This window comes from Carcharhinus amblyrhynchos, chromosome 32, assembly GCF_965287045.1.
Source record: "Carcharhinus amblyrhynchos chromosome 32, sCarAmb.v2.hapA, whole genome shotgun sequence".
NCBI classification, from domain to species: domain Eukaryota; kingdom Metazoa; phylum Chordata; class Chondrichthyes; order Carcharhiniformes; family Carcharhinidae; genus Carcharhinus; species Carcharhinus amblyrhynchos.
In genome coordinates, this window is record NC_137355.1 from 6707769 (window position 1) to 6851947 (window position 144179).

Consider the following 144179-nt stretch of genomic DNA (forward strand, 5'->3'; position numbering starts at 1 on the left):
CCCTTCTTGTCTGTGCTGAACCATTTTTTGCCCAGCCCTACTGACCTGCACTTGGACCATATCCCTCCACACCCCCTCTCATCCATGAACCCGTCCAAGTTTTTCTTAAATGTTAAGAGTGACCCCGCATTTACCACTTTATCTGGCAGCTCATTCCACACTCCCACCACTCTCTGTGTGAAGAAGCCCCCCCCCCTAATATTCCCTTTAAACTTTTCTCCTTTCACCCTTAACCCAGGCCCTCTGTTTTTTTTTCTCCCCTAGCCTCAGTGGAAAAAGCCTGATGGCATTCACTCTATCTCTACCCATCAAAATCTTATACACCTCTATCAAATCTCCCCTCATTCTCCAGGGAATAAAGTCCTAACCTATTCAATCTCTCTCTGTAACTCAGCTTCTCAAATCCCAGCAACATCCTTGTGAACCTTCTCTGCACTCTTTCAACCTTATTTACATCCTTCCTGTAACTAGGTGACCAAATCATTGTGTAGTTTCAAGATTGAGATCGATAGATTTTGACATATTAAAAACATCAAAGGGGCAGCACAGTGGTTAGCACTGCTGCCTCACAGCGCCAGGGTCCCGGGTTCGATTCCTGGCTCACTGTCTGTGTGGAATATGCACATTCTCCCTGTGTCTGCATGGGTTTCCTCCAGGTGCCCCGGTTTCCTCCTACAGTCCAAGGGTGTTCCGGTTATGGACTGGCTGTGCTAAATTGCACTTTAGTGTCAGGGGGACTAGCTAGGGTAAATGCATGGGGTTATGGGGATGGGATGGGATTGGATTGTGGTCAGTGCAGGTTTGATGGGCTGAGTGGCCTCCTCCTGCACTATGGGAATTCTATGATCAAGGGAAATGGGGATAGTGCAGGAAAATGGTGTTGGATTACAAGATTAGCCATGCTACCATTGGACTGGACTCCAATGGAGGGCTGAATGGCCTCCTCCTGCAGTGTAGGGATATTATGGTTCTACGGAATGCATTTTGTCCTCCTTACACGTGACTCCAGACCCGCAACTCACTGAAATGGTCTCACGCCCAATTCAAAGGGCAATTATGGATGGGCAATAAATGGTGGCCCAACCAGTCGTACACACAATCCCTCAACAAATGAAGAAGAAAGAACAGCTGAGCAGGCCGGGGCTCTTTTCCCTAGAAGAGAGAAGACTGAGACTGACCGAGGAATTTACAATGATGAAGTGGTTTGACGTAGAAAGGATGTTGGGGAGATTAGAGACATCTATGTCGATACCAATAAATCCAACAAGGAACTCAGAAGAAATATTTTTAGTCAGAGAGTAATCGGAATGTGGAACGTTTATAAATACTTTGGTTAAATCAAACGGAAGGGGAAGCAAGAGAAAGTAGAAGGAAAGCGAGAGAATTTTGAAGTGGTTCGAAACAGAGAACAGAGGAACAGGAGTAGGCCATTCGGCCCTGCTCCACCATTCAACATGATCATGGCTGCCCCACGATGTTAAAGCTATACTCCCTCACGCCCCCCCATGCCCTTTGGCACTACTGGAGTCCAGTAATCTGTCTGTTTCCTTTTTTATTCATTCAGGGGATCGCTGGTAAGGTCAGCATTTATTGCCCAATCCTAATTGCCCTAGAATTGAGTGGTTTGCCCAGCCATTTACCGCGGCCAATCAACCTAACCCGCACATCTCCCTGTGGGAGGAAGCCGGAGAACCCAGAGGAAACCCATGCAGACACGGGGAGAATGTGCAAACTCCACACAGATCTGAGGCCAGAATCGAATCCGGGTCCCTGGAGTTGTGAGGCAGAAGTGGATCATAGAAACCCTGTAGTGCAGAAGAGGCCATTCGGCCCATCGCATCTGCAGCACCTCTGTGACAGAGCATCTTATTACCCCGTTCTATCCCCATAGGCACACACGTTTCCCATGGCTAATCCATATAATCCACATAACCTACACATCTTTGGACACTAAAGGTCAATTTAGCATGACCAATTTAGCATGACCAATCCATCTGCACATCTTTCGGACTGTGGGAGGAAACTGGAGCGCTTGGAGGAAACCCACGCAGACACGGGGAGAATGTGCAGTCTTCACACAGACTCAAGGTCTGGGTCTGGAGCTGTAAGGCAGAAGTGAATCATTGAAACCCCACAGTGCAGAAGAGGCCATTCAGCCCATTGCATCTGCAGCAACTCTCTGATACAGCATCTTATTCCCCCGTCCTATCCCCATAGCCCCACACGTTTCCCATAGCTAATCCATATAGCCTACACATCTTTGGACACTAAGGGTCAATTTAGCATGACCAATCCACCTGCACATCTTTCGGACTGTGGGAGGAAACCGGAGAACCCGGAGGAAACCGACGCAGACACGTGGAGAATGTGCAGACTCCACACGGACAGTGACCCAAGGCCAGAATTGAACCTGGGCCCCTGGCACTTGAACACCAGATAGAAAGAAAGAGAGAGACGGATCGGAATCCTACTACCTCACCCACCATGGAATAGGGGCGGGGGAGGGGTCCAACAGCAGAAATATCCATTGACCTTGGGCAGAAATTTCCAGTCTCGCCCAAGCGAGGCTGTAAAATCCCACCCACAGTGACAGAGAGGGAAAGAAAAAGAGAGATCTAAGACAGATATTATGGCGATTGCGGAGACAGAGAGTGAGAGAGAGAAAGGGAAGACTGTGATTGAGATAAACTCAAAGGCCCCAGAATGCTAAATGGCCAATTCTAATGGAGACAAGATGATGCCAACAATGGATTATTCCCCGTCCCTCACAAAGCTGGTTCTAATCCTCAGTGTAAATCTCTGCTTTATGTCCCTCCTTGTCAAATAGGAGGCAGAGAGTGGGGGTCAACGGGTGCTATTCGGATTGGCAGATGGTGACTAGTGGAGTGCCCCAGGGGTCGGTGCTGGGGCCTCAGCTTTTTACCATTTATATAGATGATCTGGAGGAGGGAACCGAGTGTAGGGTGTCGAAATTTGCTGATGACACCAAGATAGGGGGAACGGCAAATTGTGCGGAGGGTGTGGAGAGTCTGCAGAAGGATCTAGATAGGCTGGGCGAATGGGCCAGGAAATGGCAAATGGAATTTAATGTTGGCAAGTGTGAGGTGGTCCACTTTGGTAGGAAGAATGGTAGGAAGGACTATTACTTACGGGGCGAAAAACTGCAGCAGGCGACGGTGCAGAGGGACCTCGGGGTCCTTGTGCATGAGTCGCAAAAACCCAGCTTGCAGGTGCAGCAGGTGGTCAGGAAGGCGAATGGGATGCTGGCCTTCATAGCGAGGGGGATTGAATATAAAAGTAGGGAGGTCTTGCTGCAGCTGTATAGGGCATTGGTGAGGCCGCAGCTGGAGTACTGTGTGCAGTTTTGGGCGCCGCACCTGCGCAAAGATATTTTGGCCTTGGAGGGAGTGCAGAGGAGGTTTACTAGGCTGATACCAGAGTTGAGGGGGTTGAGCTATGAGGAGAGGCTGAATAAACTGGGCTTGTACTCGTTAGAGTTTAGAAGAATGAGGGGAGATCTCATTGAGACGTATAAGATGAATGGGATGGATAGGATAGAGGTGGAGAGACTCTTCCCGCTCAAAAAAGACAGTAGGACTAGGGGGCACAGCCTCAAGATAAAAGGGGGGCGGTTTAGAACGGAGTTGAGGAGGAACTTCTTCACTCAAAGGGTGGTGAATCTCTGGAATTCTCTGCCCGTTGAAGTGGTGGAGGCTGCCTCGCTAAATATTTTTAAGACGCGAGTTGATGGGTTTTTGATAAGAGAGTGGATTAAGGGTTATGGGGAGAAAGCGGGAAAGTGGAACTGAGACACGACAGATCAGCCATGATCTTATTGAATGGCGGGGCAGGCTCGAAGGGCTGGATGGCCTACTCCTGCTCCTATTTCTTATGTTCTTATGTTCTTAAGTCTTCATCCTCCTTCCCCCACTCCAGCCAATATGGGAAACTCTGCTGGAAAGCAGGAATCTTGGTGAAACCACCTGGATTTTTACTCACGCCGCCTTCCCTCCCAACTGGCTTTGTCTTGAAAAAGTTAAAAAAAAACATGTGGTATCCCGGACCCAGCGAATGCCTGAAAAAAAATTCCCAAAATAACTTGCTCAACTTAAATTACAAGATCATGAATTTGTCCTTGGTGTATTCGTGTAATTACAATAATCAAAAAAATGCAAAATGTTTCCTCCCTTTTCATTACTCAGATCTGAAATTTGATGTGTAAAATCTTAGTCAGTTACAGGCTGCAAACTCCAGAATTACCATGTTGGTATTTTGTGGTTGTAATTAACTGGGAGCGACTCGATAAGGCTCCGGGGCACAAACCTGAAGACGGGCGAGCCTTGCCAAACTTTATCAGACATATCCACTTTTGAAAATCCCTCCCGTAGTCTTTCTCTACTCTGGCTGTTTCAGCATCAAGCAGTTTCTCGAATGGCTAGTGGTGACGTGGCCCCTTTAAGGGGGCGTTCACTAAGGACCAGTGGACCCTATGGAGAGGCAGCGCAGGAAGCCAGGCCAATCAAGTGCAAGGGTGCGTATCCCAGGTCCAGGAGGGGGGATCGGCAGGGGAAGCCTGAGGGGCAGTAGTAGTGCACAGGCTTGTACATATTCTGTCAGACTCCATTCATATATAGAGTCATAGAGGTTTACAGCATGGAAACAGGCCCTTCGGCCCAACTTGTCCATGCTACCTTTTTTCTTTAAAACCCCTAAGCTAATCCAATTTTCCACATTTGGCCCATATCCCTCTATACCCATCGTACCCATGTGACTATCTAAATGCTTTTTAAAAGACAAAATTGTACCCGCCCCTACTACTGCCTCTGGCAGCTTGTTCCAGACACTCACCACCCTCTGTGTGAAAAAATTGCCCCTCTAGACATTTTTGTATCTCTCCCCTCTCACCTTAAACCTATGCCCTCTAGTTTTAGACTCCCCTACCTTTGGGAAAAGACATTGAATATCTAACTGATCTATGCCCCTCATTATTTTATAGACCTCTATAATGTCACGCTCCGGAGGAAAAAAACACTCCCAGTCTATCCAGCCTTTCCTTATAACACAATCCATCAAAATCCGGTAATATCATAGTAAATCCTTTCTGCACTCTCTAGTTTTCTATAATAGGGTGACCAGAATTGCATACGGTATTCCAAGTGTGGCCTTACCGATGTCTTGTACAACTTCAACAAGACGTCCCAACTCCTGTATTCAGTGTTCTGACCGATGAAACCAAGCATGCCGAATGCCTTCTTCACCACTCTGTCCACCTGTGACTCCACTTTCAAGCAGCTTTGAACATGTACCCCTAGATCTCTTTGTTCTGTAACTCTCCCCAGTGCCCTACCATTAACTGAATAAGTTCTGCTCTGGTTCAATCTACCAAAATGTATTACCTTGCATTTGTCTAAATTAAACTCCATCTGCCATTCGTCAGCCCACTGGCCCAATTGATCAAGATCCCGTTGCAATTGGAGATAACTTTCTTCACTGTCCACCATGCCACCAATCTTGGTGTCATTTGCAAACTTACTAACCACGCCTCCTATATTCTCATCCAAATCATTAATATAAATGACAATAACAGTGGAACCCGCACTGATCCCTGAGGCACACCGCTGGTCACAGGCCTCCAGTTTGAAAAACAACTCTCTACAACCACCCTCTGGCTTCTGTCAAGAAGCCAATTTTGCATCCCTTTAGATACCTCACCCTGGATCCTGTGAGATTTAACTTTATGCAACTTTATGCAAGGTACCATATGGTATCTTGTCAAAGGCCTTGCTAAAGTCCATGTAGACAACATTAACTGCACTGCCCTCAACTACCTTCTTGGTTACCCCTTCAAAAAACTCAACCAAATTTGTGAGACATGATTTTCCACTCTCAAGGCATTCTGACTGTCCCTAATTAGCATCTCAAAATGCCTGTAGATCCTGTCTCTCAAAATACCTTCCAACAATTTACCCACCACAGATGTGAGGCTCACTGGCCTGTAGTTCCCTGGCTTTTCTTTTTAAACAAAGGGCTGCAGGGAAAGATGGAGATAGAGATAACCCTGCTCTGTGCAAGACTGCAAGAAACTACCAAAGGTCTTGAACTTAGCCCAAACCATCACGCAAACCAGCCTCCCATCCATTGACTCTGTCTACACTTCCCACTGCCTCAGCAAAGTAGCCAGCATAATTAAGGACCCCACGCCACCCCCGGACATTCTCTCTTCCACCTTCTTCCATCGGGAACAAGATACAAAAGTCTGAGGTCACGTACCAACCGATTCAAAAACAGCTTCTTCCCTGCTGCCGTCAGACTTTTGAATGCACCTACCTCGGAGTAAGTTGGTCTTTCTCTACACCCTAGCTGTGACTGTAACACTGCATTCTTCTCTCCTTTCCTTCTCTATGAACGGTATGCTTTGTCTGTATAGCGCGCAAGAAACAACACTTTTCACTGCGTACAATACATGTGACAATAATAAATGAAATCAGTTCAGATCGTGAAGTCCACCACCGCGGAGCAGAATCATTGGAGGGAACAAAGCCACTCCCCTTTTTGCATCACCATCTGCCATAAAGCGGTCAGTGCCAGTCTCCTGGAGAAGCTTGTGGAGAAGGTAAGGATGGAGCGTGATGGTGATGGTGGGTTAGGGTGGGCGAGGGGAGAGCGCTATGGGTCAGGAGAGATCTGGGAGGGGGTCAGGTGGTTGTGGGCTGGGTGGTGAGGTGGGTACACAGAAGGAAAAAACAATAAGTCAGGAAAATAAGAATACTGTCCCAAACTGTTCTCTCCTCCTGGGTCGTCAGGGGATGGTTGGAGGGGGAGTGGAAGGACAGGAGAGTGGGGCAGATGGAGGATGAGGATGAGGGAGAAAAGGAGGGTGAGGGGGAGATGGAGGGGGGAGATGGAGGGTGAGGGGGAGATGGAGGGTGAGGGGGAGATGGAGGGTGAGGGGGAGATGGAGGGTGAGGGGAGAGTTGGAGGGTGAGGGGAGAGTTGGAGGGTGAGGGGAGAGTTGGAGGGTGAGGGGAGAGTTGGAGGGTGAGGGGAGAGTTGGAGGGTGAGGGGAGAGTTGGAGGGTGAGGGGAGAGTTGGAGGGTGAGGGGAGAGTTGGAGGGTGAGGGGAGAGTTGGAGGGTGAGGGGAGAGTTGGAGGGTGAGGGGAGAGTTGGAGGGTGAGGGGAGAGTTGGAGGGTGAGGGGAGAGTTGGAGGGTGAGGGGAGAGTTGGAGGGTGAGGGGAGAGTTGGAGGGTGAGGGGAGAGTTGGAGGGTGAGGGGAGAGTTGGAGGGTGAGGGGAGAGTTGGAGGGTGAGGGGAGAGTTGGAGGGTGAGGGGAGAGTTGGAGGGTGAGGGGAGAGTTGGAGGGTGAGGGGAGAGTTGGAGGGTGAGGGGAGAGTTGGAGGGTGAGGGGAGAGTTGGAGGGTGAGGGGAGAGTTGGAGGGTGAGGGGAGAGTGGAGGGTGAGGGGAGAGTTGGAGGGTGAGGGGGTAGTTGGAGGGTGAGGGGGTAGTTGGAGGGTGAGGGGGTAGTTGGAGGGTGAGGGGGTAGTTGGAGGGGGGGGGGTAGTTGGAGGGTGAGGGGGTAGTTGGAGGGGGGAGCCGGAGCATAAGGAGGGAACCGGGGGGTGCTGGGGCTGGAGATCGAGGCGGGCCTTGAGGAGGGTTCGGGGCTGGGCCCAGACATGTTCGGGAGGGGCTGTGATGGGGGTCAGAAGGGCAGTGATGCGGGATCACTGGGCTGGCCAGTGCCCGGGAGGCCAGCAGTGCGGGGTCACTGCCTGCGCACCGATCTCAGCGCTGACAGATCGGTGTATACATCCTGGCCCACTCAACACTGTGCTGCCAACCTCTCCAACTGGAATCGGCCCCGCAAACTGATCTGTGGTTCACACTGAGACTCTCTGCAAAGAGTGTGGGAGATCCATTCTGAAACTCCCACTGAAAAAAACCTGCGGGATTTACACCAGAATTCACACAAATTCAACACTTAGAATTTTTGGGGGGAGAATTCCATCCCATGTTTTGGGAGAATGTGCAGACTCCACACAAACAGTCACTAATGCTGGAATCAAACCCGGGTCCCTGGCGCTGTGAGACAGCAGTGCTCACTGCCGTGACATATCAAAGAAGCATCTAATCATAGAATCCCTACGGTGCAGAAGGAGGCCATTCAGCCCATTGAGTCTGCACCGACCACAATCCCATCCAGGCCCTATCCCCGTAACCCCACATATTTACACTGCTAATCCCCCTGACACTAGGGGCAACTTTGCACGGCCAATCAACCTAACCCGCACATCTTTGGCGTGTAGGAGGGAACAGGAGCACCCAGAGGAAACCCATGTGGACACGGGGAGAATGTGCCAACTCCACACAGGCAGTGACCCGAGGCCAGAATTGAACCCTGGTCCCTGGCGCTGTGAGGCAGCAGTGCTAACCACTGTCCTACCCATAAATAACGAATGCTTTCAGTGTCATGATAGGACTGGAACTACCTAGGAATAATGGCATCTTGTTGCAGTGCTGCGTGGCGATAAGTCAACCAAGTAATGTTTCCTCTTTGGAATTGTACTTTGTGGTAATGTGTAGCTGTCCCCTTTGCAAAACTAAAGTAGTATGTGAAAACTGCCTGGGTTGCTCTTGCTATGTAAAAAGTCTGACAACACCAGGTTTAAGTCCAACCGATTTATTTGATAGTAAACTCACTCAAGTCCAACGCCGGCATATCCACATCTTGCTCTTGCTATAGCAGTAGGAATTGTCTGAACGAATTCCGATGGAGTTGGTGTTCCGTCTTGCGTCTTTTCCAAGCTTGAATTCCTGCCGTTCAGTCAAGTCTGTCAGACTGTCTCGTATGCAAGTGCGCTGATTAATGCTGCTTTGTGTAAACAATTGCAATAGTACTTGTGGGATGCTTGGTAGGTTAATGATGTCTGTGTGATCATTTGCAATAATTACTGGGGCGGTACGGTAGCATGGTGGTTAGCACTGCCGCTTCACAGCTCCAGGGTTCTGGGTTCGATTCCTGACTTTTGTGTAAAAAGGTATAAAGATGGTTGTATAAGGCATTGGTGAGGCCAAATTTAGTGTACAGTTTTGGTCACCTAGTTACAAGAAGGATGTGAATAAGATTGAAAGAGTGCAGAGAAGGATGTTGCCGGGACTTGAGAAGCTGAGTTACAGAGAGAGATTGAATAGATTAGGACTTTATTCCCTGGAAAATGAGGGGAGATTTGATAGAGGTGTATAAGATTTTGATGGGTTTAGATAGAGTGAATGCAAGCAGGCTTTTTCCACTGAGGCTAGGGGAGAAAAAAAACCAGAGGGCCTGGGTTAAGGGTGAAAGGAGAAAAGTTTAAAGGGAATATTGGGGCGGGGGGGGCTTCTTCACACAGAGAGTGGTGGGAGTGTGGAATGAGCTGCCAGACGAAGTGGTAAATGCGGGGTCACTTTTAACATTTAAGAGAAACTTGGATGGGTTCATGGATGAGGGAGGTGTGGAGGGATATGGTCCAAGTGCAGGTCAGTGGGGCTAGGCAAAAAATGGATCGGCACAGACAAGAAGGGCCAAAAGGCCTGTTTCTGAGCTGTAATTTTCTATGGTTCTATGGACCGCTCCTGTTGTATCGTTGAGCGAAGGTAGCTGAAGACTGCCAGTGCCTTTTCTCCACGAAGCTTCGTTAAATAAAACTGTTACACCCCCCCAGTCTGACTCCGAAGTGGTAATTTCCCACAACAGATTGGTGGGTAAATGTGTGGGGATGTGGGAGTAGGGTGGTCGGCGCAGACTCGATGGGCCGAACGGCCTCTTTCTGTACTGTAGGGATTCTAAGCCAATCGGCAAGTAAAACACAGTCCAACAACCCTTTCTTAAAAATTATCCCGTAGACACAGAAGGGTTTACTATTCTCGGCTGTGTGCTCCAAGATGGTGCGGGAATTGGATTTCTGGAACTCAGTTGAGAAGTGATGTGCTGTTAAAGATGGTGTCCGTCCATCTGGAAGGCTAGCTGAGTGGCCACTAACTGTTAAATTTACCTAGTCGGGAAAAGTCACTTCAATTCTACTTAGAATATGTCAATAGCACTGGCTATATCTGGGTACTATGTGCCCCCCAATATATTGTGGTGAACGTTCCCATCTTTTATTGGCTGGATTGTGTTCCCACTTGACTATCACTGTTTGCTGTGCAGATACATGGATTTGGGCCAGTATCTGTGGGAGTTTGCGCATTCTCCCCGTGTGTTTTCTCCGGGTGCTCCGGTTTCCTCCCACACCCCAAAGATGTGCTCTTAGGCTGATTGGTGTAACAAATTGTCCCTAAATTATTCTCCCCTCAATCTGGTTTCCAATGTGGAGTGCCATAAAAGCATAGACATGGGTCAAGGGTGGAAGAGGAAAAGCACATTGTTAAAATGGCGGCGTGAGCTCGTTGAGCCGAAGGGCCTGTTTCCCGTGCTGTGTTGTCCTTTGTTCTTTGTATGAATTTGGGATTTTAATTTGCTAGCTAGCTGCTTTAACAGATGCAATGGGGCTATAAATTGGAAACTAGTCAGCCTTGTGTGATTAAAATATATATTTGATCAATTAAACAAAAGGAGACATTTTACTAAGCATTAACTTTCAAGATCAATTTTATATTGCTATTTAATATTCAGCGCTGAAATGATACCAGAAGGGCAGCGAGTCAGTCATTACACTTCAGATTTTTTCAGATATTTATGTACTAGATTGAGTCAGTCTTCTCAGAGTGAAAGGGTGAATGGTGAACTTAGAGTAATAGAGGTTTACAGCATAGAAACAGGCCCTTCGGCCCAACTTGTCCATGCCACCCTTTTTTTAAACCCCTAAGCTAGTTCTAATTGTGCCCATATCCCTCTATACCCATCGTACCCATGTATCTGTCTAAATGCTTTTATAAAAGTCAAAATTGTACCTGCCTCTACTACCACCTCTGGCAGCTCATTCCAGACACTCACCACCCTCTGTGTGAAAAAATTGCCCCTCTAGACACTTTTGTAACTCTCATCTCTCACCTTAAACCTATACCCTCTAGTTTTAGGTTCCCCTACCTTTGGGAAAAGGTGTTGACTATCAAGCTGATCTATACCCCTCAGCATTTTATAGACTTCTATAAGATCTCCCAGAAGCTTGGGAAAAGAAGTAGGGTTAAACTGACATCAGAATGGAGGAGGGAAAGGTAAAGATGCAGAGAGATTTAGACAGGTCAGACCTCCATAAAATCACACCTTAGCCTCCTATACTGCAGAGAAAAAAGTCCCAGTCTATCCAGCCTCTCCTCAAGAATAAAAGATTGGTTAGGGCAAGATTAGGGCCAGTCAGAGACAGCAGTGGGAAGTTATGCGTTGAGCCTGAAGAGATAGGAGAGGCATTGAATGAGTATTTTTCGTCAGTATTCATGCAGGAAAAAGTCAGTGTAGTCGAGGAGAATACTGCGATACCAGGTAGTAGACTAGACGGGATTGAGGTACATAAGGAGGAGGTGTTGGCAATTCTTGAGAGTATGAAAATAGATAAGTCCCCTGGGTCGGATGGGATTTACCCTAGGATTCTCTGGGAGGCTAGGGAGGAGATTGCAGAGCCTTTGGCTTTGATCTTCATGTCAGCATTGGCTTCAGGTATAATGCCGGAAGACTGGAGGATAGCAAATGTTGTCCCCTTGTTCAAGAAGGGGAGTAGAGACCATCCTGGGAATTATAGACCAGTGAGCCTTACTTCTGTTGTGGGCAAAGTTTTGGAAAGAATTATAAGGGATAGGATTTATAATCATCTAGAGAGAAATAAATTGATTAGGGATAGTCAACACGGTTTTGTGAATGGTAGGTCATGCCTCACAAACCTTATTGAGTGTTTTGAAAAGGTGACCAAGGAGGTGGATAAGGGTAAGGCAGTTGACGTAGTGTATATGGATTTTAGCAAAGCATTTGATAAGGTTCCCCATGGTAGGCTATTGCAGAAAATGCAGATGCATGGGATTGAGGGTGATTTAGCAGTTTGGATCAGGAATTGGCTAGCTGGTAGAAGACAGAGGGTGGTGGTTGATGGGAAATATTCAACCTGGAGTTCAGTTACAAGTGGTGTACCTCAAGGATCTGTTTTGGGGCCACTGCTGTTTGTCATTTTTATAAATGACCTAGATGAGGGTGTAGAAGGATGGGTTAGTAAATTTGCTGACGACACGAAAGTCGGAGGAGTTGTAGACAGTGAGGATGGATGTTACAGTTTGCAGAGGGACATAGATAAGCTGCAGAGCTGGGCCGAGAGGTGGCAGATGGAGTTTAATGCAGAAAAGTGTGAGGTGATTCACTTTGGTAAGAGTAACAGGGGTACAGAATATAGGGCTAATGGAAGAACTCTTAGTAGTGTTGATGAGCAGAGAGATCTCGGGGTACATGTCAATAGCTCCCTGAAAGTTGGCACCCAAGTTGATAAGGTTGTTAAGAAGGCTTACGGTGTGTTAGCTTTTATTGGTAGAGGGATTGAATTTCGGAGCCGTGAGGTCATGTTACAACTGTACAAAACTCTGGTGCGGCCGCACTTGGAGTATTGTGTACAGTTCTGGTCGCCGCATTATAAGAAAGATGTGGAGGCATTGGAAAGGGTGCAGAGGAGGTTTACCAGGATGTTGCCTGGTATGGTGGGAAGATCTTCGTAAGGCTGAGGGACTTGAGGTTATTTTCATTAGAGAGAAGAAGGTTACGAGGTGACCTAATTGAGGCATACAAGATGATCAAAGGATTGGATAGGGTGGACAGTGAGAGCCTTTTACCTCGGATGGTGATAGCTAACACAAGGGGACATAGCTTTAAATTAAGGGGTGGTAATTATAGGACGGATGTCAGAGGTAGGTTCTTTACTCAGAGGGTAGTAAGGTCATGGAATGCCCTGCCTGCAGCAGTTGTGGACTCGCCAACTTTAAGGGCATTCAAATGGTCAGTGGAAAGGCATATGGATAACATTGGAATAGTTTAGGTTAGAGGGTCATTAGATTGGTTCCACTGGTCGGCGCAACATCGAGGGCCGAAGGGCCTGTACTATGCTGTAATGTTCTATGTTCTATGTTATAACTCAAACCCAGTAGCATCCTAGTAAATCTTTTCTGCACTCTTTCTAGTTTAATAATATCCTTTCTATAATAGGGTGACCAGGACTGTATACAGTATTCCAAGTGTGGCCTGGAACTTGCATTTGCAGCTGAGGGTGCTCGTATGACTAAATAATTTCTGAATTTTTCAGTAAGCTCTAGATTCTTCCAAACATTGGGTGAGATGTCCATCTAGTGCAGATAAGTTGCTATTTATCTATTAAATTCATTTCCAGATTGGTGTGGAGGGAGGGGGGTGGGGGAGGAGATGTCTTTCCTTCCTGAGCTTCTCTTTTCCAGATACATAAAGAAACGCATTCGAAACGGAATCTACTCTGACCCAGAAGCAGTAGGACATATATGCGAGCAGTGAGTTAATACAAATCTGCCATAGAGATGCTAACTGATGCTAACAGGAATTTGGGAATTTGAGTGAGCCACTAAGTAATGAAACCCAAGAATTAATCTGGTAAGCAAACTGAGAATCATTGTCAACAGTTCGAAAATCTAACCGGTTGACTTTAAATTGAGATCAAATGTTCCAAAATTAGCTCTTAAAATCTCTAGTTCACTAAACATTAATATCCTTACATAAAATCTAATGCCCACATCTCTGCCACTTAAAGGGCAATTTATGCGTGATTTTAGAAATATGACATCAGCAGGAAAACCACATCAATCAGAGCATCAAGACTGAGGGTGGGGTGCAGGGGGCAGTGTCAACAGAGCCACCCCCACAGGGAGCCCCCTCCCCACAAAGCCCACAATGAGATGTACTTTCCAGCTCAAAGGCTGTAGGAGTGCAAAATGTTTCGCTAGCGACTCGGAAACTGTGAACTGTGTTCCACTGACATATCGACGAAATGGAAAGATCCAGGTTCAAGCAGCATGAGGGGGGCTCTCAGATGAGGGTACATTAACAAGCCCACGTTAACATTGTCCTCACTTACAGCATGTGTAGGGCTGACCACATTCTGGGTCTTTACCCGACTGTGGCCAACTCCACACTGAGCCCGGCGCTGACTCACATACTTTCTTACATCACAGTGTGGGTGGGACTCTACACGGCCCCCATATTAACCCTTTATACACTAACCCTTCCACGACAGAGGGGGAAATAGCCGCCTTTTAAAGTTGATTTATTAGTGTCGCAAGTTACATTAACACTGCAATGAACATAAGAACATAAGAAATAAGAGCAGGAGTAGGCCATTTAGCCCCTTGAGCCTGCCCCACCATTCAATAAGATCACGGCTGATCTGATAGTGGTTCAGTTCCACTTACCCACCTGCTCCCCATAACCCTTAATTCCCTTATTGATCAGAAATCGATCTACCTGTGACTTAAACATATTCAACGAGGTAGCCTCCACCACTTCAATGGGCAGAGAATTCCAGAGATTCACTACCCTCTGAGAGAAGAAGTTCCTCCTCAACTCTGATCTAAATCGGCTCCCCCTTATTTTGAGGTTGTGCCCTCTAGTTCTTGTTTCCTTTCTAAGTGGAAAGAATCTCTCTGCCTCCACCCTATCCAGCCCCTTCATTATCTTGTAAGTCTCTATAAGATCTCCCCACAGCCTTCTAAACTCCAACAAGTACAGGCCCAATCTACTCAATCTCTCCTCAAAAGCTAACCCCCTCATTTCCAGTATCAGCCTGGTAAACCTTCTCTGCACTCCCTCCAAGGCCAATATATCCTTTCGCAAATAAGGGGACCAAAATTGCACGCAGTACTCCAGTTGCGGCCTCACCGGTACCCTGTACAATTGCAGCAAGACCTCCCTGCTTTTATATTCCATATATGAAGTTTCTGTGAAAATCCCCCAGTTGCCACACTCTGGCACCTGTTCGGGTACACTGAGGGAGAATTTAGCATGGCCAATGCACCCTAACCAGCACGCCTTTGGGACTGTGGGAGAAAACAGGACCACCCGGAGGAAACCCACGCAGACACAGGGAGAACGTGCAAACTCCACACGGACAGTGACCCAAGCCAGGAATGGAACCCGGGTCCCAGGCGCTGTGAGGCAGCAGTGCTAACCCGCTGTGCCAGCGAGTTGCCCACATCTGTCCTTGTCTGGGGTGGGGGGTGCGGGGTGGCGGGGTGGGGGGTTAGAAATTGATTGAGAAAAGTGAAAGCCAAGCCCACCCAATTCACGTTCATTCAGGAGGCACCCACAGTCCACCCGACACCACCACCCCCCCAGGAAGTGTTGTGGACTGGCCGTTAAATCGACATCACCAGATAGGAAATAGTTTAGTCAGCACCTTCAAGACATCCCAAAACACTGACCGTCCAGTCAATTGCGTTCTTGATGAAAGGGTCCCACGTCACAGGTAGGCTCATTCGAGGCCTCAGGGCTTGGTCCCCTCTGCCATTTTCATAGAATCCCTGCTGAGTAGAATAAGGCCATTCAGTCCATCATGCCTGCACTGACAGCAATCCCCTCTTCCCTTAACCCCACATGTTTAATCCTGGCCACTGAGGGGCAATTTAGCACAGCCAATCCACCCAACCCACACGTTTTACGGACTGTGGGAGGAAACAGGAGCACCTGGAGGAAACCCACGCAGACATGGGGAGAACGTGCAGTCTCCATATAGACAGTGACCCGAGCCGGGAATCGAACCCGGATCCCTGGCGCCGTGAGGCAGCAGTGCTAACCCACTGTGCCACCGTGCCTCCCATAGGAAGGGAGAAATGGAGGGCACAAATGACGCATCTTAAGGAGATGCCGCCCTCCGCATCTCCCCAGGCCCAGTTCAGGGTCTTGCCCGTGTGACCCTGGAGAGGGAGCGGGAGGGGGAGGTATCAGCTGCTACGAGTAAGGCCTCCCATCATCAGTGGGGCACAGTGGGAGCTGGAGAGCATCATTGCCCTCCCCCCCCCATCACCTTCCTACACAAAGAGCAAAAACAAATTACAGCACAGGAACAGGCCCTTCGGCCCTCTGAGCCTGTGCTGATCAGGATAAACTAACTAAACTAAAATAAAACCTTACTCGGACCGTATCTTCCTATTCCCTCCCTATTCATGTTCCCATCCAATGCCTCTTAAACATTACCAATGTGTCTGCTTCCACCATCTCCTCCGGCAGCGCGTTCCAGGCACCCACCGCTCACTGTGTGAAAAACCTCTCCCGCACATCTCCCTTAAACTTTCCCCCGCTCGCCTTGAACCTGTGCCCCCTTGAAATTGACACTTCCGCCCTGGGAAAAAGCCTCTGCCTATCCACCTCTGATAAGGTAGGTTTTCTTCAGAGTTTGGCACACGGTGGCAAAGTGGTTAGCACTGCTGCCTCACAATGCCAGGGACCCAGGTTCGATTCCCAGCCTTGGGCGGGGGGGGGGGGGGAGGTGGTCACTGTGTGTGTGGAGTTTGCACGTTCTCCCCGTGTCTGTGTGGGTTTCCTCCGGTTTCCTCCCACAATCCGAAAGATGTGTGGGTTAGGCTGATTGACCATGCTGAATTGTCCCTTAGTGTCAGGAGGATTAGCAGAGTAAATGTGTGGGGGGGGTAGGACCAGGGTGGGATTGTGGTCGGTACAGACTCGATGGGCCAAATGGCCTGCTGTGTGCTGTAGGGATTCTATGGTTAAGGGAGTGTCAGTGTAAATTTATTTTGGGGTTGTTAAATTTCCCACTTCTCTATCGCCGTGCTCCGAATGGGAAATCTCTGCCCCTTTTCTGCAGCCATCCCCAGGCGCAGAGGGAGAAACCGGTAAGTTTGAGACCTTCCACCCCATGGGCACCACAGGGGATAAAGCCTCCAGGACAATATTACAATTTAATTCAATCAATTTCCTTTATCTTTTCGTCGCTTTGGTACTTTAAAGAGCCCCTTTGCTTTGAAAATGAGTTTGTTTCTTTTTGTGAGCACTGTGTTTGAGAAGAGTGAGACTGGCTTGGGAGGCAGCGCTCCAAAAGCTAGTGGGGTTTGCTGCCAGATAAGCCTGTTGGACTTTAACCTGGTGTTATAAGACTTCTTATTGGGAGGCAGGAAGCAGAGCTACTCAGTGTCGCCCCCTTGCCCCAGAGCACTGCTGGACCCAAACTTTTAACTAGCTAGAAGAACCTTCAACAGAGCCTGGTTACTGATCCTACACCCATTCACAATCATATTAGTTACATGTGGGTGAGGTTGAGTGTTTTGGTTTACAGGACGATATAAATGAGATGGTGAAATGGGCAGACAAGTAGCAGGTGGAATTTAACCCTGAAAAATGTGAGGTGATACACGTTGGAAGGAGTAATTTGACAGGGAAGTATACCATGAAAGGTCTGACATTGGGAAGTTCCAAAGAACAAAGAGACCTTGGTGTGTTTGTTCATAGATCTCTGAAGATGGAAGGGCATGTTATTAAGGTGTGGAGAAAGGCATATGGCACACTCGCCTTTAACAATTGGGGTATAGATTACAAATAGAGAGAGATCATGTTGGAGTTGTGTAGAACTTTTGGTGAGGCCACAGCTGGAGTAGTGTGTGCAGTTCTGGTCGCCACATTATAGGAAGGATGTGATTGCACTGGAGGGGGTGCAGAGGAGATTCACCAGGAGGCTGCCTGGGATGGAACATTGAAGTTATGAAGAGAGGCTGGATAGGCTTGAGTTGTTTTCTTGGGAGCAGAGAAGACTGAGGGGCAACCTGATTGAGGTATACAAAATCATGAGGGGCACGGACAGAGTGGATAGGGAGCAGCTGTTCCCCTTAGTTGAAGGGTCAGTTATGCGGGCACACTAGTGAAAAGTGAGGGGTGGGAGGTTTAGGGGGGGGATGGAGGGAGGGTGGTGATCAGCTGGAATGTACTGCCTGGGTGGGGGTGGTGGAGGCGGGATGCCTCATATCCTTTAAAAGATACCTGGATGAGCACTTGACACATCATGCCAGGAGGGTGAGAACCTATACAAGGAGTCAGAGGATGAGGGGGCAAGGACAAAATAAAAAAGGTAGAAAAGGGAATAAGAAAAATGATAGGCAGAGAAACCAAGGACAAGGTTCAAATAGGACCGTAGAGAAAAATATTGGGAGCGAGACAATGTTAAAAAAAACAAGCTTAAAGGCTCTATGCCTTAATGTGTGGAGTATCTGCAATTAAATGGATGAACTAATAGATGTAAACGAGTACAATATAATTGGGATTACAGAGACATACATGCAGGGTGACCAGAGGTGGGAACTGAGTGTCCCAGAGTATTCCGTATTCAGGAAAGACAGACATGAAGGAAAAGGTGGTGGAGCAGTATTGGTGGTTAAAGAGGAAATGAACACAATATGCATGGTAAGAAGTCTCAGAACACCAGATTAAAGTCCAACACGTTTATTTGGAATCACAAACTTTCAGAGCACTGCTCCTTCATCAGGTGAGCATTCTGAAAGCTCATGATTCCAAATAAACCTGTTGGGCTTTAACCCGGTGTTGTGAGATTTCTTACCCCAGTCCAACGCCGGCATCTCCACATCATCATAACACAATAGCGAGGAAGGATATTAGCTCTGACAATGTGGAGTCCGCGTGGGTGGAGTTGAGAAACACCAAGGAGCAAGAAACATAAATGGGTGTCATATACAGACCCGCTGACTGCAGTGATGGTGTTGGGAGTGGCATTGAACACAAACTTAGAGATGTATGTTATATGGGGAATATCATGGGTAATTTTAATCTGCACATAGACTGGCCAAATCAAATTAGCCACAATGCCATAGAGGAGGAATTCCTGGAGTGTTTATGGGGTGGTTTTCTTGCCCAATATGTGGAGGAACCAACTAGAGAGCAGGCCATCCTAGACTGGGTACTGTGTAATGAGAAGGGAATCATTGCCAATCCAGCTGTACGAGACCCCTTGGGGATGAGTGACCATAACATGATAGAATTTTTTTATCAAGATAGGGAGAAGTAGTTGATTCGGAGACGAGGGTGCTGAATCTTAATGAAGGAAACTATGAGGATATGAGGCGTGAGTTGGCCTTGATAGATTGGGGAGAGTTCTGTAAAAGGATCAGTGGCTAGACAATGGAACGCGTGGGGGAACTGCAACAACTGTTGGTTCTTGTCTGGCACAAAAACAAAATGGGCAAGAGGCCAATTCATGGCTTCCAAAGGAAATTAGAGATGGTATCTGATCCAAGGAAGAAGTTTACAGATTAGCCAAGAAAATTAATAGAGCTGAGGGTTGGGAGCGGTTTAGAATTCAGCAAGGAAGGACCCAAGGGATTGATTAAGAAAGAGAAAATACAAACGAAAGTAAGCTTGCAGGGGACATAAGGACTGACACCAAGAGTTTCGATAGATACGTTAAGAGAAAGGGGTTGGTGAAGACAAATGTAGATCCACGGGGAAATGTATAACAGGGAACAAAGAAATGGCCAAGAAACTGAATATATACTTCGGCTCTGTCTTCACAAAAGAGGACACAAATCAGAAATGTTGGAGAATGCAGGATTTAGTGAGAGGGAAGAACTGAGGGAGATTAATATTAGTAGAGAAATGGTGCTGGGAAAATTGATGGAACTGAAGGCGGACAAATCCCCAGGGCCGGATAATCTACATCCCAGTGTACTTAAGGAAGTGGCTGTAGAAATATTAGATGCATTGGTGGTTATCTTCCAGGATTCTATAGACTCTGGAACGGTCCCTGAAGATTGGAGGGTAGAGAATGTCACTCCAGTATTCAAAAAGGGAGATAGAGAGAAAAGAGGGAATTAGAGATCAGTCAGCCTATCATTAGTGGTGGGAAAAATTCTCAAATCGAGGACTTTATAGCAGAGCATGTAGAAAGCAGTGGTAGGATTAGACAGAGTCAGCATGGATTTATGAAGGGGAAATCATGCTTGACAAATGTGTTAGAATTGTTTGAAGATGTATCTAGTAGAGTTGACAAGATGGAGTCAGTCGATGTGGTTTATGTGGACTTTCAGAAAGCATTTGTCAAAGTCCCACGTAAGAGATTATCGAGCAAGGTTAAAGCACGTGGGATTGGGGAAAGTGTGTTGAGATGGATAGAAAACTGGTTGGCAGGGAGGAAACAAAGAGTAGGAATTAATGGGGTGGCACTGTGGCACACTTGGTGCATCACACTTGTCTGTCACACTTGGTCATAGAGGAAAGGGAGTAACAATGTTTTTTCAGAATGGAGATCTGTACCTACTGGTGTTCCGCAGGGTTCAGGGCTGGGATCTCTGTTGTTTGCTGTATATATAAATGATCTGGAGGAAAGTGCGGAAGGGGTCTGATAAGCAAGTTTGGGGATGGCACACAGATTGGAGCTGCTAATAGTGCCGAGGCTCAGAAACGGCAGCTGGAGTTTAATCCAGATTATGGGAGGTGTTACATTTTGGAGGATCAAATTTTGATGTGAATTACACTGTAAGTACAAAGAACAAAGAACAACACAGCCCGGGAAACAGGCCCTTCGGCCCAACGAGCCTGCGCTGCCATTTTAACATTGTGAGTTCCCTCTTCCACCCATGACCCTTGTCTACGCTTATGGCACTCCACATTGGAAACCAGAGTGAGGGGAGACTAATTTAGGGACAATTTGATGCACCAATCAGCCTAAGAGCACATCTTTAGGGTGTGGGAGGAAACCGGAGCACCCATCCACCCACCCCCGATCGTCAATCCCCTACATAGCCAGCCTCCCTCCCCCCTCCCTCACCCACTCATCACTGTGTAGAATGCGCAGCAGTCCCCACCCACCCCCATCACCACAGATTGCATCACCCTGGTCTGACCTCACCCCCAATAGAAGGCCTTGCCTCCCCCACCCTCCCCCCCTGCCCTGGCAGTGCCCGGTGCTGGTGGGCAGTGCCAGGGTGCCTACTGGGCTCTGCCACAGGGATAATCCCTCCTGCCCCCCGCCCCCCCCAACCTCCCGACCTCCCACGGGGGCTTCAATGACCTCTACCCTCGACAGCGAGGCCATCACGCCTGCTCCACATTACTGGGGATCAGCTTGAATCTCCACGGGTGGGAACCTACCCATACGGAATGGGAGACATTAGCGTGCCCGGATAATGTTGTCCCGGGCTCGCTGCGTCCATGCTCGCGAGGCTGATTACTCCATAAAAATGGCCTGGAAAACCTGACGGACATCGGGCGTGAATCCTGCTTCATTTTCCAATGTGCTACGCTACTCGATCAGCGCAGCGGGTCTGGAAAATCACACCCATTGGGTCGCTTATTGAACAGCAAGAAGTCTCTCAACACCAGGTTAAAATCCGACAGGTTTATTCAGTAGCAAAAGCTTTTGGAGTGTCGCTCCTTCTTCAAGTGACTCACCTGATGAAGGAGCGGCACTCCAAAAGCTCGTGCCAACAAATAAACCTGTTGGACTTTACCCTGGTGTTGTGAGACTTCTTACTGTATAACCCCATGGTTATAACTGGTAAACAGAGAAGTTTGGAGCTCACAGACACTGTCCCAGACTCACTGCTAGTCTACCCCCTGGTGGCCATAATCAGTAGTACTGAAATTCTGAAATAATTCACATTGCTGAAAAGGAGAGACACACTGCCAAAGCTTTTCATCTTGCACTCATCAGGACGGACACAAGAGTACCAAATCTCAAAGGGAACCACAATTTGTACTGCATGAGAAGAGGGTGCCGATTTTTGGTAGAGGCGTTGCCATGGAAAATGCACCAAGGAACATTTAACTCCCAAGCTTTTGTTTAAAGGAAAGTTTAAACTGACTGGGTGTAGAGAAAGATGAACTTAATGTAAGTCCATTCAACAGTCTGACAGCAGCAGGGAAGAAGCCGTTCTTGAGTCGGTTGGTACGTAACCTCAAACTATTGTATCTTTTCCCTGATGGAAGAAGGTGGAAGAGAGAATGTCCGGGTTGCGTGGGGGTCCTTAATTATGCTGGCTGCTTTTCCCGAGGCAGTGGGAAGAATGGGCAGAGTCAATAGATGAGGGGCTGATTTCCCTGATGGACTGGGGTTCATTTGCACACGCAGTTTGTGGGAGCTTGCTGTGCACAAATTAGCTGCCGCATTTCCGTGAGAGTGACAACACTTGGGAAAATTACATCGTTTGGAATGTGCTAAGGTAGGGAAAGGTGTGAAGCTCTGCCCTCTGCTGGCAGCAGGAGGTAAAATAGGAGATGAGGCTCCATGTTTACAGCGAGTCTGCCCTCTGATGGCGATCACCAGTAATCCGAGAAACCCAAAAGAATTTTGGTCTGGTTCTATAACCAAAAGCTCACCTTCGATTCCCGGCTTGGGTCACAGTCCGAACAGAGTCTGCAAGTTCTCTCCACCGCCTCCACCCTCCCCCCCCCACCTCATGTCTGCGTGGGTTTCCTCCGGGTGCTCCAGTTTCTTCCCACACTGCAAAGATAAGCGGGTCAGGGTGGATTGGCCATGCTAAATTGATCCTTAGTGTCTAAAGATGTGCGGGTTAGGTGGATTGGCCATGCTAAATTGTCCCTTAGTGTTCAAAGATGTGCAGGTTATGGGGATTAGTGGAGTAAATATATGGAGTTATGGAGACATGGCCTGGGTATGTGCTCTGTTGGAGAGTTGGTGCAGTTTAGGAGGGCCACATAGCCTCTTCTGCTCCGTAGGGATTCTATTCTATCACGTGCACCTCTGTGGAGTATGGAATCTGTACAACCTGTAATGAATATGACCTATACAATATGTGATATATGTGACCTATATAACCTATATTAATACAAATTCTCCTTTAGGATACACACAGTTACTCTGTCCCAAAGGTTACATCTCTACTCCCCAAACCACACTCGCTGTCTCCTATCTCTGGCCTCTGTCAATAGTTCAGAGGGACGCCTCTTCATCCTGAGACAGGAAGGTCAGGATACGAATTCCTCCTCCAGGCTGAAAAATCAAAGTGGGCATTCCAGTGCAGTGCTGAGGGAGCGCCGCACTGTCAGAGGGTCGGTGCTGAGGGAGCGCCGCACTGTCAGAGGGTCAGTGCCGAGGGAGCGCCGCACTGTCAGAGGGTCGGTGCTGAGGGAGCGCCGCACTGTCAGAGGGTCAGTGCTGAGGGAGTGCCGCACTGTCAGAGGGTCAGTGCCGAGGGAGCGCCGCACTGTCAGAGGGTCAGTGCTGAGGGAGTGCCGCACTGTCAGAGGGTCAGTGCTGAGGGAGTGCCGCACTGTCAGAGGGTCGGTGCTGAGGGAGCGCCGCACTGTCAGAGGGTCAGTGCTGAGGGAGTGCCGCACTGTCAGAGGGTCGGTGCTGAGGGAGCGCCGCACTGTCAGAGGGCCGGTGCTGAGGGAGCGCCGCACTGTCAGAGGTGCCATCTTTCTGATAAAACATTAACCAAGGTCCTATCTTTGGGCTGGGTGTGACAGCTCTCCTGAGGCTGATATCTCAGTTAACCTTGATAATTGCTCAGAACTATTTTTTATCTGGTAATTATCACATTGCTGTTTATGAGCGTTTTCTCTGAGTAAATTGCTGCTGTTTCACTCATATTACGATGGTGACAATTGGGTAAGAGACAGTATTGACACTAAGGCAGCACACTGCAGGACCCGCAACATTAAATTCAATGTTCAGCCATGATCAAGATGAATGGCAGTACAGACACGTAGGGCCAAATGGCTTCCTCCTGCCTCTAGTTTCCATGTCTCACCATTGCGTTCAAATCCTGGAGTGGGAATTGAACCCAGAATCCTGTCGTAGATTCTTAATTCCAGATATCTTTTTATGGAATTCAAATTCTACCGTCTGCTGTGGCAGGATTCGAACCCAGATCCCCAGAGAATTGGCTGGATTAATAGTCTAGCAATAATACCACTCGGCCATCAGCTCCTCCCTCAGGAAAGGTGATATTTTCTGGCGAGTGAGGCAGTAATGAGGCAATGACGTTAATGATGATGTTAGCAATGGCATCCAAGGTCAAGATGACCAATCAACTCTAAGGCGGCAAGGCATAGAGAAATCTGTCCAGGGAACATAGAACACTACAGCACAAACAGGACCTTCGGCCCACAAGTTGCGCCAATCATATCCATACCTACCAGGCCATAGAACTATCTGTAACTCCCAATCCCATTAAATCCCATGTACTCATCCAGAAGTCTCTTAAAAGACCCCAGAGAGTTCGCCTCCACCACCACCGACGGCAGCCGATTCCACTCGCTCACCACCCTCTGAGTGAAAAACATACTCCTGACATCTCCTCTGTACTTGCTCCCCAGCACCTTAAACCTGTGTCCTCTCGTAGCAACCATTTCAGCCCTGGGAAATAGCCTCCGAGAATCCACCCGATCTATAACCTCTCAACATCTTATAAACCTCTATCAGGTCACCTCTCAACCTTCATCTCTCCAGGGAGAAGAGACCGAGCTCCCTCAGCCTATCTTCATGCCTCCCAATCCAGGCAACATCCTTGTAAATCTCCTCTGCACCCTTTCAATAGCTTCCACATCCTTCCTGTAGTGAGGATGTCTTTAACCTGAGGCCTTGCATGTCAAAGCTGGTAAAATAAATCACTTGAAGAAAGTTGAGGCCAAAACGTTGTCTGATTTCAAGAAGAAATTAGATATAGCTCTTGGGGCAATTGGGATTAACTGATATGGGGGGGGCGGGGGGGGGGGGGGGGGGTGGAGGGGATCAGGATATTGTATTTGATGATCATCCATGGTCATAATGAATGGTGAAGCAGACTGGAAGCTCCTCATCCTGCTCCTGTTTCCTATGACTCTATGTATGTGTGAGACTTGGCAGGGAACCACCAAGTAGTGGCGTTTCCCTATTTGTCTGCTACCCTTGTCCTTCTAGAATGGTTGTGGTTGTGGGTTTGGAAGGTGCTGCCTAAGGAGCCTTGGTGAGTTCCTGCAGTGCATCTTGTAGATGGAGCGCACAGCTGCCACTGTTTGTCGTTGGAGGGAGTGAATATTCGTGCAAGAGGTAGCAATTAAGCAGGGCTGCCTTGTCCTGGATGATGGCGAGATTCTTGAGCGCTGAATTTGATGATTGGCCATGATCATAATGAATGGCAGAGCAGGCTCGAAGGGCTGAATGGCCTCCTCCTGCTCCTATTTTCCATGTTTCGAAGTCATTCATGGAGAGTGCGAGAAGGCACATTGAGTTGAAGACAACACACGGAAGGGTCACTGATTCAAAACATTCCATGTATTAGGGTGGCATGGTAGCACAGTGGTTAGCACTGCTGCTTCATAGCTCCAGGGACCTGTGTTCGAATCCTGGTTTGGGTCACTGTCTGTGTGGAGTTTGCACATTCTCCTTGTGTCTGCGTGGGTTTCCTCCGGGTGCTCCGGTTTCCTCCCACAGTCCAAAGGTGTGCAGGTTAGGTTGATTGGCCATGCTAAAACAATTGCCCCTTAGTGTCCAGGGATGTGTAGGTTAGAGGGATTAGCAGGTAAATGTGTGGGGATAGGGCCTGGGTGGGAATGTGGTCAGTGCAGACTTGATGGGCCGACGGGCCTGTTTCTGCACTATAGGGTTCTATGATTCTACCAACCCCACTCCCCTTGCTAACTGCTTTTCCATCTCACTCTTCCTGAGAAGATTACATGGGGGAGAGCTGGGTTGCTTGTATGTGGTCTGGAATGACCCAACAATGAGTGTTCAATTCCTGCTCCAAGTAGGGACCTGCCAACACACACTAGCCCCAGCTGAGAGTGGGAGGCAATGTAACCAACACACCGTCATGTATCATGGTTCTAGAAACAGCCACTCCTCCAAGAGTGGCCGTCAGTGAAAACTCCGCCACCCATCCCATTATTAACCTCTGACCATGGGTCATGATGTTGAGCTGCTGAACTCTGGTCAGATGGCATACAAACAGAAAGTCCTTGGCTAAATGCCCTACTGAACGGTGAGACACATTTACTCAGTATCTCTAATCGCTATTTACAGCTTTCTTATCACCTAAAACTGATTCATTTCTAAATTGGATAAACAACTCTCTTGAAGAAATACTGGCTAGAATCCAGTAATGGTAAATGGAAATGCCTCAAAATGGAAGAAAGAAGGAAATATATCTTCTTATTTACTGGTATAATTATTTTTATTAACATTTGCTTAGGTGTTAATCTAAGGTACTGCACATTTCCTGTGTACAAATGCTGCCATTTCACATCTCAGGGGAGATGATGGCCTAGTGGTATTATCGCTAGACTTCTAATTCAGAATCTCAGCTAATGTTCTGGGGACCTGGGTTCGAATCCCGCCATGGCAGATGGTGGAATTTGAATTCAATAAAAAATGTCTGGAATTAAGAATCTGGTGATGATCGTGGAACCATTGTTAATTGTCAGGAAAAGACCCATCTGGTTTGCTAATATCCTTTAGGGAAGGGAATCAGCACCCGTGTTCAATTCTCGGCTTGGGTCACTGCATGTGCAGAGTTTGCACGTTCTCTGTGCGTGTGTGTGGATTTCATCCGGGTGCTCCGGTTTCCTCCCACAGTCCAGAAGGCATGCTGGTTAGGGTGCCATTGGACGTACAAAATTCTCCCTCTGTGTACCCGACCAGGCACCGAAGTGTGGTGACTAGGGGATTTTTCCACAGTTACTTCATTGCAGTGTTAATGTAAGCTGACTTGTGTCACTAATAAATAAAACTTTAAATTGAACCAAACCTTCCTGTCACTTTGCCATTTTAACTCAGTACCGTGCTGTCTTGCCCACGTGTCTGCTCTTAGCCTGCTGTGGAGCCCAGTGCCAGCTGGATGGGTAGCATCTCATCTTTGATTGGCTACTTCACATCCCTCAGGACTCAATGCTGAGTTCAACAACTTTACACTGTGAACTTTCTCCTGCACGGTGGCACAGTGGTTAGCACTGCTGCCTCACAGCACCAGGGATCCAATTCTCGGTTTGTGTCACTATCTGTGTGGAGTCTGCATGTTCTCCCCGTGCCTGCGTGGGTTTCCTCTGCGTGCTCCAGTTTCCTCCCACAGTCCAAAGATGTATGAGTTAGGTAAATTGACCATACTTAGTGTCAGGGGGACTAGCCAGAGTATGGGGTTATGGGGATAGGGCCTGATGGGATTGTAGTCGGTGCAGATTCAATGGGCCGAACGGCCTTCTACTGAAGTGTAGGGATCCAATGATTCTACACCTTAACCGCTTTTATTTATATCCCGTGCATTATTTTTTTTTCCTATCCCTCCCCACTCCCACTGGGTCATCTCTCACTTGTTCACAGGCTTTGCTATGTTGCAATCTCTCCCAGCTCCCAGGAATCACACTCTAGCTGGTCCTACCTCTGTTGTACAGGTTAATATACAACATGTGTTCCCTCTCTCTCTCTGTTCTTATGAAGGGGCAAACAGACTCGAAACATTAATTCTCTTCTCTCTTCCTACAGATTCTGCCGGATCTTTTACCAGCATTTTAGGTTCCTTTATCCGCTTCCATTTCTTTCTTTTCCACAAGACCATAAGACATACGGGCAGAATTAGGCCCATCGAGTCTGCTCCGCCATTCAATCGTGGCTGATATTTTTCTCATCCCCATTCTCCTGCCCTTTCCCCTTAACTCCTGATCCCCTTATTGATCAAGAACATATCTCTGTCTTAAAGACACTCAATGACCTGACTTCCACAGCTTTCTGCGGCAAAGAGTTTTTTGGTGGTGTGGATACAGTTAGACCTGAGCCAACGTGATTTGCTTGCTTTGAGCTGATAGGAGAATTGGAAAGTTAGAGTTCTTGAGGGGTTGTCCTCACCAGTGCAGGCAAATGGAGAACAAGATTAAACACTCAGTGCATTTGACCTTGTTGCCCTTTTACTAGATGCTACCGGGACTTGATGGTTTGAGTTATAAGGAGAGGTCTGATAGTCTGGGGCTTTTTCCCCTGGAGCGCAGGAGGCTGAGGAGTAATCTTATAGAGGTCTATAAAATAATAAGAACATAAGAAATAGGAGCAGGAGTCGGCCATCTAGCCCTTCGAGCCTGCCCCGCCATTCAATAAAATCATGGCTGATCTGAAGTGGATCAGTTCCACTTTCCCACTTTCTCCCCATAACCCTTAATTCCCTTGTCTGTCAGAAACCTATCTACCCGTGACTGAAATATATTTAGCGAGGTAGCCTCCACCACTTCAACAGGCAGAGAATTCCAGAGATTCACCACCCTTTGAGTGAAGAAGTTCCTCCTCAACTCTAAACTGCCACACACACCCCCCCCCCCGCCCCCCCGCTTATCTTGAGGCTGTGCCCTCTAGTCCTGCTATCCTTTCTAAGCGGGAAGAATCTCTCTACCTCTACCCTATCCATCCCCTTCATTATCTTATATGTCTCTATAAGATTCCCCCCTCAGCCTTCTAAACTCCAACGAGTACAGACCCAGTCTATTTAGTCTCTCTTCATAGGCTGACCCCCTCATCTCCGGTATCAGCCTAGTGAACCTCCTCTGCACTCCCTCCAAGGCCATGAGGGGCATAGATCAGCTAGATAGTCAATATCTTTTCCCATTGGTAGAGGAGTATAAAACTAGAGGGCATAGGTTTAAGGTGAGGGGGGTGGGGAGATACAAAAGGGTCCAGAGGGGCAGTTTCTTCACACAGAGGGTAGTGAGTGCCTGGAATGAGCTGCCAGACTGATTTAAAGGAAAGGGCAGCATGGACAAGTTAGGCTAAAGGACCTGTTTCCATGCTGTAAACCTCGATGACTCTGTTGACATTTCAGATTAAAAAAGGAAAGTGCTGGAAATGCTCAGCAGGTTTGGCAGCATCAGTGGAGAAAAAAACTGAGTGCATACAATTCTCCTTCAGGGCTGAAGCGAGATCAAAAAGTTACGGGTTCGTATGTTTTTAACCTGATTATTTAATTCAGATATGAATTTTTCGATGTAAGCCCACACTGCTATTCAGCTGTAAGACTGCGAGTGCGGTTCTCATATAAAATACCATTATTACTGAAGTACAAGATGGCAGCATTTATAGAATCATAGAGGTTTACAGCATGGAAACAGGCCCTTCAGCCCAACTTGTCCATGCCGCCCTTTTTTTTAAAACTCCAACGCTATTCCCAATTGCCTACATTTGGCCCATATCCCTCTATACCCATCTTACCCATGTAACTGTCTAAATGCCTTTTAAAAGACAAAATTGTACCTGCCTCTACTACTACCTCTGGCAGCTTGTTCCAGACACTCACCACTCTGAGAAAAAAATTACTTAAATTACCTTAAACTTATGCCCTCTAGTTTTAGACTCCCCTACCTTTGGGAAAAGATATTGACTATCTAACTGATCTGTGCCCTTCATTATTTTATAGACCTCTATAAGATCATCCCTCAGCCTTCTACGCTCCAGAGAAAAAAGTCCAGTCTATCCAGCCTCTCCTTGTAACTCAAACCATCAAGTCCCAGTAGTATCCTAGTAACTCTTTTCTGCACTCACTCTAGTTTAGTAATATCCTTTCTATAACTGAACACTGTGTTCCAAGTGTGGCCTTACCAATGTCTTGTACAACTTCAACAAGACGTTCCAACTCCTGTATTCAATGTTCTGACCGATGAAACCAAGCATGCCGAATGCCTTCTTCACCACTCTGTCCACCTGTGACTCCACTTTCAAGGGGCTATGAACGTGTATCCCTAGATCTCTTTATTCTGTAACTCTCCCCAATGCCTTATCATTAACTGAGTAAGTACTGTCCTGGTTCAATCTACCAAAATGCATCACCTCGCACTTATCTAAATTAAACTCCATCTGCCATTTGTCAGTCCACTGGCCAATTGATCAAGATCCCATTGCAATCGGAGATAACCTTCTTCTATGCCACCAATCTTGGTATCATCTGCAAACTTACTAACGATGCCTCCTAAATTCTCATTCAAATCATTAATATAAATAACAAATATCAGTGGGCCCAGAACTGAACCCTGAGACACACCACTGGTCACAGGCCTCCAGTTTGAAAAACAACTCTGTTCAACCACCCTCGTCCTGTACTTCCCTGGAGCGGAGGAGCTACGACATCTTCTCCATTTCCTTCAACTTGTCATTGATGAAGACAAACATCCCGCCAGGGCCATCCCCACACCCTCACTTCTTGCCTTCAAACAACCACACATCCTCAAACAGACCATTGTCCACAGCAAACTACCCAGCCTTCAGGAGAACAGTGACCACAACACCACACAATCCTGCCACAGCAACCTCTGAAAGACACGCTGGATCATCGACACGGATGCCATTGTCTCACATGAGAACACCATCCACCAGGTACACGGTACATACTCTTGCAACTCAGCCAACATTGTCTAACTGATACGCTGCAGGAAAGGATGTCCCGAGGCATGGCACATTGGGGAGACCATGCAGATGCTACGACAACGGATGAATGAACACCGCTTGACAATCACCAGGCAAGAATGCTCTCTCCCTTTTGGGGAACAGTTCAGCAGTCACAGGCATTCAGCCTCAATCTTCGGGTAAACGTTCTCCAAGGGGGCCTTCACGATACACAACAGTGCAGAGTCACTGAGCAGAGACTGATAGCCAAGTTTTGCACACGAGGACGGCCTCAACCGGGATCTTGGTTTCATGTCACACTATCTGTAACCCCCACGACTTGCCTGGGTTTGCAAAATCTCACTAACTGTCCTGGCTGGAGACAATACATATCTCTTTAACCTGTGCTTAACCCTCTCTCCACTCACATTGTCTGTGCCCTTAAGACTTGATTACCTGTAAAGACTCGCATTCCAACCGTTATCTTGTAAATTGAGTTTGTGTCTTTATATGCCCTGTTTGTGAACACAGGTCCTCACTCACCTGATGAAGGGGCTTGAGACTCCGAAAGCTAATGCTGCCAAATAAACCTGTTGAACTTTAACCTGGTATTGTGAGACTTCTTACCGTTCTGTCATTAAGCCAGTTTTGTATCCATTTAGCTACCTCACTCTGGATCCCGTGAGATTTAACCTTATGCAACAACCTACCATGTGGTACCTTGTCAAAGGCCTTGCTGAAGTCTATGTAGACAACATCAACGGCATTGACCTCACCCACCCTCTTAGTTACCCCTTCAAAAAAACTCAATCTACTGATGGATTTTATATTGTTGAACAAGTGAATGAGGGTCAGGTGGTGCAGAAGATTCACTCCCCCCACCACCAAAGCTCAGTAGCAGCAGCAGTGAGGGATAATTTCGAGGGCATGGGAGATAAAATGACAAAGATGCCACAGAACACAGACAAAGACAAAAAGAGTGGTACTTAGAGCATTAAAGACACAAAACTTGTGTCAGAATAGGTGTTAACAGATTAAAGGTCAGCACTGTGTGAAAGCGAAGTAGCAGGATACATTAATAGCAGAATGAAGGTCAGTACTATCTGAAAACAAAATAGCAGAATGTGTGAGTAGCAGAGTCAAGGTCGGTACTGTTTGAAAGACAAGTTTTTCTTTGCTATTTTGTTTTCCCTCGCTAATCTAACCTTGACCTTCTCTTCCTCCAAATCCCACCTCCCCAACCCCTACAAAATCACCCCAACCCTCAGAGATGATTACGGTGATTGGAGGTCAATCACCTCAGTCCCAGGACATCACTGTAGGATTCCCTCAGGGGAATGTTCTCGGTCCAATTATCTTCAGCTGCTTCATCAATGACCTTCCCTCCATCATAAGGTCTGAAGTGGGGATGTTCACCAATGATTGCACAATGTTCATTACTATTTGTAACTCCTCAAACACTGAAGCAGGCCATGCCCAAATGCAGCAAGACCTGGGCAATAAACAGGTGTGGGCTGTCAAGTGGCAAATAACGTTCACATCACACAAGTGCCAGGCAATGGCCATCTCCGACAAGAGAGAATAACCCCTTGTCATTCAGTGGCAGTATCATCTTTAAATCCCCCCACTATCAACATCATGGACCAGAAACTGAACTGGACCCACCACAAGATCAAGTCAGAGGCCAGGAATCCTGAGGTACATAAGAACATAAGAAATAGGAGCAGGAGTAGGCCATCTAGCCCTTCGAGCCTGCCCCGCCATTCAATAAGATCATGGCTGATCTGTCGTGGCTCAGTTCCACTTTCCCGCCCTCTCCCCATAACCCTTAATCCCCTCTCTTATCAAGAACCCATCAACCCGCTTCTTAAAAATATTTAGCGAGGCAGCCTCCACCACTTCAACGGGCAGAGAATTCCAGAGATTCACCACCCTTTGAGTGAAGAAGTTCCTCCTCAACTCCGTTCTAAACCGCCTCCCCTTTATCTTGAGGCTGTGCCCCCTAGTCCTACTGTCTTTTTTGAGCGGGAAGAGTCTCTCCACCTCTATCCTATCCATCCCATTCATCATCTTATACGTCTCAATGAGATCTCCCCTCATTCTTCTAAACTCTAACGAGTACAAGCCTAGTTTATTCAGCCTCTCCTCATAGCTCAATCCCCTCAACTCCGGTATCAGCCTAGTAAACCTCCTCTGCACTCCCTCCAGGGCCAAAATATCCTTGCGCAGGTGCGGCGCCCAAAACTGCACACAGTACTCCAGCTGCGGCCTCACCAATGCCCTATACAGCTGCAGCAAGACCTCCCTACTTTTATATTCAATCCCCCTCGCTATGAAGGCCAGCATCCCATTCGCCTTCCTGACCACCTGCTGCACCTGCAGGTGAATAACTTATCCCTGACTCCCCAAAGTCTGTCCACCATCTTCAAGGCACAAGTCAGGAGTGTGATGGAATACTCCACTTGCCTGGATGGGTGCAGCTCCAACCACACTCAAGACATCCAGGGCAAAGCAGAATGCTTGATTGGCACTCCATCTACAAACATCCACTCCCTCCACCACCAATACTCAGTGTGTACTATCTACAAGATGCACTGCAGCAATTCACCAAGGTTCCTTTGGCAGCACCTTCCAAGCTCACAATCTTTACCACCTAGAAAGATAACACCAGCAAAACACTTCCAACAGAAAGTTCCCTTCCAAGTCATTCACCGTCCCCACTTGGAAATATATCAGCTGTTCCTTCACTGCCGCTGGGTTAAAATCCTGAAACTCCTTCCCTAACAGCACTGTGAGTGTACCTACACCTCAGGGACTGCTGCGGTTCAAGAAGGCAGCTCACCACCACCTTCTGAAGGGGCAATTAGGGATGGGCAATGAATGCTGGTCCAGCCAGCGCTGCCCACACACCAAAAATGAATACAAAATAAAGGGCAAGATTATCCAGCTGTGCTGTCCCTAAGGCCGGAAAATCCCTCCCAAGGTCAACAGACGTTTTAAAAGCTTTAAATTTATTTATTAGTCACAAGTAGGCTGACATTAACACTGCAATGAAGCTACTGTGAAAATCCCCCAGTCACCACACTCCGGCCCCTGTTTGGGTACACTGAGGGAGAATTTAGCACAACCAATGCACCCTAACCAGCGCATCTTTTGGGCTGTGGGAGGAAACCGGAGCACCCAGAGGAAACCCACGCAGACACAGGGAGAATGTGCAGACTCCACACAGACAGTGACCCAAGCCAGGAATCAAACCCAGTGTGGCAGCAGCGCTAACCACTGTGCCACCGTGCCGCCCACAGACCTTTCCACAGTCTAAGTCCCATGAAAGATCATGGGAAAAGATGTTGACCATCTAGCTGATCTGTATAAGACCTCTATAAGATCACCTCTCACCCTTCTACGCTTCAGGGAAAAAAGTCCCAGTTTATCCAGTCTTTCCTTATAACTCAAACCATCAAGTCCCAGTAACATTTTTAATATTTTCAAAACAGGAAAGTTCTGCCCAGAATATTTTGTGCCATCACATTCCGAATTGGTGCCGGATATGCCCCGGATATGCTGAGGGAGCCTCCTGTGCGGACATCCCACAGGACATCTCAGATTCCGTGTCTACAAGCACGGATAAAGTAAACAGCCTGGACTCCTGTCCCCCTGCAAGGTGTAACACGCCTGAGCTTCAATAGCTGATAAACCAGCCTTATCAGCAGCTTAGCGTCAAAAAGTTAATTATCCATCAAATACTTTGAACTGTGTGTGACAGGCTGTGATTCTCCTTATAAAAGTGGATCATATCTGACGTTATCATGATCATTCACACCTGAGGAACACGTTTCACTGTAAGCTAACTTCTTGCTGCCACTGGGACTCCGCCAACACGCTTAATCTGGGAGGTATTTCTCACCTTGGGTAAGTGTTTCTGCCTGAACGGCATGCCTCAGTTTAATAATTAATCGTCAAAGCCAGGCTGCAGTAGCAACTATTATCCGAAAATTGAATATCATGTCATTCTCTGTCTCTATACAATCGTAGCAGAGGGCCACTCGGTTCTGTTCAATGCCAGCTCTCCGCAAAAGCCCCTCGATCCCTGGCTCTTTCCCCCGGTGATTTTCCAGGTAATTATCTCTGTTGATCACCTAGATTGAGCTGGTCTCCACCACACTCTCAGGCTTCGCAGCCCAGATCCTAACCATATGCTGAGTTACTTCTCAAGTCTCCGTCATTGTGTACAACTCTGGTCAATTGTGTACAGTTTCTGGTCACCCTATTATAGAAAAGATTTTATTAAACTAGAAAAAGCGCTGAAAAGATTTACTAGGATGCTACTGGGACTTGATGGTCTGAGTTACAAGGAAAGGCTGGATAGACTGGACTTTTTTCTCTGGAGAGTAGGAGGCTTAGGGGTGATCTTACAGAGGTCTATAAAATAACGAGGGGCATAGATCAGCTAGGTGGTCTTTTCCCAAAGAAAGGAGAGTCTAAAATTGGAGCATATATGTTTAAGGTGAGAGGGGAGAGATTCAAAAGCGGCACGATGGCACAATGGTTAGCGCTACTGCCTCACAGCGCCCGGGACCTAGGTTCGATTTCCGGCTTGGGTCACTGTCTGTGCAGAGTCTGCACATTCTCCCCGTACAGATCCCCCTCATTGTTCCCTGGAGCAAGTTGAGTGGAGGAGCGATTTGTGACTGGCGCAGTGTGGTAAGTGATTGAGTCTGTTTTTATTTTTCTCGTGGGTTTTTTCTGTTCGCGAGTAGTTTTAAACTTAAAGCGGAAGTAAGTCGCGGGGTGAGCTGGGAAGGGCGCGCGAAATATAAAAGGAAGGCTGCAGGAGACAGTGGGCAGCGGGGTGAGCAGGGAGCAGAGTGTGAGCTGTAAGGGCTTTGGCTCACCGGACTTCAGCAAAAGCAGGCGGAGGCAAGGTAGGTTGTTTGTTTTTTTTTTCTCTTTGTTTGATCTTCCAAAACTATAAAGGAAATGGCAGGTATGAGTGAGAGGCCAGTTTGCTGCTTTCTGCGTTGGATGTGGGAGTTCCTGGAGACGAGTTGCCTCCCGGAAGTCCAGATCTGTGCCAGACGCGTGGAACTGCAGCTCCTGAGGGACTGTGTTAGGGAGCTGGAGCTGCGGCTCAACGACCTCAGTTTGGTCAGGGAAAATGAGAAATTAATAAATAGAAGTTACAGGCGGGTAGTCACACCGGGGTCTCGGGAGGAAGACACGTGGGACACAGTTAGGAAGGGTAAAAGTCAGAAGAGTGATGTACCAGAAAGTACCCCAGTGGCAGTCTCCCATAACAGTAACGGCTGGGCAACAGATGGGGGAGGGGAGGGGAGTGAGCAGTCAGTGGAGGGATCCCCTGGGGTTGTCCCCCTCCAAAATAGGTATATTGTTTTGGATTCTGTGGAGGGGGATGACCCTCCGGGGGTAAGCCACAAGGACCAGATTGCCTGCATGGAGTCAGGCTCTGTGGCCCGGAAGGGAAAGAAGGGGAATAGGAGAGCAATAGTGGTGGGGGACACGATGGTTAGAGGCACGGACAGGCAGTTCTGTGGGCACAAACGAGACTCCAGGATGGTAGTCTGCCTCCCTGGTGCTGGGGTACTGGATGTCTCCAAGAGGGTAGGAAGCAGATTAAAAAGGGAAGGTAATCAAACAGATGTACATTGTTGGACAATACAGCAGGATATAGATAGGCTGGAAAATTGGGCAGAGAAATGGAATTTAATCCAAATAAATGTGAGGTGATGCATTTTGAAAGAACTAATGTAAGGGGGAGTTATACAATAAATGGCAGGGCCATCAAGAGGCAGACATGCTGGGATCATTTAAGACTTCCCTGGATAGTCACATGAGCAGACTGGGAATGGAGGGATACAAACAAATGAACATAAGAAATAGGAGCAGGAGTAGGCCATCTAGCCCTTCGAGCTGCCCCGCCATTCAATAAGATCATGGCTGATCTGAAGCGGATCAGTTCCACTTACCCGCTTTCTCCCCATAACCCTTAATTCCCTTGTCTATCAGAAATCTATCTACCCGTGACTTAAATATATTTAGCGAGGTAGCCTCCACCACTTCAATGGGCAGAGAATTCCAGAGATTCACCACCCTTTGAGTGAAGAAGTTCCTCTGCAACTCCGATCTAAACTGTCCCCCCCCCTTATTTTGAGACTGTGCCCTCGAGTTCTGGTTTCCTTTCTAAGCGGAAAGAATCTCTCTACCTCTATCCTTTCTAGCCCCTTCATTATCTTGTAAGTCTCTATAAGATCCCCCCTCAGCCTTCTAAACTCTAACGAATACAGTCCCAGTCTATTCAATCTCTCCTCATAGGCTAACCCCCTCATCTCCGGTATCAGCCTGGTGAACCTTCTCTGCACTCCCTCCAAGGCCAATATATCCTTTCACAAATGCGGCGACCAAAACTGCACACAGTACTCCAGTTGTGGCCTCAGCAGTGCCCTGTACAGTTGCAGCAAGACCTCCCTGCTTTTATATTCTATCCCCCTCGCTATAAAGGCCAGCATCCCATTCGCCTTCTTGATCACCTGCTGCACCTGCAGACTGGGTTTTTGCGATTCGTGCACAAGGACCCCCAGGTCCCTCTGCACCGTAGCATGCTGCAGCTTTTCGCCCTTTAAATAATAATCCCTCCTACTATTGTTTCTACCAAAGTGGATAACCTCACATTTGCTAACGTTATACTCCATCTGCCAGGTCCTCGCCCACTCACTCAGCCAACTAGAATGGTCTAGTTGGACCAATGAGCAGCACAGGCTTGGAGGGCCGAAGGGCCTGTTTCCTGTGCTGTACTGTTCTTTGTTCTTTGTGTCTGTGTGAGTTTGCTCCCGGTTTCCTCCTGCAGGCCAAGAGACGTACTGGTTAGATGCGTTGGCTGTGCTAAATTCCCTCTCAGTGTACCCGAACAGGCGTTGGAGTCACATTTAAGTATTTCAACTGATTAAAGTTATATTAATTCTTTGTGTTATACTTTAACTGTGCCCCCTATACCCATCTTACTATGTAACTGTCTCAACGCTTTTTAAAAGACAAAATTGTACCAACCTCTATTACTGCCTCTGGCAGCTTGTTCCAGTCACTCACCACCCTCTGTGTGAAAAAAACTAACCCTCTGGGGCAGTAAAAAGTAAAATAGGTTTATTTATTAGTGTCACAAGTAGGCTTACATCAACACTGCAATGAAGTAAATGAGAAAGTCCCCTAGTTGCCACACTCTAGCACCTGTTCAGGTACATCGGGGGGAGAATTTAGCATGGCCAAGTCACGTGATTTTCCCTATCAATTAAGCTAATCAAACCCCATTCTGAAAATCCCAACAGGAAAACACTGCAACAACACTGCATTAGCCCAGATCAATACAATCCAGCAATTAGGATCAATAATGCTTCCATAGTATCAACATGTGGGCTGCTGGTTATAGACAAAGTGCACCGGGTAAATAGAACAGACTTCTAACCCTGACTTTTGGCCTTGGAGGGAGTGCAGAGGAGGTTTACTAGGCTGATGCCGGAGTTGAGGGGGTTGAGCTATGAGGAGAGGCTGAATAAACTAGGCTTGTACTCGTTAGAGTTTAGAAGAAGGAGGGGAGATCTCATTGAGACGTATAAGATGATGAATGGGATGGATAGGATAGAGGTGGAGAGACTCTTCCCGCTCAGAAAGGACAGTAGGACTAGGGGGCACAGCCTCAAGATAAAGGGGGGACGGTTTAGAACGGAGTTGAGGAGGAACTTCTTCACTCAAAGGGTGGTGAATCTCTGGAATTCTCTGCCCGTTGAAGTGGTGGAGGCTACCTCGCTAAATATTTTTAAGACGCGGGTTGATGGGTTTTTGATAAGAGAGGGGATTAAGGGTTATGGGGAGAGGGCGGGAATGTGGAACTGAGCCACGACAGATCAGCCATGATCTTATTGAATGGTGGGGCAGGCTCGAAGGGCCAGATGGCCTACTCCTGCTCCTATTTCTTATGTTCTTATGTTCTAAATAAACCCTGCACAAGAAACATGACACAAACAGTTCTTAAAGACGCAGTATCATCACATTGTGATGGTCATTGCTGGCACTTGTGTGGCGCTAATGTCACTTGTCACTTGTCAGCCCCAAGTCTGGTTATTGTCCAGCTCTCGCTGCATTTGGACATGGCTGCTTCACTATCCGAGGGCTGGGATCTATGACTGGGAGATGGAGTTTAATTTAGATAAATGTGAAGTGATGCAATTTGGTAGATTTAATCAGGGCAAGACTCACTCAGTTAGTGGTAAGATGTTGGGGAGAGTTATAGAACAAAGAAACCTCGGGGTACAGGTTCGTAGCTCCTTGAAAGTGGAGTCGAGGTGGACAGTGTGTTGAAGAAGGCATTCGGCATGCTTGGTTTCATTGGTCAGAACATTGAATACAGGAGTTGATACGTCTTGTGGTACAAGATGTTGGAAAGGCCACACTTGGAATATTGCGTAGATTTCTGGTCACCCAATTATAGAAAGGATATTATTAATCTAGAAAGAGTGCAGAAAAAATGCAATGGGATGTTACTGGGGCTTGAGTTACAAGAAGAGGCTGGATAGACTGGGACTTTTTTCCCTGGAGCATAAGAGGCTTAGGAGTGATCTTATAGAGATCTATAAAATAATGAGGGGCATAGATAAGGTAGGTAGTCAATATATTTTCCCAAATTTAGGGGATAGGTTTAATGTGAGAGAAGAGAGATACAAAAGGGTCCAAAGGAGCAATTTTCTTTATACAGAGGGTGATCATTGTCTGGAACAAGCTGCCAGAGGTAGTAGTAGAGGTGGGTACAATTTTGTCTTTTAAAAGGCATTTAGACAGTTACATTGGGAAAAATGGTATAGAGGGAAATTGGGCCAAATGCGGGCAATTGGGACTAGCTTAGTTGTAAAACTGGGCGGCATGGACAAGTTGGGCCAAAGGGCCTTTTTCCATGCTGTAAACCTCTATGACTCTACGAATCATAAATGGTGCTGAACATTGTGCAATCATCAGCAAACATCCCCACTTCTGATCTTTTGTTGGAGGGGAGGTCACTGATAAAGCAGCTGAAGATGGATGGGTCTAGATGTCAGGTGTGGAGCAGTGTTACGTGTACAAGGCAAGACAAACTGTAAATAAGAATCCTGAGAAATCAATTTATTGATAGGTGAGTAATGAGGGTGTGGTGCTTTAAATAGTGTGAAGCTAGTGAGATACGACAGCTGAAATTACACTTGACCTCTCATATGAGTCCAACTTGGGTTACCAACTGTTATTGGACTTTGATTTGTTTTGATTTATTTTTGCCACATGTATTAGTATGCAGTGAAAAGTATTGTTTCTTGCACGCTGTACAGACAAAGCATACTGTTCGTAGAGAAGGAAAGGAGAGAGTGCAGAATGTCGTGTTACAGTCATAGCTAGGGTGTAGAGAAATATCAACTTACTGCGAGGTAGGTCCATTCAAAAGTCTGACGGCAGCAGGGAAGAAGCTGTTCTTGGGTCAGTTGGTACGTAACCTCAGACTTCTGTATCTTTTTCTGAGGGAAGGAGGTGGAAGAGAGAATGTCCGGAGTGCGTGGGTCCTTAATTATTCCGGATAAAAGCAAATTACTGCGGATGCTGGAATCTGAAATCAAAAGAGAAAAACTTCAGCAAGTCTGGCCGCATCTATAAGGAGAGAACAGAGCTGATGTTTCGAGTCCAAATAACCCTTTGTCAAAGCTCTTTGGGTCCTTAATTATGCTGGCTGTTTTGCTGAGGCAGCGGGAAGTGTAGACAGAGTCAACGGATGGGAGCCTGGTTTGCGGATGGATTGGGCTACATTAACTACCTTTTGTAGTTCCCTGCAGTCTTGGGCAGAGCAGGAGCCACACTAGACTGTGATACATCCAGAAATAATGCTTTCTATGGTGCATCTGTGAAAGTTGGTGAGAGTCGTAGCAGACATGCTAAATTTCCTTAACTAGTCATTAGACGGCCAACACATCTATCCTGATGATGCACTGCCTTCCTACACCAATCAGAAAACACACAGATTCATCATCCAATTGGATGATGTTTGACTGTTTCCCCAATTTTCAGTATTTTTATATCTGGTGAAGGGAAATATTTAAAGATAATATCAACATAACCCAATATTATTCAACGTCCAGTGCTTTTTCTCCAGGGCTGTAGTATTCCAGAGATTGAACTTCAATTCCTGGAAACTCCAGGCCAATCCTCGAGGGTTGGTGACCCAATCCACATCAGAGCCTGGGCCCTGACATTGGCCTCCTGGGTTATTTACTCCTACAGCCTTCCTGGAGTGCAGCAGGAGGGGCCTCTTTCCATCTCCTCCGAGGTCTCCAGAGCAGCTCCTCGGGAATCTCTGAGATTGCGCCATAATTCCGACTTTTCCCAGGTGAGAACGTCTTTTGCCAGCCCTCATACCATTCCCTCCAACCACAAAGCAGCACCAGTTTAATAGGCATAGGGACTGGTTTTAACCTGTTTAAGAGGCACAGGGACTGGTGTTAACCAGGTTTAAGAGGCACACGGACTGGGTTTAACAGGTTTAAGAAGCATAGGCACTGGTTTTAACCTGTTTAAGAGGCACAGGGACTGGGTTTAACAGGTTTAACATAGAAACGTAGAACATAGAAAAACTGCAGCACAAAACAGGCCCTTCGGCCCACAAGTTGCGTCGAATGTGTCTCTATCTACTAGGCTTACCTATAACCCTCTATCTTACTAAGTTCCATGTACTTTTCCAAAAGTCTCTTAAAAGATCCTACCGTATCTGCCTCCACCACCGACGGCAACCAATTCCACTCACCCACCACTCTCCAAGTGAAGAACTTACCCCTGACATCTCCTCTGTACCTACTCCCCAGCACCTTAAACCTGTGTCCTCTTGTGGCAACCATTTCAGCCCTGGGAAAAAGCCTCTGAGAATCCACCAGATCTATACCTCTCAACATCTTATACACCTCTATCAGGTCACCCCTCATCCTTCATCCCTCCAGGGAGAAAAGACCAAGCTCTCTCACCCTATCCTCATAAGGCATGCCACCCAATCCAGGCAACATCCTTGTAAATCTCCTCAGCACCTTTTCTAAGGCTTCCACATCCTTTCTATAATGAGGTGACTAGAACTGAGCACAGTACTCCAAGTGGGGTCTGACCAGGGTCTTATAAAGCTGCAGCATCATCTCCTGATTCCTAAACTCAATCCCTCGATTGATGAAGGCCAGTACACCATACGCCTTCTTAACCACATCCTCTACCTGTGAAGCTGCTTTGAACATCCTGTGAACCCAGACCCCAAGATCCTTCTGATCTTCCACACTGCCAAGAGTCTTACCCTTAATATTATAATCTGTCATCCTATTTGACCTGCCAAAATGAGTCACCACACACTTACCTGGGTTGAAGTCCATCTGCCACTTCTCCGCCCAGTCTTGCATCTTATCAACATCTCGTTGCAACTTCTGACATCCCTCCAGACTATCCACAACACCTCCAACCTTTGTGTCATCAGCAAACTTACCAACCCATCCCTCCACTTCCTCATCCAGGTCCTTTATAAAAATCACAAACAGCAAGGGTCCCAGAACAGATCCCTGGGGCACTCCACTGGTGACCGACCTCCATGCAGTATCCACAAAGCAATGTCCCCTTGGATCCCATATCCCCTCACTTTCTCAATAAGCCTTGCATGGGGCACCTTATCAAATGTCTTGCTGAAGTCCATATATACTATATCTACTGCTCTTCCTTCGTCAATGTGTTTAATCACATCCTCAAAAAATTCAATCAGGCTGGTGAGGCATGATCTGCCTTTGACAAAGCTGTGCTGATTATTCTTGATCATACTATGCCTCTCCAAATGTTCATAAATCCTGCCTCTCAGGATCTTCTCCATCAACTTACCAACCACTGAGGTTAGACTCACTGGTCTATAATTTCCTGGGCTATCTCTTCTCCCCTTCTTGAATAAAGGAACCACATCCGCAATCCTTCAATCCTCCAGAACCTCTCCCGTCTCCATTGATGACGCAAAGATCATCGCCAGAGGCTCAGCAATCTCTTCCTTCGCCTCCCACAGTAACCTGGGGTACATCCAATCCGGTCCCAGCGACTTACCTAACTTGAAGCTTTTCAAAAGCTCCAACACATCCTCTTTCTTAATGTCTACATGCTCAAGCTTTTCAGTCCACCGCAAGTCTGCACTACAACCACCAAGATCCTTTTCCATTGTGAATACTGAAGTAAAGTATTCATTAAGTACCTCTGCTATTTCTTCCGGTTCCATACAAACTTTCTTACCGTCACACTTGATAGGTCCTATTCCTTCACATCTTATCCTCTTGCTCTTAACATACTTGTAGAATGCCTTGGTGTTTTCCTTAATCTTGCCAGCCAAGACCTTCTTATGACCCCTTCTGGCTCTCCTAATTTCCTTCTTAAGTTCCTTCCTACTAGCCGTATAGTCTTCTAGATCTCTAACATTACTGAGCTCCCTGAACCTTTTGTAAGCTTTTCTTCTCTTCTTGGCTAAACTCATTACAGCTTTCGCGCACCACGGTTCCTGTAACCTACCATAACTTCCCTGTCTCATTGGAACGTTGCTGTGCAGAACTCCAGACAAATATTCCTTGAAAATTTGCCACATTTTTTTCTATATATTTCCCTAAGAAACCTCTTTCCAATTTATGCCACTAATTTCCTGCCTGAAAGCCTCATAATTCCCTTTACTCCAATTAAACACTTTCCCAGCTTGCCTGATCCTATCTCTCTCCAATGCTAATGTAAAGGAGATAGAATTATGATCACTATCCCAAAAATGCTGTCCCACTGAGAGATCTGATACCCACCTGTCCAGGTTCATTTCCCAATACCAAATCAAGTACAGCCTCTCCTCTTGTGGGCTTATCTACATACTGTGTGTCAGGAAACCCTCCTGAACACACCTAACAAACTCTTCCCCATCTAAACCCCTTACCCTAGGGAGATTCCAATCGATACTTGGGAAATTAAAATCTCCCATCACAACAACTCTTATTATTACATCTTTTCAGGCATAGGGGATTGGCACAGGGCATTGAGGATTAAGAGGCATAGGGATTGGTTTTAACCAGTTTTAGAAATACAGGGACTGGTTTTAATCCATTGAAGAGGCATAGGGGCTGGTTTTAACCAGTTTAACAGGCACAGGGACTGGTTTTAACTGGTTTAAGAAGCACAGGATTGATTTTAACCAGTATAAGAAGTACAGGGACTAGTTTTTGCCAGTTTAAGAGGAACAGGGGCTGGTTTTAGCCGATTTAAGAGGCATAGGGATTAGATTTAACTGGTTTAAGAGGCACAGGGACTGGTTCAAATTGGTTTAGGGGCACAGGGACTGGTTAAGAGGCACACAGACAGGTTTTAACCAATTTAAGAGAAGGAGCTGGTTTTAAAAGGTTTCAGGGGTACAGACTAGCTTTCACCTCTCACAGTTTCAGGTCCCTGCCAGCTTGGACACGTATGTATGTCTGGACACGTCTGTGTGCCTGGGCATGTCTGTATGGTTGTAAGTAATGGCTGTGCAGTGCAATTGTGGTATACAGCCTGAGAAGGGATCGCCAGCAAGCTCTGTGCATCACATAGAACACTACAGCACAGAAACAGGCCTTTTAGCTCTTCTTGGCTGTGCCAAACCATTTTTCCGCCTAGTCCCACTGACCTGCACCTGGACCATATCCCCCCAACACCCCTCTCATCCATGTACCTGTCCAAGTTTTTCTTAAATGTTAAAAGTGAGCCCGCAACTCACCACTTAATCCGGCAGCTCATTCCACACTCCCACCGCTCTCTGTGTGAAGAACACCAACCCCCCCATTCCCTTTAAACTTTTCACCCTTAACCCATGTCCTCTGGTTTTTTTTCTCCTCTAGCCTCAGCGGAAAAAGCCTGCTTGCATTCACTCTGTCTATACCCATCATAATCTTATACACCTCTATCAAATCTCCCCTCATTCTTCTACGCTCCAGAGAATAATGTTCTAACCTATTCAATCTCTCTCTGTAACTCAGCTTCTCAAGTCCCGGCAACATCCTTGTAAACCTTCTCTGCACTCTTTCAACCTTATTAATATCCTTCCTTAATTAGGTGACCAAAACTGTACACAATAGTCTAAATTCGGCCTCACCAATGTCTTTTACAACCTCAACATAACATTCCAACTCTTACACTCAATACTTTGATTTATAAAGGCCAACGTACCAAAAGCACTCTTTACGACCCTATCTACCCGTGACGCCACTTTTAGGGAATTATTTATCTGTATTCCCAGATCCCTCTGTTCTTCTGCACTCTTCAATGTCCTACCATTTACCTTGTATGTTCTGCCTTGATTTGTCCTTCCAAAGTGCAATACCTCACACTTGTCTGCATTAAACTCCATCTGCCATTTTTCAACCCATTTTTCTAGTTGGTCCAAATCCCTCTGCAAGTTTGAAAACCTTCCTCACTGTCCACTACACCTCCAATTTTTGTATCATCAGCAAATTTGCTGATCCAATTTACCACATTATCATCCAGATCATTGATATAGATGACAAACAACTTAGGACCCAGCACTGATCCCTGCGGCACTCCACTAGTCACAGGCCTCCACTCAGAGAAGCAATCCTCCACTACCACTCTCTGGCATCTTCCATTGAGCCAATGTCTAATCCAATTTACTACCTCTCCATGTATACCTAGTGACTGAACCTTCCTAACTAACCTCCCATGAGGGACCTTGTCAAAGGCCTTACTGAAGTTCATGTAGACAACATCCACTGCCTTCCCTTCATCCACTTTCCTGGTGACCTCCTCAAAAAACTACAATAGATTGGTTAAACATGACCTACCACGCACAAAGCCGTTTTGACTCTCCCTAATAAGTCCCTGTCTATCCAAGTATTTGTAGATCCTATCTCTTAGTACTGCTTCCAATAATTTACCTACTACTGACGTCAAATTTACTGGCCTATAATTTCCCAGATTACTTTTTGAGCCTTTTTTAAACAATGCAACAACATGAGCTATCCTCCAATCATCCTGCAGCTCACCGTGGATACCAACATTTTAAATATAACTGCCAGGGCCCCTGCAATTTCAACACTAGTCTCCTTCAAGGTCCGTGGGAATACCTGTCTGGTCCTGGGGATTTATCTACTCTGATTTGCCTCAAGACAGCAAATACCTCCTCCCCTTTAATCTGTAGAGGTTCCATGACCTCCCTACTTGCTTGCCTTATTTCCATAGACTCCATTCCAGTTTCTTTAGTAAATACGGATGCAAAAAATCCATTTAGTATCTCCCCCATTTCTTTTGGTTCCATACAAAGCCGACCACTCTGATCTTCAATAGGACCAATTTTGTCCCTTACTATCCCTTACATGGAGTGGGTACGGGTTCATTTCGCATCATCAGTGCTGCCTCTGCTTCTGGTGAAACGGGTTAATTGTACACTCGAGAGTCTGGAATGTTCCACTGGGTCGAGTGTTTGACGTGTCGATTATCTCGAGTTTTTTTTCTGAGTTTTGGAGATATAAAGGTTTTTGTTACACTAACTCCCAGGCTTTTGTTTAGCAGCTATGAAACATCATATCATATTGATTTCATGTTTACTGCCACACGCAACTGGAAAAAGTTGTGAACAAACTGAGGGAGTTGGTCCACAATATATTTTTATGACCATCATTTGGTTTATAGTCCTAAATGCATTTCAGGAATTTCTTTCAGCAGCTCTTGTGATTTCACGGGTGTGGTTGCCCCAAATTTAGGATCCAAGATTCTCGACCAAGCCTTACACAAGGAAAAATGAAAACAAGTAAGGTTGTATAAGGCCGAATTTAGAGTATTGTGTACAGTCTTGGTCACCTCATTACAGGAAGGATGTAAATAAGGTTGAAAGAGTGCAGAGAAAGTTCACGAGGATGTTGCCAGGACTTGAGAAGCTGAGTTACAGAGAGAGATTGAATAGGTTAGGACTTTATTCCCTGGAGCACAGAAGAATGCGGGGAGATTTGATAGAGGTGTATAAGATTTTGATGGGTATAGATGGAGTGAATGCAAGCAGGCTTTTTCCACTGAGGCTAGGGGAGAAAAAAACCAGAGGGCCTGGGTGAAGGGTGAAAGGAGAAAAGTTTAAAGGGAATATTAGGGGGGGGCTTCTTCACGCAGAGAGTGGTGGGAGTGTGGAATGAGCTGCCGGATAAAGTGGTAAATGCGGGGTCACTTTTAACATTTAAGAAAAACTTGGACGGGTTCACGGATGAGAGGGGTGTGGAGGGCTATGGTCCAAGTGCAGGTCAGTGGGGCTAGGCAAAAAAATGTTTCGGCACAGACAAGAAGGGCCAAAAGGCCTGTTTCTGAGCTGTAATTTTCTATGGTTCTAAGGGCAGCACGCTGGCACAGTGGTTAGCACTGCTGCCTCACAGTGCCAGGACCTGGGTTCAGTTCCTGGGTTGGGTCACCATTTGTGTGGAGTCTGCACACTCGTAGAATCATAGAATCCCTACAGTGCAGAAGGAGGCCACTCAGCCCATTGCAACCACAATCCCACCCAGATCCTATCCCCACACCCCCATGCATTTACCCTAGCTAGTCCCCCTGACACTAAAGGGCCATTTAGCATGGCCAATCCACCTAACCCACACATCTTTGGACACCCTGCTCTACCCGTGTCTGCATGGGTTTCCTCCCACACTCCGTAGATGTGTGGGTTAGGTCATGGGTAAATGCATAGGGTTACCAAGCTAGGACAAGGCAGGTGGGGGGGGAGAGGCAGGTGTGGATCTGGTTAAGAACAAAGAACAACAACACAGCACAGGAAACAGGCCCTTTGGCCCTACAAGCCCACGCTGCCATTTTAACATTCAGTGAGTGCCTCGTTCCAATCCCTCTTCTACTTATGACCTTTGTCTACACCTATTGTACTCCACAATAAAGGTGTGCAAATTTAGAGAATTATAACCAGATTGAGGGACACCTAATTTAGGGACAATGCTTGGACAGAGAGTCAGTGCAGACTCGATGGGCCGAATGGCCTCTCTGCACTGCCTGGATACTATTAAACATGTTGACAAATCCATAGCATCTCCCACTGCCTCAGAACATGCTAAAGTGCTTTATGTCCAAGGGAGTATGGTCTCCGTTATAAACACAGAAGCCAATTTACACACAGCAAGATCCCACAATGAGTTAAGCACCACATTGTGCTGCTGGAGCATTTAACCTCCCAGGGAGGGAGACTCCTGAGGTTTATCTGCAAGGAGTGCCAATGGGTTGTCATATGTCCACCTGAGACAGGAGGTGTGTAGAATTGCCAGCCTTGTATGAGGGCGGGTATAGAGGTGGGGGGTGTGCATAGAATTTGGCAGCAACCTCAATGTGCCCATCCCAGGTTCAATCCCACACTCTGGGCCACCTTCCCTGAGGTACAATCGGGAGTGGAGGGTCTTCCCAATCAAAGGGTATATTAAAACCAATAACAAAGGATAAAGTGTTTTATCAGCCAGCAACAACTCCTCCCACCCACTCTTCTCCCCCACCCCCTGTGGGAAAGGGAACAGGCCTGGCGACCAACACTCAATTCAGGATTTGAGGCCTTCCCCAGCTGCCTGTGGCCACAGGCCATCCTCTCAAAGGGGACACCCCCCCACCCTCTGAAATGATGGCCTGATCGCCACATCACAAAGTTTCTAATCTGAAAGCTTTCTGACTACCACAAGGTGGAGGTGACCTCTCTCCTCTACCTACAAAGTAGGTTGCTGCTCTTTATAAAGTGGTTGGCGCCTCCTATTGGCCCTTCAGCTCTGAGGGCCCACCTGATTTGGATCAAGCCCAACCTCTGGCCACCGTTCAGCCAATCCGGGGAAAAATTGATTTGACTTGATTTATTATTGTCACATGTATTGGGATACAGTGAAAAGTCATAGAGCCATAAAGGCTTACAGCATAGAAACAGGCCCATCAGCCCAACTTGTCCATGACACCCAGTTTTGCCCACATTTGGTCCATATCCCTCTACACCCATCTTACCTATGTAACCGTCTAAATGCTTTTTTAAAAGACAAAATTGTACCAGCCTCTACTACTATCTCTGGCAGCTTGTTCTAGATACTCACCACCCTCTGTGTGAAAAAGTTGCCCCTCTGGACCTGTTTGTATCTCTCCCCTCTCACCTCAAACCTATGCCCTCTAGTTTTACACTCCGCTACCTTTGGGAAAAGATATTGACTATCTTGCTGACCTGTGCCCCTCATTATTTTATAGACCTCTATAAGATCACCCCTCAGCCTCCTATGCTCCAGAGAAAAATGGCCCAGTCTATCCAGCCTCTCCTTATAACTCAAACCATCAAGTCCTGATAACATCCTAATAAATCTTTTCTGCATCCTTTCTAGTTTAATAATATCCTTTCTATAATAAGATGACTATAACTGAACACAAGTGTGGCCTTACTAATGCCTTGTATAACTTCAACGAGACGTCCCAACTCCTGTATTCAATGTTCTGACCGATGAATCCAAGCATGTCGAATGCCTTCTTCACCACCCTGTCCACCTGTGACTCCACTTTCAAGGAGCTATGAACATGTACCCCTAGATCTCTTTGCCCTATAACTCTCCTTAACACCCTACCATTGACTAAGTCCTGCCCTGTTTTGATCTACCAAAATGCATCACCTCACAATTATCTAAATTAAACTCCATCTGCCATTCATCAGCCCACTGGCCCAATTGATCAAGATCCTGCTGCAATCCTAGATAACCTTCTTCACTGTCCATCATGCCACCAATCTTGGTGTCATCTGTAAACTTACTAACCATGCCTCCTAAATTCTCATTCAAATCATTAATATAAATGATAAATAACAGTGGGCCCAGCACTGATCCCTGAGGCACACCGCTGATCACAGGCCTTCAGTTTGAAAAACAATCCTCTACAACCACCCTCTGGCTTCTGTCATCCAGCCAATTTTGTGTCCAATTGGCTATCTTGCCCAGTGAGATTTAATCTTATGCAACAACCTACATGTGATACCTCGTCAAAGGCCTTGCTAAAATCCATGTAGACAACATTGACAGCAGTGCCCTCATCTACCTTCTTGGTTACCCCTTCAAAAAACTCAATGAGATTCGTGAGGCATGAATTTCCATTCTCAAAGCTATGCTGACTCTCCCTAATCAGTCAAAGAACAAAGGACAAAAACAGCCCGGGAAACAGGCCCTTTGGCCCAACGAGCCCGTGCCGCCATTTTAACATTACCAGTCCCCCCTCCACCCATGACCCATATCTATGCTTATGGCATTCCACAGTCCTTGCCTCTCTAAATGCCTGTATTGTTTCTTGTGCGCTATGCAGCCAAAGCATACTGTTTATAGAATATATGGGGGAAGAGGAAAGGAGAGAGTTCAGAATGTAGTGTTACAGTCATAGCTAGGGTGTGGAGAAAGATCAACTTAATGCGAGGTAGGTCCATTCAAAAGTCTGAAGGGAGCAGGGAAGAAGCTGTTCTTGAATTGGTTGGTGTGTGAGCTCAGACTTTTGGATCCTTTTTCCCAACGGAAGAAGGTGGACAAGGGAATGTCTGGGGGTGCGTGATGTTTCCCACACGTTGCAGGATCCTGACCTCCAACAACTCCACCCCCCATCCCACTGTCATCTAGGTTTGCCAAACCCCCACAATCCTGCCCGTCAGCTCAAGGCAGCATCTCCAACAATGCAGCATTCACTCAGGGGAGTGTTCAAACACCGGGGGATGAGGTTTGAAACTACAACTTCCAGACTCAGTGTGACTAACTGATTGAGTCACAGCTGGAACTGAAGGTTCATATAACACCATTAATTCTAATTAAACAATAAACAACTGGATCCAATCACTGAGAAAGGACTTCGAACTAATTACCAAGAACACTAAATGTCTCATTACAGATTAAGGCCCTGATATTGTCCTTAAATAATATTAGCATTATTGGGAAATGTTTAAGGAGAGCTGGCTTACTAATGATTTGATTTATTATTGTGACAAAGTATTGTTTCTTGTGCGCTATACAGACAAATTCCTTCTGAGAAGGAAAGGACAGAGCGCAGAATGTTATGTTACAGTCACAGCCAGGGTGTAGATTAATATATATAGGGTATATGGGGGAGGGGAAAGGAGAGGGTGCAGAATGTAGTGTTAGAGTCATAGCTAGGGTGTAGAGAAAGGTCAACTTAATGCAAAGTAGGTCCATTCAAAAGTCTGATGGCAGCAGGAAGAAGCTGTTCTTGAGTTAGTTGGTACATGACCTCAGACTTTTGTGTCTTTTTCCCAATGGAAGAAAATGGAAGAGAGAATGTCTGGGGTGTGTGGGGTCCTCGATTATGCTGGCTGCTTTCCTGAGGCAGTGGGAAGTGTAGACAGAGTCAATGGATGGGAGAGGCTAGTTTGCGTGATGGATTGGGCTATGTTCACAAAACTCTGTAGATCCTTGCGGTCTTGGGCAGAGCGGGAGCCATATCAAACTGTGATACAATCAGAAAGAATGCTTTCTTTGGTGCTTTCTATGGATTGACAGGAGCTGTGAGAATAGAAGGACATCATGCGAGAGTGTCTCTCAATCCACATTGGCCAGACCGGTGTACAGATGGGTAACGCTTGCTGGGAGCTGTATTGTCTAGAGCATGGGATCCTGCCGGATGGACAGATACCCAGTGACAAGACCATCGGAGGTGGTGATGACTCGTTCAACACCTTCTTCTGTGAGACAGGGGCTGGTAAACATGTTCCCCGAGCTGTGTCTACAGATCTGATTGATGAGGTCTGTACCGGCACCTACCGACAGCTCTTTCACCCCGAGCAGCTCATCACCAGCAAGGAGGATGCAGCTAATAACTACGCACGGGACCACCGCTCTGGGCAAGGAGATTGTGGACCTGGTCTTAGATCGCGTGCGGAAGGTGGCTGTTCCATGCACAGGACTGCAGGGTTTCCTCATCTTCCACAGTTTTGGAGGTGGCACTGGCTCAGGTTTTACCTTCCTCCTGATGGAGAGACTCTCCGTTGACTATGGCAAGGAAGCCAAACTGGAGTTTTCTGTTTACCCTGCTCCCCAGATTTCCACCGCGGTGATCGAGCCGTACAACTCCGTGCTGGTCACCCTCCGCATCCTGGAACACTCTGACTGTGCCTTCATGGTGAATAATGAGGCCATTTACGATGTCTGTCGGTGTAACCTTGACATCGAGAGACCATCTTACACCCACCTCAACCGTCTGATTGGACAGGTAGTGTCGTCCATCATGGCCTCAGTCCAGTTCAACAGCGCCCTCAACGTGGACCTGACTGAGTTCCAAACCAACCTGGTCTCCCGTCCCCGCATTCACTTCTCTCTGGCAACCTTCTCCCCGCCTCATATCAGCTAAGAAAGCTTACCACAAGCAACTCTCGGTGTCGGAGATCACTAACGCCTGCTTTGAACCAACCAACCAGATGGTGAAGTGTGCCCCCCCCCACCCCAGCCAGAGCAAGTACATGCTGTAGCAAGGAGACGTGGTGCCCAAAGAGGTCAATGCTGCCATTGCCACCATCAAGACCAAGCACTCAATCGCGTTTGTTGATTGGTGTCCAACGGGATTCAAGGTTGGTATCAATGACCAGCCCCCGGCGGTGGCACCAGGGGATGTTCTGGCAAAGGTGCAATGGGCCCTCTGTATGTTCAGCAACACCGCTGCAATTTCCTTGGCTTGGACCCACCTGAACCTCAAATTTGATAAGATGTACACCAAGCGTGCCTTTGTCCACTGGTACATGGGGGAAGGGCTGGAGGAAGGGGACATGGCCTCACTTGAGAAGTATTACGAAGAAGTGGGCGTTGATTCAGCCTCACTGGACAGAAAGGGTGAAGAGGAAGAATAAGAATTATTCATTTAGAAGTTGTAGTTGTTTAAACTTTAATAGATACTGATAATAAAGAAAATAAAGTATTTTAAATGATTTGGTCATTGCATATCATTGAATATTTTAGATTCAGTCAAGTGATTAAGAATTGTGTTCTGAAGGAAGAAGTCTGAGGGTCAGGGAAGATGTAACCAAAAGAGAAAAAAAAATTATATAAAAAAGGGGTAGGTCTTCTGAGGAAAGATTGAGGGAGCTGGGGCTTTTCTCTTTGGAGCAGAGGAGGATGAGAGGCGACTTAATAGAGGTTTATAAGATGAAGAGGGGGACAGATAGAGTGGACGTACAGAGACTATTTCCTCGGGTGGATGTAACTGTTACTAGGGGGCATAACTATAAGGTTGATGGTGGGAGATATAGGAGGGATGTCCGAGGTAGATTCTTCACTCAGAGAGTGGTTGGGGTGTGGAATAGACTGCCTGCTGTGATAGTGGAGTCGGACATTTTAGGAACTTTCAAGCAGTTATTGGATGGACACATGGAGCACTCCAGAATTATAGGGAGGGGATAGCTTGATCTTAGGAATGGACATAGCTCAGCACAACATTGAGGGCCGAAGGGCCTGTACTGCGCTGTAATGTTCTATGTTCCAAGTTCTATCTGTAAAGGTTGGTGAGAGTCGTAGTGGACACATCATAGAAAACTGTAGAATCCCTACAGTACAGGAGAAGGCCATTTGGCTCATCAAGTCTGTACTGTCCACAATCCCATCCAGGCCCTTTTCCCGTAACCCCACATTTACCCCGCTAATCCCCTGACACTAGGGTCAATTTAGCATGGCCAATCAACCTAACCTGCACATTTTTGGACTGTGGGAAGAAATCGGAGCACCCAGAGGAAACCCACGCAGACACGGAGAGAACATGCAAACTCCACACAGACAGTAACATCAGGCCAGAATTGACACTCTGAATTTCCTTAGCCTCCTGAGAAAGTAGAGGCATTAATAGGCTTTATTAAGCGTAGCGTCGGTGTGGAGGGACCTGGACAGGTTGTTGGTGATCTGGACACCCAGAAACTTGAACAATTAAATTGCCATAAAATAACGAGTGGAATAAGTTAACAAAGCAATTTTGAGAAGGCGTCCTCTGCTGCTCAATTCTTTTTGCAGAACGAAATCCAGTTGAAGCTTTGGAAAATGTGGCCAGGATTCTCCCATCCAGCCGGCCACTGGAATTTTAGTGAACGGATTGCGGAGAATGTAAAGTGACGGTCGGTCAGGAATTCCCGGCTTTTAGATCAGTGCTGCCAGAAAATTCCACCCTGTGCTTCTTTTATATTTAAAATTTATGGAGACAGCACGGTAGCACGGTGGTTAGCACTGCTGCCTCACAGCGCCAGGGACCCGTGTTCGATTCCAGGCTCAGGTCACCATCTGTGCGGAATCTGCACCATCCCCTCGTGTCTGCGTGGGTTTCCTCCGGGTGCTCCGGTTTCCTCCCACAGTCCAAAGATGTGCAGGTTGGCCATGCTAAGAAATTGCCCCTTAGTGTCAGGGGGATGATGGAGGGTAAATATGCGGCATTAGAGGGACGGGTGGGATTGTGTTCAGTGCAGACTCGATGGGCCGAATGGCCTCCTTCTGGACTGTAGGGATTCTATGATTATGTGTGGCCTTTCTGGTCCCAGTGAATTTGGGGGGTGGTTTACTTAATTCCACTGTGTCCCACTCCCAATCAGGATAGGACCAAGTTCAAAGGGCTCCAATTGCATCATGCCAGTTTGGGTTGGCACAGTAGCACAGTTGTTAGCACTGTTGTTTCACAGCTCCAGGGACTTGGGTTCGATTCCTGGCTCAGGTCACTGTCTGTGTGGAGTTTGCACATTCTCCTCGTGTCTGCGTGGGTTTCCTCCGGGTGCTCCGGTTTCTTCCTACAGTCCAAAGATGTGCGGGTTAGGTTGATTGGCCACGCTAAAATTGCCCCTTAGTGTCCTGAGATGGTTAGGTTAGAGGGATTAGTGGGTAAAATATGTAGGGATACGGGGGTAGGGCCCGGGTGGGATTGTGGTCGATGCAAACTTGATGGGCCGAAGGGCCTCTTTCTGCACTGTAGGGTTTCTATGGTTCCTGTTCCATGTACCCCGCTGGCGCTGCCCCCCACCCTCCTGCATTATGGGCTTGCCCCTTTAAATTCACCCTTATCCGACATTTGTGCCTGCATTTGAAAATGGAGTGTGCACCCTGAGGAGGGATTGTTCATATGGGCACCATGACCATCTGCAACTCACCATCCCCATCGAGTCAATCGTCTCAGTTCTGCAGGCTGAGTTCCTATTCGGGCGAGGGGAGGGAAAATCGGTCCTAGTACTTAAAGGCGCCCCCCCACCCCCCACACACACACACCACCCCCCTCCCATCTCTTAAAGGGGAAGAGTGCACTCTGGCAGCAGATAGCGCAGGGACGTACTCGAGCTTCTCCGATGGGCGGTGCAGGCCCTGGGAGGGTGGCCAGATTGTCGGGGTGGGCGGGGAGGGGGGTGGGTGAGGGAAGGCGGCTACGGAAGACTTTGTTCAGGCCGATTGCTCAGATCTCTGGCTGAACTGAACCGACACTCAGCACCACCCGAACGGACCCGATAACTGACCCGACCCTCGGAATGGAGACATGGGGGCCAGCTCTCCGACCTCACCGCGCCTGGCGCAGATCGTGCCAGTCCTGGGGAATAGCGTGCAGGCCTAGATAATCGGCCTCAGACCAGGTTGCCAGAAAGTTAGTGATTCTCCCAGCCTCTTTGTAACAGTGTGTGAAGTGAGTCATTCCAGGAAGGGCATATTTGAAGTATTATTTGAATATGCTAGCCTGTTAAAACTTAGGACACAGAATTCTCCAGCTTCGAGCATAGCTCCATAACAGCACATAAAATCCACAGAGTGCCGAAAGTGCAGGAGGAGGCCATTCGGTCCATCGAGCCTGCACCAACCACAATCCCACCCAGGTCCTATTCCCGTAACCCCATGTATTTATCCTGCTAATCCCCCTGATACTTAAGGGCAAGATCTTTGGACTGTGGGAGAAAACCGGAGGAAATCCACACAAACATGAGCAGAATGTGCAAATTCCTTAACATTAGAGCGAGGTTAGATCATAGATCATAGAACCCTACAGTGCAGAAAGAGGCCCTTTGGCCCATCGAGTCTGCACCAAACACGATCCCACCCAGGCTCTACCGCCATATCCCTACATATTACACCCACTAATCCCTCTATGCATCCCTGGACACTAAGGGGCAATTTCTTAGCATGGCCAATCAACCTAACCTGCACATCTTTGGACTGTGGGAGGAAACCAGAGCACCCGGAGGAATCCCACGCAGACACGAGAAGAATGTGCAAACTCCGCACAGACAGTGACCCAAGCCAGGAATCGAACCCAGGACCCTGGAGCTGTGAAGCAGCAGTGCTAACCACTATGCTACCGTGCCACCCACGAGTCACCACTGGTCTCTGCAGAGATCTGGCGAGATAGTCACACCAGGGGCCTAAGAGGCCATTGAAGCCCCCAGGAGGTCGGGGGGGGGGGGGGGGGGGGGGGGGCGGTATGGCTGGGAAGTAACAAGTGGATACCTCGACAGTGGCCACCTGGCACTGCCCACTGGACACCCCGACACTGCCAGTTGTTCACCATCAGCGAGCCGGGGCATTGGGCAGGGGCCTGATTGGGGGCTGTGATGAAGGCTATATAGCGAGCATCATGATGGGGGGGAAGGGAATGTCTCACCAGAGAATGATCAAGCCTACCTCCCACCCACTGCCGATCTGAGTCAGAGAGCCCTCCAGAAGCTCTGAACCTACCTCTTCAGAAGCTGGAGCGCCCGAAAATAGACCTTTGCCGAGCGGGTCTGTTTCACGCTGAACCTGGACGCACAAACATGATAGCAAAGGGAGAAATGCTGGTAAAGTTGGGCGGGCAGTTCATTCATTCAAATGCATTTAAATTGCCGTTGCGCACATTTCAGGTACGAATCGGATTGTGCCATTTTCAGGCCTCGGTAAAGTGGGTATCCGCGTGGATGTGCTTGCGGATCCCGTTAATGGCCTCACGCCCGACTTTACCACATTTTCGCGCCCGTTTCTCGGTAAAATCGGGCCCAAGGTCAAAAAGCCCGCAGAAACCGGAATGACGGTGGATTGTATGGCCTGGGATTACAGATTGGAGCTGCCTTGTCAATGGTTAGCTCCAGAGAGTGTGAAACAGGATTTGGTGAAATCACCAGCACAGCTATCTTGTACATTGACAGACCAGGGCCCCATCCCCAACCAGGGTTAAAAGGAAACGTAGCTCTGGGATTTCTGAGGATTTGAGGCTGTTTATCCTGTTCCAGCACTGGGAAAAGTGCCAACATTCTATTTGCCAATTCTGAGGTGTTGGGTGCAGGCAATGCAACAGAGTTTCAAAACTGTCAAAATATAATCTCTCTCCTCACAGAATCACATAACCTCCCACTTGGCCCAATTCCCGCTCACATTCTAAGCTGAATGGGAAAGTATGAGGTGCATACAGCACTGAACTAAGTTACAGTCACTAAGCAGAACAAAGTCTGAGGTCACGTACCAGCCAACTCAAGAACAGCTTCTTCCCTGCTGCCACCAGACTTTTGAATGGACCTACCTCGCATTAAATTGATCTTTCTCTACACCCCTCGCTACGACTGTAACACTACATTCTGCGCTTGCTCCTTTCCTTCTCTATGAACGGTATGCTTTGTCTGTACAGTGCACAAGAAACGATACTTTGCACTCTATTGGTATACAGGGTCACAGTCTGAGGATTCGGGGTAGACCAGTTAGGACAGAGATGAGGAGACATTTCTTCTCCCAAAGAGTGGTGAGCCTGTGGAATTCATTACCACAGGAAGTAAAGTGAAGTTTATTTATTAGTCACAAGTAGGCTTACGTTAACACTGCAATGAAGTTACTGTGAAATTCCCCGCCACAGTCCAGCACCTGTTCAGGTCAATGCATCTAACCAGCACATCTTTCCGACTGTGGGAGGAAACTGGAGCACCCAGAGGAAACCCACGCAGACACGGGGAGAACATGCAAACTCCACCAGACAGTGACCTAAGCCAAGAATCGAACCCAGGTCCATAGCATTGTGAAGCAGCAGTGCTAACCACTGTGCTACCATGCCACTGTGCTGTTGATGCCAAAACATTGATTGTATTCAAGAGGCGGGGCTGGATATAGCACTTGGGGCGAACGGGGTCGAAGGTCATGGGGAGAAAGCAGGATTAGGCTATTGAGTTGGATGATCAGCCATGATCGTGATGAATGGCGGAGCAGGCTCAAAGGGCCGATGGCCTCCTCCTAGGACATAGAACCCTACAGTGCAGAAAGAGGCCATTCGGCCCATCGAGTCTGCACCGACCACAATCCCATCCAGGTCCGACCCCCATATCCCAACATATTTTACCCACTAATCCTTCCAACCTACACATCCCAGGATACTAAAGGGCAATTTTAGCATGGCCAATCAACCTAACCTGCACATCTTTGGACTGTGGGAGAAAACAGGAGCACCCGGAGTGAACCCACACAGACACGAGGAGAACGTGCAAACTCCACACAGACACTGCAATGAAGTTACTGTGAAATTCCCTGCCACAGTCCAGCACCTGTTCGGGTCAATGCATCTGACCAGCACATCTTTCTGACTGTGGGAGGAAACGGGAGCACCCGGAGGGGACCCACACAGACACGGAGAGAACGTGCAATCTGCACACAGACAGTGACCCGAACCAGGAATCGAACCCAGGACCCTAGAGCTGTGAAGCAGCAGTGCTAACCACTGTGCTACCGTGCCACTCCCATTTTCTATGTTTCTATGTGACAATAATCAAATCAAATCAAAATATTTTGTAATTCTGAAAATAACACTTGGGTCGAAAGATGTGTAGGTTCAGTGGATTGGCCATGGCAAATGTATGGAGTTGAGGGGATAGGGCGTAGGGGTGTGCCTGGGTAGGATGCTCTTTCTCGGAATCTTTCAGAGCAGACTTGATGAGCCAAAGGGCCTCCTTCTGCACTGTAGGATTTCTTTGGATTCTAAGGAGACTGAGTTACCTTGTCTTAATCAAGTCACATGCTTATGGGCATTACAGGTGATGGCGTAGTGGTATTATCATCAGACTATTAACCCAGCTAATATTCTGGAGGCCTGGGGTTCAAATCCCGCCACAGCAGACGGTGGAATTTGAATCCAATAAAAAAAATCTGGAATGAAGAATCTACTGATGACCATTGTCAGAAAAACCCATCCGGTTCACTAATGTCCTTTAGGGAAGGAAATCTGCCGTCCTTACCTGGTCTGGCCTACATCTGACTCCAGAGTCACAGCAATGTGGTTGATTCTCAACTGCAACGAGGGAGGGGCAATAAATGCCGGCCAGCCAGTGACGCCCGTGTCCTGAAAATACAGAAAGGAGCTTAAATGTTTCAATCAAGATTTATTCTTTAGCCAAGATCTGTACATTATCACTTTGCTGTATCTGAGTGTACAAGCTTGTATCCGAGTGTACAAGCTTGTATCCGAGTGTACTAGCTTGTGGCTACAATGTTTCTGAAAGTAGAACTGCGAACACGCTTTGAAAGCATGTCATTGGCTCCGGAGTAATTTGGAATGGACAGTCTTGTATGAGCGGGACCCCTTTCTAGCTTGTTACCTCCAACCTCTCTGCAAACAAACCTGCTTCCTAAAACCCAGCCTGCACATGGGCAATAGATTCACTTGTAAATTTTTTTCGGGTCATTTGCCTTTTCTTCACCAAACTTGGCACGAGAAGCAGAGGGAGAGAGAGAGAGAGAATGACAGCTCGAACATGTACCGGCGCATACTCAAAGTGAAATTAATTGAAGTTGAGTGAAAAGGAGTGGCCCTCAAACAGAGACTGGAATAAGGTTGTTCAGCTGATATCGAGTTACAGCGAAGACCGTTCCAGCGTTGTGTATCTGGAGAAAATCTGCTGGTGGCTGGAACTGAGCTACAATGTAAGTGTTGCAACAAAATATGCTCTTCCTTTTCGACTTGCTCATTTCCTTCAGCAGAGGTGCAGCCAACCTCCTGCCTGGATACTGCTACACCGCACAATTCTGCCGCACATCTGAATAGCTCTGAATTAAGCTCCCGCAGGCGCTGGGTCAGAAGGGAGGTCCAGATTGGAAAGGGCCATCGGTCAAATTTCAACCACGTTGCACAGGTAATTAAAATGGGAGCTTTGTTTTAAAACTGCCCAACCATCTCGCAGAAGGAAGAGGTAGATGGATGTTGACAAGCAAGTGGGGAGGGTGAAAGGTTATCAGGGGTAGGTGAGATGGTGCAGTAGGATCAGCCACGATCTTATTGAATGGCAGAGCAGGCTCGAGGGGCCGAGTGGCCTCCTCCTGCTTCAAATTTGTACGTGGGTAAGTGTTGAAGCACAGAGTGTTTCCTGGTCTTGAGGGTGTTGGCTGTGAGGAGCAGCTGAATAAACTGGGATTGTTTTCACTGGAAAGACAGAGGCTGAGGGGACACCTGATAGAGGTCTACAAAATTATGGGAGACACAAACAGGTGGGATAGTCAGGAGCTTTTTTCTAGTGTCAGTTACAAGGGGACACAGGTGCAAGGTGAGAGGGAGAAAGTTTAAGGGAGATGTGCTGGGAAGTTTTTAACACAGAGAGTCTTGCTTGCCTGGAACGCGCTCCCAGAGAAAGTGGTGGAAGCAGGCACATCAGCAACATTTAGAAGGCCTCTGGATGGGTACATGAATAGGGAGGGAATAGAGGGATATGGACCAAGGAGGGGCAGAAGGTTTGTTTTCAGTTTAGTTAGGGCGTCATGATCAGAACAGGCGTGGAGGGGCCGAAGGGCCTGTTCCTCTGCTGTACTTTTCCATGTTCCTTGTTCTTTGTTAGAGACAGATGCACCAGATGGAACATATCGAGGCCCAACTCAACCCACCTCCTCTAGCCTGTCTCCTTTTCCAATCACAGTCTCTAATATACTAAGTGTTCAAGTTTATTTATTAGTGTCACAAGAAGGCTTACACTAGCAGTGCAATGAAGTTACTGTGAAAATCCCCTAGTCGCCACACTCTAGTGCCTGTTTGGGTGTCCATCTCCCTCTCAGACTGCATGCTACCTCCCAAGTGTCAATCAGATTTGGGCAGACCAGGCTGGACAGTGTCCTACGTACCCGTAACCAGGTCCCAGCTTCGGAGTCTAGTGGTTACGTTCAACAACCTCGTCTCCCGCAATCGAATGTTTCAGCGGATTCTCCGACTTCACCTCGCAGGGAGAATCCAGCAAAAGAGCAGAACCGAGATCTCGATGGGCCAGTCAAAGAAAACATTTACGCTCTTCAATGGTGTGTAAATTTACACAGATAGAGTCAGGTAAAACAGGAAGTGACAGAGCTATCAAAAAAAGAGAGATACAATGTTGCTGAACAAATAGATGATAAGAGAGAGTCACCGGAAATCTCCCTGCTGTTGTAATCCTAAAGATATGCAAGAAAATCAATGCGTCCAACTCTTTGCTAAGAACGAGCTGAAGTGTGGTGTTGGTCCAAATATGATCAGAATTCCAACCTCCAGGTCATCATTTGCAGGATGCTCTCCACCAGGGGAGCTACACTTGGAGGGCTATTCAAAGGGGATCCAGAGTAAGGCCTCCCCTAGTCAGCCTTGTTCTGATCCACGGGTTCTCCCCAAGCATTGAGCTCCCAAAATTCACAGCCAAAGAGCTTTCTCTGCAACAGGAATCTTATGATCAACAGTGATGAAGTGGGAGTGATCGAGAGCTTCAAGTTTCTAGGTGTCCAGATTGCCACCAATTTGTCCTTGTCTCTCCATGTCAGTGCTATAGTTAAGAAAGTCCACCAATGCCTCTAGTTTCTCAGGAGGTGAATTAAATTTGGCATGTCCACTACGGCTCTCGCCAACTTTTACCATTGCACCACAGAAAACATTCTTTCCGGATGTATCACAGCTTGGTATGGCTACTGCTCTGCCCAAGACCACAAGAAACAACAAAGTATCATGAACGTAGCCCAGTCCATCTCACAAACCAGCTTCCCATCCATTGATTCTGTTTACACTTCCCACTGCCTCGGAAAAGCAGCTAGCATAATTAAGGGCCGACCACACCCTGGACATTCTCTCTTCCATCTCTTCCGTCGGGAAAAAGATACAAAAGTCTGAGGTTGACTCAAGAACAGCTTCTTCCCTGCTGCCGTCAGACTTTTGAATGGACCTACCTCACATTAAGTTGATCTTTCTCTACATCCTAGCTATGACTGTAACACTACATTTTCCTTCTTTATGAATGGTGTGCTTTGTCTGTATAGTGGCAAGAAGGAATACTTTTCACTGTATACTAATACATGTGACAATAAAATAACAAGTCAATAAACACGAAGATAAAGAATGTGATGACCATCTGGTTCAATGCTGGCTCCAGTCAGACTACAGGTTGGTTAATTAAGCGTGAACCAGCTGTAATTTCATGGGCTGCAATGGGCAGGCTGAACACTTGGCATTTCAATGTGCAGGATATATTTCAGTCGAGAGATCAGAGCAGATAATACAACAGGACTCGCAATCAACCTCCGACGGCAAACTTCTGACATTGTCCTTAACAAGAGAGTCCCACTGCCTTTCTCCTCCTGATTTAATCCACATACTCCTCTGGGGTTTGCACGTTCTTCCCGTGTCTGCGTGGATTTCCGCCGGGTGCTCCAGTTTCCACTCACAGTCCAAACGTGTACAGCTTAGGTGGATTGGCCATGCTAAATGTGGAGGGGGGAGGGCGGGGGATATGAGGATAAGATAGAGGGGAGCGCCTGTGTGGAGTTTGCGTGTTCTCTCCGAATGTGCATAGGTTTCCTCTAGGTGCTCCAGTTTCCTCCCAGAGATATGCAGGTTAGGTGGATTGGCCGTGCTAAATTGCCCCTTAGTGTCCAAAGATGTGCAGGTTAGATGGCCATGCCAAATTGTCCTTTGGCGTCCAAAGATGTGCAGGTTAGGTGGATTGGCCATGCTAAATTGCCCCTTATTATCCAAAGATGTGCAGGTTAGGTGGATTCGCCATATTAAATTGCCCCTTAGTGACCCAAGATGTGTAGGTTAGCGGGATTGGCCATGGTGAGCGTGAGGGTTTACAGAGATAGGGCAGAGGGGAGGGACTGTGTGGAATGCTGTTTTGGAGAGTCCTCTTTAGGTTGCTACCTTGAGGTGTTGGAGAGGCCGGTACACTCTCTCCAGCCCATGGGAAGTCCATCAGGTGCTCCTTGCTCATGGTAGGGTCACCCACAGCAGCAAGGTTAGGATAGGTGCCAGTCAAAGAGCAGCCCAAGAAAGAAGTTCTCAGCAGAGGAGCAGAGCGTGATCTCACTGGCTCTGAGAGTGCAGCAACCTCATGGTTCAACACACACTGAAATCTGTGCAACCTGTAAAGATCATGTGGACACAGTACCCCAAGATCCCCACATAAAACAAAGCAGGCTTTGCCAAGCCCTGTGACAATGGAGAATTGCTGACGTGTACAGGCTGTGAAGCTGGAAGCCGTTCATCAAGAATCCGCACGGATGCACGAAGACCGTTGGGACACCTGTGAAGGGGCAGAGAGGTCTGTGGGCAGCAGCCTCTGTGAGTAAGCATTCCTCTTCAGTTTAATCTCTGCTCACCCCAAAGAGGGAGCTAGGAAAAGTGCCCGAAACTTAGGCTGTCCCGCTTTCTCTTGGCTGGGATCGCCACCTTTTGAATAAAGGAAGCTTTAAGTTTTGCATTGTGGAATGTTTATAGGCAAAGTCTGGTGAAAAGGTGACTGGCCTTCACCTGTCAGGGCACTGGGTGTAAGAGTTGGGACATTATGTTACAGTTGTACAAGTAGTTGATGAGGCTGCACTTGGAGTAGTGTGTACAGTCTTGGTCACCCTGATATTGGAGAGACATTGATAAACTGGAAAGAGCATGGAGAAGATTCTTGAGGATGTTGCCAGGACTGTGGGACTGAGTTATAGGGAGCGGTTGGCCACGGTGGGGCTTTATTCCTTGGAACGTAGGAGAATGAGAACCCTACAGTACAGAAAGAGGCCATTTGGCCCATTGAGTCTGCACTGACCACAATCCCAACCAGGCCCTATCCCCATATCCCGACATATTTTACCCACTAATCCCTCTAACCTACACATCTCAGGACACTAAGGGACAATTTTAGCATGGCCAATCAACCTAACCCCGACGTCTTTGGACTGTGGGAGGAAACCAAAGCACCCGGAGGAAACCCACACAGACACGGGGAGAACATGCAATCTCCACACAGACGGTGACCCAAGCCAGGAATCGAACCCAGGTCCCTGGAGCTGTGAAATAGCCCTCATTGAGGCAAATAAAATCATGTGGACATCGATAGGGTGAGAATTGGGAACAGGGAAGGACAATTGAAAGCTAGAGGACATAAGTTAAAGGTGACAGGGGAAAAAGGACCTGAGTGGCAATTTCATGCAGAGGGTGGTGCGGATATGGAATGAGCTGCCAGAGAAAGTGGTTGAGGCACATTCAATAGCAACATTTAAAAAACATTTGGATAAGTACACGGAAAGGAAAGGATTAGGGGAATATGGGTCAAAAGTGGGCAACTGGGACTAGCTTGGAGGACACCATGGATTTGTTGGGCTGAAGGGCCTGTTTCAGTGCTGTATTGCTCTATGACTCTATTGGTGAGGTTTTATGGTCTTGCTCATCCTGAAACCCGCTCAAGGTCAATGGACTTTCCTATGTCTGCCCTTGCCTGCTCCAATTCCCATGGCGGGCAGGACGGTAAAATTCTGGCCGATGACTCTAATCTCTAGAAAGAGTAAATGCAATTGGAAAATTTGAGATCCTCAGTAGGGAGAGGCCCAGAAGTAGCAAGTTGGGGATACACCTTCCATTTGAAAGAAAAGACTGAGTGAGCCTCTTGCTCAGAGCTAGTTTCTCCATGCTTTGTCTGTATAGCATGCAAGAAACAATATTTTTCTCTCTATACTAATACATGTGTCAATAATAAATCAAAATCAAAAGAGATTCCACAGTGTATGCTGACCATCATGGCATGTGAAGCTGAAATAATCCAGGCCAGTTATAGTCTCAGGTCAAAGGGACAAAACCCTCTTCATTCTCAGAACGGGAGTGTCTCTTAAGGGTGACAATGCCACCCATCAATGCTGGAAAAAACATATTCAACAACTGTGAATCCCCAGTGGCAGCTGATATTCTCCAGGCTATTCCCCAGTGCCCCATAGTAGAAACCATGGGTGAACCACTCAGAACAAAATGGTGGTTGGTTTAGCTCAGTTGGTTGGATGGTTGGTCTGTGGCACTGAGCGATGCCAACAGTGTGGGTTCAAATCCTGTACCGGCTGAAGTTATTCGTGGCACCTTCTCAAACTTTTGGCAGCACAGTGGTTAACACTGCTGCCTCACAGTACCAGGACCCAAGTTCGACCTGGCTTGGATCACTGTCTGTGTGGAGTTTGCACATTCTCCCCGTGCCTGTATGAGTTTCTTCCGGGTGCTCCGGTTTCCTCCCACAGTCCAAAGATGTGCAGGTTAGGTGGATTGGCCATGCTAAATTGCCCCTTAGTATCAGGGGGACTAGCTAGGGTAAATGCATGGGGTCATGGGGATAGGGCCTTGCTGGGATTGTGGTCGGTGCAGATTCGATGATCTGAATGGCCTCTTTCTGCGCTGTAAGATTCTATGTGAACAAAGAAAATTACAGCACAGGAACAGGCCCTTCGGCCCTCCAAGCCTGCACTGACCATGCTGCCCGACTGAACTAAAACCCCCTACCCTTCCGGGGACCATATCCCTCTATTCCCATCCTATTCACGTACATGTCAAGATACCCCTTAAAAACCAATATCTCCCCTGGCAACAAGTTCCAAGCACCCACTACTCTCTGTGTAAAAAAAAAATCTGCCTTGTACATTTGCTTTAAACCTTGCCCCTTGCACCTTAAACCTGTGCCCGTAGTAATTGACTCTTCCACCCTGAGAAAAAGCTTCTGACTATCCACTCTGTCCATGCCCTTCATAATCTTGCAGATTTCTATCAGGTCGCCTCTCAAATCTCCACCATTCCAGTGAGAACAAACCAAGTTTCTCCAACCTCTCCTCATAGTTAACGCCCTCCATTCCAGGCAACATCCTGGTAAATCTTTTCTGTAACCTCTCTAAGGCCTCTATATCCTTCTGTAGTGTGGCAACCAGAATTGAAAACTATATTCCAAGTATGGCCTAACTAAGGTTCTATAAAGCTACAACATGATTTGCCAATTTTTAAACTTAATGCCCCGACTGATGAAGGCAAGCATGCCACATGCCTTCTTGACTACCTTCTCCGCCTGCATTGCTACTTTCAGTGACCTGTGGACCTGTACACCCAGATCCATCTGCCTATCAATACTCTTAAGGGTTCTGCCATTTACTGTATATTTCCTATCTGTGTTAGACCTTCCAAAATGTATTACCTCACATTTGTCCGGATTAAACTCCATCTGCCATCTCTCCACCCAAGTCTCCAACTGATCTATATCCTGCTGTATCCTCTGATGGTCCTCATCGCTATCTGCAAATCCACCAACCTTTGTGTCATCTGCAAACTTACTAATCAAACCAGTTACATTTTCCTCCAAATCATTAATATATATTACAAATATATAGGACAAAGGTCCCAGCACTGACCGCTGAGGAACGCCACTTGTCATAGCCCACCATTCAAAAATGCATCCTTCTACTGCTACCCTCTGTCTTCTTTGACCAAGTCAGTTTTGTATCCACCTTTCCAGCTCACCTCTGATCCCATGCGACTTCACCTTCTGCCACAAGGGACCTTGTCAAAGGCCTTTCTGAAGTCCATGTAGACAACACCCACTGCCCTACCCTCATCAATCATCTTTGTCACTTCCTCAGAAAACTCAATCAAGTTAATGAGACACGACCTCCTCTTCACAAAACCATGTTGTCTCTCGCTAATAAGTCCACTTATTTCCAAATGGGAATAAATCCTGTATCAAATAATTTCCCTACCACCGATCTAAGGCTCACCAGCCTGTAATTACCTGGATTATTCTTTCTACCCTTCTAAAACAAAGGAACTGTCAATGGTAGAATGGTGGCACAGTGGTTAGCAATGCTGCCCCACAGCTCCAAGGACCCGGGTTCAACTCCAGCAATGGGTGACTGTCTGTGTGGAGTTTATTTATTAGTGTCACAAGTAGGCTTACATTAACACTGCAATGAAGTTACTATGAAAATCCCCTAGTCGCCACATTCCGGCGCCTGTTCAGGTAAGCTGAGGGAGAATTTAGCACGGCCAATGCACCCTAATCAGCACGTCTTTCAGACTGCGGGAAAAAAATGGAACACCCGCAGGAAACCCACGCAGACACGGGGAGGACTTGCAAACTCCGCACAGACAGTGACCCAAGCTGGGAACATTCTCCTTGTGTCAGTGTGGGTTTCCTCCGGGTGCTCCGGTTTCCTCCCACAGTCCAAAGATGTGTGGGTTGGGCACATTGTCCATGCTAAATTGCCTCTTAGAGTCCCGGGATGTGTAGGTTAGAGGGATTAGCGGGGTAAATGTATGGGGTTACGGGCGTAGGGCCTGGGTGGGATTATTGTCAGTGCGGTCCTGATGGGCTGAACGGCCTCCTTCCGCACTGTCGGGATCTTTCTCTACACCCTAGTTGTGACTGTAACACTACATTCTGCACTCTCTCCTTTCCTTCCCTATAAACAGTTTGCTCTGTCTGTATAGCGTGCAAGAATACTTTTCATTGTATCCGAATTCATGTGACAATAATAAATCAAATCAAATCCAATCAAAGACAGCGCACAGGAGGCAACTTTGTGCTCAGGCCCAGGAGTGTGATTGAGAACGGCAAGCTTGTGATTCAGACTGGAACGAGCTTCCCACTCTGCCATGCTCAAAACCTTATGAGGCTATTCTTTGTCTGTGTCTTTGTTTTCTGGGGTGTTTTGTTGGGCGGGGAGCTAATGTAGGTCAGTGAGCCCATGGATGAATGAGAGCTGTTAAGACACACACAGCTGTGGGGCGCAGCACGGTGGCACAGTGGTTAGTATTGCTGACTCAAAGCAGCAGGGGCCCGGGTTCGATTCCTGGCTTGGGTCACTGTCTGTGTGGAGTTTGCACATTCTCCCCATGTCTGCGTGGGTTTCCTCCCACAGTCCGAAAAATGTGCTAGTTGGGTGCATTGGCCATGCCTAAATTCTCCCTCAATGTACCCGAACAGGCGCTGGAGTGTGACGACCAGAGAATTTTCACAGTAACTTCATTGCAGTGTTAATGTAAGCCTACTTACATAAGAAATAGGAACAGGAGTAGGCCATCTAGCCCCTCGAGCCTGACCTACCATTCAATAAGATCACGGCTGATCTGATAGTGGTTCAGTTCCACTTACCCACCTGCTCCCCATAACCCTTAATTCCCTTATTGGTCAAAAATCTATCTACCTGTGACTTAAACACGTTTAACAAGGTAGCCTCCACTGCTTCAATGGGCAAAGAATTCCAAAGATTCACTACCCTCTGGGAGAAGAAGTTCCTCCTCAACTCTGTTCTAAATTGACTCCCCTGTATTTTGAGGCTATGCCCCCTAGTTCTTGTTTCCATTGTAAGTGGAAATAATCTCACTGCTTCTACCCTGTCTAGCCCCTTCATTATCTTATATACTTGTGAGACTAATAAAAATTAAATTTTAAAAGAAGAGGTTTATTGAGTTGAAGTTTAATAAAGATGGGGAAATTGGACTGGAGAGCAGTGACGTGCAGTGCAACGCTGGAATGAAATGCACAGGTGAGGGGCAGGGCTATCAGTCCATAGAGCATCCAATAATACAGTCATAGAGGTTTACAGCACGGAAACAGGCCTTTCAGCCCAACTTGTCCATGCCACCCTTTTATTTAACCACTAAGCTAGTTCCAATTGCCTGTGTTTGGTCCATATCCCTCTATACCCATCTTACCCATGTAACTGTCTAAACACTTTTTAAAAGACAAAATTGTAACCACCTCTACTACTACCTCTGGCAGCTTGTTCCAGACACTTACCACCCTCTGTGTGAAAAAATTGGCCCTCTGGACACTTTTGTATCTCTCCCCCTCTCACCTTAAACCTATGCCCTCTAGTTTTAGACTCCCCTAGCTTTGGGAAAAGATATTGACTATCTAGCTGATCTGTGCCCCTCATTATTTTGTAGACCTCTATAAGATCAACCCTCAGCCTTCTACACCCAAAGAAAAATGTCCCAGTCTATCCAGCCTCTCCTTATAATTCAAACCATCAAGTCCCGGTAGCATCCTAGTAAATCTTTTCCAAACTCTTTCTAGTTTAATAATAGCCTTTCTATAATAGGATGACCAGAACTGTACACAATATTCCAAGTGTGGCCTTACCAACGTCTTGCACAACTTCAACAAGATGTCCCAACTCCTGTACTCAATGTTCTGACTGATGTAATCTACAGGAGGGAAGGATAGACCACAGGATTAGTTAGCCAGCCAGGGCTACATTAACACAAAACACAGCAGAAAATAGATTGTGATTTGGTTTGGAGGTGTATTCAAGCCAACTGGAGAACTCCAGTATCCCACTTCCTATAGCTATCTAGATAATTGCTGTTGCAATAACTTAGCTGCATGGCTTTGTAACAATATGTACCCTGTATTTCCACAAACAAAACACAATGTTACCCAAGTGATTAATGAAGCTACTTCAGTGACATTCCTTTCCAATTTCTATTTGTTTATTGATGCAATCCACTTCTAAGACGTTGTGAGAAGGGTGTGCAGTTTGCTCCCATGTTTCAGTGACACAGTGTGCTTGCAGGCTGGTCCGGGGCTGGGAGTTCTGCAAGTAACTCGCCTCCTGACTCCCTGAAGCCTGTCCACCATCTACAAGGCACAAGTCAGAAGTATGATGGAATACTCTCCACTTGCCGGGGGTGGGCGGGGGGGAGTGGGTGGAGGGGAGGTTGTTTGGCGAGTAGGAAATGTGGAACAAAGATCTCAGCACCTGCCAAAAAAGCTATGGTTGGACTAGAAAAGCTGTAAGTTGTTGAACTATAACACACAAATCTGATGACAGTGTGTGTACGCATTCCGCTGCTGGTTTACAGGGAAGTCCAATTGTGGTTGGAAAATAGGCAAATTATTCAGCCACAATTTCCCCTTCCTCATTTATTATCTCCTTCAGAGGTGATAGTTTGTTGACCTTCCTTCATTCATTGAGGGCAGTACGGTGGTTATCACTGCTACCTCACAGTGCCAGAGATCAGGGTTCGATTCCGGCCGTGGATCATCGTTTGTATGGAGTTTGCACATTCTCCCCATGTCTGTGTGGGTTTCCTCCAGATGCTCCAGTTTCCTCCCACAGTCCGAAGATGAGCAGGTTTGGTGGATTGACCTTGATAAATTGCTTCTTAGTGTCTCAGGGAATGTAGGTTAGGTGGATTAATCATTCTAAATTGCCCCTTAGCATCTCAAGATGCATAGGTTAGGGGAATTGGCCATGCTGTGAGAAACGCAGCTCACAGTCAAACAATTTAGTTAAGTCAAGTTCTGAAGGAGCAAGATATTTTATTTAACGTTCTTGCAAGACCGGGTGTCCAATAAAATAGGCACACCTTACATAGATTTGCAGCACATTTTATACTTTTTTACAAGCATTGTAATGGCTTTGCAATGTGTTGTTCTCCCCTAATTGGTGGTCCCTGTCCCATCTATGTGTTGTCATTCCCCTATTGGCTCGAGGTGCCTCTCAAGTTTCCATCCCCTCTACTCCCCATCTAACAATGTCTCCTGTTATCACAAGAGTGCATTAGCAAACTCATCCATCTTATCCAACACTGTTACATGCCCAGTTCAGATTGGCGGTAATCAATCCTTTGCCAACTTAATCGCTGCTGTCCCGACTATCTCAGTGACCTTTTCCCCCTTTTATGCTTAGTTGTAAAAACAACACATCTTGCAGACCATTTGCTTTTTGTAACTTGGACCTTTTACATTCCTTCAGGATGTGGTGTATGCTTCACTGCACATCACACCTCTGATGTTATCTCCACACCACAGGCAGTCTTTTTATTATCCCTAACTATTGCTGTGTTAGCAGCATCGAACCTTATGCCCTATGTTTGTGACTAAACTCACAGTTGTTTCCATAATGTGGGTTATCAATGTGCCTGGCTATATCCAGTCTAAAGTCTGACAACACCAGGTTTTAGTCCAACCTATTTATTTGATAATATACTCACAATTATCAAATAAATAGGTTGGACTAAAACCTGGTGTTGTCAGACTTTTTACTGTGTTTACGCCAGTCCAACGCCGGCATACCCACATCATATATCCAGTCTACCTAACTTTAAGCTATTTCTCTATGCTGTACAGATATGTGTTAACAGCATCTTTACCTATTGCTCACAATTCCCCCCTTTTCTTTTTAACTTGCTGTTAACACATCGATCCATCCTTACATTTCAAATTCCTGGAGCATTTGTTCCACTATTTTATCTACTTCATCATCCAGTTCATTTCCCATTTTCAATAAATTCATTCTCTCTCCATGATCTACCGCGGACATTTTCTTTGTTAGTGTTGTTTCAATAAGCCTTTGGACCAGTCCCCTCACACAGGGGATTATGCAACATCCCACGGTTATCAATATTCCTGCCATTATTATTAAGGAAGTTAGTACTGACACCACCATTCCTTTCCATTTTCCAAACCAGGACTCTAACCAGTCAGTGAATACGTTGTTTACCCCAGAATTTTCTGCTATTTCCTCTGCTAAGGTTGTTAGTCCTCGTAAGGCTCGGGTTATAGAGCCATCAGGGGCCGTATTATTTGGGATAAAGGTACAACACTTTCCCCCCAACATTACACATACACCTCCTTTTTCTGCTAACATCATATTTAAGGCCATCCTATTTTCCCACGCCATTCTACTAGTGGCGTCTAGTTGTTCCGCCAACCCCCGACAGCATCCCTGGTATAGTTAATGAATCTCTGTTGGTTATAACATATATAATTTATCCAATCTACGTTCTTATTTATTGTCACCCACCAAAACAAGGACTCAAACCCAGCTGTAATCTGATTCCGAGCTTTAAATTCATCCGGGACTCCCCGAGGCACTCCTATGGGATCTAGATATATCTTTTCATCAAAAGAAATTCCTATCACTGATCTCTTGTTTTTCCTGATCCTTTTGGATCCTTCAAATGCCAAGGTAAATGGTATAGCCAATTGGACAATTGCACATGTACCCTGCCACTGGGGGGGTAGATTTGGCCTCAGTACCCTTCCTCCACAATACCACCATATATCTGCTCTGGGGATTTTCAATGATGAATAGTTCCCTCCCATTCCGTTCTCTGTAATGCTCCTGACCTCTGAGCATGATTCTAACTCCCCCATATTATGAGTTAACTCTGCCCCTTGTCGGTTCACACATGTAGTGTGATTCACAACAGCTGTGAGAAACTGAGGGGGAGTTTTTAAGATCTTTGCTTCTACGGGAGGGAACATCAGGGATAGGGATGTGCAGTTCGGGTTGCCCCATGCTTCCTTTTCTTGATACAGGGCTAACATGCACTCCATACCTCTTCTGTCGCGTTTCCATCCCAGACTGGCCTCCCAGACGCACAGGCATAGCAATTGCTTTTATTTAAGCTTTTTACAGTGTATTTGACCCATTCTACCCAGGCATTGGTCTCCTCATACCCAGTCTCTATTTCAAGGGTTTGTTTCAGGTTGTTTACTTCTACCACTCTTACTGCCCTTGGGTCGTTTTGGGGGACCTTATCATTCCGGTCGGGTGTTTTCAAATTTTTATCTACATAGATTCGGAAACAACATTTCAATTTTCTATCTTTCCCTCCCTCCTTTACCCTGATTCCAAATACTGCCTGGTGCAATTGTTGGTCCCTGGTCCAATTACCCGTAAAGAAGGGTCCACCAGCTAGGGAGTACCGGGAGAGGTTCTTAGGATCTAAGACCGGATCGCTTATCTTTTTCGGTCCATTTGGTCCCTTTTATTGTTTTATATATATATATGGGATTGCATTTCTTGTCTAGGCATTCTGATTTTGGCTGCATATGTTTCTGATGAAGGGATATTATGGAAGGGAGTTTACCCCAAGGATACTTTCCGTCGGCATAAAATTGTAAGGATTCTACCGAATATTTTCGCTGGCTCACCAGATCTCCACATACTACCAAAGAACACAGGTCTGTCTCTACCACCTGTGTTGTAGGGAGATCCAGAACTGTAACTGAGCTCATAGTGTTTCCCTTTTCCTCTTCTAACTTATCTGAATTATATCCCATACTTGAAAGGACTCCCTGGGACAAGAGGAAGGAGAGCATTATCCAGATTATCCCTTCCATTCTATCCCTTCCCCGTTACCTTTCAGGAGAGAACTTAATTCAAAACAGTTCCTTTCCCGTGCTCACGCCGCTACTAAAAATTAATTACTTAGAGTCTTTTAAATTTCAGCTTCAAAGGTTCTTCAGTCGGTTTGACCATCCACGTATTGGAATTATCTGGAGGTTTTACCGGTCCCTTGATTCTAGTATGATGTGTCCACCCCTTTTCAGCAGTCCTGATTGCTGTCTCAGTTGTTAGGAGTACTTGATATGGTTCCTCCCATTCCGGTTGCAGCTTAGTTTCTTTCCATGACTTTACCAGGACCCAATCTCCTGGTTGGATTGTATGTACTGTGAAGTCGAGGGGTGGAGTCTGCGACAATAATCCTTGTTTCCTAAGGGAAGATATCGAGGAGGACAGACCCAGTATATATTTCTTTACAAATTGATCATTCATTTCAGGAACCAGTAACTCCCCGACTGCTCCCATATAAGGCAGTCCAAACAGCATTTCAGAGGGGGATAAACCCAAATCCTTTCAAGGAGCTGTACGAATACGCAAAAGTGCTATTGGTAAGCACTTAGTCCAAGGGAGTTTCGTTTCTATTATCAGCTTAGATAAATGCTTTTTAAGGGTCTGGTTCATTCGTTCCACCCGTCCAGAGGAGGGTGGATGCCAGGGTGTGTGAAAATCCCATGATATTCCTAATCCTTTCATTATCCCTTGTAGCACTTTTGATGTAAAATGTCTTCCCTGATCAGAATCTACATTCTCTACCAAACCATATCTAGGCACTATTTGTTCGAGTACTCCCCTGATGTAAGTGGGCCATGATTTCCCCCATTACTTGTTTATTTACCATTTCTCTTCCATCTGGCAGTACCCATTTTCCTTCCTCAGTTTCCCTAGCTCCCATCTCAGTCAGCTCCTCTTTTTCCTTTTCTGTAAAGATTGGATTCGCTCCACGGGGCATTAGGGAAATAAGGGCCCGCATCCTAATTGGTTGTGGGTTTAGGGCTGCTTCTTTTGCTATTTCATCGGTTAGCCTGTCCACGGGCCTCTCCTTGATCCCTTGGGATATTAAATGTCCCAAATATAACACCTGTGCTTATCGTCTACTATAAAGAAAAACTTATCCTGTGAGTTCAAGTTCAAGGGGATGGACGAGAACTCGTTAGCTATATCTAATACTATAAATACTTTGTGGGACTATGATAATACCAAAATTTGGCCTTTGAACTCCAGGGCTGGAGTTTTCCCAGTGACACTAGGATCTGATGTCTTTCCCTGGTGTGAAGTATTTAAATTGGTCAATGGATTATTCACTGTTCCTCCCCTCGTTACCGGAGCAAGGTTACAGGCCTTCTCCTCAGTATTAAAGTCGCCCCCAGGCGCTGTGAGTTTCATGGTCATACTGCTGGGGGAGGGAGGTGATGTCCCCCTGCAGTAGTCTTCTAACACTTGGTTTTTGTTTCTCTAGTTCCCTTACTCTGAATTCTAATTCCTTAATCTTTTTTATCCTCACTCCACTTCTTAGTGGAAGTGCCTACTTGTTCAATTAGTCCAGCTAACTGATGTATTAACAATACTGCTATTTTCTTTGTTTGGTTTCTCTTTTCTAACTCTCTAATCTGTGATTCTGACGTTTTAATTCTCTCCTTGTTGTCAGCCCAATTTTTTTTTACCCAAGACTGAGATGTGTTCAATTAATCCAGTTTAAACCTGTTTAATTAATTCAAACTAAGAGAATTCCAATTATCTTAGTTCTGTCCTTTTTTTTCATTAAGCCGGCTTTCCCTCTACTCCGGTGATAACTCAGACAGATTCTTTCTTACTCACGTCTGAACATCACATCCCAGGCATCCTTCTCCAGCCTTTACACCCACTTCAAACTCCTGAGCTTCGCGTAGGGGGCTACCCGTCTTAACAACTGGTCTAAGGCTGGGTGTAAAGACAGATGCCTCCTTGTCTGTACGTGCTCAGCTCAGACCTCTCACACACTTTCACACTCTTTCATCACAGATGTGCACCTACTGTACTTTGATTCACTCCCTTAAATTCGGTAATCTATTCCGGAGCTCCGGTTGTGGCCATTCAACCGGACCCGTAAACAGATCCCAGGTTTCAGCACCAATTCTTGTCGGTAAAGATACCTCTGAGACTAATTGTGAGTCAAAGTACAGCAGTTTATTTAACAAAAGCCTGATTCAGAAAATCCAAAATAAGATTTATTTTTATCACCTTTAAATATCCTCACTAAATCAAGACCCTTGCACATTCTTACAATTCTGGTACAATAAAACAAAACATCACTTGGAACACAGATGCACGAAGAAATACTGAAAGCATTCTAATGTGCAATCTACATGTTTAATTATTTCTACAGCTCTGCCTTTGTAACCAACACAGGCAAGTACAAAATCAAATCTACTGTGTGCCTAAATGGTTAACTCTCCTTACAACTTTAAGATGCAATGTAATGCCACCTTTCCCACTTGGCAGAATTCAAATCTCTGTCCGATCCCTACATAATTTAGTAAACTTAAAGCAATTCACTTTGATTGGCTATACCTATTACATCACATGAGGGTCTCAATTACACAGTTACACCCTCTCTCTCTCTCTCTGTACCATACAGAGTCAGCCTGCTTGTCTCTTTTTAACCCTTTACTGATGGGAGCTCACTGGCCTCTAATAAATTTGACCATGTTTGATTCGGGTGCCTCATGTCGTGACAAATCCCTTTCTCCCTCAAACAGTCATATAGTCATGCACAATTCCAAATACATAACCGCTATTAGCGTTCTCCCCGCACCTCAGTAAAAGCCCATGTCAGGGTTCCCAGTTCCACTGACATACTTCTCTCTACTCTTTCTGCTCAGACCAATTGTAGATCCATCCCATTCATGCTGATCCATCTATATACTTTGTGACCCATCCACAAACTCCAGTGCCTCTAGGGGCACCTCCCTTATTCTACTTTCCTCTGCTCCCTCATCACATACTAGGTGTTGTTGGACCTCCCCCGCAGCCCTTAAATTAACATTATCCAGCAACTTGCATAGTCAATTTCTTTCTGGGACGCCGGCTGCTTCTGTCTCACATGTATATTAAGAATCTGACAAACCCAATCCTCATCCGAACTGTACTTTGGTCTGAAGACGGACGGACTTCTGATTGGTTCCTTCACCCAAACAAAACAACAATATTTTATCATTGTCGTCTTGTTTCTATCCCTAGTACGAGTACTAGAATCCCAACATCCTTCCCAACGGACTTTCTGGAGGGATGTTCCCTGGGGCCCCAATCCCGGCACCTTTCCCGGGGGACTTCTTCCAACTACCCCCATTTTTCCATGGTTTACCTACCACGACCCGGTCGCCAAGGCAATACTTAAAAGTCAATTTTCTTACCTTGGTCCGTGCACAGCGTTGCCCGACCACACGACGGTGCCTATCGTTTCCCCCTTACTCGTTCAGAACAACTTTCCTAGGATTCTCAACAGTCAGTGGCAGAGAGGCCCACCGATGAGCACCTGGGACCGTTCAATGTGGAACGGGACGCGTCTTCCCAGTCGTCACCGGCAACCTCCCTACCAGGGATGTTAGGATCCCGGACGAGCCCCCAATTGTGAGAAACGCAGCTCACAGTCAAACAATTTAGTCAAGTCAAGTTCTGAAGGAGCAAGATATTTTATTTAACGTTCTTGCAAGACCAGGTGTCCAATAAAATAGGCACACCTTACATAGATTTGCAGCACATTTTATACTTTTTTTACAAGCATTGTAATGGCTTTGCAATGTGTTGTTCTCCCCTAATTGGTGGTCTCTGTCCCATCTATGTGTTGTCATTCCCCTATTGGCTCGAGGTGCCTCTCAAGTTTCCATCCCCTCTATTCCCCATCTAACAATGTCTCCTGTTATCACAAGAGTGCATTAGCAAACTCATCCATCTTTTCCAACACTGTTACATGTCCAGTTCAGATTGGCGGTAATCAATCCTTTGCCAACTTAATCGCTGCTGTCCCGACTATCTCAGTGACCTTTTCCCCCTTTTATGCTTAGTTGTAAAAACAACACATCTTGCAGACCATTTGCTTTTTGTAACTTGGGCCTTTTACATTCCTTCAGGATGTGGTGTATGCTTCACTGCACATCACACCTCTGATGTTATCTCCACACCACAGGCAGTTTTTTTATTATCCCTAACTATTGCTGTGTTAGCAGCATCGAACCTTATGCCCTACGTTTGTGACTAAACTCACAGTTGTTTCCATAATGTGGGTTATCAATGTGCCTGGCTATATCCAGTCTACCTAACTTTAAGCTATTTCTCTATGCTGTACAGATATATGTGTTAACAGCATCTTTACCTATTGCTCACAATGCTAAATTGCTCCTTAGTGTCTCAGGAAGTGTAGATTAGATGGATTAGCCATGCTAAATTGCCCTAGTGTCCCAAGATGTGTAGATTAAGGGACTTGGCCATGCTAAATTGCCCCTTAATGTCCCAAAATGTGTAGGTTAGGTGGACTAATGGGATAAATGTGCGGGTAAAAAACTGCTCTTCAGAGAGTCAGTGCAGACTTGATGGGCCAAATGGCCCCTTTCTGGATTGTCAAGATTCTTAAACTCTGTTGCCCTCTGCAGTTCTGACATGTGACTATTTTCCTTTAATTATTGTATTTTTTTTACAGTGCGCTGCGGTGAATTGCGGAAATGGACAAGAATGGAAGCAAAGATAAGGACGGTGTGGAAAACCTGGGCTTTGAAATGCAGGTAAGTGGTTCGATTTGTCCTTCAGATCTCTTTGACCGCCTGCAGTCAGAGTGAGATTGTTAACTTTAACGGGACATTTGTGATTTGTCCCCACAGGAAGACATACAAGCCAGTCACACCGGTGACATAGAGTCTCCGTCTCCTGAAAGGAAAAGGAATTCCAAAATCCTGAGGTAGAAACCAATGGAATCTTAAGTTCTTTGCTTAAAGTACTAGCATGGTGTCCCCTGGAAGGACTATCGGAACATTCCAGACAGGAAGAGGTCCTTCATACCCTCTAGCCAGCTCCACATTTCCGTTAGATCAGGGTTGATCTGTACCTCATCCCCGTTTTCCTGCTTGCGTTCCATACTCCTCACCCAACAAGACCCCTGGGTCATTTCTCCAATTGCCCCAGCATTCAAAGACTCCAAGTAGGGAAAGTGCGATCTACAGTTCCATTCCCCTCTGTGAGAGGAAGGCCGTTCTGAGGAACTCCGACCGCATTTAAAAGGCAGGGTTTTCCAGTCTCGCCTGCTGGCTGAGTCTTCCAGTCCCACCAAAGGTTGACCTCCCCACACCCCCCTCACCCCCAATGGTGAGTTCCCCAGCAGCAGAACAGATGAGCCATGCAAAAGGCCATTGACGGGACTGGAAAATCTCGCCAACAGAGCCAATAGTGAACCACCCCCGCCACCAGAAAATACACCACAGGGCCTGGAAAATCTCAACCTAAGATTGCGCCATCTCATTTAGCTTCTTCATATCGATCTAATCCTTTCAATATCTGGGAACTTCCTGGTCAGGTCCCCCTTCTCGATGTAGGAGAACACAAGTCAAGGCAATGCGACCTGTGCTCATAATACTTTGCGCACAGTTTTCCAGCCGCTCTGAAACTGGAAAATCCCACGTGAGTTCAACACACCTTTCCACGATCTAGCCTTCGCCTGCTGTGATTCCCATGGTGGACAGAGCAGGGAAATTCATCCCTTTGAATCTGTCTTTAACAAGGACGGCATGGTGGCACAGTGGTTAACACTGTTGCCTCACAGTGCCAGGGACCCAGGTTCGATTCCAACCTTGGGTGACAATCAGTGTGGAGTCTGCACATTCCGCCCCAACCCCCAGTGTCTGCATGGGTTTCCTCTGAGCGCTCCAGTTTCCTCCCACTGTCCCAAGATGTGCGGGTTAGGTGGATTGGCCGTGCTAAATTGACCCTCAGAGTCAGTGGGATTAGCAGGGTAAATGTGTGGGGTTACAGGAGTGGGGCCTGGGTGGGATTGTAGTCCGTTCAGACTCAATGGGCCGAATGGTTTCCTTATGTACTGTAGGGATTCTACGGTAAGAAAGTTCTGCCCAGATCATAGTGTGAAAGGAGGTAGTTCAGATACTTGAATGAGTTTAAGATTGACAAGAAGGGATAATGATTTAGGCTATTTGCATCACTTAGGAGTACTGTGAATTGTGTGCAGGACATCACATGGGACAAGTTAGTGGAATGGGCAGACAGGATGTAATTTAATACAGAAAAGTATGGACTTTTAGGTCGAGGGAGCTCGATCTTTTCTCCCTAGAGAGACGAAGGTTGAGAGGCGGGCTGACAGAGGTTTATAAGATGTTGAGGGGTATAGATAGGGTGGATTTTCAGAGGCTATTTCCCAGGGCTAAAATGGTCGCTACGAGAGGGCACAGGTTTAAGGTGCTAGGGAGCAGGTACAGAGGAGATGTCCGGGGTAAGTTTTTCACTCAGAGGGTGGTGAGTGAGTGGAATCGGCTGCCGTCAGAGGTGGTAGAGGTGAACTCGTTGGGGTCTTTTAAGAGACTTCTGGATGAGCACATGGGATTTAATGGGATTAAGAGTTATAGATAGGCCTGGTAGGTATGGAAATGATCGGCGCAACTTGTGGGCCGAAGGGCCTGTTTGTGTAGTGTTCTATGTTCTATGATTCATTTTCAGAAGAAAAGTTCAAAGAGGAAACATAAAATAAGAGGTCCAAATCCAAAGGGGTGCAAGAGCAGTGCAGGGTATATGTGCTTACAGGGGCAACACGGTGGCACAGTGTTTGGCACTGCTGCCTCACAGTGCCAGAGACCCAGGTTCGTTTACCAGCTTGGGTCACTGTCTGTACAGAATCTGCACCTTCTCCCTGTGTCTGCGTGGGTTTCCTCCAGGTGCTCCAGTTTCCTCCCACAGTCCAAAAGACATGCTGGCTAGGTGAATTGGCTGTCCTAAATTCTCCCTCAGTGTACCCGAACAAGTGCCAGAGTGTGGCTACGGGGGGAATTTTCATAGTAATTTCATTGCAGTGTTAATATAAGCCTACATGTGACACTAATAAATAAACTTTAAGAGGGTGGCAGGACTAGTTGAGAATGTTATTAATAAAGCATACGGGATCTTAGGCTTCATAAATAGTGGCAAAATAAACCTGTATAAAACACTAGTTTAGCCTCAACTAGAGTACTGTGTCTATTTCAAGGCAAAGATGTGAAGGCATTAGAGAGTGTGCAGAAAAGATTCTTGAGAATGGTTCCAGGAACGAGGCACTCCAGTTGCATGGATAGATTGGAGAAGTTGGGCCACTTTCCTTGGAGAAGCAAAGGATGAGAGGAGACTCAATCAAGGTGTTCAAAATCCTGAGGAATATGGAGAATCGGGAGAAACTGACCCCATTGATCGAAGGAACAAGAACCAGATCCAACAGTTAAGCAGCAAGTGCAGCAATGCACTTCTTCACGGAGTGAGTTAGGATCTGGAATCCCCTGCCTGGGGACAGGATTACAGGGAAAAGACAGGTGATTGTAGACAAAAGTCATAGGTAGAAGAAAGACTTGAATAGGGCACTCACTGAGTGTTAAAATGGACGGTGTGGGCTTGTAGGGTCGAAGGGCCTGTTTCCTGTGCTGTGTTGTTCTTTGTTCTTTGATTGGCACTAGGTCAACTTTTTAATAGAATTGTAGAATCCCTACAGTGCAGAAGTAGACCATTCGGTCCATTGAGTTTCCCCACAACCCCACATATTACCCCACTAATTCCTCTAACCTAAGCATCCCGGGACACTAAGGGGCAATTTAACATGGCCAATGCACTTAACCCACATGTCTTTTGGACTGTGGGAGGAAACCGGAGCACCCGGAGGAAACCCATGCAAGACACGGGGAGAATGTGCAGACTCCACACAGACAGTGACCCAAGCCAGGAATCGAACCCAGCGCTGTGAGGCAGCAGTGCTAACCACTGTGCTACTGTGCTGCCCTACTTCAAAGAGCCAGCACGGGATATGATGGGTTAAATAGCCTCCTCCTGTGTCAACATTCTATAATTCTGTAGCTGGTCTCTCGTGTCAGGAGAGGGCAATATTTCTGCTGCTTGGCTGGAGGATTGCCTCATCTTCGCCTGATGGAGCGGGCATCGGATTGGAGGAAGGTGGGCAAGAGGGGACCCTCCGGGTGGTAACCAGTTGACCTCGCAACACAACTGAAGTGTTGACATCCTGCTAAAGAAAAAAGAACAAAAAAGGGCTGAAATGTTTGCTATGAAATGACACAGGTTTAAGGTGCTGGGGCACAGCTACAGAGGAGATGTCAGGGGTAAGTTTTTCACTCAGAGGGTGGTGGGTGAGTGGAATCGGCTGCCTTTAGTGGTGGTGGAGGCAAATTCGATGGAGTCTTTCAAGAGACTTCTGGATGAGTACATGAGACTTAATAGAATTGAGGGTTATACATAAGCCTAGTAGGTATGGATATCATCGGCACAACTCGTGGGCTGAAGGGTCTGTTTGTGCTGTAGTTTTTCTATGTTCTAAATAAAATTGCAGCACAGGAACAGGCCCTTCGGCCCTCCAAGCCTGCACCAACCATGCTGCCCCTCACCCTTCCAGGGACTATATCCCTCTATTCCCATCTTATTCATGTATTTGTCAAGACGCTCCTTAAAAGTCACTACTGTATCCGCTTCCACTACCTCCCCCGGCAGCGAGTTCCAGGCACCCATCACTCTCTGTGTAAAAAAACTTGCCTTGTACATCTCCTTTAAACCTTGACCCTCGCACCTTAAACCTGTGCCCCTTAGTAATTGACTCTTCCACCCTGGGAAAAAGCTTCTGACTATCCACTCTGTTCCTGCTCCTCATAATCTGTTACTGTTTGGCTTTGATGCAATGAGATGATTCCTAGAGACACAAGTTTTCAGTTCAGCATCTCAAAAGTTACTCAGGTCATAGAATCATCTAGAATCCTTCACTCTGAATGACCGGTTGACATATGACACTTCTCTTTTTCAGTAAAGTTTCCAAGTTTTTCTCAAAAGCAAAGACAGTGTACGAAGCTCACTCTACTCGGGTCAAATGTATCATCCTGTTCGTAATCATTTCACGTAAGTGTTCCTGACTGGGGTCAGAGGTCAACTCAGTAAATTGCATTCTGGATTTTGGTTCTGCTCCCAGTGACAAGGTGAAAATTTCGCTCTTTTATGAATTGCAACTTGGGACAGTCTTCACTCACCCCATTCGGAATATTTTTATAGAGTTTTCCATCTCAAGTAGGCTCCGCGTTATACTCCTGCTGAGTAGGCCTCACTCAGAACATCTCTGAGAGTAGCGGGAGAGGGAGGTTAGGGCAGCGCAATGGGAACTGTTCCTCTATTGGTGCAAACAGAGGTCCAAATAGGTCCAAACTGCCTCATATTAACATCTACAACAACATATTCTCATTTATCTAACATCCAGAGCAGCAGCACTATAAAATCAGGTCTGACACCAGGCCACATAAGGAGCGAGTTCAACATTTATTTGTTAGTGTCACAAGTTGGCTTACATTAACACTGCAATGAAGTCACTGTGAAAATCCCCTAGTCGCCACACTCCAGCACCTGTTCGGGTACACTGAGGGAGAATTTAGCACAGCCAATGCACCCTAACCAGCGCATCTTTCGAACTGAGAGAGGAAACCGGAGCACCAGGAGGAAACCCACGCAGATACGGGGAGAATGTGCAAACCCTACACACTCAATGGCCGAAGCTGGGAATCGAACCTGGGTCCCTGGCACTGTGAGGCAGCAGTGCTAACCACTGTGCCACCATGTCAGATGACCAAACCAAAGATATACACTGGAATGTTACTATCTACCCCCCCACCCCCCCCCCCCGCACCCGCCTGCCCGCCACAGTAATCGGAGCAGAGGGGTGGACAATGGGAAAATCTGTTGACCTCCAGCGGGATTTTCAAACCTCAAAGAACAAAGAAAATTACAGCACAGGAACAGGCCCTTCGGCCCTCCAACCCTGCATCAACCATGCTGCCTGGCTGAACTAAAACCCCCCTACCCTTCCGGGGACCATATTTCTCTATTCCCATCCTATTCATGTGTTTGTCCAGATGCCCCTTAAAAGTCACTACCGCATCCGTTTCCACTACCTCCCCCCGGCAGTGAGTTCCAGGCACCCACCAAGCCCTGTGTAAAAAACCTGCCTTGTATGTCTCCCATAAATATTAAGGTGTGTCTTAAAGGAGTAACACAAGGTAGTGAGGCAGAGAGAGGTAGGAAGGGCGTTCCAGAGCTTAAGGAGCCAACCAAAAGCACAGCCCATCAGGAGTGAATAAAATTAGGCATTCTCAAGAGGCCAGAATAAGAGAAGTACAGAGATTGTGGAGATTACAGCGATAGGGAGGATCAAAATCCTCGAGGGATTTGAAAAGAAGGATGCAAATTTTAAAATCATCGCTGCCACGCGGTTCGAGGCTGGCGTCCGCTCAGGGTTGCGAGTTTCTGCCACGGGGATGCTGTGTGACTGAACAGGTTGATTCCTAACCCACCATTCTCTGGACACAGGGAGCTGGATGTCCCATGAGGCAGAGGAATCCAGGATTTATTTCCTTCTATCCCCTTCTTTGCTGCTACTCTGGTTCATGAAGATGGTAAAACGTGACGCAGCCCAGCGGGCAACCTATCTCCACTCTGAATGATTCATTGCGAATTCCTCCCAGCCATTAATGACAATGTTGCTTCACTTCAAGGAGAGGTTCAGATTGTCTTTGAAAAGAATTTTTTAAGAAACGAAAAGGAAAAAAAAAATCACTTAATGTTTTTGTTCTGTTACTCTCCGACCCAGTCTTTTTAGCATTCCTCATTGCCGCTTGCATATTCAACTTCCAGCGAGCTCTCGCCCTCCTCGTCATGACCTGTGTGGTTGTTTTCTTCGTCATTTATGACCTTGTAAAGAGGCACTTGGGAAAACAGATCATTAGGTTCTTCAGCCCTGTGTCGTCCTGCTTCCAGAAGTATTCCAGGTGGTTTAAAGGGTAAGTCACTTCCAAGTCAAATGAAACCTTCTCGTGTTGGGGTGGAGGGGAGACAATGGCCTAGTGGTATTATTGCTACAGTATTAACCCAGAAACTCAGCTAATGCTCTGGGGACCTGGGTTCAAATCCCACCACGGCAGATGGAATTTGAATTCAATAAAAAATATCTGGAACTAAGAATCTGCTGATGACCACGGAACAATTGTTGGAAAAACCCATCTGGTTCACTACTGTCCTTTAGGGAAGGAAATCTGCCGTCCTTGCATGGTCTAGCCTACATGTGATTCCCAAGCCACAGGAATGTAGTTGACTTTGAACTGCTCTCGCACATCTAGGGATGGGCAATACTGGCCCAGTCCCGCGAATGTATTTAAAAAAAGCTGGGTTTTAAACTTGTAGTATCTACCTTGATCCCACTGAATGATATAAAAGAGACTTGCAGGACAACAGTATCTGTTCATGCCTACAGGACATCCTAGTAGGACATGCCTATCTGTTTCTTCTCTGTTGTGATAAATATTGGTGAGGAATCTCCTTGCTCTTTGTCCAGATAGTGCCCTGAGATCTTTTACAGACAATTGGGCTGTGATTTTCAAGCCATGCCTCCCAAAATCAGAACATCTCACCCGAGCTCAATGGACTCTCTTATTGTCCGCCCCTCGCCTGCTCCAATTCCCATGGCGGGATGGCCGGTAAAATTCAGGCCTTGAGACTTGAGCTTAACATCTCACCTGAAGGTGAGCACCTCCAGCAGTGCTGCACTCCCTCAGTACGGCACCGTGCAGTCAAGTGGGCACACACACCAAGGACAGGCTACCTCATGGTGTTGGACCTCATTCTCTGAAACAGCGAAACGAATTATGTTTTAAGTAAAGAATCAGGCCCGCTGTTGACTTTACGCTGGTTTCTTCCTGGCAGGATATTTGCTTTGCTCGCTTTGGCAGGATTGATTGTCTGGCTGGCCATTGACACAGCTAAAAGGCCAGAGCAGTTGATTTCCTTCGGAGGATTGTGCCTGCTGGTCTTCTTACTCTTCATCTTCTCCAAGAGCCCTCTGTCGGTGAGTCACCTCTTCCCCATAGGGATCTGCCAAATCCATCCCAATTCCAGGAGGGCCTGTCACTGTGGTCAGGGGGAGAGTGGTGGGGGGGGGGGAGCTGATGAGAGTGATTACACAGACACAATGGATGGAGATCAGAGGCTCAGACAATTTTCCCAGCGAGGCCTTTGTTCTGCGCAAAACATTTTCCCCAAGGTGTGGCCAGTATGATGGCACAGTGGTTAGCACTGCTGCCTCACAGTGCCAGGAAACCAGGTTCGATTCCCGGTTCGGGTCACTGTCTGTGTGGAGTTTGCACGTTCTCCCCGTGGCTGTGTGGGTTTCCTCCGGGTGCTCCAGTTTCCTCCCACAGTCCAAAGATGTGCGGGATAGGTTGATTTGCCGTGCTAAATTGACCCTTATTGTCAGAGGGTATTATAAGGGTAAATGTGTGGGGTTACAGGGATAGGGCTTGGGTGGGATTGTTGTTGGTGCAGACTCGATGGGCCAAATGTTCTCCTTCTGCACTGTAAGGATTCTATGAATCTACAATGGTGTGGAACATCTGGCTGATTAGAGGGAGCTAGAAAGTTCAGCAACTCTGGAATGGCACTGTTGGTCATAATACAAAGTGGCCATCCCAGTAGAGAGTTGGACATAGCTCAGAAGAATAGGGACCAGGTCAGAAACGCCAGGGTTTATTATGAAGTTAGCCTGGACCCTAACTTTTTCTTTTGATTTTGGTATTAAGGTGAATATAAGGTGTTTCGCTCCAGGTATGATTGAAGGAAACTTTTATCAAACCAAACTTTATTTAAAAATAGTTATAGAATGTAGAGCAATACAGCACAGTACAGGCCCTTCGGCCCTCAATGTTGTGCCAAGCTATGTACAAACCTAAGATCAAGCTATCTCACTCCCTATAATTCTGGTATGCTCCATGTGCCTATCCAATAACCGCTTGAAAATTCCTAAAGTGTCCAACTCCACTATCACAGCAGGCAGTGTATTCCACACCCCAACCACTCTCTGAGTAAAGAATCTACCCCGAATATCCCTCAAGTTAGAATACAACAAAAATAATTAGCATAGCTTACCATTTAAAATACTTAAACACAACAAAGTATAGCTCTTAACAGCTAGCTATCTCTGTTATTCCAGTTTAGAGATATCTCATGGATATAAATCTGTTCTTTAAAACCAGTTAGCACCAAAACCAGATATGCTCACATAGATACTGGATTTCCAGACTTTTAACACCTCTGGACAGAGATGTAGACAGGCACCTTTCTTCTGAATCTCTTACAGCTGACTCCAGAGAAAGATCCAGCAGAATCTCAGAGAAAGAGGCTTATTTCCTGCCAGTTTCTAGTCTCCAACTCGAGAGACAGAGAAAGAGAGAGAGGCACTGCTCTCTAACAACTCCAAGCAGCACCTAAGCTCAATTTCTCCATGTAAGCCTAGCTCCACCCAGTCACCTGATACTACTATCAATCAACCCAATCAAACCACACTCTGCAAAAGCCCTAGGGGAGCACTAAAATAACACAGCAGCATTAGTTCAGATTAAAACCAGCATTGTAGCAATTAGGAGCAATTATGCTGCTGCAGTAGCAGTACAGGGCTGCCAGATACAGACACAGCGGCACCGGTTGGAACAGAGAGTTAAGACAGATCCTGCACAAAAAAAGATTCAAATACTGTTGCAGCATTACCTCCTGACTCCTAAACTCAATCCCTCGATTAATGAAGGCCAGTACACCATACACCTTCTTGACCACATCCTCCACCTGCGAGGCCGATTTAAGAGTCCCTTGGACCCGTACCCCAAGATCCTTCTGCTCCTCTACACTGCTAAGACTCCTACCCTTGATATTGTACTCCTGCATCCCATTGCTCCTGCCAAAATGGACCACTACACATTTATCCGCGTTGAAGTCCATCTGCCACTTATCCACCCAGGCTTGCATCCTATCTACATCATGCTGCAACTTCTGACATCCCTCCAGACTATCCACAACACCACCAACCTTCGTATCGTCGGCAAACTTACTAACCCATCCCTCCACTTCCTCATCCAGGTCATTTATGAAAATGACAAACGGCAAGGGTCCTAGAACAGATCCCTGGGGCACTCTACTGATGACCAACCTCCATGCAGAAAAAAGACCCATCTACAACCACTCTCTGCCTTCTGCGGGCAAGCCAGTTCTGGATCCACAAGGCCAAAGCCCCTTGGATACCATGCCCTCTCACCTTCTCAAGAAGTCTTGCATGGAGACCTTATCAAACACCTTGCTGAAGTCCATGTAAACCATGTCCACCGCTCTTCCTTCGTCAATGTGTTCAGTCACATTTTCAAAGGACTCAACTAGGCTCGTAAGGCACGACCTGCCCTTGACAAAGCCGTGCTGACTATTTCTGATCATTCTAAACTTCTCTAAATGCTCATAAATCTTGTCCCTCAGAATCCTCTCCATCAACTTACCAACCACTGAGGTCAGACTCACTGGTCGGTAATTTCCCGAGCTTTCCCTGTTCCCTTTCTTGAAAATAGGAACCACATCCGCAATCCTCCAATCCACCGGAACCTCTCCCGTCTCCATCGACGATGCAAAGATCATCACCAGGGGCTCTGCAATCATTTCCCTCACCTCCCACAGTAACCTGGGGTACATCCCATCTGGTCCCAGCAACTTATCTATCTTGATAGAATTTAAAAGTTCCAATGCATCCTCTTTCTTAACATCCACATACTCAATCTTTTCAGTCTGCCGCAAACCTGTAGTACAACCTCCCAGATCACTTTCCATCGTGAATACCGAGGCAAAGTACTCATTAAGCACCTCTGCTATTTCTTACGGTTCCACACAGACATTTTCCCCTTCACCTTTTATAGGTCCTATCCCTTCTCTTCTCATCCTTTTACTCTTCACATATTTGTGGAACACTTTGGAATTCTCCTTAATCTTACCCGCCAAGGCCTTCTCATGTCCCCTTCTGGCTCTCCTAATTTCCTTTTTAAGTTCCCTTCTACAAGCCTTATACTCCTCTAGGTCCTTAACATCTCCTAGCTCTCTGAACCTTTTATACGCCTTTCTTTTCTTCCTGACTAGGTTCACCACAACCTTCATGCACCACGGTTCCCGCAACCTACCAAAACCTCCTTGCCTCATCAGAATGTTGTCATGTCAAATGTTCTTTCATTATCCACTCTGTCGTGTGACTGAATGGCTTTAGTTCAAGTGGTTCAGCTAATCAGAACCCCCGTCCCGCCCCTTGTTAAAACCCATTGGCAAGACTCGGATTCCATTGGCCCTGGGGCGGGATCGTACGAACCCCTGGAAAAATTCCACCCTCTGTGTTTTAGAGCTGCTAACTGTCCAGAACCATTATCACAAGTTTGGAGATGAGGATACACAAAATAGCTTTGCCTTTGGCCAGAGCCGGCTGGTGCAGTCACCTCGTCTTCTCATCATGGAGCCCCTACAGTGCTGAAGGAGGCCATTCAGCCCTTCGTGCCTCCATTGACAACAATCTCACCCTATTCCCTGCCAATCCCCCTGACACTAAGGGGCAATTTATCATGAGCAATCCACCTAAACTGCACATCGATGGAGTGTGGGAGGAAACCAGAGCACCCAGAGGAAACCCACGCAGATACGGGGAGAACATGCAAACGCTACCCGAGGCCAGAATTGAACCCGGGTCCCTGGAGCATTGTGTTGACTTGGTTGGAATGACTGTACAGTACAAGGAGTGTTACATTGCAGGGGTTTGATGTGTTAGCCTTTTCTCAATGCTTAAACGTCACAGGAACTTCCAGAACGAGCTCCATGTGGTCATTTCATCAGTCCGGCCACTTGTTTATTTTTTAAAAAATGATAATTTTGTAAAGAAGCCAGGCTGATGCATATAAATCTCCACGCTGTTCCGTCTCCTGGGTGGGTCAAGTGTTTTGACCTCCTGTGTGCTAACTGCCTCCTCTGATGTTTAGGTTTCCTGGCGAACTCTGTTTGTGGGACTGGGAATGCAGTTTGTCCTTGGCCTCTTCATCATCCGGACAGAGCCTGGCTTTCAGGCTTTCAACTGGCTCGGCCAACAGATCCAGGTAGGATGGAAACAACGGGAAAGGATTTGATTTGATTTATTATTGTCACATGTATGAGCACACAGTGAAAAATATTGTTTCTTGTGCGCTATATAGACAAAGCGTGCCATTCATAGAGAAGGAAAGGAGAGAGTGCAGATGTAGGGTTACAGTCATAACTAGGGTATAGAGAAAGATCAATTTAATGTGAGGTAGGCCCACTCGAAAGTCTGAAGGCAGCAGGGAAGAAGCTGTTCTTGAGTTGGTTGGTACATGACCTCAGATTTTTATATCTTTTTCCCAAAGGAAGAAGGTGGAAAAGAGAATGTCCCGGGGTGCTTGGCGGTCCTTAATTATGCTGGCTGCTTTTCTGAGGCAGTGGGAAGTGTAGACAGAGTCAATAGGTGGGAGGCTGGTTTGTGTGATGGATTGGGCTACATTCACAAACCTCTGTAGAGTGCAGCCTGAGTAAGAATAAGATGCAGCCTCCAAAAAAGGCATTTTAAATCAACAAATTTTTTGAAATAATTTTGTACTTTCATTGGTACACTGGTTACGGTATACACTGGTCTCTGGGGTACATGCTGGACTCTGGGGTCATTCTGGCCTCTGAGGCACACACTGGTGCTTGGGGTACACACTGATCTTTGGGGTACACATTGATCTTTAGGGTACACACTGGTCTCTGGGGTACACACTGGTCTCTGGGGTACACACTGGCCTCTGGGGTACACACTGGTCTCTGGGGCATGCACTTGTCTCTGGGGTACACACTGGTCTCTGGGGTACATGCACTTGTCTCTGGGGTACACACTGGTCTCTGGGGTACATGCACTGGCACCTGTGGTACACACACTGGCCTCTTAGTACACACTGGTCTCTGGGCTACACACTGGTCTCTGGGGTACACACTGGCCTCAGGGATACACACACTAGTTTCTGGGGTACACACTGGTGTCTAAGTTACACATAAGATATACTGGCCTCTAGGGTATGCACTAGTCTCTAAGGAATATGCGGGTCTTTGGGGTACACACGGGTCTTTGGGGTACACACGGGTCTTTGGGGTATACACGGGTCTTTGGGTACACACTAGCCTCTGGGTTTCACACTGGTCCCTGAGATACACACTACACTATAGGATACACTCTAAAAGCTGGAGTAAACACCAGCCTCCAGAATACACTCCGCAACATGGCCTGTTTCAGACCTAATCCAATTCCTGGGCCTGGGATTTACAACAAAATAATTAACTGTGTGAATGTGGTTGACATTGCCGTGATGGTTAAAGTTCCAGGGAGAGGGACTGAGGCACCGTGATGGCTCAGTGATCCTGTAGTTATCTGCAGCCCTCAGTAACAAGGTTCCAGCTGCCTGCCTTATCTCTCAATCTCTTTCACTCATTCTTCCAGATCTTTCTGAACTATACAACGGCAGGATCCAGCTTCCTGTTTGGAGATGAATTGATCCATGGCCTCTTCGCTTTCCAGGTTAGTGTGCTACTTCCTTCCAATCTTCGAGTCGCTCGATAATACAGAACTTAAATATTGCTGAGAAAACTGAACTCTCAAAATTTTCTCTATACCGTAGCTATGACTGTAACACTACATCTGCACTCTCTCCTTTCCTTCTCTATGAATGGTACACTTTGTCTATATAGCGCACAAGAAACAATATTTTTCACTGTATGCTCATACATGTGACAATAATAAATCAAATCAAATCCTTTCCCGTTGTTTCCATCCTACCTGGATCTGTTGGCCGAGCCAGTTGAAAGCCTGAAAGCCAGGCTCTGTCCGGATGATGAAGAGGCCAAGGACAAACTGCATTCCCAGTCCCACAAACAAGTTCGCCCGGAGGAGGCAGTTAGCACACAGGAGGTCAAAACACTTGACCCACCCAGGAGACAGAACAGCGTGGAGACTTATATATATATCTGGGTCAGCCTGGCTTCTTTACAAAATTATCACCTTGCACTCATCAGGACGTTTGGCAAGAATACCAAATGAAAAGGGAACAACAATTTATACTCCAAGAGTGCTGCTAGATTGACAAGTAAACTCTGATTGGTAGAGGCATTACCATGGAGAATGCTCCAGTTGAGTCCACTTGTCAACCAATCAGCGCTCTTTCTCGCACAGTATAAATGACTATTTTCCTCTTTATACTGGTACTCTTCCCAAGTGCCCTGATGAGTACAAGACAGAGAGCTTCAACATGTGTCTCCTTTACTAGCACTAATCTGGTGAATTTTGGGGGGGCATTCCCCCAATCATGTTGACACTGTTCTAGATCACGACTGTTTTCTCAGTGCAGCCTCAGATCCGAATCTCCGCGCTCTGAACAATGCAGAGGTCCCACTCGTGAATCTCATTAAAAACCCGGGGGGGAATCAGGGTTTATTCGTGCCGGAGTTTGACAGTTCTGGAACTCTGCGCGCGCGTGCAGTGGTCCCGATCTGTCTGAATCCCTGTTTGCTGGCCAACTTGATCACTGGCCAACCCGGGACCCCCATAGTGCTGCTCCTCCAGCACTTCCCCCCGCCACGGCCCAATCGTGGCCCCCAAGACAATTCCTGAGCCAGCCCCAACCTGTCCCCTGACCCGGAGCGTCCACTCCCCCCAGTAGTGGCGATCCCCCTACCTCCCTCACCCGAGTAGACCGACCCCCCTCCACTGATACCCCCCCCCGAACGTGGGGAGGCAGTCTGAATCCCGCCGGAATGAAGTATTCCTGGCGGAGTGGGAGATTCAATCAGGACCTGCAAGTTGAACCCAATAATCACGTTTAAAATATGCCTAAAACATATTAAAATCAGATTAAAATCACTTACCTGTCTTCCCGCTGGTTTCCAGAGCAATCCCGACTGCGCCTGTTCTCTGGGAGATGCGCAGGCATCGGGAACACGAGTCCCGCGAAATGACCGACAGACAATTCTCCTGACTGGACCCACCAGGAAATTTGCGGGTGGTAATGAAAGAATCGTTCCCCTGTTCAAATTTTTGTCACAAACAAAGCATCAGATTAAAATGTTGCTCATTAGCAATATTGTAATGAACTAATGGTGCCAACAATTGGTGATCTGATGGGATTTTTAGAAAATGTAACCCACTGAGTAATTTACTCAGGGGGTAGTAAGGGCGTGGAATGCCCTGCCTGCAGCGGTTGTGGACTTGTCAACTTTAAGGGCGTTCAAATGGTCATTGGATAGGCATATGGATAACATTGGAATAGTTTAGGTTAGAGGGTCATTAGATTGGTTCCACTGGTCGGCGCAACATCGAGGGCCGAAGGGCCTGTACTGCGCTGTAATGTTCTATGTTCTACCTTAATTCTGGTTATCTAACAACGAGAACTAGCTGCTGCTGTTAGTTACCACAGTGACAGCTGTAAAATGTAGTTCCGATGTGAGGTAGCCCAGCCCTATTCACCTTGGAACCGTGGTTTGCAATTGATAGTCTACATGGAGTCACGTAGAGTTTATTTATTAGTGTCACAAGTAGGGCTTACATTAACACTGCAATGAAGTTACTGTAAAAATCCCCTAGTCGCCACACTCCGGCGCCTGTAGGCTGAGGGAGGATTTAGCACAGCCAATGCAACTAACCAGCACGTCTTTCAGACTGTGGGAGGGAACTGGAGCACCCAGAGGAAACCCACGCAGACACGGGGAGAATGTGCAAACTCCGCACAGACAGCGACCCAAGCCAGGAATTGAACCTGGATCCCTGGCACTGTGAGGGAGCAGTGCTAACCACTGTGCCAGAAGACCGAAGACATACCCTGGAATTTTGCCGCCTCCCTCCACGACCCCCATGGGAATCGGAGCGGGCGAGGGGCAGACAATGGGAAGGTCCGTTGACCTCGGGTAGGATTTTCCGATCTCGGATTGAGCGAGGCTGCAAAATCCTGCCCATAGATATTAAGGTGCGTCTTAAAGGAGCAACACGAGGTAGAGAGGAAGGGAATGGTAGACAGGATGTTCCAGAGCTTGGGACCAAAACAAAAACACCGCCACCAATGCTGGAATGAATAAAATTAGGCATTCTCAAGAGGCCAAAATTAGAGGAGTACCGAGATTGTGGGGTTGGGGGAGATTCCAGCAATAGGAAGAATCGAGATCCTCAAGAGATTTGAAAAGAAGGATGTGATTTTAAATTCATCAGTGCCACTCAATTCAAGGCTGGCATCCGTTCAGGGTCGCGGATTTCTGCCACGGGTCATCATGTGACTGAACAGGTCGATTCTTGACCCACCATTCTCTGGACACAGGGAACTGGACATCCCACAAGATAGAAGGGTTCAGAAAAATCACGAGGAGAACGTACAGACTCTACACAGCCAGTGACCCAAGGCAGGAATCGAACCTGGGTCCCTGGCACTGTGAGTCAGCAGGGCTAACCACTGTGCTACCCTGCCTCCCATGCAGGCCAGACCAGGTAAGGACAGCAGATTTGCTTCCCTGAAGGACATTAGTGAACCAGATGCGTTTTTGTGACAATGGTTTCATGGGCATTAGTAGATTCTTAATTCCAGATATCTTTTATTGAATTCAAATTCCACCATCTGCCGTGGCGGGATTCGAACCCGGGTCCCCGGAGCATGAGCTGAGTTTCTGGATTAATAGTAAAGCGATAATACCACTAGACTATTGCCTCCCATCCTGCTCAAACTGTTGCGAGTGGAGGATTATGTACGGGTTCTCCAGTCCGTGGAGGTTTTGCTGCATTATCTATTTATTTCTTGTCATCTTCCATCTCTGTGTCCATAGGCATTGCCGATTGTAGTATTCTTCAGCTGCGTGATGTCTATTCTCTACTACGTGGGTGCGATGCAATGGCTGATTGTTAAGGTACAGCACAGAAACAGGCCATTCGGCCCAACTGTTCCACATGATCATCCCCCCCAATCCCATTCAATCCCAATCACCATGCCCGAAAATCTTTCCCCCTCATGTATCTATCAAGCTTCTCCTGCAATATATCTAAGCCAAACGCTTTATCTACTCCTTGTGCTAGAAAGTTCCACATTCTAAGCCATCTCTGGGGAAAGAGGTTTCACCTGTTATGTATATTTTGGTTTCCCTAGAAGTGGAAATATCTTCATCAAATCCATTCAGAATATTAAAGGCATCTATCATGTTAACCGTCAGCTTACTTTAAGACTAAAAACAATCATAGAATCCCCTCAGTGCAGAAGGAGGCCATTCAGCCCATCAAGTCTGCACCAACAACAATCCCATCCAGACCCTATCCCCATAATCCCATGTATTTACCCTAGCTAGTCCCCCTGACACTAAGGGACAATTTAGCACGGCCAATGCACCTAACCCGCACATCTTTGGACTGTGGGAGGAAACCCATGCAGACACTGGAAGAATGTGCAAACTCCGCACAGACAGCGATCCGAGGCTAGAATTGAACCTTGGTGCTGTGAGGCAGCTGCGGTAACCACTGTGCCACCATCCTGCTCATTAACAAGACTGAATAGGAAATTGTTAATTGATTAATTTAGTTGGATGTGAGCTCCTCTCCCTCTCTTTAATTGAGATATTGACACCCCTCTGACCACACTGAATCTCATAGTTTTGTCTCAAAGGGATACATTGAGGAGTTTGACTCCCATATCCATCCCAACTGTAGGGTGTCTATCATTCAGAAAGTCTATCCCCACCATCACGTGAGCTGTCTCTCATTACTGTCCTATCACACTCTGCGAACCCACCAAACACCACAAACACCCTTCCACACCTTAAACCGCGATTGATTCCAATTTCATTGGGTGAAACCCTCGATCATACTTGGGTGTTTTTCTTCCAATCAGATTGCATGGCTGATGCAAGTTACAATGGGGACATCGGCAACTGAATCTCTGAGTGTCGCCGGCAATATCTTTGTGGGCCAGGTATGTAGATAAGCAAAGGTGAAGCTTTCTCTCATTTTTCCCTCTCCCTGCCCTCTTTTGAGGACCCATCACAATTCTTCAAACTCAAGGGCAGAATTCAAGATCACAGTTGATCACACACCAAAGAATTTCATTTCCTTATTCACTCATGGGATTTGGGCGTCACTGGCTGATCAGCATTTATTGCCCATCCCTATTTGACCTTGAGTTGAGAGTCAACCACATTGCTGTGGCTCTGGAGTCACATGTAGGCCAGACCGGGTAAGGACGGCAGATTTCCTTCCCCAGAGGACATTAATGAACCAGATGGGTTTTTCTGACAATCAACAATGGTAATCAATAGATTCTTAATTCCAGATTTTTAAAATTAAGATCAAATTCCACCATCTGCTGTGATGGGATTTGAACCCAGGTCCCCAGAACATTAGCTGAGTTTTTGGATTAATAGTGTAGCGATAACAGCTGTAGGCCATCGCCTCCCCAATAATTGATCCACACCTTCTCCATCTATTGCACAAGTGGCAGAGGGGTATTTTTTGTTCTTCTACACAGGGCTCTTGCGACACAATGGTGAAGGAACATTCAATCTTTTTCAGACTGAGGCCCCGCTCCTCATCCGACCCTACTTGACCGACATGACCAAATCCGAAATTCATGCCGTGATGACGGGAGGTTTCGCCACGATTGCCGGCAGTGTGCTTGGAGCTTATATCTCCTTTGGGGTAAGTGAGCTTGTTACGGTTTCCTGCTCTTTGGCTCCGTTCTGTGAACTATCTACAGCTTAAAAACTATCTTTTCTTGCGTACCCTGCACACCAAATGATAGCAGGAATCTGGACCTCTCTACTCCAAAAAGCTGACATGGTTGGAAGCCAACTATATATCAGAACAGGTACATGGAACAGCCCTTTGAGCCCTGTTCCACCATTCCTTAGAGCATGGGATTAGGTGGGCAGGTCATGTGTTGGTACAGACTCAATGGGCCGAAAGGCCTCTTCAGCACTGTAGCATTCTGTGATTCTGTGATCCATGTGATTCCCGCCTGTCCCCTGGGATCAATGTTACGGGTTACTAAAGCCAGGTGGGTAGATGGAGTTACGCGACAGATCACACAAACTCTCACTGAATGGTAGACAGGCTCGGTAGCTGAATGGCCCACTCCTGGTCCGGTGAATGGGATTAGCGAATCACTGAGTTTAACCCAATGGGATAAGCACCAGAGTTTCACTGTGAATTACACTCACTGCACCTCAAACAGCATATCACACTGGCTAAGGGTACGGCCCAACTGTTTGTTTGTAAAGGAGCTCAACAAAGGTGTACAAATTCCTCATGGAAAATGAAGAATTCCAGCTTCTCCCGGCCTCGGAGACTCCTTCCTGAAAATGTACCTACTGGCTGATTTATGCCAGCCTAGCTCCTTTTCTGTTCCATTTCCCCCAGCCCCTCTATTCCTCGATCTATCAATATTTATCCAACTCCACTTTAAATATGTCTAACGATATAGCTCCAGTTACCCTTTGGGGCAGAGAATTCCCCACCTCTGCGAGAAGAAATTTCTACATCCTTCAGTCCGGCCCTTTATCACGTAGCTGTGTCCCCCTCTTCTCCAGCTATTGAAAACATCTCACCATCTATCCTGTCCCCCCAGGATCTTACATGTTTGAATAAGGTCACCCCTCACTCTTCTAAGCCAAGGAATACAGACCCAAACTATTGAGTCTCTCTTGATAGGACAACCCTCTCACTCCAGGAATTAGCCTGGTGAATCTCATTTGCACTGCCTCCAATGTTACCGTATCCTTTATATAATCACAATGCTGAACCGTAATATAGAGAGACTGGTGCCTTAACTCCAATTCCAACTGATAAACAGTGTTCCGAATATACAGTGGCACAGTGGTTGGCACTGGTGCCTCACAGGGATCTGGGTTCAATTTCTGGCTTGGGTCACTGTTAACGTGCAGAGTTTGCACATTCTCCCCAAGTCTGCGTGGGTTTCCTCCAGGTACTCCAGTTCCCTCCCACAGTCCAAAGATATCTGGGTTAGGTGGATTGGCCATGATAAATTGCCCCTGAGTGTCAGGGGGATTAGCAGGGTAAATACACAGGGATAGGGTGGGATTGTTGCCAGCGCATTTTTGACGGGCCAAATGGCCTCCTCTGCACTGTAGGGCCTTTATATTTAACATACTTATTTTAAATAATCCATGTGTTACCAAGAAATCGAGAGGAAATCTTTTGGGTGCCGGATAGTTTCCTTTCCAATCCGCTTGTGATGATTGTGTTACAGATTAGTGCGTCCAGTCTGATTGCAGCTTCAGTGATGGCAGCGCCGTGCGCACTCGCTCTCTCCAAACTCAGCTACCCAGAACGAGAGAAATCCAAGTTCATGAGTGAAGAAGGAGTGAAGCTGGATTGTGGGTGCGTAAGCAGAGAGCGACCGTACTGTCTGTTGTACGGCGTAAGAACCTTGGGCGGCCTACACTTAGTAATGGATGCTTCGATTCGTGGGCTTGTGCACACCAGGCTGTCATGGATGAATTGTACAAAATGTTTGACATGCGGTTCTGGTCACGTTACAGGGGTGGTGTGATTGCATGGAGGGGTGGGTGAGGATGATGGGGTTGTAGTCTGGCTGGAGGATCTGTGGTGAGGATAGGCTGATGCTTCTTCCTTGATGCCGGTGTTGGACTGGGGTAAACACACAGTAAGGAGTCTCACAACACCAGGTTAAAGTCCAACAGTCTCACTTACTGTCCTGTCTGGAGACAATACACATCTCTTTAACCTGCCTAATGCTATCTCCACTCACATTGTCTGCATCTTTAAGACTTGAATAGCAGGTTAGCTGTAAAGACTCGCATTCTAATCAGTATTCCGTGAACTGTGTGTGCTTTTATATGCTCTGTTTGAGACCAGAACTCTCCGCTCAGCTGACAAAGGGGCAAACCCCGAAAGCTTGTGGGTTTACTATCAAATAAACAGGTTGGACTTTAACCTGGTGTTGTGAGACTTCTTACTGTGCTTCATCCTTGGAGCAGTGAAGGTTGAAAGGGAACCTCACAGCAGGGTTTAAGATTATGAGGGGGTTTGATTCACCCCTTTCAAAAACTAGGGATCAAATTTCAGCCCAGAGGGATTGAAATGGAGTAGTCCAGTGGCACAGTGGTTAGCGCTGCAGCCTCACAGCAGCAGCAACCCGGGTTCAATTCCCAGCTTGGGTCATTGTCTGTGTGGAGTCTGCACATTCTCCCCGTGTCTGCATGGGTTTCCTCTGGGTGCTCCGGTTTCCTCCCCCAGTCTGAAAGACGTGCTGGTTCAATGCATTGGCCGCGCTAAATTCTCCCTCGGTGTACCCGAACAGGCGCCGGACTGTGGCAACTAGGGGGATTTTCACAGTGTTAATATAAGCTTACTCATGACAGTAATAATAAATATGAAAATTTAATCTTCTACTGGCTTGGAAGGTCCCAGAGTCAGATTGCCAGGGAGTATCTCCTGGTATAAAAGGCCCATTATTAGAAGGGGAGAGGAGGAGAGAGCCCTTTTCAGAAAATCTATCCCCTATTAAAATGAGCTGACCAGCTCCCACGGACACAGAGCAACGGGATATTGGCTTTAAATTGTCACCATATTTGACGGTGCTGGGTGGTGAAATTGTGAAAAGGCAATTTAAGTTGAATTTCAGACCGAACAGCCTGACCTGAGTATGTTTGATGGGAGAACGTAGATAATTAACTCACCAAGGCTCCTTACTCAGCACCTTCCAAACCCACTACCATCTAGAAGGACAGGGGCAGCAGATACCTGAGTACACCACCACCTGGAAATTCCCCTCCAAGCCATTCAATATCCTGACTTGGAAACATATCAGTTGTTCCTTCACCTTCACTGGGTCAAAAATCATGGAATTCCCTCCCTAACAGCACTGTGGGTGTACCTACAGCATGGGTAGCAGTTCAGGAATGAAGTGAACCACCACCTTCTCAAGGACAATTCGAGATGGGCAATGGAAATGTTTGCCTATGTCCCATTAAAGGTTTTTTTTTAAAAGATGAAGGCTGGGATTTTCCACACAGCCCACCACATATTCCACGGTAGCGGAGACAGCCCACCATTGGTCAGCCGTGGGGAATTCTCATCCCACCATTGACAGCAGGGTTTCCTGTTGGATACGCCCCTCACCCCTGGGAAACCAGCGGCGGGGGTGCACCATCAGTGGGACAGGCAGATCCAGTCAGGGTGGGCAACTGGAAAATTCCATCCAAGACCTTCCAGACTGAGAGATCTTGGCATGGACACCACAGGGAGGGTTTTAGAACCCTCTGCCCAGAGAAACTAGACAGGACAGGAGTTAATATCAAAACTTGCTGCTCACAGAAAGGTCTGAGACTGGGAAGTTCCGAAGAACAAAGGGACCTTGGTGTGTTTATCCACAGATCGCTGAAGGTGGAAAGGCAGGTCAATAGGGTGGTGAAAAAGGCATATGACACACCCACCTTTATCAATCGGGGTATAGATTACGAAAGCAGAGAGATCATGTTGGAGTTGTGTAGAACTTTGGTGAGGCCACAGCTGGAGCACTGTGTGCAGTTCTGCTCACCACATTATAGGAAGGATGTGATTGCACTGGAGTGGGTGCAGAGGAGATTCACCAGGACATTGCTTGGGATGGAACGTTTAACTTATGAAGAGAGGTTGGATAGGCTTGGGTTGTTTTCGTTTGAGCAGAGAAGACTGAACAAAGAACAGTACAGCACAGGAAACAGGCCCTTCAGCTCTTCAAGCCTGTGCCACTCATTGGTCCAACTAGACCATTCGTTTGTATCCCTCCATTCCCAGTCTGCTCATGTGACTATCCAGGGAAGTCTTAAACGATCCCAGCGTGTCTGCCTCCACCACCCTACTTGGCAGTGCGTTCCAGACCCCCCCCCACCCTCTGCGTAAAAAAAGTCCCTCTGATTTCTGAGTTATACCTCGCCCCTCTCACCTTGAGCCTGTGACCCCTCGTGATCGTCACCTCCGACCTGGGAAAAAGCTTCCCACTGCTCACCCTATCTATACCCTTCATAACTTTGTACACCTCTATTAGGTCTCCCCTCATTCTCCGTCTTTCCAGAGAGAACAACCCCAGTCTACCCAATCTCTCCTCATAGCTAAGACCCTCCATACCAGGCAACATCCTGGTAAACCTTCTCTGCACTCTCTCTAAAGCCTCCACGTCATTCTGGTGGTGCGGCAACCAGAACTGGACACAGTATTCCAAATGTGGCCTAACCAGCATTCTATACAGCTGCAACATCAGACTCCAGCTTTTATACTTTATACCCCATCCTATAAAGGTAAGCATGCCATATGCCTTCTTCACCACATTCTCCACCTGTGCTGCCACCTTCGAGGATCTGTGGACTTGCACACCTAGGTCCCTCTGTGTTTCTATACTCTTGATGGCCCTGCCATTTATTGTATAACTCCTCCCTACATTAGTTCTTCCAAAATGCATCACCTTGCATTTATCTGAATTAAATTCCATCTGCCATTTCTCCGCCCAATTTTCCAGCCTATCTATATCCTGCTATATTGTCCGACAATGTTCATAGCTATCCGCAAGTCCAGCCATCTTCGTGTCATCTGCAAACTTGCTGATAACACCAGTTACACCTTCTTCCAGACCATACTAGAGGTCCCAGTACAGAGCCCTGCGGAACACCACTGGTCACAGACATCCAGCTGGAAAGAGACCCTTTGCCTGCTACCCTCTGTCTCCTGTGGCCAAGCCAGTTCTCTACCCATCTAGCCATCTCTCCTTGTATCCCATGAGCCGTAACCTTCTTAATCAACCTGCCATGAGGGACTTTGTCAAACGCCTTACTGAAATCCATATAGGCGACATCCATGGCCCTTCCTTCATCAACCGTTTTTGTCACCTCCTCAAAAAACTTCACCAAATTTGTAAGGCATGACCTCCCTCTTACAAAACCATGCTGTCTGTCACTAATGAGATTGTACCATTCTAAGTGTGTATACATCCTATGTCTAAGAATTCTCTCCAACAACTTTCCTACCACGGACGTTAAGCACACCGGCCTATAATTAACTGGGTTATCCCTGCTACCCTTCTTAAATAACGGTACCACATTCGCTATCCTCCAATCCTCAGGGACCTCACCTGTGTCCAGTGAAGAGACAAAGATTTCCATCAGAGGCCCAGCAATTTCATCTCTTGTCTCCCTGAGCAGTCTAGGATAGATGCCATCAGGCCCTGGGGATTTGTCAGTTTTAATGTTACCTAAAAAACCTAACACTTCCTCCCTTGTAATGGAGATTCTCTCTAACGGGATAACATCTCCCTCTGAGACACTCCCAGTCAACACATCCTTCTCCTTTGTGAATACTGATGCAAAGTATTCATTTAGGATCTCCCCTATTCCCTTGGGTTCTAAGCAGAATTCCCCTCCTTTGTCCCTGAGTCGTCCAACTTTTTTCCCTGACAACTCTTTTGTTCCTAACATATGAATAAAATGCCTTTGGATTCTCCTTAATCCTGTCTGCCAAGAACATTTTGTGACCTCCTTTTGCCCTTCTAACTCCTCGTTTGAGTTCTTCCCTATTCTCTCTGTGTTCCTCCAGAGCTCCATCTGTTTTCAGTTGCCTGGACCTAACTCACGCCTCTCTTTTCTTTTTGATCAGATCCTCAATTTCCCTGGTTATCCACGGCTCTCGAATCCTACCTTTCCTATTCTTCCTTTTTACAGGCACATGCCTGTTCCTGCAGCCTTATCAACTGTTCCTTAAAAGACTCCCACGTGCCAGACATGGAGTTACCCTCGATCAGCCTCTCCCAATCAACGGCCACCAATTCCTGTCTAATCCGGCTGTAGTTAGCCTTCCCCCAATTTAGCACCCTACCAATAAGGGCAACACTCATCCTTGTCCATTACTGTTCTAAAGTTAACAGAATTGTGGTCACTATTTGCCACATGTTCCCCTACCGAAACTTTGACAACCTGACCAGGCTCATTTCCCAGAACTAGGTCCAGTATAGCCCCCTCTCTAGTTGGGCTGTCTACATACTATTCCAAAGAACATTCCATTACAAATTCCATTGCATTTTACAAATTCCTCCCCATCTAGACCCCCAGCCCTAAGCAGTCTATACCAGGGAAATTTAAAGTCTCCCACTACCACAACCCTATCTTTTCTGCACCTATCCAGAATCTCCTTACATATCCATTCCTCCACTTCCCGTGGGCTGTTGGGTGGCCTGTAATATAGCCCCAGGATAGTGATTGCGCCCTTCCTGTTTCTGAGCTCCACCCACAGTGACTCATTACTTGACCCCTCTAAATTGTCCACCCTCTGCACCGCTGTAATATGCTCCCTAACTAATATTGCTACTCCCTCACTTCTTTTAGCCCCTCCTCTGTCTCGCCTAAAACACTTATACCCCGGAATATTCAGCTGCCAGTCCTGTCCTTCTTTTAACCAAGTCTCTGTCACCGCAACCACATCCAAATTCCGCGTAAGCATTAAGACCCTAAGTTCGTCTGTCTTACCCATTACACTCTTCGCATTGAAGCAGACGCACTCCAGACCTCCAGGCCCACTGAGGTCATCTTCCTCCAGAATGCCGTTCTTCTTAGCTGGCCTTGCCCTGGCCCCCAGCTCAACCCCAGCCTCAGTGCCTACTGACCTACTGTTTTGATCCCCACCCCCATGCCACACTAGTTTAAACCCTGCCGAAACATTCTAGCAAAACTCCCAGCCAGGATATTTGTGCCCTTCCAGTTAAGGTGTAACCCATCCTTTCTGTACAGGTGCCATCCTCTCTTGAAGACTTCCCAATGATCTACGAATTCTTGCACCAGTCCTTTACCCACGCATTCAGTTGTAGAATCTCCCTGTTCCTCGCCTCACTAGCACTAGGCACTGGGAGTAGTCCAGAGATTGCTGTCCTAGAGACCTCACTTTTTAGCCTAGCACCACCCATCTCCCTGAATTGGTCTCATACAATCCCCCCCCTCCCTGCTCTTTCTACCTACATCATTTTCACCAATGTGTACAATGACATCTGTTTGATTACCTTCCCTTTTTAATATGCTTCCTACCCTCTCGGAGACATCCAGGACCCCAGCACCAGGGAGGCAGACTACCATCCTGGAGTCTCATTTGCGCCCGCAGAACCGCCTGTCCGTGCCTTTAACCATTGCACCCCCCACCACTATTTCTCTCCTATTCCCCTTCTTTCCCTTCCGGGCCACAGAGCCTGACTCCATGCAGGCAATCTGGTCCTCGTGGCTTACCCCTGGAGGGTCATTCCCCCCCCCCCCCCCCCCCCACAGAATCCAAAACAATATACCTATTTTGGAGGGGGACAACCCCAGGGGATCCCTCCACTGACTGCTCACTCCCCTCCCCTCTCCCATCTGTTGCCCAGCCGTTACTGTTATGGGAGACTGACACTGGGGTATTTTCCGGTACATCACCCTTCTGACTTTCACCCTTCCTAACTGTGTCCCACGTGTCTTCCTCCCGAGGCCCCGGTGTGACTACCCGCCTGTAACTTCTATCTATTAATTTCTCATTTTCCCTGACCAAACTGAGGTCGTTGAGCCGCAGCTCCAGCTCCCTAACACAGTCCCTCAGGAGCTGCAGTTCCACGCGTCTGGCACAGATCTGGACTTCCGGGAGGCAACTCGTCTCCAGGAACTCCCACATCCGACGCGGAAAGCAGCAAACTGGCCTCTCACTCATACCTGCCATTTCCTTTATAGTTTTGGAAGATCAAACAAAGAGAGAAAAAAAACAAGCAACCTACCTTGCCTCCGCTTGCTTTTGCCGAAGTCCGGTGAGCCAAAACCCTTACAGCTCACACTCTGCTCCCTGCTCACTCCGCTGCCCACTGTCTCCTGCAGCCTTCCTTTTATATTTTGCGTGCCCTTCTCAGCTCACCCTGCAACTTACTTCCGCATTAAACTTAAAACTACTCGCGAACAGAAAAAACCTGCAAAAAAATAAAAATAGACTCAATCGCTTACCGCACTGCACCAGTCACAAATCACTCCTCCACCCAACTTTCTCCAGAGAACAACTGAGGGGTGACTTGATTGTTGTGCATAAGATTATGAGGGGCATGGACAGGGTGGATAAGGAACAGCTGTTCCCCTTAGTTAAAGGGTCAGTCATGAGGGGACACAAGTTAAAAATTTGGGTTTTTAGCCAGAGAGTGATAATGATCTGGAATGCACTGCCTGGAGTGGGGATGCCTCACATCCTGGATGAGTACTTTGCACACCATAACATTCAAGGCTATGGGCCAGGTGCTGGCAATTGGGATTAGGTGGGCAGGTCAGAGCCTTCATGTGTTGGTGCAGACTCGATGGGCTGAAGGGTCTTTTTTGCACTGTAGTATTCTGTGATTCCATGATTCTGGGATTCTCTCTGCCTCATCTACAACTTCCCATTACTGCGTGGGTGAGGTGCCCACCTGACTTGGATCATTGCCTCAAAATAAAGGCAAAAGGGGTCCAAACTCTTCAGTGGTGCATCTGCCATGATTGCTTTGTACAGTAGAACATGGACTCAATGGGCCAAATGGCCTCTTTCTATGCCACGCTGCCTCTAATGGTTCTATGTCACTAACTGTTGAATTCTGAGGTAATTGGAGAGAGTACAGAGGAGACTCACACGAACGATTCCAGAGATAAAAACCTGAAGCTATGAGGGTAGATTGGAGAAGTTGGGAATGTTTTCCTTGGAGAAAAGAAAGCTGAGAGGAGACTTGGTCGAGGTATTGAAGATCCTGAGGGGTACGGACAGGGTAAAGAGTGAGAAACAGTTCCGTCTCAACAGAACATCAAGAACTCAAGGGCGCAGGTTGAAAATAATTAGCAAAAGGAGTAGAAGTGATGTGAGGGAGGATTTTTCACCCAGAGGGTGGTTGGGGTCTGGGACAAACTTCCTCAGAGGGTGCTGGAAGCAGATTCGATTGAGATATTCAAAAGAGAATGAGACTAATATCTGAAACAAAAGAATGTGCAAGGTTACGAGGATAATTTAATTTGATTTGATTTATTACTGTCACATGTATTGACATACAGTGAAAAGTATTGTTTCTTACAAAACCTTAGACAAAGCATACCGTTCATAGAGAAGAAAAGGAGAGGGTACAGGATATATTGTTACAGTCATAGCTAGGGTGTAGAGAAAGATCAAATTAATGCAAGGTAGGTCAATTCAAAAGCCTGGCAGCTGCAGGGGAAAATGTTGTTCTTGAGTCGGTTGGTATGTGACCTCAAACTTTTGTATCTTTTTCCTGAAGGAAGAAGGTGGAAGAGAGAATGTCCGGGATGCGTGGGGTCCTTAATTGTGCTGGCTGCTTTTCCGAGGCAGCAGAAAGTGTAGACAGAGTCAATGGATGGGAGGCTGGATTGCGCAATGGATCGGGCTACATTCGTGACCTTTTGTAGTACCTTGCAGTCTTGGGCAGAGCAGGAGCCATACCAAGCTGTGATACAACTGGAAAGATTGCTCTCTATAGTACATCTGTAAAAGTTGGCGAGAGTCATAGTAGACATGCCAAACTTCCTTGGTCTTCGGATAAAGCAAAGAACTGGGACTAGATAGAATGCTCTTTCAGAGAGCCTGTACAGATTTGATGGGCCAAATGGCCTCTTTCTGCACTGTAAAGATTCTTTATTATGAGAAGTGACTGACTAGGATTGATTTCCATGCTTGCCCCAAAAACCGGAAAACCCCGTCCGAGGTCAGAGAGCCTTTATTGGTCTGTGTCCCGCCTGCTACAAATCTCATGCAGGCGGCGTGGGAAAATTCTGCCCACGTTATTTTGATTATATAACGACACTCCCCTCACGGCCAGCTTTGTCGCACTTGGGGGAGTGCTGCTTGCAATGAGTTTGGGGGGGATTCTGAATATTAAAACTAACAATCCCCAGCTCCGACCCCGCAAACCAACCCTCACCACCCCCCACCCATCCCACTCTCCTGGACCCCATTCCTTCCATCTCCTGGCTCATTGGTTGACACAAGAGCACTAATAATTACTCTGATGTTTTCTTGAAAAAGTGTAATCAGTTATGTGGAGAAGATGGAGAATTTGGGATTATTGTCCTTGGAGCAAGAAGGTTATAAAAGCAAATTACTGCGGACGCTGGAATCTGACCCCAGAAGAGAAAATGCTGGAAAATCTCAGCAGGTCTGGCAACATCTGTAAGAAGAGAAAAGAGCTGATGTTTCGAGTCCAGATGACCCTTTGTTGAAGCTAGAAGGCACAAAAATTGGGAGGTAGTTATAGTGCAGGGAGAGGGAATGAAGGATGAGTCATAGCCACAAAAACAGGGGGAAAGGCTGATAATGGCAGCCCACAGAGAGAATAGAAGGTGTGAATGGCTAAACAGTAGAGAAGCTGAAATCAGAGGTTAAGTTGTGACAAATGAAGATGCGGGGGAAGGGAGGAATGAATGGGAGAGAGAGGTAAAGAAGGTTATGCTTGGTTATGATAGAGATTTGCAAAAGTAAGGAGAAAGTGAAGAATGATGAAGACAAATAAATTTATGGAGGATATTTTTGAAGGGCCTGGGGTGAAATAATAGAAGGTATGGAACTGTAAATTGGGAGAGGGGAGTGTGCAGCGGGGCCTGCGTGTCCTTGTGCATTAGTCACATGCAGGTGCAGCAGGCAGTAAAGAAGGCAAATGGCATGCTGGCCTTCATTGCGAGAGGTTTCGAGTACAGGAGTAGGGATGTGTTGTTGCAATTATACAGGGGCCTTGGTGAGGCCACACCTAGAGTATCGTGTGCAGTTTTGGTCTCCTTTTCTGAGGAAGGATGTTCTTGCTCTCGAGGGAGGGCAGCAAAGATTTTACCAGGCTGATTCCGGGGATGGTGGGACTGATGTATGAGGAGAGATTGACTCCGTTAGGATTGTTTTTGCTGGAATGAGGAGGGATCCCATAGAGACTTATAAAATTCAAAGATTTCCCACAGTTCAAAGATGTGCAGGTTAGGTTGATTGGCCATGCTAAAATTGCCCCTTAGTGCCGTGAGATGCGTAGGTTAGAGGGATTAGTGGGTAAAATATGTAGGGATATGGGGGTAGGGCCTGGGTGGGATTGTGGTCGATGCAAACTCGATGGGCCAAATGGCCTCTTTCTGTACTGTAGGGTTTCTTTGAAAATTCTAACAGGACTCGACAGGGTAGGTGCAGGGACGATGGTGGGGGAATCCAAAACCAGGGATCACAGTCTAAGGATTTAGGGTAGACCATTTAGGATGGAGCTGAGAAGACATTTCTTCACCTAAAGAGTGGTGAGCCTGTGGAATTGTCACAGGAACTAGTTGATACTAAAACATTGAATGTATTCAAGAGGTGGCTGGATATAGCACTTGGGGCGAAGGGGATCAAAGGTTATGGGGAAAATGCAGGATTAAGCTGTTGAGTTGGACGGTCAGCCATGATCATAATAAATGATGGAGCAGGCTTGAAGGGCCGAATGGCCTCCTCCTGCTCCTATCTTCTCTGTTTCTACATAACTAATCTCTGAAAGAGCTGGCGCAGAAACAAGGGACAAAATGACTTCCTTCAGCGCAGTAACCTTATACAAATTGCTCGATCTTTTTGTAGGGGAAAGAGTGTCCAATGTAAAAGTTGAGTGAAAGTAGTTAGTATTTTCATTTATTCCCCTTCAGAGAAGAACAGAACATTCTAGAAGCTGCAAGCAATGGCGCCTCTGCTTCCATCGGCCTGGTCGCTAACATCGCTGTCAACCTACTTGCATTTTTGGCTATTTTGGAGTTTCTAAATGCAGCTCTGTCCTGGCTTGGAGGGATGCTGAACTACCCTGAGCTTAGCTTCCAGGTACAGTATCACAATTCCATATAACTCCAATTAAACACGCGTCAGGAGTTTTTACTTCTGTCATGTAGGCCTCATCAAAGTGACGGGTCTTTTTACAGCAATTCCAACTCCCAATTTATAGCTGCAGGGAGATGTCCTGGCTGTTTTCAGAGTTGGTTCAGAAGTTTACATAAGAATATAAGATCTAGCAGCAGGAATAGGCCGTTCAGCCCCTCGAATTAGGTGGAAGTTCAGGTGTTTCTCAGGTGCCGGGCAGACTCGATGGGCTGAAGGGCCTCTTCTGCACTGCGTGACTCTATGAGCCTGCTCCACCATTCAATAAGATCATGGCTGATCTCAGTCTTAACTCCACCTTCCAGCCCGTTCACCATAACCCTTCAATCCCGTTACTGATTAAAAATCTGTCTAACTCCTCCTTAAATTTATTCTCTATCCCGGCATCCACCACACTCTGGGGCTGTAAATTCCATAGATTCACAACCCTTTGAGAGAAGTAGTTTCTCCTCATCTCCGTTAAATCCACCACCCCTTATCTTAAAACCTATGACTTCTCATTCTCGATTGCCTCACAAGAGGGAACATCCTCTCCACATCTGCTGTCCCTGTTTGTCAGGTTTAACAATAGTGTCTATTGGTAACACGGCATGGTGGCACAGTGGTTAGCACTGCTGCCTCACAGCGCCAGGCACCCGGGTTCGATTCTGGCCTCGGGTCACTGTCTGTGTGGAGTTTGCACGTTCTCCCTGTGTCTGTCTGGGTTTCCTCTAGATGCTCTGATTTCCTCCCACACTCCAAAGATACGTAGGTTAGGTGGATTGGCCATGCTAAATTGCCCCTTAGTGTCAGGGGGATTAGAAGGGTAAATACATGGGGTTACACAGGGATGGGGCCTGGGTGGGATTGTGCTCGGTGGGCCAAATGGCCTCCTTCTACACTGTAGGATTTCTATGATTCTATAATATTCGGCTTTGATGAAGGGTCATCCAGATTGGAAATGTTGGCTCTCTCCACAGATGCTGTCAGACCTGCTGAGATTTTCCAGCAGTTTCTGTTTTTGTTCTGTTGACCTAATCCAGCTCCTATTTCTTATGATCTTAATGTCCCTGTATTCACGGGAGCTTAACTATAAACCCGAGTGTTGCAATAGTTTTACTGTTTGACCTGTAACACCAGGGGTTCTGTTTTACAGGTGTGTAAAACCTGTAATGTTTTACAGGTTTTACACACCTGTAATGTGCTGGAGAGGGTACTGAAAATGTTTACCAGGATGTTGCCTGGTTTGGAGAGTGTTAGTTATGAGGGGAGATTGGACAAAAGAGGTTTATTTTCACTTGAACGTCAGAGGCTGAGGAGCGACCTGTTATAAGTTTATAAAATTATGAGAGGAACGGATAGAGTAGATAGTCACGAATCTTTTTCCCAGGGCAGAAATGTCAATCACAGGGGGACAGAGGTTTAAGGTAAAAGGGGGAAAGTTTAAAGGACATGTGAGGGGCAAGTTTTTTTTAGACTGAGGATGGTAAGCGCCTGGAATACGCTGCCAGAGGAGGTGGTAGAAGCAGGTAGAACAGCAATGTTTAAGAGGCATCCTGACAGATACGTGATGGATTGGTCTATGTTCAGAACCATCAAGAACATAGACATGGAGAGATCTGGGAGTACAGATCCACAAATCCTTAAAAGTGACAGCTTAGGTGGAAAAGATAGTGAAGAAAGCGCACAGTATGCTTGCCTTCATCAGCTGGGACATTGAGTATAAAAGTTGGCACATTATGTTACAGTTGTATAAAACATTGGTTAGGCCATGTTTGGAAAACTGTGTCCAATTCTGGTCACCACACTACCAGAAGGAGGTGGAGACTTTGGAGGGAATGAGAAAATGTTTACCAGGGTGTTGCCTGGTATGGAGGGTATTCGCTTTGAGGAGAGATTGAATAAACTGGGATTGTTCTCCCTAGAAAGACGAAGGCTGAGGGGAGACTGATAGAAGTTTATAAGACTATGAGGGGCAGAGACAGGGTGAACAGTTGGAAGCTTTTTCCCAGGGCAGAAATGACAATCAAAGGGGGCACAAGTTCAAGGTAAGGGTGGGGGGGGGGAGTTGAGTAGAGATATGGGGAGCAAGTTTTTTACATAGAGGGCGGTGGGGGGGGGTGCCAGAATGCACTGCCAAGTGAGGTGGTTGAGGCAGAAACATCAGCCACATTTAAGACTTATCTCAATAGACACACGAACAGACTGGGAAGAGAGGGATACAGGCGGTTGTTCTAGTTAGGACAATGTGATCAGTGCAGGCTTGGAGGGCAGAAGGGCCTGTTCCTGTGCTGTACTGTTCTTTGTTTGTTCTGTAATAGCCCATTTCTGATTCTGGTTAAAATTGGCAGTCTGCAGTGAGGTATATTTTGTATTGTATATATAGCTCATCTGTTCCTACGTCTTCATGCCGATTGCCTTTATGATGGGAGTGGACTGGAATGATTCTTTCCTCGTTGCGGAATTGATTGGAATCAAACTCTTTCTGAACGAGTTTGTGGCATACCAGAGGCTTTCAGTATACCAGAACAATAGACTCAACGGCATAGAAGAATACATCAATGGCCAAAAGCAATGGATCTCTGTGAGTATGCACAGTGCCAGTAAGCAGTTTAATATTAAATCTCAACCAATAACCAATCCACCACCAAAGAATCTGATAGCCAATGGGGTAAGGGGCCCTTCACCTCATGGGTTCAAATCCAGGGGATTGTGCTAACTCCCCATGCTGTCACATTCCAATAGGTCAATGGTTTCTCCCCACACTGAATACAGAGGACAGTAGGGCTGAATTCTCCCAGCCCAGGGATAGTGGGCTTGAAGCTCAGAGTGGGATGGGGGAGAGGTGGGGCACAGAAAGGGGACAGCCCATCAGGACAGTTTCCTAATGTTTTTCTGCTCCAAATCAACACTCCCTTCCCAGGTGAGGCCTAGCCAGGTGTCACCTACCTGCTGCATAGAAGTGGCCAGGTATGTTACATAGCTAAGGCCACAATTAGGACTGATGTAGACCAGGAGGTTGTTGCAGAGAGGGGACAACCACCCCAGGAATGGCCAGATCCAAGGCCCAACATCTTTTTGCCAGACGGTTTTCTATTATATTGCCCCGCAGAAATTATAACATATAATTATGGACCTCTATTTAAAACTCCTCCAATTTGACGCCCCTCTGCATTCCTCCACCTGCCCACTGTGATGCCCACTCCTTCCCAGTGGGGCCACTAAGGATTTGCAACTAAGGATTGGACGAGGAGCATCGAGAGTCCGCCTGGCATCCGTAATAGGACAGTGAGTGCAAAAGCGACCAATTGGAAGGCCACCTCCTGTACGATTGCTGAGCCCCTCCCCCTCCTGAGGTTCAGGACCTCCGTTTAACGTTTATTCATTAGTGTCACAAGTCAGCTTGCATTAACACTGCAATGAAGTTACTGTGAAAATCCCATAGTCACCACAGTCCGGCGCATGTTCGGCTACAGTGAAGGAGAACTTAGCATGGCCAATGCTCCTAACCCACACATCTTTGGACTGTGGGAGGAAACCGGAGCACCCGAAGGAAACCCACACAGACACGGGGAGAATGTGCAAACACCACACAGACAGTGACCCAAGGCCGGGAATCGAACCCGGGTCCCTGGCACTGTGAGGCAGCAGTGCTGACCACTGTGCCACCGTACCGCCCTCATTTAGTCTCAACATCAGGACCCCAAAGCCTGCAGGAAAATTCTTCCCCATATTTCAGTCAAGAACCTCAGTGGAATCAAAACACTTCAATTTAGTAAAAGCAAAAAACTGCAGATGCTGGAAATCAGAAATAAAAAGTGAAAGATACTGGAAAATCACAGCAGGTCCGGCAGCATCTGTGGAGAGAGAAACAGAGTTAATGTTTCGGGTCTGTATCAGTCTCCTTCAGAGCTCGATAGAAGAGTCATGCAGATTTATAACACTTGTTGCTCTCTCCATTTTGTGCTGACGGTACAATGGGAACACCACCATCTAGATGTTTCCCTCCAAAACACTCACCATCCTGACTTGGAAATATATCACCGTTCCTTCGCAGTCACTGGGTTAAAATCCTGGAATTCCCTCCCTAATGGCATTGTGGGTCAACCCACAGCATGTGACTGCAGTGATTCAAGAAGGCAGCTCACCAGCACCTTCTCAAGGGGCAACTAGGGATGGACAATAAATGCTGGCCCATCCTGGATTTGTGGCCAGATCCCATTAATGAGAGGGGTCTGTTCCTCTAACATAGACACTCACCGGGTCTGATCATTTTATGTTCAAAGTAAAGCCTTGTGACCAAAACTGGGAGCTTTCAATGAAAGCTTGGTAGCACGGTAGTTAGCACTGCTGCCTCACAGCACCAGGGACCCAGGTTCGATTCCTGGCTTGGGTCACTGTCTGTGTGGAGTTTGCACGTTCTCCTCACGTCTGCGTGGGTTTCCTCCGGGTGCTCTGGTTTCCTCCCACAGTCCGAATGATGTGCGGGTTACATGGATTGGCCATGCTAACTTGCCCATTCGTATCCCAAGATGTGTAGGTTAGGGATATTAGCCATGGGAAATGTAACGATTATGGGAATGGGACGGGGAGAGCAAGATACCCTGCCAGAGAGTCGGCACAGACTCGATGGGCTGAATGGCCTCTTCTGCACTGCGGGGATTCTATCATTCTTAGAATCTGTGGGAAAGGTTGCTAATTTCTCCTTTATTTTTATAGGTCAGAGCAGAGACGATAACTACCTACGCTCTTTGTGGTTTCGCCAACTTCTCTTCAGTTGGTGTAATGCTTGGAGGTCTTTGTAAGTAGCCTTCCAAAAGCCAACCAATCACAATCTGTGACCAAGAGGCCTTCAGTGTGACACGTTGATCTTCAATCATGATACCCACACGTGACAGCGAGTGACTGTACTCGCACTGATTCACCCACACGTGACAGCGAGTGACTGTACTCGCACTGATTCACCCACACGTGACAGCGAGTGACTGTACTCGCACTGATTCACCCACAAGTGACAGCGAGTGACTGTGCCAGCACTGATTCACCCACACACGACAGCGAGTGACTGTGCCCGCTCTGTTCTATTGTTATCCAGTTCTCCCTCTGTTAGTGCCCCACAAAGACACTTTCGAGGCTTCTTAATCAAGTTAAGCCAAAAGCACTTCATTGGATGTAAATGGCTTTGGACATCTTGGGGTTGTTTAGAATGATAGAATCTCTATATGCAGAAGAGGCCATTTGGCCCATCATGTTCTGCACCCACTCTCTGAGAGAGCACTTTATAGGCCCTCCCCCTCCCTGCCCTATCCCTGTAACCCCACATATTAATCATAACCAATCTACCCTAACCTACACATCTTTGGACACTAAGGAGCAATTTAACATGGCCAATCCACCTAACCTACATTTTATTGGATACTAATGGACAATTTAGCATGGCTAATCCATCTAACCGACACATCCTGGAACATTAAGGGGCAATTTACCATGACCAATCCACTTAACCTACACCTCTTTGGACACTTTAGCATGGCCAATCCACCTAACCTGTATATTTTTGGACACCATGGGCAATTTAGCATGGCCAATCCACTCTAACATACACATCTTAGGGCACCATGGAGCAATTTAGCATGGCATATCCATCCTAATCGACACACCTTTGTAGGATGAAACCAGAGTGCCCAGAGGAAACCCACACAGACACGGGGAGACCGTGCAAATCCACACAGGCAATCACCCAAGGCCGGGATCAAACCTGGGTCCCTGGCATTGTGAGGCAGCAGTGCTAACCTTTGCGCCACCATGAACCCTTTACACGTACAAGCTCCTTCCTTCCATCTTCATGAGGGGGGCCAAATACAATACTGGATAATCTTCGAACCTATCGCAAATGAGACTCTTCCTTGAATATTGTAGGGCAATTTCTAACAGCCAGAAGAAGCCCTGGTTGATTGTCCCATCCCCTATTTCAGGGAGATTGGGGCCAATTTTACAGCAGTGACTGCTGTGTTAGCTATGATTACTCTGCGATCAGGGTTCTACATAACTGTAAAACTCTGTAGACAATCCAGCGACTTGTACATGGTGGCTGGTCTGAGATGTCACAGAGAAGATTGTTTAGAATTGTTCAGCCGCAAAAGCCCGGTATTTTGCCATGTCATTTTTAGGGATAATTTAACATCAATAACAACATAAAAGACCAGAGCCACATTGTAAGATTTGAGCTGATTTGGAAATAATGGACTTGCATTTATATAGTACCTCTCTCATCCTGGGGTATTTGTAAAATCGAGACACTGTCAAGGAACTGTCGACGAAATCTGGCAACCAACTTGCACACAGCAGATGGCACAGACAGCAAGCGAGATAATCTGTGGGTGGTGGTGCTGCTGGAATGTTGTCCAAAACACTGGCAGAACTCTTCGCGCAGTGTTGAGGTGTCCAATGCGCCCAATGGACAGGACCTCAGTTAAATATCTCAGCCAAAAGATGCGTCTCTGGCAGTAGAGCACTCCCTCAGTACTGAATGGTTATTGTACTCAGTTCCTTCTTGTTGGGTTTGAATACACATCTTCTGACACAATGGGTGTGGGGGGGTGGTGGTTATGGAATTTTACAGCCCCTCCTGCCTGCGCAATTTTTGGTCCTGCCAAAACTGATGGGCTTTCGAACGGCTGGCCACATTTTTCACGCCCACTCCCAGTCCAACGGATGTTTAAACTCCACTCGCTCAGACGAACTAACACGTCCGATATCCAGTATCCCAGGCTCTTTCAGGAGAGGAACCTGAACCGTCCCTGAACATCGACACCATCCCCTTCATATCCAACAAAAGGAATTGTCATAGAAACATAAAAACTAGGAGCAGGAGGAGGCCATTCAGCCCTTCCAGCCTGTTCTGCTATTCATTGTGACCGTGGCTGATCATCCAATTCCTGATCTCATCTTCCCTCCAGATCCTTTGATTCCAAGAGCGATATCTAACTTCTTCTTGATTTGATTTATTATTGTCACATGTATTAGTATACAGTGAAAAGTATTGCTTCTTGCACACTATACAGACAAAGCATACTGTTCATAGAGAAGGAAAGGAGAGAGAATGCAGAATGTAGTGTTACGGTCATAGCTAGGGTGTAGGGAAAGATCAGCTTAATGCGAAGTAGGTCCAATCAAAACTCTGACGGCAACAGGGAAGAAGCTGTTCATGAGTCGTTTGGTATGTGACCTCAGACTTTTGTATCTTTTTCCCGGCAGAAGAAGGTGGAAGAGAGAATGTCCGGAGTGCGTGGGATCCTCCTTGAAAATATTCAGTGTTTTGGCCTCAACTGCATTCTGTGGTAGCAAATTCCACAGGCTGGGTGAAGAAATTTTTCCTCATCTATCCTAAACAGTCTACCCTGAATCCTCAGACTGTAACCCCTGGTTCTGGACTCCCCCACCATCGGGAATATCCTTCCTGAATCTACACTGTCTAGCCCTGTTAGAATTTTACAGGTTTCTATGATATTCGTCTTCTTTTTTCTGAACTGCAGCGAATACAATTCTAACTGACTCTATCTCTCCTCATATGTCAGTCCCACCACCCCAGGAATCAGTCTGGTAAACCTTCGCTGCGCTCCCTCTATAGCAACATCCTTCCTCAGATAAGAAAACCAAAACTTCCCACAATATTCCGGGTGTGGCCTCACCAAGGCCATGTGTAACTGCAGCAAAACATCCTTGCTCCTATACTAGAATCCTCTCGCTATGAAGACCAACATACAATTTGTCTTCTTTACTGCTTGCTGCAGCTGCGTACTTACCCTCAGCGACTGCTGTCTGAGGACACCCAGGTCTCATTATACATGCCCCTCTCCTAATATAGCCATAGAGTCATACAGCACAAGAAGAGGCCCTTCTGCCCGTAAAGACTTGATCATAAGGTGTCACCTATGACTCTGTCAGCTTCAAGTCCGAAAGTTGTGGGTTCCAGTCCCAATCCAGAAATGTGAGTGCATAATACAGATTGACAATCCAATGTCGCACCAAGGGAAGGTTATACTGTCGGAGGTGCTATCTCTCAGATGAGACATCAAACCCAGACCCTGGCCAGGATTTTCTGGTCCCAGCAGGGCGGGTTTTGATGTGGCAGTCCAGCCAAAAGCCATAGATCGGAATTCTAGCACCTTGCCCAGCATGAGAGAGGGTCCGACAGCGGACAACACGGGAGAGGGTGGACAGAGGAAATCTCCATTGACCTCGTTCTCCGACGTTCCAAGGAATAAAGTCCTAACCTGGCCAACCCCTCCCTATAAACTCAGGCCTACTAATCCTGGCAACATCCTTGTAAACCTTCTCTCCACTCTTTCCAGTTATCAATGCCCTTTCTATAACAGGGTGACTAAAAGTGTGCACAATGCTCCAAGTGCTGATTCACTGACAACTTATACAACTGTAATATAATGTCCCAACTCCTACACTCAATGCCTCTGAATCCAATGCCATCGACTCCAAGAGGACTGGGAGATTCTGGAGATTTGGGGGGGGGGGGGGCTGGAAAGTCATGCCGCTTGTCTTGTTTCAGGGATGGAGAGATTCCACAGCACTGGAGTCTCTCTGCAGTTTCCTGGCCAATGACTAACCCCATGATCTAGTCAGTATCATCATTAAATGTAAATGAATGCTTCATTGGCAGGAAAGCATTTTGAGATGGCCTGAGGTTTTGATAGATGCTATATAAATGCAGAATCTGTCTTCCTGTGTGACTGAGAAACATTTTTTCTCTCCCTTCCTTTCTACAGCTGCGATCGCTCCAACGCGTAAGAGTGATATGGCTCAGATTGTGATCCATGCTCTGTTTACAGGATTCCTCGTGTCACTGGTGAACGCATGTGTGGCAGGTACCCAGGTCCAATTCCCCTTCACTCCACCATGTATCCTCTCCCACACACTAAACAGCAAATTTAAAGTTTATTTATTAGAGCCACAAGTAGGCTTACATTAACACTGCAGTGAAAATCTTAGAATCATAGAACAACAGGTTTATTTGGAATCACGAGCTTTCAGAACGCTGCTCCTTCAACAGGTCGCACCTGATGAAGGGACAGCGCTCCGAAAGCTCACGAGTCCAAATAAACCTGCCAGACTTTAACCTGATGTTGTGATACTTCTTGCTGTGCCAATCCCAGTCCAATGCTGGCATCTCTACATTATAGAAACATAAGAATCCCTACAGTGCAGAAGGAGGCCATTCAGTCCATTGATTCTGCACCGACAACCCCACCCAGACCCTATCCCTGTAACCCCACATATGTACCTCACTAATCCCGCTAACCTATACATCCAAGGACACTAAGGGGCAATTTTGCATGGCCAATCCACCTAACTAGCATATCTTTTGGACTGTGGGAGGAAACCAGAGTGCCCGAAGGAAACCCATACAGAAGCAGGGAGAATGTGCAGACTCTGCACAGGCAGCAACCAAGCCGGGAATCTAAGTTACTGTGAAAATCGCCTAGTCGCCACACTCTGGCGCTTGTTCGGATACACTGAGGGAGAATTTAGCACGGCTAATGCATCCAACCAGCACTTAACTCCACATATTTACCCCACAAATCCTCTAACTTAGGCATCCCGGAACACTAAGGGGCAATTTAGCACAGCCATTGCACCTACCTGCACATCTCTAGACTGTGGGAGGAAACCAGACCACCAGAAGGAAACCCATGCAGACACGGGGAGAACGTGCAGACCCCAACAGACAGTGACCCAAAGCCAGAATCGAACCCGGATCCCTGGCGCTGTGAGGCCGCAGTGCTAACCATTGTGCCACCACACCATCCAAACTAAAGCAAGAGGCATCAACGACTGGATACTCAAATAGTAGCCATAGTCTCACTGTTATTTGCTCTGCTTTAGGGATCCTCTTTGTGCCCAGAGATCTTGTGGACTGCGTGATTTACCTCAGTAGCAGCACCTTCAATGGGACCAGCACTGACCTCCTCACCTGCTGCAAGGATCTCTACGACAGGTCAGTTTCTCCGTTAGGCCATACCGTATCCTGGAGGTGAAACTGATCTTTGCACAAACTGTTGAGTGAAAATTAAATGCCTATTTTACCCCCGGGCTGGGGTCTCTTTCACACTGACCTTTGCACTGCTGATGGAGATCAATTTCACCTCCTTTCTTAGTCAATATCTGAGCAATCAGGAGAATTTGCTCAGGGGTGGGTGGGGGGGGCGGTGTAAGTCAGCTATCTCCCTCTGAATCCCTCAAATCTGATTGGTTGAGGGTCCATCTGCTTTTTTAAGTTCCTTCGCAGCATGTGGGCCTGGCTGGCCACGCCTATCCCTAATTGCCCCTTGAGAAGGCGGTGGTGAGCTGCCTTCTTGAACCGCTGCAGTCCCTGAAATGTAGGTGCACCCACAGTGCTGTTAGGGATGGAGCTCCAGGATTTTGATCCAGCAACAGTGAAGGAGCGGTCGATATATTTCCAAGTCAAGATGGTGAGTGACTTGGAGAGGAACCTGCAGGTGGTGGTGTTCCCATGTGTCTGCTGCTCTAGGTGGGAGAAGTCACAGATTTGGAAGGTCCTTCCTGCCAAAGGAACTTTGAGATGTTGCAGTGCATCTTGTAGATGGTACACACAGCTGCCACTGTTCATCGGTGGTGGAGAAGTGAATGTTTGTGGATGGGGTGCCAATCAAACGAGGCTGCTTTACCCTGGATGGTGTTGAGCTTCTTGAGAGTTGTTGGAGCTGCACGCATCCAGGCAAGTGGGGAGTATTCCATCACACTCCCAACCTGTGCCTTGTTGATGGCGGATAGGCTCTGGGGAGTCAGAAGGTGGGTTACTCGCTGCAGGATTCCCAGCCTCTGACTTGCTCTGGTGGCCACTGTGTTTATATGGCTGGGTCCAGTTCAGCTTCTGGTCAGTAGTAACTCTCAGGGAGTTGGTAGAGGGGGGATTCAGCAATGGTAATGCTATTGAATGGGGGTGATGTTCACAATCTGCCGCTCCCAGCAGGGGAACCCCACTCATGTCCCTGTTGCTACATCACAGTGTATTAGAACTGACCACTTCCCATGTTTCTTTCCACAGTACAGTACATCACGGAAATGGCTCAATTTCTTTCACTGGGTACTGGCCAAGCGACAATCAAAGTGTGACATTTTTACATGGCTGTTGTGATGTGTATAACACCAGTGCCTGTACAGTATGAATGAGACATTTTCCCTTTGTAAAGAAAATAACATTGACACTCCAATTAAACAGCTGCTTCTTGATGTGATGAATCATGCAATTCTGAAGTGTGGAAGCTCTCTCTACATGGCGGGGAGTGTTAAATGTGCCTATAGTTGCAAATGTAGGCAGCATCATCCATCCACACCTGATTTACAGAAATGTTTTTGTATTGTTTTGATGCCTACACATTGTCACAGAGGCCATTCAACCCATCGAGTCCATACCAGCACTTTGGTCGAGCCATCCAATCAGTCCCCAAATCTTCCCACCCTGTCTTCCTAGCCCTACATGTTTCATCCCCTCAAGCGCTCACCCGATTTCCTTTGGACACCATTGATGGTCTCTGCTTCTGACATCCTCGAAGGCATCAGTGATTGGAGGGGTGGGGGGGTTGTGGGGGGTGTGGGGCGGTGGTGGGGGGGTGTGGGGGGGGGGGTTGTGGTGGGGGGACGGGGGTGAGGTGGGGGAGGTGTGAAGGGAAGCAACGATCAGCAAAGGTGGCCCAAATCCCCACTTGTTGTCCTCAGTGAAGGGAGGAGGGAGAGGGGAAGAAAGAGCATGATGCACAAGCAGTCACATCACAGTGAGCCCTGAGTTACTGATTGACCAACCTGTCTGGAAACCTATGAAGGCAAGGTGCCAATGTCCTCACAGCAATGAACAGACTCCACATCCTTACCTACAAACTTAATTGATGCCCTGCCAATTGGCCCCCACAGGCCATAGAATCATTGAAAATTACAGCTCAGAAACAGGCTTTTTGGCCCTTCTTGTCTGTGCCAAACCATTTTTTGCCTAGTCCCACTGACCTGCACTTGAACCATATCCCTCCACACCCCCCTCATCCATGAACCCGTCCAAGTTTTTCTTAAATGTTAAAAGTGACCCTGCATTTACCACTTTATCCGGCAGTTCATTCCACTCTCCCACCACTCTCTGCGTCAAGAAATCCACCCTAATATTCCCTTTAAACTTTTCTCCTTTCACCTTAACCCAGGCCCTCTGGTTTTTTTCTCCCCTAGCCTCAGTGGAAAAAGCCTGCTTGCATTCACTCTATCTATACCCATCAAAATCTTATACACCTCTATCAAATCTCCCCTCATTCTTCTACACTCTAGGGAATAAGGTCCTAACCTATTCAATCTTTCTCTGTAACTCAGCTTCTCAAGTCCCAGCAACATCCTTGTGAACCTTCTCTGCACTCTTTCAACCTTATTTACATTCTTCCTGTAACTAGGTGACCAAAACTGTACACAATACTCTAAATTTGGCCTCACCAATAGCTTATATAATCTTACCATAACACTCCAACTTTTATACTTGATACTCCGATTTATAAAGACCAATGTACCAAAAGCACTCTTTACGACCCTATCCACCTGTGATGTCACTTTTAGGGAATTCTGTACCTGTATTCCCAGATCCCTCTGTTCAACTGCACTCTTCAGAGTCCTACCCTTTAGCCTGTACGTTCTACTTTGGTTTGTCCTTCCAAAGTGCAATACCTCACACTTGTCTGCACTAAATTCCATTTGCCATTTTTCAGCCCATTTTTCTAGTTGGTCCAAGTCCCTTTGCAAGCTTTGAAAACCTTCCTCACTGTCTACTACACCTCCAATCTTTGTATCATCAGCAAATTTGCTGATCCAATTTACCACATTATCATCCAGATCTTTGATATAGATGACAAACAACAATGGACCCGACACCAACCCCTGCGGCACTCCAATAGTCACAGGCCTCCACTCAGAGAAGCGATCCTCCACAACCACTCTCTGGCTTCTTCATTGAGCCAGTGTCTAATCCAATTTACAACCTCCCCATCTATACCTAGCAACTGAAACTTCCTAACTAACCTCCCATGAGGGACCTTGTCAAAGGCCTTGCTGAAATCCAGGTAGACAACATCCACCGCCTTCCCTTCATCCACTTTCCTGATGACCTCCTCAAAAAACTCTAATAGATTGGTGAAACATGACCTACCACGCACAAAGCCATGTTGACTCTCCCTAATAAGTCCCTGTCTATCCAAATATTTGTAGATCCTATCCCTTATCACACCTTCCAATAACTTGCCAACCACCGACGTCAAACTTACTGGCCTGTAATTTCCCGGATTTCTTTTGGAACCTTTTTTAAACAATGGAACAACATGAGTCACCTTCCAATCATCCAGCACCTCCCCCATGAATACTGACATTGTAAATATGTCTGCCAGGGCCCCTGCAAGTTCAACACTAGCCTCCCTCAAGGTCCGAGGGAATACCCTGTCCAGTCCTGGGGATTTATCCACTTTGATTTGCCTCAAGACAGCCAGCACCTTCTCCTCTTTAATCTGTAAAGGTTCCATGACCTCCCTACCTGTTTTCCCAATTTCCGTACACTCCATGTCGTTTCCTCAGTAAATATGGATGCAAAAAACCCATTTAGTATCTCCCCCATCTCTTTTGGTCCTATACACAGTCTACCACTCTGGTCTTCAAGAGGACCAATTTTATCCCTCACTATCCTTTTGCTCCTAACATACCAGGGAGAATGGAAGAGTTCTCAATGGTTATCTTCCCACCCACATCACTAAACAACATTACCTTGTGTTTTTTATGGGATCTTTCTATGTCATATTGTCTACATTCCAACAGCGACCAGAATAGACTAATTCATGGCACTGAAATTTTTGTTAAATTCATCCATGGGATGTGGGCATCGCTGGCTGGGCCAGCTGTTACTGCCCATTCCTGAGGATATTTAAGAGTCAACCACGTTGCTGTCAGGGTAAACTGTGTCTAAAATAAATCTGGTGCTACCCCTGTCAGAACTGCTATTTCAGTGTCAACTAGCATCACAAGGGACAGACTAAAATTTTGTCGAATTAAGTATTATTGGCTTTGTCAATTAAATAAACTGGTTTGCTGCTTCAGTGCTTGTTTCAGTCTGGGTTTCATTTAGAACATAAGAACATAAGAAATAGGAGCAGGAGTAGGCCATCTAGCCCTTCGAGCCTGCCCCGCCATTCAATAAGATCAAGGCTGATCTGAAGTGGATCAGTTCCACTTTCCCGCTTTCTCCCCATAACCCTTAATTCCCCTGTCTATCAGAAACCTATCTACCCGTGACTTAAATATATTCAGCGAGGTAGCTCCACCACTCCAACGGGCAGAGAATTCCAGAGACTCATCACCCTTTGAGTGAAGAAGTTCCTCCTCAACTCTGAGCTAAACTGCACCACCCCCCCCCTTATTTTGAGGCTGTGCCCTCTAGTTCTGCTATCCTTTCTGAGCAGGAAGAATCTCTCTACCTCTACCCTATCTATTCCCTTCATTATCTTATATGTCTCTATAAGAGCCCCCCTCAGCCTTCTAAATTCCAACGAGTACAGACCCAGTCTATTCAATCTCTCCTCATAAGCCAACCCCGTCAGCTCTGGTATCAGCCTAGTGAACCTTCTCTGCACTCCCTCCAAGGCCAATATATCCTTCCGCAAATGCGGTGACCAAAACTGCACACAGTACTCCAGCTGCGGCCTCACCAGTGGCCTGTACAGTTGCAGCAAGACCTCCCAGCTTTTATATTCTATCCCCCTCGCTATAAAGGCCAACATCCCATTCGCCTTCTTGATCACCTGCTGCACCTGCAGACTCGGTTTTTGTGATTCGTGCACAAGGACCCCCAGGTCCCTCTGCACCGTAGCATGCTGCAGCTTTTCGCCTTTTACATAATAATCCCTCCTACTATTATTTCTACCAAAGTGGATAACCTCACATTTGCTAACATTATACTCCATCTGCCAGGTCCTCGCCTACTCACTCAGCCTAACCAGATCTCTCTGCAGACTTTCCGCACCTTCCACGCAATTTGCTTTTCCACTCATCTTTGTGTCATCAGCAAATTTCGTTACCCTACACTCAGCCCCCTCCTCCAGATCATCTATGTAAATGGTAAACAGTTGAGGCCCCAGCACTGATCCCTGCGGCACACCACTAGTCACCAACTACCAACCAGAATAGCACCCATTGATTCCAACTCACTGCTTCCTATTAGACAGCCAATCCTCTATCCACGCTAACACCTTACCCCCAACTCCGTGCACCCTAACCTTTTGCAGCAACCTTTTGTGAGGTACCTTGTCAAACGCCTTCTGGAAATCTAAAAACACAACATCCACTGGTTCCCCTCTGTCTACTGCACTAGTCACATCCTCATAGAGATCTAATAAATTCGTTAAACACAATTTCCCCTTAACAAATCTGTGCTGCGTCTGCTTGATCAAACATTTGACTTACCAACAGAGTACATCTAAAACACTTTCCACAATAACCGGAATATTGGCAGCATTGTGTCGGCCCATGAGTTGGAGACGGTGTGGGGTGGCATAGTGACGCAGTGGTTAGCACTGCTGCCTCACATTGCCAGGAATCTGTGTTCGATTCCTGGCTTGGGTCACTGTCTGTGCAGAGTCTGCATGGTCTCCCCATGTCTGCATGGGTTCCCTCTGGGTGCTCCGGTTTCCTCCCACAGTCTGAAAGACGAACTGGTTAGAGTGCATTGACCATGCTAAATTCTCCCTCAGTGTACCCAAACAAGTGCCGGACTGTGGTGACTAGGGGATTTTCATAGTAACTTCATTGCAGTGTTAATGCAATGTAACGATTGGTGTGCCATTGGGATCAACGCTGAGGCCTCAACTATTTACAATCTGTATTCGTGACTTAGACATGATGAATCCTACTTGTGATACTAATAAATAAACTACAGTAAGCTTCCAGCAGGGTTCACAGCACAACCCGTTTACTCAGAAAACAATCTGTTCAAACAGCGAGCTGTACCAAACAGTTTACAGAGTCTAGTTAAATAATCACCATGCACTACAGCAAATAAAAATCATGAACAACATCACAACAACTTCTCCTGAGAGAAAGCCAGAAGGTATATCTAAATACAGTAAGTGGAGTATAGTCACACAATGTACATAAAACCAATCCCAGTCACAAGGAATGTTTCTGTGCTGAAATTTTCTTTGTTTATTCATAGGGATGAGGCTTCAGGATGTGATTGATAGAATTGTTATCCAATCATCTCTTTCTGATCTGGAGCAGTGATGTCATTTATATGCACCAATATGAACCCAGCATTCCTGCTGATCTCTGCTTTCAGCCAATCAGCTTTCATATTATCTGGTGCAGGAACTGTCTTCTGTGCAGATGGAGATACATAACCTGGACAAACCCCATCGGCCAGACACCAATCATACAAAAGCAAAGCCAGGCAAAGTAAATAAACATGGTGACAGTTTAGTCATCATTGGCAAGAAGGCCCACCATCACCTACCGTGCCCAGTGGTGAGCCAGTCGGTGGGCACCATGTGAGTGTGTGCCATAATCACCTGGCCATGCTAGGGTCATTGAGTTGAACGGCACAGAAAAAGGCCCTTTGGCCCATTGCATCTGTGCTGGTCAAAGACAAGAAACCTCACCATTCTAATCCCATTTGCCAGTACTTGGCCCACATCCTCGTCTGCCCTGGCATCGCAAGTGCGCATCTAAATACTTCTTCAATGTTCTGAGGGTCACTGCCTCCACCATCCCTTCAGGCAGCAGAGCTCCAGACTCCCACCACCCTTTGGGTCAAAAGGTTTTTACTCACATCCCCTCTGAACCTCTTACCTTCAATCTATGTCCCCTGGTCACTGATTTCTCCACCAAGGGGAAAGGCTTCTTCCTGTCAACTTTACACTCGAGCTTTTGTCCTTGATAGTTTTGTCTCGTGATGTAGCATCGCCAACTGCCCCTCCCTCACCTTTGTCCTGATGGCCTGCTCCTCCTCAAAGCTTCCAACTGAGAAGCAGTCAGGCTCCTGGTTGGCCGATTGGGTGACTCTCCACGTTAGCTGGAGTCATTCTACTGTGTCATCTTCCCCCCCACCCCCGGCCCTCCCAAGAACCACACACACCCCCACCACCGCACCCCCCCCCCACAACAACCTCCATTCCCCACCCCCAAGATTTTCCTCATATTATCGGGGAAAGGACAAACAACAGCTAAAAGGATGGAAACTTGTTCCCGTCCTAGTAATTCTCCTGTAGGATTCCTCCCTACACTGCCCTGGACATCTGCAGGGTTGGCCATGAGTTAGATGAGAATTCCAGCTTGGTACTCAGCAAGCCCTTAGGTCTTCACCTGTACTGCGACAAGCAACTAGATTGCCACACTGTTCCCAACTTGACAGCACCGACAACTATCAAGAAAATGGCTGGAGTGTGTTAAGACTCAGGCCAGAAACTCCAAGGTGTTTTGTGACATTAACCTGGGCTCTAAGTTTTACATTTGATTTTAGCATTAGGGTGAGCATAAGGTGTTTTACTCCAGGTATGATCCCAGTAGGAAGCTTCAATCAACCAAAGTTTATTTAAAGACATAGTTAGAATATAACAAAAAGAATTAATTAACATAACTGTTACCCATTACAAGACTTAAACTCGACACAGTGGTACTCCTAACAGCTAGCTATCTCTGTTGTTCCAAGTTAAACACCATCCCACAGACACACACCTTTCTTCAGAGTTAGCACAAAAGCAAGTATGCTCACATGAGACTGGATCTTCAGCTTTGTAACACCCATGGACAGAAATCCAGGCTAGCTATTTGCACAGAAGGATATTTACCTTAGAGAGGAAAACTTAGGGCCCGGTTTTATCATCAAGTTACACCCGCTTTTGAGCGTGAAAACTTGGTAAAGTCAGGCATGAGCCAAGTAGCACGATCCACGCCCACGTCTGTGCCGGTTCCCCCTTTACTAAGGCCCCAGAATGGCTGCGATCGGGCCCATACTCAAAACATGCACGCATTTAAATTGACTTAATGAGCTGCACGCCCAACCTTACCGCACTCCCCCCTTTACCACCGCTTTCACCACTCAGAATCGGCACGAAACAGACATGCTCCACAAAAGTCCGATATGGATGCTCCAGCTGGTGAGGAGGTAAGTGCCGAGTGTCTGACGGCTCTCTGCTTGAGATCGGTTGGTGGGGGGTAGTGGGGTGGAAGGGGGAGGTTTTCTACTGCCACTCTGCCTGTGATCAGTGAGGGGACGGGGGGGTCCACTGCCACTCTGCCTGAGATCGGTGAGGGGGATCTGCTGCCACTCTACCTAAGATTAATGAGTGGGAAGGGGGAGTCTGCTGCCACTCTGCCTGAGTTCAATGGGGGGGAAGGGCGGGGTCCGCTGCCACTCCGTCTGAGATCAGTGAGGGGGAAGGGGGGGGTCCACTGCCACTCTGTCTGAGATCAGTGAGGGGGAAGGGGGGGGTCCACTGCCACTCTGCCTGAGATCAGTGAGGGGGAAGGGGGGGTCCGCTGCCACTCTGCCTGAGATCAGCGAGGAGGAAGGGGGTGTCTGCTGCCACTCTGCCTGAGATCAGTGAGGGGGGAAGGGGAGAGGGGCCCACAATTCGGAATTGATGATTTTTTTTCAGGGAGAGTGCGTATGGGGATGCCTCAGAATGGGTCTAAAAGTTGGATCTGAAACACTCCCAGTTTCAAGTCCGCCCAGCACTTAGAATCAAAATGGTAAAATAGGGCCCAGAACCTCTGGCAGTTTCCAGAAACAGGCAGACAGAGAACAGAAAGTACGATTCCAGAGAGAGTGGGAAAGTGCTGGTGCTTTGACTGAAAAGCAAAATGAAAAACTGGGCTTTCCTACAAAACACAACCACACCCCCTGCTCTATCAATCACCCCAAATAAATTCCACTCTGCAATCTTAAAGGACCATTAAAATCGCTGTTAATCTTAATTAGACTCAATTAGAACTAATGACTTAATTTCAGTTAATTTTTATCAGAGTATCAGGAAGAAAAGTTGTAACAGTTTCCATGAATGAAGGGTGGATTTAACTTTCAGTCTCTGTGGAATGCTTGTTTCAGTTTATCATTTACCCTGCAACTGGAGAAAATTAACGTTGGACATTGGACACTACATTAGTCCAGATTAAAATCAATATGATATCAATGATTCTGCCTCAGCAACAATAAAAGACATCGGCTACAGACAATACGGTACTGATAAATTGCCAAGGCCTGCAGAAACATCCCGCAGAGAAACATGATTAATACGTTTCTTGATTTGGTGGAAATCTGATGACTGCCTTTGACCTGTGTTACTGTGTAATGTTTCACCAATGTGTGTTTAGACACATACCTTATGTTAAGTATGTGATAGTTAATACTTTGGTACCATTAAATAACAGCTCACACACCTGCTGCTTGGTTATTCTGACTTCAAAGCAGACAGACACGATATCTATGCGACTCATAAACCTGAGCTCTGAGACACAAAATGCTGGAACCATACTTAACAAGAACATTGCCAATAGCAAGCCATTATTTAATTTTTCACTGCCCTCTGCCTTTTATTTCTTTATGGTCTTCATTTTTCTTTCCCCTTCCCATTCTTTCCATCTAGTGTTACCTCTCCTGTTACCTTTACTCTCCCACTTCCCCTTTTCCACATTATACTTCCCTCCCTCCAACAGTGGATACGGTAGTGACTTTTAAGGGGTGTCTTGACAAATACATGAATAGGATGGGAATAGAGGGATATGGTCCCAGAAGGGTAGGGGGTTTTAGTTAAGTTGGGCAGCATGGTCGGTGCAAGCTTGGAGGGCCAAAGGGCCTGTTCCTGTGCTGTAATTTTTTTCGTTCTTTCTGGAACTACTGGAGAACAGTAAGAGTAAGTAACAGTAACAGTAAGCCTTTAAGGATTACACACGTCCGGGTTACAAGTTGTCAACTTTGAAAGACTTACTGGGTCAGAAAGGAAAAGTGGCTGGGCAGAGTGCCTTGGAGAGTGAACACTGAAGGACAATGGGAATTGATGTGGGAATGGTCAAGCCTGGAACTAAAAGTGGAAAATGCTGGAAAAACTCAGCAGGTCTGGCAGCATCTGTGGAGAGAGAAGCAGAGGTGAAATTTCAAGCCCACGTCACTCTTCCTCAGAGCTAAAGTGAGGGATAAGTGTGACAGATTTTATATCATTTAACAGGTGTACAGCAAAATAGGACAGGGATAGGTGGGAGCTAAGAAAAGATTGGACAAAGTTGCTATGGGCACAAGGCAGAGAAAGTGTTATTGGTGGTGTTAAAAACTAGAGAAGGTGCTGATCATGGCTTAAAGGAAAGTTAGCAGGATATCTTAATAGCAGAACAAGGGTCAGTGCTCTGCGAAAGCAGAGCTTAAAAACAAGTGACAGTGATCTGTGGGAGGAGGAGCGAGTTGCATTGGGACAGAAAAATTGGATTAAGGAAGGAAGTCAAGTGGAGGAGAGAGTTCACAGTCTGAAGTTGTTGAACTCAACGTTAAGTCTGGAAGGCTGTAAAGTGCTCAATGGGAGGATGAGGTTCTGAGGTTTATGTTGGTCCTCACTGGAACATTGCAACAGACCGAGGATGGACATGTGGGCAGGAAAGCAATAGTTGCACCTCAGTTGTTACTGTTATGCCCTAACTACATCAGGGTTTTAAACCAAAAAAAGATTCGGTTTGCACACTTAGTTTAAGCTAACAACACCAGGTTTATGTTGGCTGCACAGGGCAGAAGATGAAACCAGTGAGTCCAAAGATGTGCTGGTTAGGAACACCGGCCATGCTAAATTGCTTGTTAGTGTCCCAGGGTGCGTAGTTTGGAGGGATTAACAGGGTAAATATGTGGGGTTACAAGGATAAGGCCTAGGTAGGATTGTTGTCGGCGCAGTCATGATGAGCCAAATGGCCTCCTTCCACGCTGTAGAGTTACTATGATTCTATGATACACCCCGATGACGTCACAATCAAGTCATGTGACCTCTTAAAGCAATCATGCAACCATTTAAATAGGTAGCAATTACACATTGTGCTTCTTACCTTCACGAATAAACTGTAGTAGAGCCAAGTTGGTTTGAACATGCATTGATTGATTCTTGTAGCCGAAAGAAAAATGGAATCGATTGGAAAAATCCAGTTGGACAATACTTTATTTCTTTTCTCTTAGTGTGATACACAGTGATGTGAATTTGAAAAGACTTGAGTTTGAGGGAAGTGCATATTAAACTCAGTACCATAATTATTAATTAACATAATCGATGCACTGAAAAATCAAGCTTCTGATATAATGAAATTATTACAGTGAAACACCCTTCATAATGAAGCACCTTTACAGTAAAATAATGAAATTCCCTTTCTAGCAGAGCTCTCGATAATTAAACTCCCAAATAGTGAAACGTTGTAACGTCCTGGAGAAATGAGTTATTTATTTCATCCTTCAGATAACAAAATTCCTCGTAATGACATTGTCATCATGCAATTTGGAGACTTTATATATAAAGGGGGTTCCAGTGTATTATTGTAACAGTTGAACAAGAATTGGCTACACATTAATAATGTAACATACAGTTGCGTTGATCAGATAACAGACAACTGTCATATCAGACACATGTGAAGATAGTGTCTTTTCTTTGTCCCATACTGGGGTCAGATTTTTAAACAATATCTGAGAGCCTGAGAGTGATGTAAAGCATAGAATTTTGCAGTACAGAAGGGGAAGGCCATTCAGCCCGTTGAAAGAATTGCCCGATTTACTCGTGCACGCAAGCTTTTTTTCCATGATCCTGCAAATTAATTCTCTTCAAGCACGTGTTTAATTCCCTCTGGAGGCAGCGTGGTGGTTAGCACTGCTGCCTCACAGCACTAGGAACCCGGGTTCAATTCCAGCCTCTGGTAACTGTCTGTGTGGAGTTTGCACATTTTCCCCATGTCTGTGTGGGTTTCTTCCAGATGCTCTGGTTTCGTCCAATGATGTGTGGGTTGGTGTATTGGCCGTGCTAAACTGCCCCTTAGTTTCCGTGGATGTGCAGATAGGTGGATTGGCTATGCTAAATTGCCCCTTAGTGTCCAGTGATGTGTGGGTTAGGTGGTTTGGTTATACTAAATTGCCCCTTAATGCCCAAAGATGTGCAGATTAGGTGGATTGGCCATGTGAAATTGTCCCTAGGGTCCAAAGGTGTGTAGGTTTGGGCGATTACCTGGATAAATATGTGGAGCTACAGGGATAGGCCCTGGGTAAGATGTTCTCTGTTGCAGCCTAGATGGGCCGAGCGGCCTCCTCGTAGGGATTCTATGATTCAATTTGATTTCAGCGAGTGTGATAGTAACCCTCTGTGTGGAGAAATTTCTCCTGATTTCCTCCTCTGTCTCTTTTGCCAGTTATTCGTTATTCTGATTCCTGGTCACTTCCCAAGAGGAAAGAGATTCTTAGTACTTCCTTTGTGAAAAATCCCCTGATTATTTTGAATAACCCCTTCGCCTTCTCTGCCTGAGGGAAAACATTCTCCAGCATCAATGATTTTTCCTTCATCCCGATATTCAACCTTCTGTTCACAAATGATTAAACACCTCGGGGTAAACTGCCCTGATCCATAGCTATGCCTGTTAGATCACCCAGACAAAGTGAATAGCAGAAAGCTGTGTGGCAGGGGGTTGCGGATGAGGTGAGATTGGGCGGGGGGGGTGCATGGATGGTCGAGTGTGGGGGGGGGGGGGGGAGGGGGGTTAGGGGAGGGGGCATGAGGGAATGGCTTTTGGGGATAGGGAGGTGGTTTGTGCCTCGGGGGTGCACATTACAAATATGTAATGCCAGATTTTAAATTGGAAAGATATTTAACAGGATTCTCCCCATATCCCCATGGGGGGGGTGGTGGCGTAGTGGTAATGTCACTTGTAATCAAGAGGCTCATGCTCTGGGGGCACGAGTTCAAATCCCACACAGCAGCTGGTGGAATTTAAGATTCAATTGATAAATTTGGAAATGAAAAGCCAGTCTAAGTAATGGTGACCATGAAACTATCATTGATTGTTGGAAAAAATTTATCTGGTTCGCTTTAGGGAAGGAAATCTGCTGTCCTTACCCAGTCTGACCTACATGTAACTCCAGAACCACAGCAATGTGGTTGCCTCTTAACTGCCCTCTAAAGCATCTTTTCCGGTTGTATCACTGCTTGGTACAGCTCCTGGGACTGTAAGAAACTTCAAAACATGAATGTAGCCCAGTCCATCCCACAAACCAGCCTCCCATCCACTGACTCTGTCTACACTTCCCACTGCCTTGGAAAAGCAGCCAGCAGAATCAAGGGCCCCACACACCCTAAACATTCTCTCTTCCACCTTCTTCCGTCAAGGAAAAAAAGATCCAAAAGTCTGAGGTCACATACCAACCAACTCAAGAACAGCTTCTTCCCTGCTGCCATCAGACTTTTGAATGGACCTACCTTATATTAAGTTGATCTTTCTCTACACCTCAGCTATGACTGTAACACTACATTCTGCACCATCTCCTTTCCTTCTCCCCTATATACTCTATGATTGGTATGCGTTGTCAGTGTAGCACAAGAAACAATACTTTTCACTGTATCCCAGTACATATGCCAATAATAAATCAAATCAAATCACAACAAAAATCAATTTAAGGGTACTTAGGGATGGGCAACAAACACTGGCATTGCCAGTGACACCCACATCCCATGAGAGAATGAAAATTTACAAATATCCTACCCCTCCTTGCCTTCCCATCTTTTCATCTTCACATTCCTGCCCTCCTCCCCTCAGAACGCCAGATCCTCATGAACTTTCCTCTGACCTATCACCTCCTGCCTCAAATAACTCCAGTCTCCATTCCTTTGACCTACAGTCTCCGCACTTGTCCCTTCTCTCTTCTGAAGCATCCTCTTACCAGGCAACTCCCTCGCTGGCCTGTCCTCCACCTTTGCTATTTTTCTCGCTGATGTTAATTGAGACTGTGAACACAAAGCACACCTCTGACCTACTAGCCTAGAGCTGTGTCTGATCCTGGGCCAACTTATCCCTCATCATCCACCTTAAGCACTGATCATTGCCAAACCTGTCTATCTCCCTCCCTGACGACACAGTTTCGATCTCGGCCATCACAATGAAGCCTTTCATGTCTTGCCCGAATCTCCCCAGCGCACGACTGACAGGCACAGTCAATGCCCTCATACTTAGACATCACAAGGGAATAATGTGTTCTCTGTTACGCTGCTACCGACGCCCAACTGAACGAAAACAAAACATAAGGGACGCAGGAAAACTGAAGGGAACTGGATCAACTACACAAAGCAAGAGAGAGAGAAGCAGAGAGATTGGGAAATCATGAATTATAGAATCCCAACGGTGCAGAAGCAGGTCTTTTGGCCCATTGAATCTGCAGCAAGAACAATCCTACACAAGCTCTATTCCCCTAACCCCATGTATTTACCCTTGCTAGTCCCCCTGTTACTAAAGGGCAATTTAGCATGGCCAATTCACCTAACCTATACATCTTTGGACACTAAGGGGCACTTTAACACGGCCAATCCACCTAACCTACACGTCTTCGGGAGGAAAGAGGGGGTGGCGTAGCTCTGCTGATTAAGGATAGTATCAAGGTGGTAGCAAGGGATGATATCGGAGCCAAAGAGCAGAACGTGGAATCGTTGTGGGTGGAGATTAGGAACAGCAAAGGGAGGAAGACGCTGGTGGGTGTCGTCTATAGGCCCCCGAATAATGATCTGGAGGTGGGGCGGGCTGTTAACACGCAAATAAGTGCGGCGTGCAGGAATGGGACGGCAGTAGTTATGGGAGATTTCAATCTGCATATTGATTGGTCGACCCATGTTGGACGAGGTGGGCTCGAGGAGGAGTTCTTGGAATGCTGCCGGGATAATTTCCTTGAACAGTGTGTGTTGGAGCCGACGAGGGAGCAAGCTATCTTGGATCTGGTGCTATGTAATGAGGCGGGTAGAATTAGGGACCTTGCGGTGAAGGATCCTCTTGGAGAGAGTGATCATTGTATGGTGGAGCTTCTGGTGCAGATGGAGGAGGAGAAAGTGGGTTCCCGGACGCGCGTCCTTTGTTTGAATAGAGGGGAGTATGGTAGGATGAGAGAAGAATTGGCGAATGTGGACTGGGGGAATGTGTTGGAAGGTAGGTCTGCTGAGGAGCAGTGGAGGATCTTTAAGGAGATCTTTCTTGGTGCTCAGCAGAAATTTATTCCGATGGTTAAAAAGGACAGTAGGAAGAGAGGTAATAAGCCGTGGATAACGAAGGAGGTGAAGGAAAGTGTTAAATTAAAAGCGGAGGAATTTAGAGTAGCTAAGAGCAGTGGGCGAGAAGAGGATTGGGAAAGGTTTAAATGTCAACAAAGATTGACAAAGAAGTTGATAAAGGAGGGTAGGAGAAGCTATGAGGCTGGGCTAGCACTTAATATAAAAAAGGATAGCAAGAGTTTTTATAAATATATAAAAAGGAAGAGGCTGGCTAGGGTGAACGTTGGTCCTTTAGAGGATGAGAAAGGGGAGCTAGTGGTAGGGGATGGGGAAATGGCGAAGGTCTTGAATAACTTTTTTGTTTCTGTCTTCACGGAGGAGGACGTGAATAATTTGCCGGGTGTTAGCGATGGAAAGGTGGTAGGAATGGAGGGTCTTAATGACATTACTGTTACTAGAGAGGTGGTGCTCGACAGACTGGAGGGGCTGATTGTGGACAAGTCCCCAGGACCGGATGGAATGCATCCGAGGGTTCTGAAAGAAATGGCGGAGGTGATAGTGGATGCCTTGGTGGTTATTTTCCAGACGTCGCTGGATTCTGGGGAAGTGCCGGAAGATTGGAAAACGGCTAATGTTACGCCGTTGTTTAAGAAGGGTGCCAGGCAAAAGGCGGGGAATTATAGGCCGGTTAGTTTAACGTCTGTGGTAGGTAAAATGTTAGAATCCATCATTAAGCAGGAAATTGCGAGGCATCTTGAAGGGAATTGCTTGATAGGGCGGACGCAACACGGTTTCATTAAAGGGAAGTCGTGTCTGACAAATTTACTGGAGTTCTATGAGGATGTGTCTAGGGCAGTGGATAGAGGAGAGCCGGTGGATGTGGTCTTTCTGGATTTTCAGAAGGCGTTTGACAAGGTACCTCACAAGAGGTTATTGAAAAAGGTCAGGGGACATGGAGTTGGGGGTAGGGTGTTAGCGTGGATAGAGGATTGGTTGTCAAATAGGAGGCAGAGAGTGGGGGTCAATGGGTGCTATTCGGATTGGCGGATGGTGACTAGTGGGGTGCCCCAGGGGTCGGTGCTGGGGCCTCAGCTATTTACCATTTATATAGATGATCTGGAGGAGGGAACCGAGTGCAGGGTGTCGAAATTTGCTGATGACACCAAGATTGGGGGAACGGCAAATTGTGCGGAGGGTGTGGAGAGTCTGCAGAAGGATCTAGATAGGCTGGGCGAATGGGCCAGGAAATGGCAAATGGAATTTAATGTTGGCAAGTGTGAGGTGGTCCACTTTGGTAGGAAGAATGGTAGGAAGGACTATTACTTACGTGGCGAAAAACTGCAGCAGGCGACGGTGCAGAGGGACCTCGGGGTCCTTGTGCATGAGTCGCAAAAACCCAGCTTGCAGGTGCAGCAGGTGGTCAGGAAGGCGAATGGGATGCTGGCCTTCATAGCGAGGGGGATTGAATATAAAAGTAGGGAGGTCTTGCTGCAGCTGTATAGGGCATTGGTGAGGCCGCAGCTGGAGTACTGTGTGCAGTTTTGGGCGCCGCACCTGCGCAAGGATATTTTGGCCCTGGAGGGAGTGCAGAGGAGGTTTACTAGGCTGATACCGGAGTTGAGGGGATTGAGCTATGAGGAGAGGCTGAATAAACTAGGCTTGTACTCGTTAGAGTTTAGAAGAATGAGGGGAGATCTCATTGAGACGTATAAGATGATGAATGGGATGGATAGGATAGAGGTGGAGAGACTCTTCCCGCTCAAAAAAGACAGTAGGACTAGGGGGCACAGCCTCAAGATAAAGGGGAGGCGGTTTAGAACGGAGTTGAGGAGGAACTTCTTCACTCAAAGGGTGGTGAATCTCTGGAATTCTCTGCCCGTTGAAGTGGTGGAGGCTGCCTCGCTAAATATTTTTAAGAAGCGGGTTGATGGGTTTTTGATAAGAGAAGGGATTAAGGGTTATGGGGAGAGGGCGGGAAAGTGGAACTGAGCCACGACAGATCAGCCATGATCTTATTGAATGGCGGGGCAGGCTCGAAGGGCTAGATGGCCTACTCCTGCTCCTATTTCTTATGTTCTTATGTTCTTATGTAAAGGGCAATTTAGCATGGCCACTTCACCTAATCTACACATCTTTGGACACTAAGGGGCAATTTAGCATGGCCAATCCACCTAACCTAGACAAAACGGAGGGGGAATTTTCCATTCCTGCCGATGTCAATGGAATTTTGAACGGATCACTGCATTTTGTGCCCCCCCCCACCGCCCTGCACTGGGACTGTAAAACTCCGCCTATATGTCCAGACAATGGGAAGAGTCAGCACAAAAGGAGCGTGTGCAACACAGATTGAATTCGGCAGGAATGGAAAATCCCACCAGCTGGAGGTGCTGTAAAATTCTCCCCTGCGTGTCTGTCTCTTCTTTGCTGTTTCCTGCCAGCAATGCCATGGGACACACTTCAGAATATCCACCAATGTCTTGAATCAGGACTGACACCTTAACGGTCACATCTTGGAATCCTTGCAAATTTCAGTGTCACACTCAACTGAGTGGGACTGGATATTCATAAAACAATGTCACAATCATGATTTAAGAGGTGATAAATAGAATGGCGAGCTAGGGTTAGGGTTGTGCAATGGGTAACCAACAGGAAGATATCAATAAAACATTCCAAACGTTTTTGATTACCCTTTCAGTCAGAACAACTGAGGAACCTGATGTTAGAAAAAGGTTTCTAACACAATAAATAAACAAGAATATTGATGCAATTTGCCTGTACAAGGGTCAATAGATATAAAGTCAGACTTGTACCTCTCTGAGCAGACTAGTACTCAAACTGACAAGTTAAGCTTTCATTCCATTGAATGAGGTTAAATCGGATCAACAGTGATAGTTCACAGAATTCAACCACAGTATTAACCCCAGCCCATGCCTCCAACTTCAGAATCTTCATTCTCTGTTCTTCCAACGGTTGAAAGTCGTTTGTTTAAACGGTTAAACTCCATGAACACATCTGCACAGTGGTTAGCACTGCTGCCTCACAGCGCCAGGAACCTGGGTTCAATTCCAGCCTTGGGCCACTGTCTATGCGGAGTTTGCACGTTCTCCCTGTGTCTGTGTGGATTTCATCCGGGTGCTCCAGATCCCTCCCACACTCCAAAGATGTGCAAGTTAGGTGGATTGGCCATGCTAAATTATCGCTTATTGCCCCAAGTTGTGGAGGTTAGGTGGATTGGCTGTGCTAAATTGTCCCTTAGTGCCCCAAGGTGTGTAGGTTAGGTGGTTTGGCCATGCCAACTTGTCCCTTAGTGTCCCAAGGTGTGTAGGTTAGGTGGATTGGCTGTGCTAACTTGTCTCTTAGTGTCCCAAGGTGTGTAGGTTAGGTGGATTGGCCAAGCTAAATTGCCCCTTAATGCCCCAAGGTGTGTAGGTTAGGTGGATTGGCTATGCTGAATTGCCCCTTAGTGTCCAAAGATGTGTAGTTTAGGTGGATTGGCCGTGGTACATTGCCAATTAGTGTCAGGGGGATTAGCAGGTTAAATGAATTGAGGATCAGGCTTAGGTGGGATTGTTGTCAGTGGAGGCTCGATGGACCGAATGGCCTCCTTCTGCATTGTAGGGATTCTATGATCTCCCTGAATTCTTTATCTGATTTGACTGTGAGACTATCTGTTCATACACAATGCTACAACTTGCTATTTGAAAATCTCCCTGTCTTGTGATGGAAAACTCATGCCAATGTCAACACAGACAAGGAGACAAGATAAAAAACATCAATATTAGTCAGGACTTAGATCAATGGGAAGCACGAACCTTTGAACTTTAGCTAAGGTGAGATGCGCTAAATCTGACAGGGAAAGCAATATAAATCACTACATCCAACAGCTTGTATACTTAGCAAATAGATTGCAACTTAAAGTTCTTTTGTCTCTCCATATCTTGGTTCCTGACTCATCAAGCCCTCGATTTAATCCCCTCATCCTCACGGTCAAATTTCTCCATGGCTTTTTTTCTGGCCTTACCTCTGTAACCTACAGGCCGACAATCCTGTGAGAACTCTGCCTTCCTCCAACCGTACCTCTCATGTATCCCCCATTCCTTTTACCCCACCAACAGCAGTCATGCCTCCCCTCTGCAAACCTCCGCACTTTACATCGGTCCCTCCTATTAATAAAACCTGCCTCTTTGGCCAATCCCGTCCTAAAGTCAGCTTCTTTGCCTTGGCGTCAATTTCAAAACAACAAAGGAAAGTACAGCACAGGAACAGGCCCTTCGGCCCTCCAAACCTGTGCCGATCACATTGTCCTATCAAGACCAATTGCTTATATCCCTCTAATCCCCATTTATTTCTGTCTGCCCCCTGCTCCCATCTTGGGATGCTTCACTACATTAATGGCACTATATAAAATTCAAGTTGTTGTTGTATATATGATTTGATGAGAATAGATGAGCATATTTTTCTTATATGCACTGTAAGTAGTCTCACAACACCAGGTTAAAACCCGACAGGTTTATTTGGTAGCACAAGGTTTTGGAGCGTCACTCCTTCATCAGGCACTCACCTGATGAAGGACCAGTGCTCCAAAAGCTTGTGCTACCTAATAAACCTGTTGGACTATAACCTGGTGTTCTGAGACTACTTACTGTGCCCACCCCAATCCTATGCTAGCAACTCCACTTATATGCATGAGAGAGAGGGAGAGAGTTCAAGGACAAACAGGAACATCAGGGCAAGAAAAATTCTAACAGACTAATGGCAAATTTGAATTCCAAATGGAAAGTTTACCCATTTGATAAAAATAAGGATAATTGCAAAGGTATTTCATAAAGAAGGAAAGTTGTAAACTAGTTTTGCTTGCTTTAGCTTTTCTATTTCCTGGTCCACATTATGGGCAGCACGGTGGCACAGTGGTTAGCACTGCTGCCTCACAGCTCCAGGGACCTGGGTTCAATTCTTGGCTCGAGTCACTATCTGTGTGGAGTTTGCACATTCTCCCCGTGTCTATGTGGGTTTCCTCTGGGTGTTCTGGTTTCCTCCCACAGTCTGAAGAGGTGCGGGTCAGGTGGATTGGCCATGGGAAATGGGAGGGTGAACGGGCCAGGGTAAGATCACGGGTGGGCTTTTCCGGCTGCCCTTGCCCCAAGTCTGGAAAATCATGCTTGAGGTCAAAGGCCTTTCGCATGGTCCGTATCTCGCCTGCTATGATTCCCGAGGCAGGCAGGATGGCAAAATTCCAGCCAGTGGGCGAGGTGTTACGGCCTCACTCCGGCGAGGCTGGAAATTCCAGCCTGAGACCAATGGAGATTTCCTTTGTCAGGTCCTCGCCGTGGCGGGTAAGGTGGTAAAGTTCCTCCCACTGTGTCAGAGAGTCTGTGCAGACTCGATGGCCCGAATGGCTTCTTCTGCACTGTAGGGTTCTGTGATATGATTCTATTCACCATTCTCAGACTAGCAAACAAACATTTATTTCATAGGATCATCTTATGCAATGTTTAACTGGTGTGGGAAAAGAAAACACGTTACCTCACAAGATCCTGCGACAGGATTTAGTCCAACTGAAGTGTGATATCCAGAATGGAGTGTCCAGGATCGTTACCAGGCAGTGCAGACATCCAAACCAGATTCCTGAGACAAGGGGGAAGGGAGGGGTCACTCCGATATCTGGGATCATGTCCTGTGACTCTGACTGATCCAGTCTCCCTGACAGAGGTCATGTTACAGTCAGCACAACTGTAGGAAGCTCTCACGAACGGTTTTAGTCCATGCTTGGAATAGAATTATATCAACTTATCTGTTCATTTAATGTAAACAGCACACAAGTAATCAAGAACAACAGTATATTTACACAGCTTCTTCCTAGGTCACCTGTTTCCATTTTACCATTTGGTGCGTATTCAGCCCCTCAGAACCTGAGCGATTCCCTCTCCAAAAATCGGCCCTCGCTTATCTCGAAGGGTAAGTGGATGCGTTCTCAACTTGCGGTCTTCGATGGCCGTGTGGAATCATTCCAATTGCATGCAAGTGGCTCTCACACTGGCACCATCAGGACGACTGCGTTCAGGTCAACAAGATATGCAAACACCAACCCCCTCGGCCCCGAATCTTTAGCCCCCTACCCACCCCCACACCCCCTCTTCCCAGTGTTCCCCCACCCCTCACACACCCCCTCCCCACACACTGCCCCCTCCCTAGTCCATTGCCGCACCCCCTCTGCCCAGTGCCCCCCACACCCCTCACACACCCCCTCCCCACACACTGCCCCCTCCCTAGTCCATCACCACAACTCCTTTTCCCAGTGCCCCCCACCCCTCACACACCCCTTCCCCACACACTGCCCCTTCTCCAGCCCACAGCACCCCCCCAAACCCACCCCAACCTAGTACCCCTCTCCACAAAACTCACTCTACTGATGCACTCAGGGAGACAGCTATGGTCTGTGCGGTGACCAATCACTAAGTGAGTACGCTCATTCCAAAATGTCACTGTTTTCTTTCAATTTTGTTTAGAAGCTTTTTCCACCCACCGCGCACGCCTCCCCCACCTCCCCCCCTCCATCTATTTTATATTCTGGACATGGATGAGAATGCCAATTTGTGTTAGTATGCAGACTACATTACAATGTTCACACAGTTATAGCATCAGAACCCATCCCGTTCGCCTGCACAGTGCTAAAGGGCACATGTTTGCACACATACGTGCTCGCAAACACAGGGAGTGCAATCCAAAGTGGCTTCCAAATGGTGATGACATTTTCTTTTCCCAGCTTAGTCCACTTGTGACCATGCTAACCCAACTCAGTGTCCTGCCAGGCAACCCCCTGGAATAACTGGTACCAGCCATATTGGGGCATTGGCACAACCGTGTCCAAAATCCAGGTGCTAGGTGTGGATTTGAATTCCTGCCCAAGGTGGATCTCAAACAATTAAAGCCAATAACACTGGAGCCTGCTCAGTCAATGCTGGTTAAATACGTCGCTCAACGAAAGTAACTTCAGCACATCTCCATGACGTAGGCACAGTGGCACAGTGGTTAGCACTGCTGCCTCACAGCGCCAGAGAACCAGGTTCAATTTGGCCTTGGGTCACTGTCTATGTGGAGTTAGAACATTCTCCCCATGTCTGCATGGGTTTCCTCAGGGTGCTCCGGTTTCCTCCCACAGTTCAAAGATGTGTAGATTAGGTGGATTGACCATGTTAAATTGCCCTTTAGTGTCTGAAGCTGTGCAGGTTAGGTGGATTGGCCATGCTAAATTGTGCCTTAGTGTCAGAAGATGTGCAGGTTAGGTGGATTGGCCATGCTAAGTTGTGCCTTAGTGTCCGAAGATGTGCAGGTTAGGTGGATTGGCCATGCTAAATTGCCCTTTAATGTCCAAAGATGAGCAATTAGGTGGATTGGCCATGCTAAATTGTGCCTTAGTGTCAGAAGATGTGCAGGTTAGGTGGATTGGCCATGCTAAATTGTGCCTTAGTGTCAGAAGATGTGCAGGTTAGGTGGATTGGCCATGATATGTTGTGCCTTAGTGTCCGAAGGTGTGCAGGTTAGGTGGATTGGCCATGCTAAATTGCCCTTTAGCGTCTGAAGGTATGCAGGTTAGGTGGATTGGCCATACTAAATACAGGGGGTTACAGGAATAGGGCGGGGGTGTGGGCCTCGATAAGTTGAACTTTCAGAGAGTCAGTGTAACTTGATGGGCTGAATGGTCTCCTTCTACACTGTAGAGATTCTATGGCTCTATAATGCCACAAGGTAGCAATACTGATTGACCAGTGTCCTGTCTGAATGATTAAAGCATCTCGTGTAACATTCCTGTGTTTGCTACATTGGGCACGTGTGATACTGGGAACCTCATCAGTCAGGATTCCTACTGTGCTCGTGACAGGTTGTACAGTTCGACTCTGTTCTCACTGAGCAATTGTGCACAAGAAGTCAAACAGGATTTCCCAACTCCTGTTCCAACTGCCAGGTCACGTAGAGATGTGACATGTCAGTCACCACTAATTCCTTTGCTCGTACATTATGCCCCAGTCTCCCTCTCCACTGGAACAATCACGTCAGTCTGACATTGCTATCCTGATGAGAGCTCCAAGAGGGAGCTCCACCTTGTGGCACTCAGGAGCTCCAGGAGAGCATATTTAGAGCTGCCTCAGGCTGTCACCCATCTCCTCTCCAAGAGTGGAGTCTGACGCTTGTCTTCTGCAAGGTTACTGCATTCACCCAGGGGTAATAACAGAACTCTCGTTATCGTTGGAATGCTAGGCAATAACTCCAGGGGACATTTGCATCAGGACTCACTGGAGGGAGGGAATGTAGGAATTCTACTCTAAAGGAATAAGCCAGAGTGCTTCAAATGGCCCCCTTTCCTCATCAAAAGTATTTTTATTAGTCTCACAAGTAGGCTTACATTAACACTGCAATTAAGTTATTATGAAAATCCCCTAGTCGCCACACTCCGGCACCTGTTCAGGTGCCAATGCACCTAACCAGCACATCTTTCGGACTGTGGGAAGAAACCGGAAGACCCAGATGAAACCCACGCAGACGCGGGGAGGACATGCAGGGTCCACACAGACAGTGACCCAAGCCGGGAGTCGAACCCGGGTTCCTGGCAATGTGAGGCAGCAGTGCTAACCATGTTGCCATCTATGTCTAGCTTGCAATCCAGTTTGTGTGAATATAATGGATGATTAGTGCTTGTACATTCAAGTTTGTACTGTGGATTGCTGACCCCTGGGCCTTGGGGGTTAAATTGGAAAAAGGATACTAGGATGGTGATCTCTTCTCTACAATGAAATGAGTACAGCAGCTTTGTGCTTCCTGCTGCTTTGAAGGATGTCAGTGTATAACCAGCACTAACCTCGCTGTTGGCGGGATGGACGCATCGGCTGGGGGTCAGTATTGTGAGTGGCAAGTACCAGCCTGCACTTGTTAAAGCTGCCAGGCACCACCTAAACAGGAGGGTCGAATTGTGTGGACAGTGAACGTCTGCTGGAAAGCATTGGAGAATGGCCCAGGATTGGAGAGAGCAGGCTCCAGGTCGGTTGGACACTGAACTGGAGGCCTCAGCAAAGGAAGTAGAAAGCAAGAGATGATGGCCTTGCATCCACAACCTCCCCAGGCACTCGCTTGGCAGACCAAGCAGCGCCGCAAGAAGGTCAATGACCTCACGCGTGTGGTCAAGGTCTGAGGAGACCCAGAATTGCCTCAGGGTGCCTTCCAACGTCGTCTGCAGTCAACCCCCACTCCTCCCACCACCAGTGAAAACCAGCAGACCTTACACCAGTGATACTATAGCCACTGGAATAGCACTGTGTAGGAACAGTATAAGACCATAAGATATAGGAGCAGAATTAGGCCACTCTGCCCACTGAGTCTGCTCTGCCATTCAATCATGGCTGATATTTTTCTCATCCCCCATTGACCTGTCTTTTTCCCATAACTCCTGATCTCCGTATTACTCAAGAACCTATCTATCTCTGTCTTAAAGACACTTAATGAACTGACCACCACAGCCTTCTGCAGCAAAGAGTTCCACAGATTCACCACTCTCTGGCTGAAGAAATTCCTCCTCATCTCTACTTTAAAGGATCGTCCCTTTAGCCTGAGGTTGTGCCTCAGGATGGGTAAGGTGTACCAAACACAGGTATGAAGAGAATAAACTAGGTTGACATTTCTATGAAAGTGACATGGTTTCATTTGTGAATTTTGGTTTGGGCTGTTTTTGTGCTGGATTTTATTTTGACACTGTGGCCACGCAGTGACACAGGGAAGGTGAGGGTGTGAGACTGTTGCTGAGCGGGGACTAGGGGATGTGGTTACTGGTGTCACGCTCAAAGGGATTTTTTACAGACAGCCCAGCGAGGAAGGCTGTCTCCTCTCCTCCACCCTGACCCTCAGCTATTTCCCGTACAGCTTGTGGCAAGGGCCGTTCCATCAAGGAGATTGCAGCACACCACAGGCCACCATGCAGGCTGGCACCAACTCCTGGAGCAGATTCTGGGTAACGGCATGTTGTTTTGGCAGGCTAATGGTCTACTCTATCACATTTAGTGTGGCAGCAGGGCTACGCAGGCTGAGCATTGGCACATGGGTTACACACCACGTCATCAGCAATCTCCCAGGCACAGTGGTTAGCACTGCTGCCCCACAGCGCCAGGGAGCCAGGTTCAACTCCTAACTTGGGTCACAGTCTGTGTGCAGTCTGCACATCCTCCCCGTGTCTGCGTGAGTTTCCTCCGGCAGATCCTGTTTTCCCCCCAAAGTCCAAAGATGTGCAGGTTAGGTTGATTGGCAAGGCTAAATTGCCCCTTAGTGTCAGGGGGATTAGTTGGGTAAATATGTGGGGTTACGGGCATACGGCCTGGGTGGGATTGTGATCGGTGCAGACTCGATGGGCCAAATGGCCTCCTTCTGCACTGTAGGGATTCTATGACACTATGATGATCTTATTGAATGGCAGAGCAGGCTCGAGGGGCCAGATGGGCGACTCCTGCTCCTAGTTCTTATGTTCTTATGCTTGCTAAGGTTCAGCTAGCTCGCTAGGATTTCTCTCTTTTGCACTGTAGGGATTCTATGATTATCTTATTGAATGGCAGAAGTTCAAACATAGATGGCACAGTGGAGTGCCAGGGAATAAAGGCATCAGAAGAGCTGCCAGGGTATTGGGTACTGACATGGATAATTCTCTATGTAGCTGGACACTGAAGGAGTGGAATCTGTTTCAGTGCCAGCATTGGGCAGGGTTGACATGCAGCACCCATCAAGTGGCATTGACTTATGGCGCCCATGAGGAAACCTGCAGTCTGAACAAAGCCATGCACTTTCACCACCTGCTTGTCTCTGGCAAAGCCAATTGAATTGTGGCCAGTGCTCAGCGAGTAAAGTGACTCTGCCTGAAACAGGGACAGCAAGGTTGCAAATATATCCAACTCCAACCTGGATGTAATCATGTACACAAAGCTAGTGGTTTACTATCAAATAAACCTGTTGGACTTTCACCTGGTGTTGTGAGACTTCTTACTGTGTTGACTCCAGTCCAACGCCGGCATCTCCACATAGTGGAGCAGCACAATAGTTAGCACTGTTGCTTCACAGGGCCAGAGACCTGGGTTCAATTCCTGCCTTGGGTCACTGTCTGTGCAGAATTTGCACGTTCTCCCCATGTCTGTGTGGGTTTCCTCCCATGGTCCAAAGATGTGCAGGTTAGGTGGGTTGGCCATGCTAAATTGCCCCTTAG

General features: G+C 47.0%; 1 protein-coding gene and 1 pseudogene across 1 annotated transcript; both read left to right on the plus strand.

Moving 5' to 3' along the window:
• Window positions 1-50890: 50890 nt before the first annotated feature.
• On the plus strand, window positions 50891-52206 carry LOC145360797 (tubulin alpha-1 chain-like; annotated as a pseudogene).
• A 6941-nt stretch (window positions 52207-59147) lies between these two features.
• On the plus strand, window positions 59148-119239 carry slc28a1 (solute carrier family 28 member 1). Its single transcript, XM_080216042.1, has 18 exons — window positions 59148-59233; window positions 77352-77433; window positions 77530-77606; window positions 81696-81787; window positions 83523-83712; window positions 84632-84773; window positions 88750-88863; window positions 90255-90332; window positions 93614-93694; window positions 94666-94746; window positions 95343-95468; window positions 97039-97169; window positions 107456-107624; window positions 110044-110241; window positions 112377-112458; window positions 116441-116539; window positions 117558-117669; window positions 118741-119239. Exons 2-18 carry the CDS (start codon window positions 77374-77376, stop codon window positions 118859-118861), a joined length of 1953 nt encoding a protein of 650 aa, XP_080072168.1. The 5' UTR covers window positions 59148-59233; window positions 77352-77373; the 3' UTR covers window positions 118862-119239.
• The last annotated feature ends 24940 nt before the right edge of the window (window positions 119240-144179 follow it).

What these genes read in the sequence shown, in the direction of transcription:
- slc28a1 (XM_080216042.1), top strand. Translation starts at nt 77,374, where the DNA reads ATGGACAAGAATGGAAGCAAAGATAAGGACGGTGTGGAAAACCTGGGC. An exon ending in GAGCTTATATCTCCTTTGGG is followed by an intron (nt 95,469 to 97,038) that starts GTAAGTGAGCTT and finishes ATTGTGTTACAG; the next exon opens with ATTAGTGCGTCCAGTCTGAT. An exon ending in TGTAATGCTTGGAGGTCTTT is followed by an intron (nt 112,459 to 116,440) that starts GTAAGTAGCCTT and finishes TCCTTTCTACAG; the next exon opens with CTGCGATCGCTCCAACGCGT.